At 41.1% G+C, this 144,179-nt stretch overlaps 4 protein-coding genes and 1 long non-coding RNA gene across 6 annotated transcripts; 3 read left to right on the forward strand and 2 right to left on the reverse strand.

Moving 5' to 3' along the window:
- The first annotated feature begins 10,343 nt into the window (after nucleotides 1-10,343).
- Nucleotides 10,344-14,078, forward strand: LOC103715331 (formin-like protein 11). 2 transcript variants are annotated; one of them, XM_026807780.2, is made up of 5 exons: nucleotides 11,363-11,496; nucleotides 11,603-12,288; nucleotides 12,394-12,584; nucleotides 12,740-12,975; nucleotides 13,096-14,078. In XM_026807780.2, the coding sequence occupies exons 1-5, from the start codon at nucleotides 11,473-11,475 to the stop codon at nucleotides 13,825-13,827; spliced, it is 1,869 nt and encodes a 622-aa protein (XP_026663581.2). In that variant the 5' UTR covers nucleotides 11,363-11,472; the 3' UTR covers nucleotides 13,828-14,078. The 2 variants fall into 2 exon arrangements, with proteins under 2 accessions (XP_008801139.3, XP_026663581.2); XM_008802917.4 differs by having other exon boundaries at nucleotides 10,344-12,288.
- Nucleotides 14,079-16,970: 2,892 nt separating this feature from the next.
- Nucleotides 16,971-26,625, reverse strand: LOC103715330 (dihydrolipoyllysine-residue acetyltransferase component 4 of pyruvate dehydrogenase complex, chloroplastic). Its single transcript, XM_008802915.4, has 6 exons — nucleotides 25,387-26,625; nucleotides 24,946-25,137; nucleotides 24,772-24,859; nucleotides 24,616-24,686; nucleotides 24,450-24,533; nucleotides 16,971-17,331 (listed from the first exon to the last, which is right to left on the reverse strand). Exons 1-6 carry the CDS (start codon nucleotides 26,311-26,313, stop codon nucleotides 17,227-17,229), a joined length of 1,467 nt encoding a protein of 488 aa, XP_008801137.2. The 5' UTR covers nucleotides 26,314-26,625; the 3' UTR covers nucleotides 16,971-17,226.
- A 32,092-nt stretch (nucleotides 26,626-58,717) lies between these two features.
- On the forward strand, nucleotides 58,718-60,434 carry LOC103699443 (UPF0481 protein At3g47200-like). Its single transcript, XM_039129627.1, has 3 exons — nucleotides 58,718-59,065; nucleotides 59,282-59,602; nucleotides 59,691-60,434. The coding sequence occupies exons 1-3, from the start codon at nucleotides 58,733-58,735 to the stop codon at nucleotides 60,168-60,170; spliced, it is 1,134 nt and encodes a 377-aa protein (XP_038985555.1). The 5' UTR covers nucleotides 58,718-58,732; the 3' UTR covers nucleotides 60,171-60,434.
- A 16,125-nt stretch (nucleotides 60,435-76,559) lies between these two features.
- On the forward strand, nucleotides 76,560-78,732 carry LOC103715348 (putative UPF0481 protein At3g02645). Its single transcript, XM_039129695.1, has one exon. It carries the CDS (start codon nucleotides 76,633-76,635, stop codon nucleotides 78,397-78,399), a length of 1,767 nt encoding a protein of 588 aa, XP_038985623.1. The 5' UTR covers nucleotides 76,560-76,632; the 3' UTR covers nucleotides 78,400-78,732.
- Nucleotides 78,733-124,226: 45,494 nt separating this feature from the next.
- Nucleotides 124,227-125,477, reverse strand: LOC120111793. Its single transcript, XR_005513193.1, has 2 exons — nucleotides 125,223-125,477; nucleotides 124,227-124,402 (listed from the first exon to the last, which is right to left on the reverse strand). It is a non-coding gene; the product is annotated as an uncharacterized LOC120111793 (long non-coding RNA).
- Between the last annotated feature and the right edge of the window lie 18,702 nt (nucleotides 125,478-144,179).

Raw genomic sequence — 144,179 nt, forward strand, 5'->3', positions numbered from 1 at the left:
CCGAAAGTGTGGGGGGCCTGTTAATGGCCCTGAGCCGAGGATGCCCCCATCTCGGGTCAAATCCCCAGGAACGCTCGGAGGAAAGAAAGAAAAATTTTTCCTTCCACCCACGAATGGAGGAAAGGGCACTTCAGAAGAACGATCTACCGCCCCGAATGGCAAAGTAGAGCCATTCTCTGTCCACCGGGCTGAACTTCAGCATGAAGCACTGGCGGAAGACATTCACCGAGACCGGTATCCTGTGTGCAAGGCAAAGGGACAGGAACCCGATGATGGTTCTCCATGAGTTCGGAACAAGCTGCGCTGGGACGAGCTGATACGCCACCAGGAGCTCGTTCACGAACTCATGTAGGGGGAACCGCAGGCCGGCCCAGAGTATTTCGATGTACACCCCAATCCGACCTGGAGGAGGTCTTGTTACCCGGTCCTCCGATCCTGTGAGCTCGAGACGAAATCCGCCTCGAGGGAAGAACTAGGAGCGGATTAACTCCAACTCCTCCTCGGTCAAGCTGGACCCGACTTCGTCCGGACCGTGACCCATCTCAAAAAAAAACAAAGAAAGAAGGAGGAAAAACAGAAAAGCGAAAAACCTCCGAGCGGATGCAGGCAGAAGACCTACTATGAATTTTACTGGGGGCGCCGACGGCCAAAAGAGAAGAAGCAAGACGGTCACCGGAAATCGCCTTGGAACACCTCCGGGAGGAACTAAGTAGCTGTTGGAGGAAAGAAAGGGAAGACTCCGAGTGAGGAAGACGATAGCTGCAGCGGCCAAATAAGAACTTTTTAGGGCTAAGTCAGGGGGTTTATATACACCTTCCCAATGGTCTAAATCGGCAAGACCGGATCCCGCCTTCTGTCCAGACCGCGCCACATGTCAGCTCCGAAAATCGAAATGACATACCAACCTAGATCGACACCTCAAAAGCGGAATCGAGGCGGCGTCCCGTCGGATCCCACAACCTCATCATGAGCCCACGACGTGAAGCAACCTCGAAAAGCGAAAGGACGTCGCCCCTGTTTTCTCTCATTAAAGATGCCCCGAAGCGCACGAAACAACAGAATAATTTAAAGCTACCTGGCCCCAGCTAGTACAATAAAGGCAACTACTTCCCTCGCCCGAGCTCCTAAGCGGCTCGAACTCGAAAGTCGGGGGTAGTGTTGGGAAAAAAATGGATCGCTCCGAAACACGTGAATGCATTGCCAGCACGTGACTGGAGGCGCCCGACCTGGAGGCGCCCGACTTGAAGGCGCCCGACCTCAAGGTGCCTGACCTCGAGGCGCCCGACCTCGAGGTGCCCGACCCTGAGGCGCCCGACCTCGACATCCCCGACTTCAAAATGCCGAGCCGACCTCAGAAGGCCGACCTTGCCGTTCACACGCTGTGGCCACGCCCTGCGACAACTTCACCGCACCATGCTCCGCTCGCCAGCCATGCCACGATATATCAACCAGGGACCATGCCCTGAGCGACTGTCAGCAATTAATGCGCATGGCCTCCGCAAATCTCCGGCTTACTTAACAATTAATGTGCACGGCCTCCTTGGATCTCCAGCCTACTCAAAATCTTAAGCCCTCCCTCCATGACAGCCAGTTGACTCACTCGACTACGCCCAGTCACCCACTGCAACTCATTGGCTCCAGTCTAGCCCTCTACGACAGCGCATTAATTCATACGATCGTGCTCAATCATGACGGTAACTCATTTAATTCGCCCAGTCACATCACAGGTATCCCTGTATTCCCCTATAAAAGGGAAATCCCTCTTAAAGGGGGATCCTGACTTTCAGAACTTTCAGAGATAATCTCTCTCCCTCTCCACAATAGCCTCCTTTGACTTAAGCATCGGAGGGCCGGCGCCGGAAGCCCCGGCCACCGGCTTCTTGCAGGTCCCCCGGAGGACGTAGCCCGCCGGCATACCGCCACCCGCCACTCTTGCTGGAGCTCCTTCTTCTTAGCCAGTGGTCGCCCGCGGGTCCAATTTCCAGCAACACTCTGGTTGAGGTATTTGCATTGCCTATAGAAATGCACAAAATTTTGCAACCTTCCCCCTACAAAAGTCTTGTATGTTTAATTAATGCGGAGATCTCGATATTTAGTATACAAGAACTACTACTTGAAAACTAAAATTGGCCAGAGGATTCAACCTCAAATATGGAATCTATATCCTCATATATTTAAAACGGTGATATCAATTATACCTTTTGCGATCTGTGGCAGATGTATATCCTTGTCCCTCCAAATTGGAGGAAGATAAGCACTCCTATTTAGTTATATCCATCTTACATTTTATTGCCTCTGTAGATTTGCTTGACTTCTCATTAGAATTATTCTATCATTTTCTACTTCTTAGTATGCATGTCTTGAGAACTGCACCTCCATTGAGATGCCTCCAGCTAGGTGAGCCTCATGACCTTCGGATAGGTATCACAATTTTCTTTCTGTGGAGGGAGGAGACTATAGAACCTAGATCATATATAGAATACCAGAGGACATTTAGTTAAGTTTTAGCAAAAGTGGTTTATAGAAATCTTAAGATAAATGTCTTAACAAAATGATTATTTAGTTGCCCATAAAAACTATATTTACTAAAATTGGCAAGTCATAAGACCTGGAAAATGAGTTTTGTGGAAAATAGGTTTCCTTTTTTTTTAAAAAAAAAGATTAGGAGGGGGTAATTCCTACCTTTCTACCCTATTCCTACCCGACCACTCAAGGGCTAAAACTAACTAGAATCAAACTCTCCTTGTTTTTAAAGAACTTGTTCTAAAGACCATGTTTTTGGCGCCAAGTTAAAGGAGGATTAAATAGAACAAAGCTCCCCATACTCCAGTTATTCCACATCGATTTGTCAAATGCTAAAAGAAAGTCCATTTCCATTTATTCCAAGGGTAAACTAGGTATTTTGAAAATAACTAGAGCCATTTTTTCAAATCTAGAATAATTATTTATCCTTTATGATAAAATATTTTTTTTTGTAACAAATAGAGATAGAAGTCCTTTAACTCATCTGCTCTGGTTTAAATTAATCCACAACAAATCATGGTTATAGAGAATTAAGTTTTGTAATATTTCATTTTAAAAAACCCATATCCAACCAAATGGAGGAGACAAGAGAATTCTTCTAGTGGCATATATATTTTTCCCTTGAACCATCTATGCACTTGGAATATACATTCCAGATTTGGCTATTTTATCGGTGGCAACTTGAGGAACCTCATGTTAACCTAATTATCAATTAAAAGTGTTGGTTATGTTGTAATATTTTTCAAATTTAACATTATATTTTAACTAATGTAGTTAAGTTAAGAATAGAAAAAGAAATCCTACTGAATCTTGAATATAAATATCCTTCAACCCAAGAAAACATGTGCCAGAAACTAATTTTGGTCATCATAGTGCTAAAAATAAAAAAAAAACCAGTATATGAGGCCTCTTAAGGATTACATATGAGGTTTAGTCTTATATATGGAACAAATAGTGGGAGGAAGAATAATTGATATAAATAATTGAGCCGAAAACTTGAAGGTTTAAGCTTTTAGGTCAAGTTGGATTCCTATATCAGGTCCTTCTTGTAGTAAGAGAATTCTTTATCCCAAGTGGTATTTGAACTAGCAAACAATCCTAGGCAACTCTTCAAGTTATAAATATACCAGATTTGGTGACTTTTGTGAAGAACATTAACATGCAGATTATCAAAATGGGGTTTGGTGGCTATAGTGTGTTGAGTGGATATCGCAAGTGGACTCCCTCATACAAAGATTGCCAAGTTGGAGTGCAGACTTGGGGATGGTATTCTTAAAAGAGCGGATCCCTGTAAAATTATGGTGAAATATAATTCTTGGTGAGCAAGTGATAGACCTACATCTTAGGCAAGTTGTATTCAGATGAGCGCAAGCCCTAACCCAACACAATCTCTAAATCTTTTGATACTAACCTAATCCAACCCGATCTCAGTTGGAATTTCTCTACTAGCCTAATGAACTTCCATCTTAAGTTAATTTCAGGTTTAGTCAGGTGGGTTAGGTTGGTTAGTCATTTTAAGTTGGGTTTTGCCCTATTAATTTGGCCAAATTAAGTTTTACAAAAATTTTAGTATAAGGGAATGTTTAGCCATTTTTGTTGGAATTAATATTTGTTGAATTATAGAAATATAATTTGACAAGGTTAGATATCTAATTTGAACAAACGATTAATATATATGAAATGTAAATATGATTTATTTATTTATATATCTAAATAGGTTAGGTTAAGTTAGCTTAAGTTGGATCTCAATAGCTTCGGGTTGAGTTTGGGTTGGGTTGAAGTTTAACCCTAATCTAACCATGCTTGATGTTAGTTAGGATTTTTGAGCCCAAGCCTAACTTGAATTTATTGAATCTTAATCCAACCCTACTTAATGAGCAAGTTCAGCGGTTGGGTTTGGGTTGAGTCCACTCTAAGTTGCATTCTTATTAGGTGACTCTTGGGACTGGCATAATAAAATGCTACGATGAAAGTATGACTCTTAGAAAATGGGCTTTTGGACTAGAGTGATAACATGTGGTGCACTCAAAAAATAGCAAATGGTCTAGAGTTTAATCAGAGAGTAGTAGATTGGACTAAATTAAGGGGAAGCTTGCAATTTTCTTATATGTGGAGGAGATTGTTAACGAAAGAGTGAAGGGGGAAAATCATTGATGAAAATAGTGAGGGGAGATTGTTTAGAAAAATAGTAATTAAGTCTGGAACTTGATCAGAAAGTAGTGAATCAGACTTGAGAGAGAGAGAGAGAGAGAGAGAGAGAGAGAGAGAGAGAGAGAGAGAGAGAGAGAGAGAGAGTTTGAAATTGACTCATACGTGAAGAGGGAGATTGTCGAGGATCATATGTAAGGTTTAGTCTCACATGGAACAAAGTGGAATGGTGAAGAAATGATATAGATGATTGGGTCTAAATCTAGTGGCTTAAGCATTTATATTGAGTTAGGCTTCAACATGTATATTGTGCCCTTTTGGTAATTGGTATTAGAACTATTTTTCACTTAGCAAGGTCCCTCTTCTAGCAAACACTCATAAGAGACCTACAGGACACCCTCTCATAGAAATGTTCATGCAAATAAGTTAGAAAAGAAGGGCATATAGAGAGAAAAAGCGAATATGGTTTAAAAAAAATCATAAAGAAGTTATTCATTTATAAGCTTTTTCTAAACTCTACTCAATTTATCACAAAATTTGATTAGACATTGTTTACTTCTTCCATTCCCTCATTTGCTTCGCATGTTATTGTCTCCTCTACTTTCTCTCTTTTTGCTCTTTTTGATAGGTGCCATGGACATGGTAGCATTGATTCTATTTTTCCTTTCCCCACTAGAAGGGCTCTTTTTATTGCGTACAAGACTACTCACTTTTATCGTCTCTCTATGCATCTGTGTGCATGCATGCATGCAGACGCATGCTTTTGGGCAATCAATGTGTGAGGACCCATGATACCATTTCTAACAACTCAGAATTTCATCCAAAATGGCTAGTCGAAAGGTATTATTTGGGTTCTTTGATCCTGTATAAATACTCAAGATCTACCTAGCGAATAACCGATGTGGGACTAAACACATGCCCGCATGGGTCCTCACACAATGAGAAGCCATAATATCAGTGAAAGAACAAGAATACAAAGGTTAGGAGTTAAAGCTAAAAAATCTAAGAAAAGAAAGATGGAAAGAGATGTCCTTAATTGGTGTTCACCACTTCACCAAAATCACCAACATAAAATATCAGCATTGAAGCCACCAATAAACTAGGTAAAATAAATGGATTGATTGAACAGGAAGCATATGAATGATTAATGGTCTTAGAGAGGGGATTTATATAGGGATAAAGACAGCCTACATAACCAATTCAACATCATCTATGGAAGGCAAGGTTTGGGAATTGGTTGGATGTTCCATGAATTCATTGTTGAGTGATAAGTTGCCTTCTTTTTTCTGGATCTTGCATCTACTTGTCTAACATGGTAGTAGAGTAGCTAAAATTACTAAAATAACTAAGAGTAATAAATGTGTGCTTGTCTTTATTGGAATGGAAATGTGAGAGAAATTTCCAACCAAATTTATTGAGAATAAAAGCAACACCATCCCCAACTAAAATCCAACCCTCTTCAATAGCCTTTTAATTTTGCTCCATCAATTATCATACATTCTCCAGCCTTTATTAGTATATAAAGCCCTTTAATCCCTAGAGTGACTAAGAACCACCCATAACCACATGTATTTCTCTTGTATTAAAATTTTGCACATTCCTCTTCTTGCATAAACATCAATACAATGTTGTCATTGCATAATTTTGCTTATTGGGACTCCAACATCGACAATTTAGATCTAATGGAGCTGATACTCTTTGCTAGCTAATACCCTTATTAAAAGGTCATCAATCTTAATAGCCAATATATAACGTTTATCACTTATGTTTTACATCCATAACTAAACTTAAATTAATGCAAATGAAGATTCCTATTAGAATTAGGATTTTGTAAATTTGGGGTCTTTTGAGTTAACTATCTTTCTGAAGGAATAAATTGAGTAATACATGTTCGTTTGGGTTGGGATGCGAGACTAGTTTTTCAAAGCTAACTTTGCACCCTAAAAGTTTTATTTTGTAAGTTTTTATGATATTTGTCCTTATGAGGGTTAAAGGATGGTTTAAAATTTCAAAATGGGATTAGAACTAAGTTTCCGTCATTTTAAGAAAGCTTTTATGTGGTTTTTTGGTTGAATAAAAGTTTCAGTGATATGGTTTTGATTCAAAGATATTTTATTAGTATTTAACAATCTATTTTTTGATTATGAATAAAATTTCTTCTCATGGTAGATTCCATGAAACTTTGAGGAGTTTCATTAGTCCTTGGTATTTTACATTTATGTTGTTTGTATCATATCCTTGTTTAAGTATTCATGAGGTTGTGTAGGCATGATGCCACCAACATCAATCAAAGAGAAAGTTGATCATGGGGTTGTAAGTCACAATAAGTTTGTGCAACTCTGTGTTGTCCCTGACTTAGTTGATCATTTGGAGCAACTAGGACTCTTAGATCCAGTAACACTTCAGTGAATTGACATGATTGACAAGCTCTCTAAGATCTTCAACTTCTTCGCTAGAAATCATACATAATGGAGAGAGATGATTTTCAGATATTTGAATATGTACTTGGTTGATTGATTGTGTAATTAGGGGTATAATTGAGCTGAGCTTGGTCAAGCTTGGGTCTGATCAAGCTTGATTTGAAATAATCCAGCTTGAAGGTTGAGATTAAGCTTGATTAGTTTACTATTATTTTGAGCTAGATTCGAGCTTAATGATGATCCAGGTCAAACATGAGCTAATTGATCAGCTTGAAAATCCTAAGTCAAGCATGAAATCAATTGAAGCATGAACCAAGTTTGGTTTAAGCTTGAATTAATGGTTCAAACTTGGTTAAAATCTAAACTAATACTTAATGAATTCAAAAATTAAATAAACATTTAAGCCTAAAACAAGCCTAATATTGTGGATTGTCGATCTAAGATCCAATAACCACTATCTAATCTTTGCAATGATTGATGAGATAAAATTAACTATTGGATCAATGATTGATCAAGACTTTACAATGAATAATAAAAAAGAGGAGCACATAAGCTCAGCAACACCTTTAAATTCTCAAAGTCAACTTGTAATAAAGACGAAGAGTCTCAAGTTTCAACTACTTCGTATGAAGAAATCAAAGAAGACAATTATCAAAATTATTAAGTTAATCCTATCATATTTAGCCAAGTTGAAGCCCTTCAAGTTGAAGAATTTATAAAGAGACAATCATAAAAAAATCAAGTGGCTCACAAGTTCAAGAACCATTATTCAAAACATCCGATCAAATTAATATTTTTAATTATGCAATATGGCATGAAGTTTCTTATACGTTGTTCTTCATGAAGAACTCATTTTTTGAGCTATTATAAGCATCTTATGACTTTCAATCGAGAAGTTTTATGATACAACACATGTGAATGCTTAACATTTGTAGTGGGTGGTATATTCCTTGTGATGATTTAGAAACATAATTAATCAAGAAAAGGTAATTGCAATAGAGATGCATGAAGATATTTTCTAAAGCCTTGTGATTGTGGAAAGGAGCAAGAAGAAGTACTATGAAGTATATTATAATTTTTATTTCATTGATGTAAATTTTTATTTTTATTTATCACACTATGATTTAAGAGAGTCTAGTTAAAATCCTGAACTCAAGGACAAATTCTTTTTGAGGGACTGATGCTTGAGTTATACAGATGTTTGGGATGTGAGAGTGTCTACTTGTTAATTAAATCATACCTAGACCTAACTACATTCTGTCAAAAGAACATGACGATAACATTATTACTAGCAATATATTGCATACCCACTTTTTTAAGAAGTAAATTCTTGTACTACTTAACTATCATGAACAAATTATGATTATGAAACAATTGTATTCCATAAAACTATGTAGACTTTCATTTCTCAGTTATTTAATATCAACCAAATTATAAGTTTTATTAAATAACATATACTAATAACTTTCTATCACTTGGTTGGTACCTATCTTGTCGACAGAAGAGGATTTAGGTTTAAGCCTGAGTAGTGGTGATTCTGGTGAATAACCACCGTATTTCTCAGAGAAAAGCTCATAAATTTTTAAACAAAAGAACATAGTGTTTGGAATCATATAATCAACAATATAACGCTAAAATACTACCAGTAAAATGGTTGGAATAAATGAATATGGTGAGATCATTGTCCATTTTAGTTAATATTGCTACTATGATTATCCAACTAATATGCACAAGCCATATACTAGGAGCCTAACAAACTTTAGAAAGAGATTGATGAAAGTAGTAGATATGAGTGACATGAATATCTATCTAGACATGGTAGTACCTATATAAACCTTCTCTTACGATAGTCATCATGCAAGCTAGGGGAGCGAAAAGTCTCTTTAAAGTTGATCCATCATGCTCTTGTTGGAAAGCTTGTGTCACCAACTGAATTGAACCAATGCATGTGTGCTCTTATGTGACCAAAACCTTGCTTGAAGGTCAGGGCACTACATCTTTGCTGAAGATAAGTGAACTCTATAGACATGCATAAAAGATTGATGCAAGCAATGAGTTGATACCACGATAGTAATGTAGTTTTTTTTTTTTTGCTGACATAAAAGTATCATACATAACGTGTACGAATACAATCAAGAAAGTCAAAAAGTAATACATCCCGAAGCGCACTAGACAACTCTGCCTCTTCCACCCATAGGTGGTCCCCCGAATGATCGGCAACAAAAAAAGCTAATAAATCCGCATCCCCATTGGCTTCTCTGAACACATGTCTCGTTTAGATCACCAACCTATCCTAGTCCATAGCCTTAATATTTCTCAGCAACGGGTAGTAATCATCGACCCCCTTTGAAGCCTGCAGGATCGATCCAATAACATCCGTCGAAGTTGATCTTGAGGAAACTCGGTGGTGGGGCCTTCCACAGTAATGTAGCTCAATAGAACAATAATTAACAGTGAAAAATGTTCTCTTGATCTAACTATTGTACCCCTCTGTCTCACCAAGGTATGTTCAAGAGTTTATGTATACAATTTACACTAACCAGGAGAAACTACCAGCACAACGAATAGAATACTTACATCATGTTGCACAAACAACACCAACAAATGAAGACCAAGAAACTGGGGGGCGCGCATGCCTGTGAGATTAGGTGAGACCTGCGAGGCGACTAACAAACTTTAAGCCTCGAGCTACCAAATCAATAGATAAGGCTTTTTTGAGCACCACCAATCACGGAGACATGCGACCGCTAAAAAGGTTGGCAACGCAAAGATAGAACTGATAAAAAGAAGAGAAAGCTAAGTCGAAGACTACGGAAATGGACAACTATTCAAACAACCATGCTTAATTTTATATTAGGGCCATGAATTTTTCCTCTGTCTTTCAGGAGTCGAGCTTTGAATCATTTCAGATGTAAGAGCCTTTGGAGTCTTGTGCTCCACCTTTCCAACTCACTCAGGCTTCAACCTCTTGAGAGGCAAGCAAGTACTCCAACCAAAAATGGGCCCCACGATTCCGCAACCTCACACACAACATTCCATGATTTGGTAGAGCTTTTGATTATCTTGTTCTGTCACCAATTCTGCTCAAATCCCACACTATTTGCAATAAGTATTGGTGGTCGTGGCAATGATCGGAAAATATATAGCTAGGTGACAAGCATGACGATGGTCAGAAAGTACAAGGTTAAAAACTTGGAGTTAGAACTCGTGACGTCCCACCAAACATAGAGATGAGGAGAGAGACAACAAGACCAAACAGTAGGTTAGAGGGAAGCAAAGTCCTGAGAAAGGGGAGAAGGTAAGGTAACTGGTGCATGGGGACATGGGACAAGAAGCAAAGGGCAATTACTACTCACAACGGCCAGAGTCAGGGGTTCCTTGGAGTAGCATTAAAGCCTTTTTGCATTGGATCCACACAGCCACCCAACTTCAATCACAAAACCCTGTAGTTTCCTAACTCTTCTATGAGCTGTTTTACTTCTCTGTCTCTCTTTTCCTTGTTCCTCTCAGAGAGTTTTCTGATAAGAAAGATGAGCTGTGCGTCACATTCTCTCTGCTTTCTCATCATCTTCTCCATTTCCACCTTCTTCTTCTTGAATTCTCACCTCCTGGGTGTGGCTTGGGATCTAAAGAACAAGCCAGAAGATGGAAATGCTGGAGATAAGAGTACTAATAGTCCTGGGATTCTGAACGATGGGAGGGAAGAAAATATTGAAGAGATCTCCGGAGAAGACAATGTAGGTGGAGAGATGGGGTTTCGAATGCTAGCAAAGTTCAGATTTCTTCTTGGTTTGGAGACTTCCAGCCTGAGAAGACCAAAACATGGGAGACATCAGCTTTCTCCTGCTCCAGCACCATCAGCAGAAGCCCCAACCCCTGCTCCTATTACTCGTTTCCATGCCCATGTCTACTCGCGGGCGCCGCTGCCTCGTAAGAGACACACACCACCAGTTCCAACCTTGGATCACGGAAGGGGATCAGATGGAGCTAAGGCAAGGCTTCAGAGAATAGTCATTGCCATCATCCTCTCGGTTGGGGCTACCTCAATCATTCTTGGTGTCACAGTAATACTAGTTTTTAAGAGGTCTCAACGAACTCAAAAGAAGAGATCAGAGAGGCCTTCAAGTGCTACAAGCAAGGTGAGTTTCGATCCTGGTCCGGAGCTGTTCTATCTAAATTCTTTAGCACCATATCTTGAGAGTGATTCTAGTTTTAAGCAGACACCTGAATTTAAGAATATTTACTCAAATGAAAACATGTCCGGTTCTCCATCTCAAGCTGGAGAACAAATGAAGTGTGAATCAGATGCTGTGAATTGTTTGGATGAAGAAAATCCTCCTATCGAGGCTTCTCCTTCAGATGATGATTCCTTTCATTCTATATGCTGTTCTCGTTCATCAAATGGGTCAGTGTCTGATCTCTCTGAGGCAAATAGTGGTCATCCAACTGCAACTTGTTCTCCATGTAATTCCTCATATGGATCCACCTCACCAAATTTTGTGCTACCTCAGTTCTCTCCAACAAAATCTCCAGTTCCGACGAAATCTCACGATCGCACGCATTCAACTCCTTCGAGTCCTTCAGCGAACTTGGAAGGCAAAAAATTTCAAGCAACCCCGAGTTCATCTAATATCGAGGATCAAAGATCTTTCTTCTCTTCTCTTTCTTCACAGCCTCTTGTTGTCCATAGTATGCAACAGAGTAGTCTCCAGAACCATAAACATTCCTCAGAACCAGATATCTCCTCTTCTCCATCAAAGCTAGCGATGCTTTCTGCTCTGAAGGGAACTAAAAAAGCATCCATCCCACCTTCGAGTCCAAACAACATACTTTCTTCTCATCATACGGGTAAAACGACACAATCTTCTTCAGTACCATCTGAAACCAATGCCAATGGGAATACTCCAAAACCACCTCCGCCGCCTACACCACCTTCGAAGCCACCCGCAGTTCCAAAGATCGGCAACTCCAGTCTGCCGCCTCCACCACCTCTCCCACCTCCAAAGCCACCTTCATTTCCAAAGGGTTGCAACTCTAGTCTGCCACCTCAGCGGTCCTCATTCCCGGTCGAGCAAACTACACCAGTAGGCAAAGATGGTGCTCCACTGCCAAAATTGAAACCTCTGCACTGGGACAAAGTACGAGCAACCTCCGACTGTTCCATGGTGTGGGACAAGATTAGATCAAGCTCATTCGAGTAAGCCATAAATCATACCTTCATCTGTTCCTTTTCTTCCCTGCATGAATATATGCATCACAGTTGCTTTTTGTTTGCACTTTTCAATTCGGAAATTCTATACAGATTGGATGAGCAAATGATTGAATCACTCTTTGGGTACAACGTGCAAAGTTGTGCAAAAAATGAAGAAGCCAAGAGCAAGACCTCATCTCCTAGCAAGCATGTCATGGAGCATAAAAGATTGCAAAATATCACCATACTCATGAAGGCCGTAAATGCAACTGTGGAGCAAGTCTGCGATGCTCTGATTCAAGGTTGGTAAAAATAATATGACAGCATTAGTGTTACACTGTGATCTTTCTATGTTTTGTTTTTCCTATTCCTTCTTTCAGAAAGAGCATACTTTTTTCTTTAGATCAATTACATAGACATCATGATTTCATGGAATTTGTTGGTTGGACTGCTTTAGGGAGAGGGTTATGTGTGCAAAAATTGGAAGCACTGGTGAAGATGACACCAACAAAAGACGAACAAGAAAAGATTTCCAACTACGATGGTGATATTGACGAATTAGGCCCAGCGGAGAAATTTGTCAAGGTGGTTCTGTGCATACCATTTGCATTCTCGAGGATAGAAGTCATGTTATACAGGGAGACTTTTGAAGATGAAGTTTCTCACCTCAGAAAGTCCTTCGCAATGCTTGAAGTAAGAGCAAAGACTAAAATTTTCATCAGTCACTCTGTTTCTTGGTGCTACTAATTATCCTTTAATTTTGATCAACCACTGAAAGTCTTGGTGCTAAACATTCATTTTTTTCTAACCCAGGAAGCCTGCAAGGAACTCAGATCCAGTATGCTTTTCTTAAGATTGCTCGAGGCAGTGCTCAAAACAGGGAATCGGATGAATGTTGGGACTATAAGAGGTGGTGCGAGAGCTTTCAAACTTGATGCTCTGCTAAAACTTGCAGATGTGAAGGGAACTGATGGAAAGACCACTTTACTACATTTTGTTGTTCAAGAGATGATCCGGTCAGAAGGTGTGAGTGCTATGGAGACGGCAACACAGAAAACCAAACAGGAAAAGAATAAGCTGAAGACTGCCGAGGAAAGAGAAGAGGTTTACAGGGAAATGGGTCTGGAGCTTGTCTCAGGACTCAGCACAGAGCTCTGCAACGTTAAGAAGACAGCCAGTATAGACTTGGATGTTTTGATTAGCTCAGTTTCAAATCTCTCACATGGAATGGAACAGTTGAAACATTTAGTAGAAGTAAACCTATCAAGTGATGATAGAAGTGGAAGCTTTGTCCACTCGATGAAATCCTTTATGAACCATGCTGAAAAGATCATCCAAGAGCTGAAAAGTGACGAAAACCGAGTCCTACTTCATGTCAGAGAGATCACTGAGTACTATCATGGGGACGTGAGCAAGGATGAAGCCAATCCACTACGGATTTTTGTAATCGTGAGGGACTTCCTTGGTATGCTAGATCGAGTATGTAGAGAGCTCAGGAGCTCGAAGACCCGTCAGGGTGTAAACCCTGTCGTTCCCTTCCGATAGACATCAAACTTTCTTGAACTTACTTCGTTCCGTATTGCTGATTAGATTACTGTCACAGAGCAGCTGCTGCCTTCTGTTTTGTTTCCTTTTCTTCTTCTTGTTCATCTGTATGAAGAGTGTTGTATGAGTGGGTTAGCATGAACTCCATTTTTGTAAGTATTCATGCTTTGATAAATTCTGATTTAAGTCATTCGCATTGGACAAAACAGCTGCAGTAAAAGATGTGTCAAACCTGATTCATATTATCACCCAGTTCTCTGTTAGCTTTAGCTTTTGGAATGTAATGGTTAGTATTATAGTGTTAAGACATCATGAGTGTTTAGTTCACAACTCTCCTCATCCCTGCTTTTAAATTTTCGGCATCTTGAATCGATTGTGGCTATTTCTTGGTCTTCTTCTTTCTGAAACTATCACGTCCCCTAACAAGCCCCTCTTGTTCTGATCCAAAGTCCACTGTCTGCAAACGGGGTGGTGGACCGATGGGAATTAAGAGGATGAGAATCTATTTCCTAAAGACTTCAATCGTTCTTTCACCAATCTAGCTTTAACTTTTTTTTTCCTTGTTAAGGAGCTAATTTAATTTTAACAAATGGAGAGGTTCTTGCAGCGAAGGAGAGTGGGGCTTCATCCCATCCTTTTTTGTTGAGAAATAGGAAGAGATGGGATTCATTGAATAGGTTAGGGATTCTAGTCAGTTTTATATTGTCATGAGCCCTTCCACCAACTAGTTGAAGCTAAAAACTGACTAGAATCCCTTTGGGCTTAGTTGGGCCACCCATGATGGGCTAGCCGGACCAATATCATCTGACATTTAAATTGAGAGAGGGAATAGTTGAAAGAAAGTAGTTTCTTCATCTCTCCCTCTCTTATCTGAACATCATTCACATCCAGACTTCTCTCCCAAAGAAATTTATCAGTGTAGTGTTTTAGTGTCTTTTTTCTTGCACCATAAGCATTTACATGGTGATTTTTGTGTTATTTCCATTGTGATTGAATACTCAACCTTGAGCATATTCTAGAAGTAGATAGACACGTAGTTTAACCCCCTGACCTTGGGAATTTACTTTGGCACTCATTCAAGATGATTCATGAAACTTGAAATTCTATTTAATATTTTTTTGTATGTTATCACCCTTATCTCTCTCTATACCTGAAGGTCAATTGCGAAGCTGCCCCCTTCTCATCTCCCTCACCCCTTTCTGTAGGAGACCTCGATCCTCACCCTTATGGCTCTCTAAACGGTCATGCCCACCACCCTGTGCTGCCCCTACTCCAGATCAGCTGCGATGCTGCCGCCTTATAATTCTCCTGTGTTGCCCTCTGCCACTCTTGCCCTTCTCTCTCTCTCCTAGTATTCCATGTATCTACGTAGCAGTTGTTTTTATAATATATTCTTGTAAAGGGTATGTCGAGAGTTTATCTAACTCTGTAAAGCTATATCATGAGATATGTTATAAGTGAGTGAGAAGATGTGATAGTAAAAAATATTTTATTCTACTCTCCACCTCCGTATCAAAATAGAGTGATGTTAGAGCTCGTTTGTTTCCTCAAAAATGGCATCATAGCTCAAGTATACGGGCCCACTATACTTTTGTTACTAATACCCTTTGCTGAACTGCCAGCTGCTTGGGAAGGGAACAGATGTGCCATCTACCAGTTTCAAGCATCACAAATTTTGATGGAGGGTGACTCACGCACTGTAATTTCTTGGATCAATGCAGGTTACGCTCACCAAGGACAGACTGCAGTGGAACAGGACATTATTTACATCCAAGGCTACCCATATCCACCGCGAAGGCAACCAAGCAGCGCATTGAGCAGCAGCATAGGCTAGATAATAGGATTTTGTCATTGAATGTCAGGGTCCAATGCCGCTAGCTCTGGGATGCATCCAAAGTGCAGATGCTTATGGTGTATGTTTTACTAGATAACAGTTAATTTCAGGCATAGCCTCCTTCCTTGTACCAAAAGATTTCAACAACTCTAGAGGGGTCAAATGCAGATTTGCCAGCTCTCTTTGGAACCTCCGTACTCCTTTGAGGGTTAGATGCTTCCTTTTGGCTCTCTTGGGAAAAGATATTAAACACTAGGGACATCCTAGGGAGGAAACTTGGAAAGCACTTGAGAGGATTTACTCTCTGCAGCCATGGAGTAGAATCGGTTGATCATATATTTTCCACTTGCCCCTTCTTTTTAACAATTTGGAAGGTCATTTGTCTGTCACTACATGCGAAGATCTATGTTTGCACTGGAGAAGAAAAGCATTTTCAAAATCAGCTCAGCCTATTGTTTTCATGCTACTCGCAGCGATGACATTGGTATGTTGGAAGGAGAGACTCAAGGATATTCCTCAATAGACAAGCATCAATTGCTTCTTCAGGGCTTTCCTTGTTTTCTGACTGGTCCTCTCTTTGTAGCCAGAGTCAGCTTCTGGATTTCACAAAACTTTGGAAAAAAGTCAAGAACTCCCCTTGCAGTAGGATGATGCTTAAAAACTATTCTTCAAGGATGGAAGAAGAACCCAAGCATCACTTTATTCCCCTTTTGTTGCTGGCTACGCATTCTAATTTGCTGTCCATGCAGACTAGTTTTTCTGACACGGAAAGAATCTTGATACCTGAGACAAACTTGTCTTGATGATCTCAGTAATCACACTGCATCCACTCGCTTTTTTTATGCTGGAACGTTTGAACGTTTCTGAAACAGAGCCTTCCGAATTCGGTGAGGCACTGCTGCTGTACGTTTGGCGTCCCAGTTGAAACAGGTCTCACTGAGAAAATGGTTTTTGGCGGTACGAGCGCAATAAATTTTCAGTTCAAGGGCCCTCTCAATTTGTTCTTGTTCTCAGACTTCAGATATGAACTGGCTCCTAATCAGTTTTCTCTCTTGGATGCTGGTAATTTACAGCTGAGAACTGTTGCACCAGGAAAGTCATCAAGATCACTGCTGTTTAAGAGAACTGCAGCAAGGGATCTCAAAAGGTTATGGGTTCCAAGTCTTTTGCCTATCAGGCTTCCTAGGCAAGACGGTATGGTGGATGCATAATCAAGCAGATAACTCTTGTTGCTAATAGCTTCAGTCAAAAAAAAATCATATCTTCGCACATCACAGGGATCAACGAAATGATTTGCCAACATCCAATATTGAAGGAATGGCTCACTTCTGAAATTATTAACTAGAAACTTTCCAAGAATTTTTATTCCATTTTTCAATGACACTGAAGGGCGATGTCTTTTGGAACACAACAGAAGAAAAACAAATTGGAAACACAGACCTCTCTATCTTGCAGCAAAACTGAATCTTCCAATACTCGATGCTCACTGACCTACGAGAAATAAAAGCTGCCAACAGAGTTCAATGCTAAATCATGGCACTTACAATCTTCATTTGCTGAAGCACCTACACTGTCAGGCATTCAGGATTCTCAACGATTTTTGAAAATGTCTGTAGGAAGGCTGCCAAGTCAGCACCATAGATAATCTGGTGGTCTGCTGTGACATTCACCTGAACATAACAGGAGTCAACTTAAGTCTAAATCCAGAATAAAAGTACAGATCAAAAATCCTTCTATATTTCATGACCAACAAAGAAGATCCCACCATATTTTAACAAGAAGAGCAGCAATCAGTTAATAAATTAGGAATAGGATGAAGTTAGACAATGAGAACGAAGATGGTGAGCAAATAGCTGTCCAGAAAGTGCTGAAAGCTACCATTAGGTAACCCTGTATCTAGCTAGCAGACTGTGTTTCATAAGCAGATTGAAAATAACTAGAACAGGGAAGGTTACAAAGAAGAGAGAATTTTGATGCTTTATTCATTGAAGCTTTAGCGAGATGAATTCCACTATCTAGGTAGAGGCGATCAAGCCAAAAAGTGAAAGGAGTCTTTAAAACATTGATCCAAGACATTTGCCCATCACAGCTGTATTTGAGTGGCAGATGTTATGGAATATTTTCAATAAAACATAGGCTTTGACTGTAAGGTAATCATATGGTGACACACTTTATAGCCAACAAATCTTCGTCATTTGGGATGAAGCATCATTTTATAGCCAATAAATCTTCGTCATTTGGGATGAAGCATCACATCTGATGATTCTCCCATCCAGAACCTTTCTTTCTGAGTGGAGAAGATGTGAGGGTTTCTTGATATAAAATTCATCATTAAGATCATTATCATCTTAGCTTTGAACCAATTTTACTGAAATAAGGAAGTGCGACAACCAGGGGTCAGTATGGTAATTGTTGTACTGAGGACCATATTGACAGAAGAAATCAAGTTGTATGCATATATACACCTGATATGCCCTTGGTATGGCTTTTATTGGCATCTAAAATCTAGTTTTGGGTCTTGTATCAAGTTTTCTTGCCTTAATTCTATATTTCTGCAAGAAATAAAAGTAGAAGCATTCAGTTAATAGCCCTAGCTGTGATTTTCCGCATATCCTGAAGGCACTAACATGCATATTTATAATTTATCATATAAATCACATAGCTTGAAACCCAAGATACATGTAAAACATGTAGATGCAAAATTGGAAAGGTGATGGATAGATTTTCAGATTTTTGATATGTATATGCCTTTCTCTTCTTGATATGTGTACGTCTCAGATGGTGGAATAGCATATTACATCTTAGGTTTTAATATGTGTTGGGGTTGGTTCAGATTAGAGGCCTGGTACAGACCCGATCCAATTGGTTCTCAATTTCTGGAACCAGAATTGAACCAATTGATGTTGGAATCCAACCCAATCAAGACCGGGTCATTTCTTTGGTTTCAAAAACATAAATTGTTGATATTATTTGAGAACAATATAATACCACCAGCCTCAACAAATATAAAAATGAAACTATCATGGCAGATATTTTAACTATACAAAAAAATCCAAGAAAAACAATCTAATAATTTATTAAAAATGGAAAATATATATGGTTATAAGCTACGCCTTATACAAATTACAAACTAACAAATGAAGGGAAATTCAATTCCCATCAACTTAACCACATAGTTATTTTATACATATCAAAAAGCCAATAAAGAAAAAGAGAGATGGAGGGAAGAAAATAATAGATGACAAGCATGAGCAAATGTTTAATCAAACCTATCCATTCAAATTAGAAAGGAAGGTAAAAGCTGACGATAATGAAGCAAGATATCTAACATCATAAACTCCATTCTAAAAAATTGTGCACGTGTAACTGTGTATATATGGATCAGCTCAGGTCAGGTCCAAGTTACCCAAACCCTTAACCCAAACCTGACCTAATCCAATCAAAATTTGGGAAATTGGAAGCGGAACTGGCTGAATCATAAATAAAACCTGAACCATACCAGCCCAACAAGATTGGTTTGGTTCAGTTCTTGGTTGATCCAAACGCATATACACCCTTATTACATCCATAACACAGTCGACATAATGAATAACCAAGCAAAGTCTACTTTATTTGATATTGTAAACGTTAGTGTAAAGAAGTTTTCGTCACTTCAAACTTTGAATAGCATCCTACACATGAAGAATAATATTGTCCCTTATATAATAACATCAAAATATCCCAATTTGGGGAGTCCGTGCCACATATTAAAGTATAACAAATAGGTGATCTCTTAGAAACTTCAGTTCTAAGTGTAAAACCATCTCCTTCACCTGTTTCCAGAGAAAGTCCTGTTGATGTGAACATGTCATAACAGAACAGGTGCTATGTGCCACTGCACCCTGCAACTATGAGAATAAAGCCACCTCATGGTAATCAAAGGTCATGCTCATCTGAAGTGGTACTTGCAACCTCAAGTATATCAACACCCTGCAGTTTTGGTTGGGGGTGTTGGCAGGCAAGGGTTTGTGGAGAACTCTTATGTCTTTTGAGTTCAAATCTGCCACTTGGCATGAATGGCTGCCACAAAATTGCTGGGATCACCATGCCTAAACCAAGCATACTAAGTATAAATTAAATCACAAGAGATTGTTTAGGCTTACTGCCAACTAGGAGAATATGCTTGCAGTTTAACATGCTTCTATGGAAGTCTTATGAATCAATATAAGTGTTGTGCGTATAGTCAATAAAAAATTAGAATTTTATCCTGAGAGTTGAACCAAGCCAGTTAGCTATTTAGAGGCAAAAGCACGGTGAACTTATTTGCCTTGTGCATGAGGATTTAGACTAGAAATTTGGTGTTTTTTTAATGAAAATATGCAATTCTTGCACCAGAATTGATAGATATGCAACATTAACAATGAACCCCAAGAGTGATTCTGCTATTCAAGAGTAGACTGCAATTTTTCTCCAAATACTTTCTGCATTACAGATGGAAAGGGATAGTCAATGAACTTGACATGTATTGTATTTCACATGGGAGCCCTCCAATGACAATCTTCCGTGCAACCTAGATAAAGTCAAGCCTTTCAACAGGAGAATAATTCTAATCAGAATGATCTGGAAGAATGCACTAGATATAACTAACAAAGTGAAACTAAGGAAATCATAAGGGTTGGGATAAAGGGGTCAAGGAATGATAATGGTGAATTGCACCTTGAGAAGTTTCCAGACTGGCTTTATGAAATTGAGAATTCTTTGACCGACAACAATACCTAAAGACCAAAAGGCCAAACTTCTTGAATTTGTTGCTATGATGGAACCAAGTCTAAAATATACCAATTTGTGAAAACAGGTAAAATCATTCAACATGGGCTAACACAAAAGGGAAACTTCGAGGTTAAAAAAACAATGAAAGAAAGAATACATCGAAGCAAAATGTGAAGCTCTAAGATTTTAATAAAAACAAATTTACAAGTAAATTGGAAAGAATAGCCTATGGGAGATAAGAACCAAAATGTGGGCCATCAAGTGGCAAGTTTGATATATTTGATTTCGACTAAAACTTACTCCATGGTTCATTGTGACTTTATGATACATATCACTGAACCCTAAAGATGGAGCCATACTCAAGAAAGTAACAGCCTTTGAAAGGGGTACAGAACAGGGTAGTGCAGGTAAAGTCTTAAACAGGTGTAAGGCCAAAGCAGCTGGTTATCCTCTTCTCAAAATCTAATTTATTCTCTGACAAGAGTTGAAGTACTTTCAAACCTAAGCATTAAAAAAGTACTTTCAAGTGATTCACTGAGGCCAATCAGGTAATCAGTCTTCTGAATGCCCTTACAAGGATAACAATAAAGAGGATGAAAATAAGAAGGGAGGAAATCTCGATAATCATGTTGATGAACTTCTGGAGCAAGCTTTCACTAAAGATGATAATTGTGAGTTTCTCACCATTGATTAAATATGATTTCCCAAAAGGGTTCTAAAATTGTATTTGAGACCTGTACCTTCTTGCAAAGACATTGGACAGCAGAAGGTAGCAAGAACTTTGCATCACAGAAAATGGTCGACAAGCTATGCTTAGCACATAAAATATTGCAAAACTATGTAAGGTTGCATGATTCAGATCAGTATTTCCTGTCAAAAGTAAGCATTTTGTAATCTATTAGGCCACCACCCCCCCCCCCCTCCCCCCAAATTGATTTGGTAGAAAGACAAAATCATGGAGAATGAAATAGCAAATACAGTCCAAACTCCAAAGTATATGTAAAAATAACATTAATTCCACACAGAATGTTGCTCTAAAGTAATGGGCATAACAAACTCCACCTCAGAGTGCCACTTCGACATTTTCACCTTTTAGGGCCTAGTTGAGAAATCCAGCAGAATTGGCCCAGATTTCCTATTAGATCATGGATTACACAGCTTATGTAAATAAGGCCTATATCAAGCCGATCCCTCTCTATCCCAAATCCCGTGGAAGAAAGAAAAGACCTCCATAGGTCTTTTTTTATTCCTGCTGTCCAATAGGCCAAAGATGGGATTTAGGCCAAGACTAGGCCTTTAGAAAAAAAGGAGCTGAGCAGGCTAACAGGCCCGATTCCTATAGCAAATCTGGCCAATCTTACTGGATCTCCCAAAGAGACCCCTAGAAATTCTAGAATCCTGACATTTTTGTACACTTGGCCAGGACATTAATAGTTTATAGCACTCACAAAGTGAAGTATTATGCTTAAGATTAGCTAGAAGTGTAACACTCTAGCATGTGTTCATAGAGTGCTCTATCAAGGAAATTTGATGCAAGACTAAGAGAAGAAAACTTGCCATTATTTAAACATGTTTCATGAGAATCTAATATAACTAAAATACAATTGAAAAATGTAAATTCCATACATGTTAAAATGGGTGTTGGCTATTTAGTAAAGGTGGTTTAAACCATCCAAGAGCCCTTATGAACATCAAACAGATTTATACATGTTTTCATAAATTCAACATTCAACCTCCATAGAATAATGCTCCAAAATATTATCTTTTTAGGCATGTTAAGCACTTTGTATTGCACAATGGAAATATAGAAAATATTTTTAAAAGAAAAATCTAAATGAATTCATCTTCAAAGAAAGACCCTACAAATTCCAACAAATGATCTACTAATTTACTCCTCGCTAACAGGCCAATTTGAAAAGCATCAAGAACATGCGATCACTTTAAGATTATACATGAGTTCTAGATATAAAAATATCCAATATAAGAAAATCTTTACCACCTCAATCCGAGGAAAAAGGAAACTTAAGAAAAAGAGTTGTTCACCAATAACATTTCTCGTACTTAGCCAATAAAATATGCAACTTTCCTATGTGAATGCAAAATGTAAATCATGAATCGCATAGTGATCAGCATGCATAATGATCATAAAAGTAGAAAAACACCTAAGGAAATGTAATAACTTGATTAAAAATGCACACCTAGGAGCTATCAAATATGGTTAACATAATATGGGCAGAGAACAAAGATCCACATTCAAAATTCATTCCTCAACCTATCCTTCCTTTTATTTCGATCCATTCACCTTTAATGTCTCCACCTATACCAAGCTCATTGCACATGATTGGACCCTTTTTTATTGCCCAACATTCTAAACCACCCATCACTGTAGGCAATAATGAACATATTTTTGTCATGAATATGGAAATTACATGAACTTTTTAAAAATAATCTAAAATCCCTCGCCTATAGTTTGACTGTTTCAGCAGTTCAACTTATATTGCTGAAAAACAGGCATAGAACTTGGCATCAAAAAGCATTTACTTCACTTCCCAACCCTTAAAATCCTCAAAAGTATGCTACAAGTACAACTATGGATAACATCCAGTAATCCTATAACCAACCTTTCTGTTAGAAAACTGAGTTTTATATCCTTAAACTAGACCTAATTGGCCTAATGACCAGATTTGGGGATGGGCAGGTCCAAATAACTATCCAATAAATGATACGATAATAATTTATTGGCATTCATATATAATAATCTGTCCATTGAAATTCATGTTTATGAAAATATGCTGAAATTCATATTTATGAAAATATGCACTTCACATTTCCACTAAGCATGTCAATTTATTACAAGATAACATCTTTTTGATCAAATTTAGGATAAATGGAACCTATAAGTTTTATAAAAGTTTGTGATGACCTATTCCTAGTGGAGTCAAATGATCTAGGTCATAACAGTAAATACATTCAAAATTACAAGCCTGTTTGGTACCTTTTTTTTTAAAAAAAAAAAGACAGAATCTGACGCAGAAAATATGCTTGGTTATCCCATTTCTGTTTTTTTTCTAACTTCTATTATTTCTGAAATAGTCAAAGTAAAAATTTTCATTTCCACTTCTTTTAAAAATGGGTTTTCACCCCTCTCCCATCCCCTCCATCCAATCTCCACATGATCTTTGCCCATGATGGCTTGAGATAGCCACAGCCTACACATTGGCACTGCCTCGTTCGCTGCCGCCACCATTCACTATGCCTTCAACCTCTCCCCAATCGACGAGGGGGCTAGGGGTGGAGAAAGAGAAGGGGACGGCAAGCAATGGAGGAAAAGGAGGTGGGGGCGGAGGAGGAGGAGAAGGTGGGGAATGGAAAGAAGAAGATGGGGGCGGAGAAGGATGAGATGGGGGATGAAGGAGGAGGTGGGGGCAAAGAAGGAGGATGGGGGTGGATAACGAGGAGGATGCGTGGGGCGGAAAAGGAGGAGGAGGCGGGGGGTGGAGAAGGAGGAGAAGATGGGGGCAGCAATTGGTGTTAAAAAAATGGTGAAACCAAACATGGTATTTACATTCATAAATCTAAAAAAGATGGAGTTAGATTTTCTGTTTCCAAACTTTTTTAAAAAGAAAAGTGAAAATGATGCCAGACGCAGCCTACAAGATCGTTTATGCTGAAAATAAGGATATTAGGAAAAGTATAATGGAAAAAAAATAAGGCTGTTGTATCCACTTAAATGTCCAACGTATCCTGAAATCAAGTAGTTTACTGGTTCTAGATTTGGATATTACTGTAACCAACCAAAATCTGATCTATTCACATCCTACCATCAAGTGAGAGATTAAGAAATAATGAAAAACCAACTTTATCAATGTAAAATTAGAATTGTAAGAAAAAAATATGAGAACTGAAAAAGTGCAGATGAATTAGTTACTTTTCTGAAACTGGAGAGCATATTGGTGGCATTCTATGTTCTATAGCCAGAACATACCCCTACCTGAAAGTATTGATGCAAATAAGGTACGAAAAACCAAACTGAACTTACCAGCATTTTATTCTTAACAGCAAAGAAACCATCTCTGTCAGCAACGACAGAGGGTTTTGAAGCTCCCACAGCCATGATAGCTCCCTGCACACAAGTGAATCAAGTTAATACAGTGCCAGCCAAAACACAAATATCATAACAACTGAGTCATGACTTAAAAACACACCTGACCAGGAGGAAGGATAGCATCAAACCTGTCCACACCAAACATACCCAAATTTGATAAAGTAAATGTTCCTGGAAAACATCACAACTCAATTAGCAGTGACCATCCATACAGAACTAAGATTTCAAATTTAAGAGACATTAATCAGATGCAAACCTGAATTGTACTCCTTCGGCGAAAGCTGCTTAGAACGAGCCTTGCTTACAAGCTCCTTCCATCTTTGAGACAGAAGGTAAATATCCAACTGCAGGGAGATAATACTTAATTTATTGCACATTATTTTACAAAAAAAAGTTATGCAACAGTCACTTTATAAATCATTTTATGGACCTTATCTGCATCTTGGAGAACAGGAGTTATGAGTCCGCCATCAATTGCCACAGCCACTGCAATGTTAATGCTGCTATTGTAAGAGAAACTCTTCCCATCCTTGCAGGTGGCATTCACAACTGGATGCTGTGCGAGTGCCATTGCTGCAGCCTTGGCCAACAGTACGGTCATGGTGACTCCCTTCGACTTGATCTAAAAGCATTGCCAACATAAGTAAGCAATTTTACAAAGCCAAACTGACTCTAGAAGAAAAGGTAAATTATAATTTTAATTATATGATCAACTGAGTTACAAATTTAAACCACAACTATACGGCAAAAGGAATCACGATTCGAAGATTTCATTGTGAACAATCGGAAAAATTATTAAATTAAATTCTCGATTGATGAAACATGGAAAAGAAAGTAAGAGAAAACATCAAAAATGACCAAAAAAATATACCTTTTCATAGAGAGCATCAAGGGCATCGGTCATCACAGGGTAGCCGACACGGAAGGTCGGTACTGAGAGGCTCTCCACCATATTCCTGGACACAGCGGCCTGCATCGCGGTGAAGGGAACAACAGTCGAACCTGGAATTGGTGGCAGAGGAGCCGCAGAAGCTTTGGTAGCAGGAGAAGTAGCAGCACTTGGAGCCGGAGAAGGAGTAACTGGAGTTGCAGCAGGAGCTGAAGTTGGAGCCGGAGCAATAGGCTTCTTGGGCTGGATCCCAGCAGCGGCCTCGACATCGGCGGGAGTAATCCTCCCATAAGGCCCGGTCCCGACCACCTTCTCGATGTCCACCTTATGCTGCTTGGCGAGCTTCTTGGCATAGGGCGTGGACACGGCCTTCCTCGGGCTCTCCGCCTCCGCCTTTGCCCCCGCCATCGGAGCTGGGGAAGGAGCGGGATCGGAAGGAGGAGGGGGAGGAGGAGAAGGAGGAGAGAAGTGGGACTGGGCCTGCGACTGGGACTGGGCCTGGGCCTTGGCGAGGGGGACCTCGTCCTCGGACTCGGCGAGGAGGCCGATGGGGGCGCCGACGGGGGCGGTCTCGCCCTCGGGGACGACGATGGCGGCGAGGATGCCGTCGTAGAAGGTCTCGACGTCCATGTCAGCCTTGTCGGACTCAACGACGACGACGCTCTCGCCCTTGGAGAGGCGGTCGCCCTCGGCCTTGACCCAGGACACGATCTTGCCCTCCGTCATGGTGGAACTGAGCGCCGGCATGAAGATCTCCCGGATCTTGGCCCGGACGGCCGGGATCCGGCGGCGGAGGGACGGGGAGACGCGGCGAACGGGGAGGGGGAGAAGGCGGCGAGCGGAGGAGGGGGAGGAGAGGGAGGAGGAGGAGGAGAGGAAGGGGGCGGCGGAGGAGGAGGTGGCCGCCATGGCTGCAAGCTTCAGCTTCGAAGGGTCCGAAAAGCGACGACGCTGGGCTAGGGGAAGTTTGGAAATTGGAACATATTGGCTGCTTTGGTATCGGCTTTGGATGTAAAGAGAGAAGGGCAATGAGGGCGGCGGAGAAGACGAGGCGAGGTTACGTTTGTTAGTATGGCGGATTCATCGATCGTGTCGACGCAGGTATGGAGCTTCACCACCCTGGGGACAGGCGTGCGGAGAATAGATAAAATGGAATCGAACACTGCGGATGAAGAGGCTAAAGGGCACCCGTTGCGCTGTTGTACTTGGGGGTGCGATTCGACGACAATCATCAATTAGATTCAGAGGAGCGCGAAGGATATGGGCGATAGCCACCTCTTGCTCAAAGATATTCGAATTATGGTGTATGAAGAGATGGCTGTCCAGACTAAGCATGTGTATCATAAGATCAATAGGACAGTAGATTGGATAGCCTCTTATGTAGCTAACCATTCTAGAGAGACTCTTTGGCTGGAAAAGAAGGACCTATCCGGAGCACTCCGGAATGTGTTATCTTTTGACTTTATTGAGTGTATCTGTATCCGTCGTGTTTCGTGTATGATACATCCGCTTTAGCAAAAAAAAAAAAAAGAGGATAAAGGGCATAAGTCACGTGCCGAGAAATGATTCTTGAAATTGAACACACATATAAAATATATATTTAAAAATATAAAAATATCTAAAAATAGATCTAATCTAAAATAAATAAGTATAAGTACGGCTAATTTTGTAGCTAAAATAATCATGAACCATTTAATTTTTAAATTTTTTAAAAATATAAATAAGATAAAAGGTACTTGAAATTTATTGATATTTTAATATTATGAAGCTTAAAACCTAAATGAAATATCAAAAAATAAAATGAGGATTTATATTATGTTTTCTACCAAAGAAAATGACTCGGTTTTATTCTTTTTTGAAAATAATAGATCACAAAAATATCAAAACCTATTTAAATAGCTTCAACGAATGACAAATAAGTATAATAAATTATTTTAGTCAAATGTTAATAGGTGAAGGTGCTCTCTTAAGGGTCGACTTCGTCTCATACTTCTTTTAGTTGGAGTCCTAATTTTAACACTACTTTTTTGTATTTAAGAAACCCAACTCATCAAAAACCAACTTCGCTGGTTTATTTCTATCCGCTTGGTTCACCTAATTTTTTCCATTACAAAATTGAATTAGCTAGGGGCCTAATTCACCAGTTTTTCTAGCCTAACTGGCCGAACCAATTCTTGTTTAATAACTCTGCTTTTATGCACTCCAAAATAATTATGCAACTTATGAAGAATAAAAAAAATTCTAAAAAAAAAAGACTTCATCTTACTTTTCATAAATTTTTTGAGGCAAAAGGAGAGGGACTACCAGGAGCCCCTCCATTTCTTTTTCTGAAAGATTCAAAATGTCAAAAGAGGAAAAGATTATAACTTTATAATATAAGTAGGTTGCTAACATGACTTGAGATAACTTAATGGGTTGTCAGCACAAAAGGCCCCTATGAGGAGAAAAATCTTGAGACGGAGATCAAGACACAATGAAAGGAAGTCTCTTGTATAGAAGCTAGAAATGCAGGACTCTATGGCAAGATGACTTTGGTCCCCACAAATCAGATTTAGTGATCAAAAATCTTATTGAAATAATGGAATTAGTCAAGTATCATCAAGTTGGAGGAAGATAGCAGGGATTGGTGCACCAGAAGTTATGTTGGAATAAGATTGCTACCAAATCCACACCGTTCACTATCACAAGGTCCCCAAACGATTTCCTGACCTATCCAAGGCATGAGAAAGAAAGTATAAAAGATCCAACTTGACTGGGAAGTGTCTAATGAGCATAAATTTTGTAAAATTGGATAATAGTAGGTCAAGTCATAGCTTTGGAAAGAGTCCTATGCACATCAAAATGAAAGATGGATTGGATATGGTTAGCACGGAGTAAATTATTTGAAGCTTAAACCACTTTTGTTGTGTCTGGCATCAAAGAAGTTTCCAACGCCACTTGGAATCATCCTAGTTGGAGATAGAATGAAGTTATGGTCGAATTCCTAAAGTTGTGTTCATGCAATCTAGAGCCATAAATTTAATGGTATAACCTATGGCATCAGATTTTTTGAACGGCCATCCCCTTAATATCATACTATCTCTGATGGAAGAAAGTATTTCATCACATCGAGTTCGAGTCCTAGATGACTCCAAAGTCATACCAATTCAAGTCCAAGTTAAAGAGAGAGTTCTTTTCTAGATTGCTTAATTGCAAGTTATTTGAGACTTAATTGAACTCTCCGTGCATCCACTCATCTTTATCAACATAATAGGCCCTAGAGCCCCTAAATACCTCTTATATGTACTCAATTTTCTAGTATCAATGAAGCTTGTTTCTTTCGAGTACACTAAATTGGTGTTGCACATTTTTTTTTTCTTATAAGATCAACTTTGTGCAAGCTTTGGTGGCTTTAGGGTAACCCTGGTGAGCTTCAAGGAGAGTGACATGATTAGTTGGTGGAGTTCTTGGTTGTGGCACGCTTCAAAAGAACTTTGTGGATTCCAGCAATGACAAAGCCTCCTAGTAGCTACTTGATAAGTTGCTAGTCATCCTCCTAGTCATTTACCATCCTTGGCTTAGATTTTTTTTTTTTAAAAAAAAAACTTGTAGCTCTCTTGTAAGTGCTTATGGTTTAATTTTTGCATAGAGTAATTTAATCTTTAGCTGTGTCACACTAAAATTCATCTCAAGCCTCCTGCATCAACATTTCTAGTATATCAAAGATCAGGTTTTTTTCCTTTTAGACCTCGATTATTTTGTGATTCATGGATGCGGAGGTTAAGGAAGCGGAGTCCTTCTATGAACTGAGCCTTCGTAGTCTTGAAAGTCTACTATTTCAATCTCTTTTTCAGATTTTCAAATTCTCAATATTGATGGGGACGGTCTCGCCCTCGAGGACTATGACGGCTGCAAAGATGATGTCATAGAAGGTCAACTTCCATGTCGACCTTGTCAGATTTGACAATGACAACTCTCTCGGCTTTGGTGAGGCAGTTCCCCTCGGCCTTGACCCAGGACAAGTTGTTGCCCTCCATCATGGTGGAGTTGAGCACCAGTATGAAGATCTTCTGGATCTTGGACCAGACTTCAGAGGCACGACGCGCATTGTGAAGGCTGGGCAGGGGAAGGAGGAGGCAACCAGAGGCGGGGGAAGGAGAGGTAGGGGCGGAGGAGAAAAAGGCGGTGATGGTGGTGGTGGAAATACGAGGATTTGTCTTATTCATCCTTAGTTCGAATGTTAGTTTCAGCACTGCTATTTGTATAAAAGAAATCGGTCCTAGACACTTTTTTTCGGGCATCGGGTTGGTCTTGGGCCTAAATTTTTTTTGGATAATTCAGATCCGAGCCTGACTCGAGTCCAAGCCCGAGCCCAGCTCAAACCCAATTGGGCTGGCCCGAATTACTTGTTTGGGCCAAAAATAGGTCCGACCCAAACCCGACTGAAATTTAATATTTGATAATATTGCTTCATAAGTAAATGAGCTAGTTAAAAATTAGGTTATCTTCTATTACATAAGTAAATGATACATAATATATTATTCTTAGCTAAACCCATTTTAATTTATTTTTTACTTCTTCATTATTCTCTCTAAATAACAATATGCAAAAATAAATTGATTCGGGCATAAATTCGGACTCTATTTCGGGCCTTGTTCGGGCTCAAACTCGAGCTGGATCTGGGCAGGGCCAAAGACAAATGGGCTTTACCAAAATTGATCTGAACTTTTTCGGGCACAGCCTGAAGACCGACCCGAAGTCGGCCTAGCCCAAATGTTTTTCTAGCCCTACTCATCATTACAAAATTGAACTAAGCTAGTGACTAGTTCACCAATTTTCTTGTTTGACCAGTCAACATAATCTGGGTTTAATTGCTATGCTTTTATGCACTCAAAAATAACTTTACAACTTACAAAAATAAAAAAATTTTCGGAAAATATGGACTTTATCTTTTTGGTTTTTTTTTTTTTTTTAAACTAGGAGAGGAAGAATACTAGGATCCCCCCTCCTCTTTATTAAGAGATTAAAAAATATATAAAGAGAAAAGATAGTATGTGATGGAGACATCAGAGCTGTTCGTTCAGACGATCGAGCCATTAGGGCCGCTCGCTCGCTTTCGCACCAGGGGTTGACATCATTATGGCTAGAAGATGATCTTGGGCCATCAATTTATGTCAGGCCCGGATTGGATCCATTTAAGTCTATTTTATTTTTATTTTCTGTATTTGAGTCGATTTAGTCATTTACTTTTGTTTTAGTCAAGTCAATTGGATTAGGTGTTAAGTCGTGTAATTGGGTTGAGTGATTGGATCGATTTTGGTATGTAATCAATCGGTTGACTTAATCAGCTGATTGAGGGTTCAATTTTGGTATGTCGTCAATTGTTTGACCTGATATAAGGCCTATATAAAGGCTACTCCTCTCATGAATTAGAAATCGAATGATTGAATAAAAAAATTCCTAGCTTCCTTTATACTTCTTCTTCTTCTTCTTCCTGCTCCTCTCTTCTTTCTGCATTTCTATAACCTCCTCTTTCTCCTTTTTCTCTTCTACTTTCTTCTTCTCTCTTTCTTCTATGGTGATCTGTCATCAGCTTTACCTCTGTCCCCAAAGCTCTTCTATCTCGCAGCCCTATAGTCCGCGCTGTTACGCTAGTCACCGGATCTTCACCGCCTTTTGGTCTGTGCCGACGCACCCATCCCCGTCCCCGTCATCTTCCACCCCCTGTTCTCTCTCTCGGTTCTCACCAAAAAAATCGAAGCCCCTTCATCAGCTCGTCTCACCCGTCATCGCACCCGCGACCACCACTGCCACCCGCTGCCACGCCACCGGCGGCTCTTCCGCACCCTCCCTGACGTGGAATCCCTCTCCCAGAAGTTGAGTCCGTAGCCGTTCGAGGATCAAGCGCCTTAGGAAAAAAAAAGGTGCCTGTTCATCTTCTCCCGTCGCCCGCTCCATGCCGCTATCTCTGCCACCTTCGCCGCTCCACCGCCCGCCGCGCGTCGTCTACCCGCCGCTGCTTCCGCTCCACTACATCCTCCGCTGCCACCTTCCGCCACCGCCCTCCCTCTCAGCCTCCTCTGCCGCGAAGAGCACCGACCACCGCCCTCCTCCGGCCGTGCCACAGCGAACCGCCAACCCCGCCGCTCCAAGCTTCCCATCTCCGCCGCTCCGCCTTCGCCCGCCGCCACCTTAGTTTTTTTCCCCCCCGGCCACTCCGTTTCCCCCTTCGCTCCGCCTTTTGTTTTAGTCAAGTCAATTGGATTAGGTGTTAAGTCGTGTAATTGGGTTGAGTGATTGGATCGATTTTGGTATGTAATCAATCGGTTGACTTAATCAGCTGATTGAGGGTTCAATTTTGGTATGTCGTCAATTGTTTGACCTGATATAAGGCCTATATAAAGGTTACTCCTCTCATGAATTAGAAATCGAATGATTGAATAAAAAAATTCCTAGCTTCCTTTATACTTCTTCTTCTTCTTCTTCTTCTTCCTGCTCCTCTCTTCTTTCTGCATTTCTATAGCCTCCTCTTTCTCCTTTTTCTCTTCTACTTTCTTCTTCTCTCTTTCTTCTATGGTGATCTGTCATCAGCTTTACCTCTGTCCCCAAAGCTCTTCTATCTCGCGGCCCTATAGTCCGCGCTGTTACGCTAGTCACCGGATCTTCACCGCCTCTTGGTCTGTGCCGACGCACCCATCCCCGTCCCCGTCATCTTCCACCCCCTGTTCTCTCTCTCGGTTCTCACCAAAAAATCGAAGCCCCTTCATCAGCTCGTCTCACCCGTCATCGCACCCGCGACCACCATTGCCACCCGCTGCCACGCCACCGGCGGCTCTTCCGCACCCTCCCTGACGTGGAATCCCTCTCCCAGAAGTTGAGTCCGTAGCCGTTCGAGGATCAAGCGCCTTAGGAAAAAAAAGGTGCCTGTTCATCTTCTCCCGTCGCCCGCTCCATGCCGCTATCTCTGCCACCTTCGCGGCTCCACCGCCCGCCGCGCGTCGTCTACCCGCCGCTGCTTCCGCTCCACTACATCCTCCGCCGCCACCTTCCGCCACCGCCCTCCCTCTCAGCCTCCTCTGCCGCGAAGAGCACCGACCACCGCCCTCCTCCGGCCGTGCCACAGCGAACCGCCAACCCCGCCGCGCCAAGCTTCCCATCTCCGCCGCTCCGCCTTCGCCCCGCCGCCACCTTAGTTTTTTCCCCCCCGGCCACTCCGTTTCCCCCTTTGCGCCCCCCCCCCCCCCCCCCCCCCCCCCCCCCCCCCCCCCCTTGGGCATCAAATCCACTGCCTACCACCACCATCGTCGAGCCCTCCCCTCGTTTCCTCCTTCCATCTTCAAATCCCGCACCATCCCCCTTTCCCCCACCGCCATCGAGCCACCCCCCCTTCCCCACGCTTCCCTCCTCCTTCGAGTCACAGCCCCTGCAAACCCCTCCCATCCTTCCCCTCGTCGGAATCTACCTCCCCCCTCCCCCTCCGGTTCTCTCAACCCACGGTCGGGCCCAAACAGGCCCAATCACACAACCCGCAGGCCCGTTAGGCCTTTCGGGCTTGCCAACGCACACCACATCCCCCCTCCTTCTTAGAAGGCCCACATGCCCCACAAGGACCACACGACCTTCTTAACAGGCCGCACCACCACTGCAAAGCCCATTGCCACAGGCCTTCCTTCTCCAGGGGGTGCCACACATCCCTCTCTTATTCAACAGCCCGTGCAGCCTTCAAGCCCACGACCCGCAGGCCTGTTTCCCCTTTCATCTTTGGTTACAGGCCTACCAAGTTCCTGAAAGCGGCAATCAGGCCCACCGGGCTGACTGACCCCAATTCTCTCTACGACAACTAGAGAGCCCATCAGCTGCACTGCGTCCCTAACGTCGCCCAGCCTACGAGCGATTCTGGTCGTCTACTTTCCGACAAGTTGCTTAGGTAGGTTGTCCTACACTAGACCTACACTCGACGGGGTCGAGTTTTTTTTCCACCTGAGAGGAGTTGATGGAGACATCAGAGCCGTTCGTTTAGACGATCGAGCCATCAGAGCCGCTCGCTCGCGTTCGCACTAGAGGTTGACATCATTATGGCTAAAAGATGGTCTTGGGCCATTGATTTGAGTCAGGCCCAGATTGGATCCATTTGAGTCTATTTTATTTTTATTTTCTGCATTTGAGTTGATTTGGTTATTTGCTTTTGTTTTAATCAAGTCAATTGAGTTAGCTGTTAAGTCATGTAATTGGATCGAGTGATTGGATCGATTTTGGTATGTAATCAATCGGTTAACTTAGTCAACCGATTGAGGGTCCAATTTTGGTATGTCGTCAAATGTTTGACCTGATGTTATGCCTATATAAAGGCCATCCCTCTTATGAATTAGGAATCGAATGATTGAATAAAAAAAATCCTAGTCTTCTTGCTGCTGCTTCTTCTTCCTCCTCCCCCTCTTCTCTTCTTCCTACGTCTAGTGTAGAGTAACATGACCTCGATGCACAAATTATTATTTTTTGAAAATTCTTTTATTCCTTTGTTATTCAATGCATTAAATAATTGTACAATATTTATGTTGACATGGGATCAAGTTTGACGCCACCAAATTAAAAGAAAAAGAAACAGTCTGCCAATACATTTATTGTTATTTATATTTTTAAATAATATAAAAACAAATATTCAAGTCTTAAATATGTTTTATTATTTATTTACATAAAAAACTAATTCTTATTTTTAATTAAAAATAAAATATTATATGCATTGGGTGTGTAGCGACGGATTATTGCCATGTCCGGTGTGAACTAACCTGACCGATGTATGTCCGGTGTGAACTAACCTGACCGATGTATGCAAGTCGTTAACTTTCTTGATGTTACTGCATTAAATGCTTGTATAATTATTGTTACAGGATTACCCAACTCTTGGGCAAATTGCTTTAATATTTTTTATTTTTTTAATGCTCATCACTATATTTGCGGTTAGCTTTCATGTACGGGTTTTGCCACTGTTGCTTTCTCACTATAAATAAAACTCCTACCTCTTTATTTTAGCAAAAAAGAAAAATGCACAAATCAGGCCCACGTGTACATATTGTCATTTTACAATTTTTTAAATTACTACATTAAATGATAGTGTAATAATTATGTTGATTTGGTAAAAATGGAGAGTGACTGCTAACAAAAAATTTGACCAATCTAACAATGCATTTATTATTTATTATAGAATTTTTCATAGAATAATGTGTGCACCGGTCACGTTCTAGTGTTAACTTGTGCCGAGTCTAGTGTTGATTAGCCCGATGAGCTGACCCTTGTACAAAAGTTATCAATTTTCACTTTTTCTTTTAGATAAAAATTATTTTTTAGTATTACTGTATCAAATGATTGTACTATAACTTTTTGTTGACTTAAAAGATTACCAACTGAAAGGATGTACGACTTATCAATTTTAATATTTTTACGGCATTAAATGATATACAACAATTACGTGTTAAATTATGTTGTATATCATGATGTTCTCTTCTTTAATACCACTTTTTTTATAAGCCCGTACCCCAAAAAATTAACTAAAATATGTTATTTAGTGCACTGGCCATGTATAAATACTTAAAACACTCAATGCATAACCAATATGAGATTAAACATAAGCAACATAGGCCATCAAAAAATGCTTTTATTATAAACAATAAATAAAAATCAAATATTCAAGCTTTTTATCTAATTAATTGTATGAAGTTTATTTTTAATTAAAAATAAAATAATACATGCATAGGTCATGTTCTAGTTACCCCTAAATTATACCCGCTCTACACTAGAATAACTTGACCAATGTACACAAATAGTCAACTTTCATTGTGAAAATTATTTTATAATGTCACTGTATTAAAAGTTTGTATTATAATTATGCTGACTTGGTACGCCGATCCCAACTGAACGGAGTCCCAACTTAAAGGATTTTACAGCCCGTGTTATGCCAATTCTAGTGCAGACTAACATGCATAAATAGTCTTCAAAGATCTAGATGCATGACATATTGCAAGATAACTTAGCAACCAATGCTATGTGATACCATGCCTGGCCAATGTATATGTAATAATTTCAATCTAAGGATGGTAATATGATGGTGCCACCTAAGTTGCATCTAACTCATTTCCTTCCAAATGCATGGTTTGTTTGGGGTCCGTCAGACAACCATTTGCAGTAAAATACTTTGGTCAAAAATATGGTAGGACATTGTTACGGTGTCCCAATAACCATTATATGCACCCGTATGTAACCAAAAAAAAATAAAAAAAAACACAAATAAGTTTTCACAATTCCATAAATTCAACAAAGAGAAATTTATGAGTTGCAAGGTCCATGCATAATCATATGATTTTCAAAATAATAAAAGGATAGCTTAACATGTATGTATTCACCGACTGCCAACTTAAAAATGTCTCTGCCACCTGTGCAAACTGCATACACACACACACACACACACACTTTTAAAGGATGTTAAGCTTCAAGGTGATGGTTCATGAGCACAACATGGACCCGACTCACCAACCTGCTGCGGCAGAAGAAAATAAACTTTACCGCAGAAAGGCAACAGATCATAAACCATGAGGTTGACAAGCTTCTGGAGGCCAACCTTGTTCAAGAGGTAAGCTACCCTGACTCGCTAGCTAATATTGTACTTATTAAAAAATCAAATAGAAAGATGCGAGTTTGCAATCAACTACATTGATCTAAATAAATCCTGCCTAAAATACAACTTTCCGCTCCCGAGGATAGATCAACTCATAGACGCCATCTCGAGACACCAGCTGCTGACCTTCATGGATGCTTTCTCTAGGTACAACTAGATCCCAATAGCACCCAAGGACGAGGAGAAGATGACCTTTCTTATCAACAAAGCACTCTACTACTATAGGTAATACCCTTTGGTTTAACGAATGGAGGGGCAACCTACCAGTAGGGCTGTCAACGGGCCGAGCTGCTCGGCTCGGCTCGGGCCCGGCTCGGTAAAAGCCCGGCTCGAGCTCGGCTCGTTAGTCAAACGAGCCCGAGCTCGAGCCCAAAATGAGGCCCGTTTAAATTCGGAGCCCGAGCCCGAGCAGCTCACGAGCCCAAATGAGCCTAAATGAGGGCTATCTATGTTAACACATTTGCCAAAATACTCTTATGAAATACCAAACTACCCTCCCAAGTCCCAACTTCCAAGGAGAATATGAGCAACCAGTCCGAGATGGGAACAGTTGACGCGGACTCACAGAGGACCTTCCCAAGGCCCATTTAAATCCTTCTCGAGCTCTCGGTTTCTCCAGAACCTTCCCAAGAATCCCAACCCCTTTCTTCTCGCCTCTCGGTTTCTTCTCCGTTCTCCTCGCCGGCTTGCCCCCAAGCCCGAAGCCGATGCCCCTTCCCCTCTGACAACGGCTACGACAACGAGGACGACGACGATGACGACGCCGTGCACCCGATCCCAGCTCTCTGAGAAGCTTCGCCGCCTCCTCCTCTCCCTTCTCCGCCTCCGATGCCGTCGCCCCCGGCGGGGGAGGCAACAAGCGTGAAGCGCCGCCGCCCCATCGGCCATTCCCGCGTCGAGGTGCCCCCTACCCCCCCTGCTTTCACAGTGAAAGTTTTCACTTCCTCCCCCGCAGCCGAGCCCCCGGTGCCCGCGGTGCCTGCGGCCGACCCGCGGCCGACCCGCGGCCGACGCCCGCGTCGGCGGTGCTCGCGGCCGCCCCCTTCCTTCTTCTCTTCTTCTTCTTCTTTTCTTCTTTCTTTATTTCCTTCGTTCTTCTCTCTGACGAACGAACGATGGGGATTGGGCACCGGGGTGGGGGTGGGCTCGGCCGCTCGGGCTCGGGCAAACGAGCCTTACGAGCCCGAGCCCGAGCCTAGTACAGGGCCAAGCGAGCCCGAGCCCGAGCCTAGTACAGGGCTCGGTACCGACCCGAGCCCGAGCCTATACTTTTATGGAACGAGCCGAGCCGAGCCTGCGGTGGCTCGGGCTTGGCTCGGCTCGTTGACAGCCCTACCTACCAGCACCTCGTCAATAAGATGTTCAAAGAGCAGATTGGCTGCAACATGGAGGTGTACGTGGACGACATGCTTGTAAAAAGCTGAGCAGCAGAGCAGTGCACATCACTGACCTAGAGGAAATCTTTGCCACCTTTACAAAGCACGGAATGAAGCTTAACTCGATAAAGTATGCCTTTGGAGTCACCTCAGGGAAGTTTCTAGGATTCATGGTGATGCAGCACGGCATCGAAGTGAACACGAGGAAGATCCATGCTGTGTAGGACTTACAACCTCGAAGGTCATCAAAGAAGTTCAACGCCTCACTGGTCGGATCTCTGCGTTGGTGAGGTTGTTTTCAGATCGGCAGAATGCTGCCTCCTATTCTTCAAGGCCCTGATGCATCCAAAGAACTTTTAGTGGACCGAGGGGTGCTAGTAGCTTTCGACCAATTGAAAGAGTACCTCGGCTTATTGCCACTTCTCACAAAACCATAGGTCGAAGAAATGCCTTACTTGTGCTTAGCCGTTTCTCCTTTTTCTTTGTGTTCAGCCCTAGTATAGGAGGAAAAAGTGCCAGAAGCTGGTCTACTACACAAGTTGGATTCTGCACGATGCGGAGACCGGATGCTCCAAATTAGAGAAAATAGTCTACGCCCTCATCATCTTGACTCGAAAGCTTCAGTCGTATTTCCAGGCTCATTCTGTCATGATCCTGACCGATCAACCAATAAGGCAAATCTTGCAAAAGCACGAAACGTAGGTCAGTCGGCGAAGTGGAGCTCGGTGAATTCAACCTGGAGTACTGACCTCGCCGTCTATCAAGGTGTAGGTGCTGGCAGACTTTTTGATAGAGTGCCATCTCCCTGAGGAAGATCCTGTCGAGCCCTCCTAGAAGACGAAGATAGCAGAACGACCATAGATCTTGCACGTAGCCGGGTCTTGAAACCCAGGGGCAGCAGGGCTGGATTCATACTCACCAGCCCGAATGGAGTAATCATAGAGTAAGCTCTGCAATTCGAGTTTCCGGCCTCAAATAATGAGGCCGAATATGAAGCACTTATCACTGATCTCAAGCTCACCAAGGAGCTCGGAGTATGACAACTAAAGGTTTTAGCGACTCACAACTGGTGGTCAACCAAATTCAGAGAGAATTTGAAGCTCGTGAGCCATCAATGATCAAATACCTACATAAGGTAAAAGCAGCACTCGGCCTTTCATAGCTTCGACATACAACGAATCTCCTGAATGACAAATGCTAGAGCCGATCTACTGTCAAGGTTGGCCATCTCGGAGGCTGCCGAGCTAACCAAGACTACCTACCTCAAAGTCCTGAAGACACCGAGCATCAACGAACCTGAAGTTGTGCTTATCACTGACATCGAGCTGAGATGGATGGACCCCTTTTGTCAACATCTTGAAAGATGGGAAAATTCCTGCAAATCGGGCTGGAGCTTGCCGAATGAAGCGACAAGCCTCCCACTACATCCTCCTCGGTGACAAGTTATATCAGAAGTTATTTCGTTGCCACTCCTCAGGGTGCCTCTGTCCAATCGAACTAGATTATACACTTCGAGAGGTGCATGAGGGCATTTGTGACAACCATCTCGAGGGCAGATCTTTAGCCTGCAAGATCCTATGGTAGGAGTATTACTGGCGGACCTTGCAAAGGGATGCGGCCTACCTTATCAAGAAGTGCGAACCGATGTCAATGACATGCAAAAATCCAATAATTACTGGCTGTGCCGTTGATGCCGAACATCGCCCCTTGTTTATTTGCACAATGTGGTATTGACATCTCGAACCCTTTCCACAGCTATAGGGTAGCACAAGATCCTCTTTGTGGTGCTTGACTACTTCATCAAGTGGGACAGAAGCCAAGCCGGTGGCCTGGATTACTGAGGCAAAAGCTTGGGACATTGTTTAGAAAGCCATAATCTATAGGTTTGAGCTCCTTCGGACCATCATCAGAGATAGTGGGCATTAGTTCGACAATGCCCAATTCAAGGAGTTGGGATCGACCATCGATTCACCTTGGGGGCACATCTGCAGACCAATGGGGAAGCCAAGGTAACCAACCATATCATCTTATAGGGCCTAAAGGCAAGCTTGTCGAAGCAAAAGGGTTGTGGGTAGAGGAGTTGTACAACGTCCTATGGGCATACCGCACGACACATCGGAATTTCACTAGAGAGACACCCTTCAATCTTGCCTTTTAGAATGGAGGATCCCACTGGAGATCGGGCTTTCATCGCTCTGGATAGAGAGCTTCGGTGATGAGACGAACTCAGATCGGCTCTGGGCTAACCTTGATCTACTTGAAGAAACTAGGGAGCAAGCTCAAGTGTGTCTGGTGACATACCAAAGGAAAGTAGCCTGGTACTCCAACTCTTGGGTCAAGGGCAAGCTCTTTCGATCTCGCGACCCTCGTCTTAAGGAAGACTGCAGCATTACAGCTAGGGAAACTTTGAAAGCTGAGCATGAACTGCAAAGGCCCGTGTCGGATAACTAAAGTAATGCGACTAGGGGACTTATAGGTTGGAGCACGTCAATGGTGCTCTAATCCTGTAGACTTAGAACTCTGACAACTTTACGTCTATTATCAGCGAGGTCCATTGCAACCCACTTATCTCAAATAAAAAAATTTTCTTTTCATATTTCTATATTTTAGATTGGACGACTGCAACAACATATTCGACTTGGTCGCTTGGGGATGCCCAAGCCGCAATAATGACGACACCCTGGGGACGCTTGGGCCTCCTCAAGACTGAGCCCATTTAGAATTCCTCTGGGACTATAGTCTGGAGATGAGAAGGCCGGCCCCCGCGTCCAAGCTTGTATGGCACTCTAACTAATCGTTCGAAATGGCCCAAGCAGAAGACGGCCTCCGCATAGAAGGCTTGGCATGCCACTTGACTTCTTAGGGTTAAAAATGGCCCAAGTAGAAGATCGGCCCCTACGCCGAAGGCTTGGCATGCCACTCGACCTCTTCTGGTCGAAGATGACCCGAGCAGAAGACTTGGCCTCTGGGTCGAAGGCTTGGTGTGCCACCTAATTTCTTTAGTCGAAAATGGCCCAAGTGAAAACCGGCCGCCGCATCGAGGCTCGACATCCCGACCGACCTTCCTAGGTTCGAAACAGCCTGAGCCAAAGACCGAGCCCACTCGGAATTCCTTTTAGATCTCAGTCCAAAGATGCCTCCGAGACCATAGTCTGGAGATGAATAAGATCGAGCCCTCTCAAAATTTTTCGAGAAACCAAAATCCAGAAAGATCAATCGAGGAGCCTAAGACAGGCTAAAGCTCCATAAGGAGAAGAGAACGATACGATGACTTGAACTCGAACAAGAAATGAACGGGCAACAAGTAAAGACCGAAGCTACGTACTTTTGTAAATTTTTTTTACTTTCATTATCTTTTAGTACAAACAATGAACTTGGTAGAAGCCGAGTTAAAAGAGCTACAAGGGAAGGTAGGAGCTTGGGGTGACGATCTGAGTTCAAGCAGAGAGAATAAGCAACAAGAATAAAAACTAAAGTCGGGTACTTTGGAAAAATTCATTACTTTTATTAGTTTTGGATTTCTTACATTAACCTCAGCAGAGGCCAAACAAAACAAAAGGCACACTAAGCTCGGTTTACCCAAGAAAAAAAAAAGAAGAACAAAAAGAATGGATAGGCGAGGACTTCCTTTGTTGCCTTCATCGCCTTCACCATTGCTGAGGAGTCCAGTTTCCTTCAGCTAAAAAGAAGAGTTTCTAACCTGACCTTGCGAGGTCCAGGTCTACATGAAGGACCATTGCTGGAAGAACCATCACCTCCAAGGTCGAGTCCTCGAATGTGGCCCGCGATGATAATGCAAAGATCTAGGACAAGGAGGGCAACCCTACGGATTGACCCCTTAACCCACCTCAGTGCCGTCGTTGCCATTGCCGCTGACCTCGCCGTCTTCGTTGATTGTCGGGGTCATAGCCTCTGCTACCGTCACCTTTGTTTCCACAGGCAGCATTGCTGCCTTGCCGTCCCTGCCTTGTCACCGGTCGTTGTCATCGTCGAAGCTGAAGAAGTCTATTCCCAAGAAGAGACGCTGAGCCCGAGCTTGGCATTCCCTGAAGCCCTTCGTGAAGGCATGGTCGTGTTCTTGGAGGGCCTTCTCTTGGAACTCCTCTGATGTGCGATACTCTTTGACCGCCTCCGCAACCTTTCGCCTCGACGCAGATGGCCCCCTCCCTAGCCGAGGAGCCAAAGATGCGTACCCACCAAAAATGGAGGAGCATAGTGAATGCCGAAGCCAAAGACCAAGAGTACTTTCCCAAAGCACCACTCGGTAGATTGAGATACTCGAGTACCTAGGTGAAGGAGCACCAGAAGTAAGAAGTAGAGCCTGAAGATTGGGCCACCCTTATATAGGGTTTGCCACAGCCCCGATTGAAGCATCGGTCTGGCACCCAAGCAGATTGAGCCACATGTCAACTCGGGATACAGTGTGGGTGATCTAATCATATTGCTGCATTAATAACGTCTCGGAGTCGCCCCACAATTGATGACATCTCGGGATGGCCCAGATCCTGTGATGCTTCAGAAAGACTGATCGGACGCACTTAATGCCCTTGACCAAAGGTTTCGCCTTCGATCGAGGTAACGGCTCGACTTTCATCATCTGAGCCGGCATGCAGTTCGGCCCCGAAAGTAGGAGGTAAGTGATGGAAAAATATTGGAACATCTCGACCTTGGAACGGACCTACCACCTTGACCTTGGAACAAGCCGACCTCAGATGACTTCAGCCCTGTCTGAGCAATCGATCAACTAAGGAGAACAATCAGCATATGACGACAAAGACTGACAGTCCCAGCGACCAACACCTCTAGCAATCCACAGTCATGGCAGTGCAATGACCTTGTGCTGCACCGCATCGAGCACCTCCCATGCAAATGGCTCTCACGGCACAGCCGTACTACTAACAGTTTACCTGACTATCATTGCACGCCACATCATGTCAGGTAACGATAAAATGGGCTCCCTTGCCGATGGATCTCAAGCATGCAACACAAGTGATATACGCATACTTATGCATGAAATATTACTTACAGAGCCATCCTCTGTTGAAACCCTCTCCCTTCCAATTGTTGCCCTGTTATTCTGACTTAGACATTGGAGGTCCCCGCCGAAACTCTTCGATAAGCAGATTTCTTGCAGGCCACCAGTGGAAGAGAGCAGGCACTCAGCGCATCAACCAACCTACTTAGCTTGCCTCTAACCGACCTCAAGAAGTCCAAGCTACACTCCCACCTCGATCCAGATTCAACGGTAACACTTCTCATCCTTTTATTATTTATTTATTTTAACATTTTATTAACATTAAATAAAATAAAGAACTTAATTTTTAATATTTTTATTTATATAAAAATCTTTTAATTAAAAATAACATAATACATGGATCAGTCACATTTTAGTAATAAATTATGTCAGAGCCTAGCATAAACTAATCTGACCATCTATGCGTACAAGTTAGTTTTTTAATATTTTCAAGTAGTGAGTGACAACTGAAAATATTAAAAAATAGCTTGGACCCATAGAAGTCGGTTTAGTCTATACCAGACCCTGAGTATAATTTATTACTAGAACGCAACTAATGCATGTATCACTAGACTCTGAACATATTTAAAAATAAATTATATCAGAGTCTAGTATAGACTAATGCTGACCACCTATGCGTGCAAGTTATTTTTTTAATATTTTTAAATAGTGGAGTGACACTAAAAATATTAAAAAATAACTTGGATGCAAAGAAGTCAGATTAGTCTGTACTGGATTCTGACATAATTTATTACTGGAACGCGACACATAATTCTGACCATCTATGCGTACAAAGTTATTTTAATATTTTTTAGTTGGTCACTCATTCACAATAGTTATGATGACTAATTGGCATCTAGTTTAAGTTTAATACGCAGCCTTGAGGATTCGCCAACTTAAAGGATTCTAGGTCTCCTGCTCGCCCACCGCATTTCCTCCCTCCGCCTCCGGAGAGTTCCCAGGCCCTTGAGTGGCGAGAGGAGATAGAAAAAAACGAAGAATGGATGGGAAGAAGACCACCGACAGAAGCCGACCAAACATGTCCCCTCGAGCATAAATACACATGGTTGGAATTATCAAATATAGAAGCCAGAACATGGTCCTGCGCAGAAGCCCCCGGCCAAGCCAACCCATCTTTAGGAGGTCCCTCCCTGACATGCGATGGTGGCAATCGGGGTGCCTACGAGCCAAACTGATCTCCATCGGCCCCTACCATCGTGGCAGTCCGAGGACTTGAAGGCCATGGAGGAGCTCAAGTGGCGGCTACTACACCACTACCTCTCCAAAGTTCCGGATGGGAGCAGGAACGAGGGCCTAAGAAAGATGAAGGATTTGAGAAGCAGGCCCGGGACTGCTACTCGAGGTGATCGACTTGAATAGCGATCAGTTTGTGGAGATGCTGCTGCTTGATGGGATGTTTCCTCGTTCAAATATTTAACGAGGATCTTCAAGCAGAGGAACTCAAATCGCTGCTAAAATATATGTGGTTTTCAAGCCTTATCCCCGAAGACTTGCTGCTGCTCGAAAATCAACTTCATATTTCATTGTCGAGCATCTCCTCGGTACGCTGGCGATGCCAGCGTTGGAATAGCTCCCGCCTTCAAGAAGCTGCCATCTCCTTTTTCGCTTATCTTTTACCACAGTATTCGAACATTCCAGATACAAAGCTAAGCGGTCAACCCTTCCAGGTGGATCATTTACTCCACTTGTTCCACGATGGATCTGAAGAGTTCCAAAGTTAGGAAGGCGAGCAACACAAGATGCTGCCCTAAGCTGTTGCCGTGTTTCACTGAAAAAAAAGGAGGACTCCCACCGACTACTGTCCCCACCACAACTGAACTTGCAGAGGCTGGAGTAGAGATCAAGATGAGGAAAAATCCCGGCCAGGAACGGATCATGCCTGCCATTGTGAGAATGATGATCAAACAATTAGCTTTCTGGACATTCCATTCTGTAAAGATAAGGGGTGTTGGAAATCCCGGCCATTAAGATTGATGATGGAACAAACATGATTTTAGCAAACCTCACTGCTTTAGAGCAATGTTGCCTTAAAATCGGGTTGGACATCACTCATTATACCTTGTTCTTGGATAACATCATCAACACCCAAGAGATGTGAAGTTGCTCCACCAGGAACGGATCCATTCACCGAAATCTCGGTGCTGACGAGGACATTGCGGTCTCTCTTCAACAAACTAGGCAATGGTGTTGCTTATGATCCAGAAAAAAGCTACCTTAAGGGTGTGTACAAAGACTTGAATGCTTATTGCGAGTCGAGAGCACAAGTGGCGCGCCAAAGCTGTGCGTGACTATTCAGTAATCCATGGCGATCATTTCATAGGGCAGCTGTTCTGCTCCTTGGACTCACTATTCTCCAGTCAGTGTACGCTGTTTTAGAACTACAAAAGTGCAAGCCGTGATGCTGTCATCCTTAACATGGCATGGCTAGTTCTGCATTTGAATCCTGTTCTTCTGGTGGACTGTGTGCATCGTCGTTGTGCCCGAGTCTGATTTTCGTTGGTTGTCGTGTGATTGGTTAGTCTTCCTTTGGCTTTTTGTTATAAGGCTTGTTAACCTTTCGATTAAAATTACTAAGGCCAGCCAAGGATGAGTGTATTGGGGTCGCATATTAATGTACATGGGAATCATGTTGTGTTACAAAGTAGGTTATGTTATGACGTATTAGTTATGTATGCTGGTTATAAGTAACTTGAACCTAGACGTGTTCGTGGGTGTAACTGGTTGCAAACTTGTCTATAAGAAGAATAATTTGCAATGTGCAGCTAAGAATAATTTCATATATAGAAATCATGAAAATAATTTTTTGATTAAATTTGAAATTTTATGAATTGAAAGAGTCAAGATGTTTTACTCAGAAAAAAACTCTTAATTTTCTTCTCTATTTGAAGCTCCCTGGTCTTTTGAGTTGAAGTAATTGTTCTCATTATTTCCTGATAATTTAGTGATTATAAGTATTGATAACCTTTGAAGGAGGATTTAAAAAGGAAAAAAATCAGGATCTACAGATAAGGTATTTTCCCAACCAGCATGCACTTAATTGAATTTATAATAAATTTAAGTTATCCTATTGAATTGGATTAGTAGATTTCTCTTATATTATTTTGAAATTAAATAAAATTTTAGTCTTGATTCTTGTTGATGATATCTTGATCTATCAGGGGAAATCACTGGTGAAATCTAAATTGAGTAGAAAAATTGATTTGAAAAGCTACATAAGTTTAACCAATAAAGAGAAAAATTCTAGAGGGTTGCCAAGAATGCTCAGAAGTGAGTTGGGATCTTCTAATTCATTAGATATAACGTTTTTAGGTTTTATTGCAAATATTGATTTCTAGGTCTTTCAGTATGAGCAGTTGCACATCTTGGCTTGCAACTCACCGGGATGAACAAAAATATATTACATACACTCCCATTAGCCTCCTAGGAATTACATGAGACATGCTCAACTTAGGAGGTCAATATAATTATCTGATTAAATTAGGGTAACCTTAGACACGATCAAAATTGTATGGAATAGAGAAGGCCCATCTAGAATCAATTAAAAGCATCTCATTTGGTATTTCATTCAGGCTCAAAATGCCAGTCAATCATCTATGACACAAAATATTTTTTTGATAAAAAAACACACAAATTATTATCTCTATCTGGTAACAACAATATGAGGCTAATAAATGTCTAGAGAAGCATACAGAGAGACTCTTTGTGCTCGGAATGACAAACATTTGCAGACGACCAACATTGAAAATGGGACAGTTTGTGGTCCACGATAGGCTCATGCTTTTCACATGCTCTAAGTTTATATGCCAAGATTCACAGCTTCTCTCTTAACCCAAATAAATGAAATATATATAAAGCCAAATAATATTATGATCACTAGGCAGATCCACTTTGTCGACGCTGACATGGAAGCTTGAAATGCTAAATACATGCAGATTGTGTCAATTGAACCTCTTAATTACTACTTCATCACCAACATTTATATTGAATGGTAAATTAAATGTGTTGTGATGGAAACAATTTATTGCGCAGTTTTTACTCGACACTCAATTATTCTTCTCCTTTAATTTATGGATTGGTAGTCTTAGGTCTTCCACCCGCACGATCACCATTCATTTCGAGAGATATGATCCTATGTGATCTGATGTTGATTACATATGATCATCCTGATTAGGCAGTCACATTCTAAAGACCAAACCTGATCCCTGATTGCCCTGCCACTAGTCAAGGTAATGTTTTGGTAAGCTGATGTTCAAAAACTTATACCACATGCGATGCCACCAGTGCAAGGAAATGTTTTGTAAGACAATATGGTAACCTAAGCTAAAAATATATATACAGTATTTAAACCTTCCCCTACCTACCATGTATCGAGAGCTTCAAGCGGCTACATTTATAACACATGGTCTTGTCGCTCTCTCACCCTTCATGATACTACACCCTTTTACTCCCCACTCCTTCAAATCCAATAGGAAATGATCTCATTTGTACATTCATTGTTTCACTTTGTATTTGTGGCTGACAAATTTTAGGTCATTAAAACTAGAAAAGGTGATCCATACGTTAAATGAATGTATAAGGCTTGTTCATGCTCAAAAAATAAGTGAGTAGCTTGAGTTAAGCTAGGGTTCTAAGCCAGTGGTATCTGACGTTGCAATTATTTGTGGACTTTTAGTAGATTGAAATTTCTAAGGAAAAGCGTGGAGAGTGGATGTAGGTGCTGGGTTTGTCAGCAAACCATTATTAATTCCTTCTGTTTGTGTTGCTATAATTGTTAATATTTGTATTTCATTCTTTACATTATTTACCACTTATACTTGTCTTTTCACATCACCTACATATTCGAAAGTTAATTTTTGTTGCACATAATCTATAGAATTTTTGAACAATCTAAATTTATCCCCCTCTTGGGTTGCTTCGCCGGGTAACATTAGTTCTAGGATGAAGGACCTGACCACCATATCCCTCTCTGTTTTCTCATCTTCTCTCTTTTCCATTTCCGTATCCTCTCTCTCTCCTTTTTCCTATCACCCTCCACCACTTGATCTTAACTCCAGCCCAGTTGATCGGGCGATCAATGGTCCTGACATTGCCCTCCACCACTTGATCTTCACTTGATATCAATTGATCAAGAGATCAACAACCTTAATCATATTATCCTCCTCAGATTGGAATCATCCTTGATCTTGCTTGTTGCTTCATAAGTCTCTGCAAGATCCTAACTTAATGGGCCACCTACTAGCCATAATAGATCTCTGTCCCAATAAATCTTGCATCTAGGGCCTAGACATGATATTGTCTCCTGAGGTCAGACTCCTATTCTTTGATTTTATTGATTACCACTTAGATCTGATAAAACTGGGAATGTCATGTACGGCCACCTGGCTGATCTTATCCCTCCCCATCTTGTGATTTATTTATTCCCTAGTTTAATGATCTTAATTATTTGGCCAGGAAGCCATCTAGTGTGAATTGTACAATTGATTGCTTGGATTGTGGTAAAAATTATAATCTCCTCATTTAGTTAATTTTCATAATTAATTTGGATTAGTGAAGGTCAAGAAAATGTATGAATTATGGTAAATTTTTTGAATGGATGGATATCTTAGTTTATTTTGAGATTAAATTTTTGGAAAGTGTTAGGCATAGTTGATTGGAAGGTTCATTTTGGCTTTGTTGTCACTTGGAAGATTTCTTTGTGCTTTGTCAGTTGAGCTGTAGGTATCTCTACTCTAATATCTTTTCATATGCAATATTTATAATGCTTAATTCTACACCAGCATTCAAATATTAATCCGAGTATTGAAATTTAAATCTGAATATTTTCAGGCATAAGTATTTTATCTGTTGTGTATGCTCTACACAAATATAAAATCCTAAAAAAAATATGATCAAGTATGAAATAATTTATTGGGTTATTAATTGCACTATTGTTGCTTTGGAACATTTGTCGATTTTATTTCTTATGATGATCTTATCTCTAGTCTGACTATGACTATACATGTTAGGATCTTGTCTCCTTTCAAGCCTCCAATGTGACAATCACTGATGCATGCCGATTGGTGGCATGTGTAACCAAGAACTAGTTTTCTTTCGGACCATGCCAATGGGGTGCTCACTGGTACATACTTTGCAAGCATATTTTCATATAATTTAGAGCTAATCTTGTTGCAGGTCTCCAATGAACTGATCACGATTGGTGCATGCCCATTGGCGATATGTTGTAGCTAAGAGCTAGTCTTTTTCAGAGCTTACATGAGTCGATCATAGCCATATATAGTCGTAATGGCTAGAGATAAGTGTAATAGATAAATACATTAATTTGAAGTTTTATTTTTTTAACAGATGCATTAAATAGTTTTAAAATTAATATTATTATTTTCATCTTACTTTTATTTATAACTGAAACAGTTATATTCTGAGAATTGATATTCTGTGCATATTATGCTTGCAAACTAGAGATAAAAGTGAGTTCTTGGGCTTTTAGCTAATTTTATTTTTCTCATGTTCCTTTTTAAATATTGATGAATAGTACATATGAGATCAAGATCTATGAACGAGAGGACTAGGACTTAAGAGTGATCCCTTTATTTTTAATAAATAAAATGCTATGTTATTTCACAAAGATCGACTTAAATTATTGTTGGAATTTGTATTCTGAATTTTAATCATTTTAAGAAATTTTAAGTATCTTAGTTTAACTAGATGATACTATCTGAAATTTTTTCTTTAATATTGCATGTCCTCCATAGCAAATCTCTTGCAGGGATGCTCACGTGCTCATTCATGCTAGTTGGACGGGAGTGACAACCTGCTTGCGTTCATCGCTTCTATATATACTCCAACTCCAATTAGAGGCACTGAAGAGTAACAAGCTGAGGGCGGCCATAGCCCCAGATGACTGCAAGACTACTGTTTGGCAAATTCTCTGAACGCGCTTTAGCAACCCAACTGGCCAGCAGTGATGAATTTTGTATCCGGCAAAAGTCACTTAAGACTACTAACTATGTTCGCGGATTTGCTTCAAAATCGTTGTTACGTGCTTGCGGTTCTTGGTGAACGGCGCTCTCTCATGTTTTCCACATCACAGTGCAACTTGTAGTTGATTCTAGCCATACTGTCTGGTGCCAATTTATTTCGAACTAAGGTGGAATTGTTTTACCCTCCACTTCTCTCTCCAACTTATTCCCAATCATTTGTTTCTCGAGCCAGATGCAACCTTTGGTTGATTGAACCATGCCGCACACTTCACTGCTGACCGGGCAAGTATGATCTTGTGATTGTTTTTTATTTTGATCCAGGACTGTACTTGTCTGTGTTAATTATAAAAATAATAACATGCTAAGATTTAGAATCACAACAATACCGTATTCAAGTTTGAGAGATATACCTGCGGGAAGACATATTGAATACGATCTTCAATCACCTGGAATAATAGCGCTGGATCTTCTCTTCCTTGCTCCTCATAAAGATAGCCGTCAATGGGCAAGCTATCAACCATATGGAGAGGAGAGGGACCTAGCCTATATATAGGAAACATAGAGGAGCCTTCCCATTAAAGGCTCCAAAATCCTAATTGGGTTTCCTGGCCTACATACCAAAATTACCACAATAAATAGGACTCAATCCTATTCATCCAAGGTGCACAAAGCCCATAAACAAAATGATCACACATCATATGGGCTAAAACATAGTACCATTCTAAGCCATACGTCTAACCCGTTTTATAAACAAAACATACGCAATCAGTGTAAGCCCATATTTTGAAATTATTCTAACATTCTCCCACTTGGGCAAACATGGATGTCATATTAATTTAAAAAAACTTTGTTTTGAAAACGACTCTCGGGTTAGACTACAAAAGTTGCCACACATATAGCTCAAATGATAATCACCTTGGATACATGATCCGGTCCAACAAGAACATCAACATTGAACATGGAATCGTTACACCATTTAATCGATGTAAGACCACTCCACAGCTACAAATGCTAACATCCTTATCGACATGGATCCCCATCCTCCAACCAATGTGGTAGTATGTAGTATGAATTTAGCACCAAAATGTGATCAAAGGTGTGCTAATTCATATGGTCCTCATAAATGCTTCAAAAGAAGCCACATGTCTCAAAAGAGACTCACATCATGTCTTTATGCATTATATCTCGAATCAAAATGATATCATAATAAAAGACATATGTGAAATGTATGCTCAAACATAATTATAATTTCTGTGCACAAATACAAAATTATAAATAGGGAGATAATTAAATATTATTATTATTGGAAGAGCTGTACCTGAAGCATATGGGTTGCCTACATATCCCGTAAAGATGATCAAGCCAAAACATAATTCTTTACATAAATAACTCCCACTAACTAAAACATCAAAGGTTTCCACAATGCCCATTTAGCAATATGTGTCTTAAAGACTTTCGTTGCGAGTCCCTTAGTCAATGGGTCTGCAATCATTGCTTCTATATTTATATGCTGTATTTTGTCCGCCTTTCTTTAACTTTATCTCTGACCACCAAGTACTTGATGTCTGTACACAATACACAAGAACTTTTTTATTCTTGGAAAAGAATACCGCTGCACTATTATCGCAATAGATGGTAATTGGTCTCGAGATGGAATCAACAACTTTCAGTCCCAAAATAAAATTTCTAAACCAAATGGCTTGGACCGTAGCTCCATAACATGCCACAAATTCATCTTGCATGGTAGAAGAAGCTACTAGAGTTTACTTAACGCTTTTTCAAGAATAGCACCACCAGCCATCATAAAAACATAACCTGAAGTTGACTTCAGATCATCTTGACATCCTGCAAAATCAGAATCTGAGTAGCCTACCACCTCAAGATATCTGTATGCTGAAAGGTAAGCATATGACCTTCAGTCTTTTTCAAATATCTCATAACTTTCTTAGCTGCTTTCCAATGCTCTTGTCCTGGATTCGATTGAAATCTACTAAGGACGCTTACTATATAGGCTATGTCAGGTCTAGTGCAAACTTGAGCATACATCAAGCTCCCTACAACACTTGCATAGGGTATGTTCTTCAAGATTCTCTTTCAAGTTCATTTTCGGACACTGGGCTTTGCTAAACTTATCCCCTTTTACTATAGGTACATCACCGGGTGCACAGTTTTGCATATTGAACCTCTCTAGGATGCGTCGTATGTATGTCTTCTGTGAAAACCAAATAAACCATGGCCTTTATCATGCTGTATCTCAATTTCCAGTACAAAAGAAGCTTCCCCAAGATCTTTCATTTCAAATTTAGCAGATGATATTTTTCTTGTCTCATGAAGTAACCCTAAGTCACTACTGACAAGTAAAATATCATCCACATACAAAATAAGAAAAATGAATTTTCTCCCACTGATCTTGAGATAAATGCATTGGTCCACTGTATTTTCAACAAACCAAGAGAAGCACAACTTCATCAAATTTCAAATACCATTGTCGAGATGCTTGCTTGAGCCCATATATGGATTTGTTTAACTTACACACCAAATTTTTTCTTTTCCTCTACGACAAAACCTTCAGGTTGCCTCATGTAAACTTCTTCATAGAGATCTCCATTTAAAAACGCTGTTCTATTTTTTTTGCTGGCTTATCGGCCGGGATATTGGGCTAGTGACAAAAGAGATTGGATAATCTTTCGTTCGCAAAACCTTCTAGCTTCTCTTATCATTTTCCTCCCATAATTATATTGTTTCCATTTAGTCTTTTTGTCGTTCAAAGCATGACTGGGCCGAGTGAGCTAATCGTAGTAACTAAAACTTTGGTAGAACTGTATTTGGGCTGCTTAAGGCTACCATCTTGAGAGCCCAAGGTGATGTGTTCATAGATATTTAAAAGAGTGTTGCTTTTCCAACACCGCTCCAGTTCTTTCATGGGTTTAGTGGGTGATAGGCAAAGCTCCCATTACGCTCTCATATAAGAAAACCAGAGACATCAGCAGATGCAAACTGAGACGCTAGAGGTGGGAAGACATCAATCCAATTAGTGAGTTTTTCGGCCTATGAACCCCAAATTGGCTAGGAGACTTGGCACTTGATTCCCCTCTCATAATGTGGGTAGTCTGGTCTTCAACCTTAAGACACCAATGATCCAGGGCACAATTGTCGTTGAATCTCCCTCTAACCAGACTTGAATTGCATGTAGATGGTTAATTACATAAACAATGCCGGAGAATGGTTGTATTTTCCGTGGCGAATCCACTATTGAATGGATCACATACCGCGACAGATCTTAAAGCAACTTGAATTGCCTGGTAGCTCTTCTCACTTGACATACTCAGCCTTGTATTCGACAGTGCTCTTATTTGTTGGTTTTGAAGGCTGCTCCCTTCAAAACAAAATCTAAACCCAACAGACCCAGTGCTATTTCTATGTCTCGTTTGCATCTCACATAATATTTCCAGTCAAGATTTCAATAGCAGACAATTGGCTTGACAAGGGAAGAGGCATTCAAAATTGTAGAAACAACTATTTTATTTAATATCATCCCAAAAATGATGCAGTGCCAATCAATGGATGATAATATATCTATCTAATCAACTTGGGGCTATTAATTAGATAGTCCGTAATCAACTTGAAAAACATATAAGTCTAATTACGGTAAGAGCCTTGGTGCAATCATTGTATAAATCACCCTTTGGGCTAACAATACAACACGCCTATAAGGTACTCTTAAGACATATTATGAAGCCAATTAACAAAATCACATCAGCTTTCGAAAACACCATCGCCTTTGGGTAGAAGAAGGATTCTAGGCTAATGCAATCACATGAATCACTTCATGCCATTTTTCTAAATCATCATACACAATAAACACCTTCGGGCAAGATATTGCAATGCAATAATTTACGAAAAATGCCAATGCTAACCTTTTTTTTGGTTGAGAAAATCAGATAAATATCAGTGAATGTGCCACTTTGGTGGCTATCACCCACTTCAATTTCAAAATATTCTCTTAATGAGAAAATAAGGATAGTCTTTATGCCCAACAAATTTTAATCACAAAATGATAGTTATGTGACAAAATCATAACCATTAAACATGCTATAATCATAATCAAAACCACATGTGATTTAAACAAAAAATGTTAATCCACAAAATTCAAAGCATATATCGCAGAAAAGATATGTCCAAAATTTAACACGTCAATAATTAATATGCATGAGGGCCTAATTCAAATTATTCAGTATTTAAACAATAATTAAATGGGTTACTAACTCTTAGCTCCAGCCCAAAATCCATTCTGGTCCATTAGGATGCAGTGCAAGTAAAATCAAACATGGGTTGACTAAATAAAAGGGCCCAACTTGCAATTATGGACCGGTTAGACTTAGTAGGTCCCAAGCCCAATCAAAAGGGAAAAACCCTAAATCCTTTTTTTTTTTTTTTTTTTACCATTCTTCTTCCTCTGGCCGCCGCTGTTCCCCACTTTTTTTTTTTTTTTTTGTCTGGGAAAGCAGCCCGTGGCTGCTACCCGTGGCTGTCCCCATGGTGGCAGCCGCGGCTGCCACCCATGGCGGACACCCAACGCGGCCCTGCGAGCGGGCCGGCGAGGCTCCCCGGGCCGCCGCGTCGCCATGAGACGCGCGGCCGGCCGTGGGGTGCCGGGAGAAGGCCCCCACGGGCCTGCGGCCGGCCGTGGGGAAGAGGGCTCTATCCTCTTGACCCTTTTTTTTTTTTTGAGAATGGAAGCAACCCGTGGCTGCCTCCCATGGCAGCCACTGTGCCGGCCACCACCCGTGGCTGGCGACCCCCGCCGGGCCGCCGCGACGCCTGAGACGCGCGGCCGCCGTGGGGTGGCCGGGAGAAGGCCCCCACGGCAAGGCCTGGCGGCGTCACCGCGAGCCCCACGGCCTACGGCCGGCCGTGGGGTGGCTCGGGACGCGCCCCCGGCTTCCCAGCCGCGGGACCATGCCGTCCGCCTCCCGGGGAGGCCGGACGCGAGTCCAGGGAGGCCTTGCCTCCCCTTCCCTTTTTTTTTTTTTGGTTCATGGAAGAAAAGCTTACGGGAAGGAAAAAGGAAGAAGATGAACAGTGATTTTTTTTTTAATCCGAAAATCATATATAATCATATTTCATTCAAATCTAAAATAAAATCAAACAGATATTTGATTATCAATGGAAGATCGATTTATGCAGAAAATCCATTCACCAATGCATAAAATCTATAAATCCAGATAAAATAATAATTGTATATGAAGGATTCTAATCCTAACATGGAGGCTCTGATACCAATTGTTAATTATAAAAATAATAACATGCTAAGATTTAGAATCACAATAATACCGTATTCAAGTTTGAGAGATTATACCTGCGGAAGACATATTGAATACGATCTTCAATCACCTGAAATAATAGCGGCTGGATCTTCCCTTCCTTGCTCCTCACAAAGATAGCCGTCAATGGGGCAAGCTATTAACCATATGGAGAGGAGAGGGGGGACCTAGCCTATATATAGGAAACATAGAGGAGCCTTCCCATTAAAGGCTCCAAATCCTAATTGGGTTTCCTGGCCTACATACCAAAATTACCACAATAAATATGACTCAATCCTATACATCCAAGGTGCACAAAGTCCATAAATAAAATGATCACACATCATATTGGGCTAAAACCATAGTACCATTCTGAGCCATACGTCTAACCCGTTTTATAAAACAAAAAAATACGCAATCAGTGTAAGCCCATATTTTGAAATTATTCTAACATTCTCCCACTTGGGCGAACATGGATTGTCATATTAATTTAAAAAAACTTTGTTTTGAAAACGACTCTCGGATTAGACTACAAAAGTGGCCACACATATAGCTCAAATGATAATCACCTTGGATACATAGGGCTGTTAACGAGCCGAGCCGAGCCCGAGCCTCCGCAGGCTCGGCTCGGCTCGTTTCACCAACTTCCCGGCTCGGGCTCGGGCTCGGGCTCGGTACGCGAGCCCAGTATTGGGCTCGAGCTCGGGCTCGGGCTCGGGCGGCATAGCTCGGGCTCGGGCTCGTGAGGCTCGTTTGCAAACGAGCCTCACGAGCCCGAGCCCGAGCGGCGGCCGGCGAGCCCGAGCCCGCCCCATCCCCAGCCCCATCCCCCGTCCCTGTCTCCGTCGACCGTCGGAGAGAAGAACGAGCAGCCGCCAGCCGAGCTCAGTTCCGGCGGTTCGTCGGAGAAGAATGAAGGAAGGAAAGAAAGAGAAGAAGAAGAAGAGAAGAAAGAAGGATAGAAAGAAATAAAAAAAAAGGAGAAGAATGACTCACCTCGTCGACCGGTGCCTTCTTCTTCTGAGACGAACGAAGGGCGGCGGAGGGAGCTCGGATCTGGAGAGCTCGCGGTCGTTAACAGCCCTAACGACCGGTTCCTTCTTCTTCTGAGACGAACGAAGGGCGGCGGAGGGAGCTCGGAAGTCGGATCTGGAGAGCTCGCGGTCGTTAACAGCCCTAACGACCGGTGCCTTCTTCTTCTGAGACGAACGAAGGGCGGCGGAGGGAGCTCGGATCTGGAGAGAGGGAGAGGGAGAGACGAACGAAGGCGACTCAGAAGAAAGAAATAAAAAAAAGGAGAAGAATGACTCACCTCGTCGGCCGGTGCCTTCTTCTTCTGAGACGAACGAAGGGCGGCGGAGGGAGCTCGGATCTGGAGAGCTCGCGGTCGTTAACAGCCCTAACGACCGGTGCCTTCTTCTTCTGAGACGAACGAAGGGCGGCGGAGGGAGCTCGGATCTGGAGAGCTCGCGAAAGCGACGACCGCCGGTGGAGGAGTCGGCAAAGAGGGGAAAAGAGAGAGGGGAGAAACGGAACCGAGCTCGGCATCGGCGGCGGAGGGAGGCAGCGAGTCATCGGCGGCGGAGGAGAAAGGCGAGAGGGGAGGGACACCCGGAGGGGAGGAGGGGAGGGACACCCGGAAGAGGGGAGGGGAGGGACACCGGAAGCTTCTGGAGAAACCCAGAAAAAAGGAGAAGAAAAAAAGAAAAAAAAAAGAGGAGGTGGTCAGCCAGTCAGGTGGGAGGGAAGGATTAACGGATTGGGTTTGGGGTTAACGGGCTAAGTCCCAACCCAAACCAATCCAATTCGATTTTGGAGCTCTCTTTTGGGCTCGTTTGGGCTCGTTTGGGCTCGCGAGCTGCTCGGGCTCGAGCTCGGGCTCGGGCTCAGATTTAAACGGGCCTCATTTGGGCTCGGGCTCGGGCTCGTTTGACTAACGAGCCGAGCTCGAGCCGGGCTTTTACCGAGCCGGGCCCGAGCCGAGCTCGAGCAACTCGGCCCGTTGACAGCCCTATGGATACATGATCCGGTCCAACAAGAACATCAACATTGAACATGGAAGTCGTTACACCATTTAATCGATGTAAGACCACTCCACAGCTACAAATGCTAACATCCTTACCGACATGGATCCCCATCCTCCAACCAATGTGGTCGTATGTAGTATGAATTTAGCACCAAAATGTGATCAAAGGTGTGCTAATTCATATTGGTTCTCATAAATGCTTCAAAAGAAGCCACATGTCTCAAAGAGACTCACATCATGTCTTTATGCATTATATCTTGAGATCAAAATGATATCATAATAAAAGACATATGTGAAATGCATGCTCAAACATAATTATAATTTCTGTGCACAAAATACAAAATTATAAATAGGAAGATAAATATTATTATTATTGGAAGAGGCTGTACCCGAAGCATATGGGTTGCCTACATATCCCGTAAAGATGATCAAGTCAAAACATAATTCTTTTACATAAATAACTCCCACTAACTAAAAACATCAAAGGTTTCCACAATGCCCATATTAGCAATATGTGTCTTAAAGACTTTCGTTGCGAGTCTCTTAGTCAATGGGTCTGCAATCATTGCTTCTATATTTATATGCTGTATTTTTGTCTGCCTTTCTTTAACTTTATCTCTGACCACCAAGTACTTGATGTCTGTATACAATACACCAGAACTCTTGTTATTCTTTGAAAAGAATACCGCTGCACTATTATCGCAATAGATGGTAATTGGTCTCGAGATGGAATCAACAACTTTCAGTCCCAAAATAAAATTTCTAAATCAAATGGCTTGGACCGTAGCTCCATAACATGCCACAAATTCATCCTGCATAGTAGAAGAAGCTACTAGAGTTTACTTAACGCTTTTTCAAGAAATAGCACCACCAGCCATCATAAAAACATAACCTGAAGTTGACTTCAGATCATCTTGACATCCTGCAAAATCAGAATCTGAGTAGCCTACCAATTAAAACTCGAACAGGACAGAGCCTCGTTCCTTCTTGTTTTTTCCGTGCGCCTCGGTGGAATTTGGGGTGGGCCTTCCGGCCAAGCTCTTGCACCGGGCCGGCCTAAAAGGTCGGTCCGAATCCAAAGAGCACAATCCAAGTTGGTTTGATGGACCAAGCCTGGATCAATCTTAGGCCGGGTATTACAGTGTCCGCACTCTTTGACACTAAGACTCGGTGTCCGAGGACTCAATCATCAAGTTGTGGATTAGGTTGATCTCTAAATTGGATTTGTAAAAGGAAGTCAATGTGGCTTCATCAAGCCACGAAGAGTAGAGTCTTCTTCCTCCTACAATACCTTTCTTTACTTCGGGAAGTTCTCACCGTAAGGTTTTCTAGCTGGAAAGACATGGAGCATATGCTTTCCCGTTGAGTAGAGTCTTCTTCCTCCTATAATACCTTGCTTTACTTTTGGAAGTTCTCATTGTGAGGTTTTCTAGCTGAAAAGAGATGGAGCATATGCTTTCCCGCACCTACCCTTGGTTGGGTATCAATGTCTTTTTGAGAATACGTGGAGGAAGTAAGATCTCCTTGCGTATCAAGTTAAGCACTTGATAATAATTAAAAGTTAGCCAATATTCCCTTCATTTTATTATATATTTATTTTAACATTTAATTAAGATTAAATAAAAAATAAAGCACTTAATTTTTTATATTTATTCATTTCTTTTTATTTATATAATTTTTGATATTTATTCATTTCTTTTTATTTATATAAAAATTAATTTTTAATTAAAAATAAAATAATACATGCATCGGCCATATTCTAGTAATAAATGATGTCAAAATCTAGTGCAGGCTGATCTGACCACCTATGCATGCAATTTATTTTTTTTAATCCACAACCTAAACGATTCGCCAACCCGAAAGATTTAAGGGTCCCCTCCCCGCCCACCGCATTCGTCTCCCCGCCCTCCTCAGGAGTTCCCAGGGCCCTGAGTGGCGAGAGGGGACAAAAAAAAAACGAAGAATGGATGGAAGAAGAGCACCGAGACAAGCCAACCAACATGTCCGCTTGGACATCAATACAGCATGGTTGAAATCTGTCGAAGATAGAGCGCGCGAGTCCTTGCACCGAAAACCCCCTACTAAGCCAACCATCTTCAGAGTTCCCGCGAGATTGCGACGCGGCAATCGGCTTGCCTACGAGCCAAAACTGGTCTCCATCGGCCCTTACCATCGTGGCAAGAAGGATTTGAAGGCCATGGAGGGACTTAAGTGGCGGCTACTGCACGACTACCTCTCCAAAGTTCCGAACGGGGGCAACAACGAGGGCCTAAGAAAGATGAAGGATTTGGAGAACTAGGCTCGGGACTGCTACTCGGAAGTGATCGATATGGGAAGCGATCGGTTTGTGGCGATGCTGCTACTTGATGGATGTTTCCTCCTTCAAATGTTTAATGAGGATCTGCAAGCGGAGGAGCTCAGATCGCTTTTCGACGATAATATGTGCCTCAAATGTCATATTCTTGCAGACCTGATGTTGCTAGAAAATCAACTTCCGTATTTCATTGTCCAGCATCTCCTCGAAACACTGGGGATGCCAGAGTGGGATAGCTCCCGCCTTCTGAATGCTGCTATCATTGCGTTCGATGACTTTCTGCCACCGTTCCGGAGAGGTCCACAGCCAGAGCTGCCCGCCGAAGGCTTCGATGTGGATCATTTACTCCACTTGATCCACCGATGGATCTGGCGATTCCCAAAATCAGAGGTGACCAACACAGCAAGCTACAGTAAACGATCAAGGACTACTTATTCTGCTTTATCCCTAATAATCGACAAGACTGGGGATTGGCTCTCCAAGGTGCTGCCGCGCCGTACCAATTCTTCGAGTTCAGAGGTATTCCCAAGAACCCTCCCCCCCATTACTAGACTTGCAGAGGCTGGAGTGAAAATCGAGGGGAGCAAGTCAGCATCTGGCTTTCTAGACATTACGTTCTGTAAGGATCAGGGGGTGTTGGGAATCCCGGCCATTTTTGTTGATGAGTCAACGAACTTCTTTTTTTGCAAATCTAATTGCTTTGGAGCAAAGTTGCAGTAGACACGAGATGGATGTCACTGAATATACCAAGTTTCTGGATGCCATCATCAACACCTCAAGAGATGTGGAGTTGCTTCACCGGGAAGGGATCATTCAACCGCATATTGGAGATGACCAGGACATTGCATCTATCTTCAACAAACTAGGCAGAGATGTTGTCTTCTTTCCCGAACAATGCTACCTTACGGCTGTGTACGAGGACTCGAACGCTTACTGCCAGTCGAGATGGCCTAGGTGGCGCGCCAAACTCGTGCACGACTATTTCAGCAATCCATGGACGATCATTTCATTAGTAGCAGCTGTTGTACTCTTTGGACTCACTATTCTCCAATCAGTCTACGCTATTTTAGATTACTACAAAAGGTGATCAGCCGCGGTGGCTGTCATCCTCAGCATGGCTAGGTGCTGAAAAGAAATTTGAATCCTGTTCTGTTTGCAAACGAGCAAAAGTCAATCCTGCTCTTCAGGATAGTGTGCTTTGTCATGGTGTTCGAGTCTGATTATAGTTATTGTTGTTGCATGTCTGGTTAAGTCTCTCGTATGATTTTATGTGTTGAATCATGTTGCTATGTAGTGCAATTCCTCGGTAACTCAAATCAATCAAGAAAAGTCACTCTGGTGCCTTACTAAATGAAGCAACAATTGAAGGGAAGAGCTCTTTATATTTGATTGAAGTTAACTCTCCCGTTACAAAACATTAGGCTATCAGATTCAGCTGTCCTTCAACTTGTGATATGTCCATACAAATTTGGGGTACTTTAAACAGCCATCGTTGATAGGATCCGCGAGGTGGAGAGCAAGTTCAGAGGCAAACCAACCTTCTAAAGCCAAATCTCTGGATGATAAATTTTACTTGCGGCTTGAGTACGACTCGAGCATGGCTTGAGCATTAGAAACCTACAAATCAACTAGATTTAAGGACCACCTATATGAATTAGGTAGAATTATTCGGTCCAGCAACAATAATCCACTCGTCTGAGGCATCCGATCCCAAAGGGACCAGTCTAGCCTCCAATAAGAACGAAATTTAACTACCCATACAGAATATGGAAAACCCAATGTATGATAAAGACGTTCCATATATTCTGTTCTTGTGCTCTCTGGTTCTTGGGGAGGAAAAGGTGTGCATAGTGTGTCGTTGGAGACAATTTAAGGCCAGTATTAATTTTTTATATCTAGCCAAAAAAACTTTTAGATATCATGTCAACGATGAGCATCAACATCTTGTGCAACTTCTTTTGAGGTATTTAACATTCCAAACTTCTTTTTTAGAGCAATAGTATATAATGACATTAATTTCCCAAGCCACAAACAAAATCATCTTGAGCTCAAACTGGGCTGGGCATTGCCCATTATGGACGAAATTTACATTGATGAGAAGGGGCATTTAATAAATAATTTAATTTGAAAAAGGTGATCGCACTCCTTTACCCACATATATGGTCCCGCCCTAGAGCGGCACCAAGGACCATCCGTAAATGATCCAGCTTGTAATCGTGGACTGCACCATCTCCTCTTGTCAATTTGAACGGATGATTGAGAGGGTAAAATAGTTGTATATATCTATCCAGTAGAATTACTCGAAGTATTTGCAAAATTCTATAACAAGTTTTGTTGATCTTGCTGGTATTGGTGGCATGTAGAGGCTTGTGCATCCTCAAACCAAGCCAAATAATACACATGAACACCTCTCACCAGATGTGCAAATATCCTATTGGCAATTAAAATCATGCTTTATGTCCCATTCTAGTCTCACGTCCCATAAGACCGAAAATTAAACCACACACAACTTAATATAGCAAACCACATATGATAAAGTTCTCAAATATCTTGGTCATGTGCTTTCTCAACAAGAAAATGGATATTTGCCGTAGATGTTTTTGCTTATAAAGACAAATACATCAGTATATTCAGGTTTTTACCAACAGTTTTATATTATTAGCTACAAAGTCCACTATTCATAATTAAAAGGCATAAATTGTGCCTGCGGATAATTGTAATCCGTCGGCAAAATTCTAGGTCTAGACTAACGGATTTACATAACTATAACTAGATATTGAAATGTACCAACAGACACCTCGGTGCTTGGGTACAAAACTGCATTTATGCCTCCCGACTTGGATTTAGCATGGGCATAACCCTTAGGCCACGTCTTCTCAAATTTTGACTCTGACCCTTTCACCACTCAAAACGCACCCCCAATTTTCTTTTACTACTCTCTCACTCTTTGATCCGATATGAGAGAAGGAAAATTTTCTCAACTCTTTTGGATCGAATCTCTTAAAAAAAAAACTACAAAGAAATATAAAAATTTCAAAAATAGAGTTTAGGTCCATCTTTTTTTTTTAATTGATGATCCTAAATTGAGGTACATAGTCTCTATTATCATGGCAAAGTCCGACCTTGTACAATTTAGATAAGATTTCTCGTTCTAGTTCTAATAGGGCTCTCCTTTCTAAAATAGATATGACTAGTAGAAATAAACTCGAAAAAACTAAAAATCTATAAAATGTAGATTTCAACATCTACATCAACTCTACTTTTTGTCGCTACGTCTGATTTCTCTCGGATTAGGAGATACATTTGGTCAAAATTTTTTCTTAAAAAAAAACTTTCGGTTTGACTGATCCGTTTAAGAGCCCAAATAATGAAATTTGGTTCTGATTGCTCTATATAGAAGGTTGCAGCGCTATATCATATATATCAATAAATTATCTATTTTTTTTAAAAAAGAATTTAATTAAGAATTGTATGACTAAGTAATAGTTGCCTAAAATTTTGGCCCGTGACTTAGATTTTGATGTAGTGGATCTTGCTTTGGGACTTATCCAGCCCTAATTATAATTGCCAATGTAGTTCACATCAAACCTTTGAAGCTCATACCCTTTGCTCTCCTCCCCACCTCATCTTTGCCACCCTTGGATCGCTCTCACAGAACTCTCCTATTCTTTGCCACCCTTCACCTGTCGTACTCCTCTTCGTCGGCCTTTATGGATCCCACTCTCTTTCCCCGAAGGCATCATCTCCCCCACACTTGTTCATCAAAACTTTTCCACCATCTTCGTTGCCCTTCTACTCTGCCACCCGATAACAAAATGACGGCTCCACCTTCTCCCTTGTCGGCTTCACCTCTCCTATTTCCTTCTCCTTCTCCTACTTCGTCCAAGCCATTTCCACCAGCTCCGCCACCCGCTTATACTGCCACGAGAACCTTAGGTGAGAGGGCTTCTCCTTGTCCACCGTCAGCTTCACATCCTCTATCTCCTTCTCCTTCTCTTCCTTCATCCGAACCATCTCCACCACCTCTACCATCCCCCTACTCCATCACTGGAACCTAGGTGTGAGGGCTCCTCCTTCTCCACCACCATCTTCACCTCCCCCATGTCCTTCTTCTCCAATGCCTCCACTCGAACCATCTCCATCACTTTTGCCACTCCCCTACTCTGCCACCGGAATCCTTGGTGTGAGGGCTCCGCCTCCGCTCCTGGCTTTGCCCTTAATCGCCAGCCCCTGCTCTACCATCTACTCTGTTACCTGAATTAGCAATCATCATCTCTCCTTCTCCATCGTCGGCTTCGCCAGCTTATTTTTTGAGGTAGTACTTATTTTTGATATATTTTTTAGCTTAGATTTGATGCATCTAAGGAGGATTTTTGATGAGAACATTGGATTGTGATGTCGATTTCTTCATATATGCATGTATTTTTTCTGGATCTATCACGTGAATTAGTGTCGTTCATATCTAGATATTTTTAAGAAGAGAATCAAGGTCAGTTAGTTGGATGAACTTAAAAAAAAAAAATTAAAATTTTAGATGCCTATGTTTTATTTTATGTTTTACTTTTTATTTTCTTATGGTTTGTTTAGTTTAAATTAAATACACTTTTCTTCTGCCCTACTCAATTTTCAGTTCCATCCTAAATTTATGGACAAAAGTTGGATATATCAATCATCAAGACAGATTGAAAAATACATAGAGAGGGTTATTTGTTTTCTCAAATTTGCATTTTAGAGATCATCTAAATATGGGAAAAATCTTATGTCCTTGTGTTAAATGTGCAAACATGTGTCGATTTTCTAGGGCAGATGTTTTTGATCACCTAATTTTTAACAGCTTCGTCAAATGTTATGTTCAATGGTACCTCCATGGCGAAACATTAAGTGTGTTGACTCCTACTAGTGGAACTTATGAAGAAGAAGAGGAGTTTCAACATGACATCTATGGCTTACTACTGATGTTTTTCCAATGTATACAATCGATGATGATAGAGATGTGAATATGGATGGAGGGAACACATAGTTATCAATAGAAGAAGAAGATGAACAATCAAGATCTGACTTTGAAATGCAATTACTTGTGGGAGGATATAATGCAAAGGAATTTTACAACTTAACTAACGATGTTGAACAAAAATTATAGCCCAATTGCAAGAACCACACAAAGCTTTCCTTTGTTGTACGTTTATACCATCTAAAGTTCCTTCATGGGTGGTCAAACAAATCATTCTCTATGTTTTTGGAGTTCTTGGAAGATGCATTGCCGGAGAAAAACACACTGCCAGCCTCCTACTATAAAACAAATAAGCTCATTAAAGGTTTTGGTCAGTGGTACGAAAAGATCCATGCTTATCCTAATGATTGCATGTTGCATTGGAAGGATAAGATCCATGAAGAAAAATATTGTAAGTGTGGTGTTTCAAGGTGGAAAATCATTACAGATGATGCAGAAAATGATGCACAATCTACATCCAAAAAAAAAAAGAAAATTTGGCCGCAAAGATGTTATGTTGGTTTCCATTAAAGCCAAGACTACAAAGGTTATTCATGTCTTCAAAGACTACTTCCTACATGACATGGCATGATGATGGTCGCACAAGGATGGATTGCGAATGCTTGGACTTTGCTCCAAATATTGGCTTTGAGAGGGACCTATTTGCAAAATGACATTTCATCATATAAAAGGTACATGTTACCTGTTTCCCGTGGGATGAAGGGCTTTGTTTTGTTTTTAGGTTGAAAGGGTTTTTTCAGCCGCCGCCGCTCCCATCTTCTTCCTCTCGTGCGCTCTCGGTCTCCTGGCAACATTCGACTTGGGTTCCCTTTTGTCTTCACTCGCTGGAGGCTTTCTTCCTTCTTCCCTTCTTCAACCGTGGCTTCTTCCTGTGACTTCCCTGTTTCTGTGAGCCTCTTTCTTCTTTGCTGTTCACAGTAAATGCAACAAGGGAAGGTATGGTTTTGATACTCATTTGATCTACCATTGGAGCCGTAGAAAGGTTGATTTGCATACTACACTTTTGATCTATCATTGTGGCTGCAGAAGGGTGATCCGATCAGGTTGTTTCTTGCTTTATATTTGGTTTTATATTGCCCCATATTGTGATCATTTGGCAGTTCATATTTTGGGCTCTTATGTATCTATGTTTGTACCCTATTGGGAAGATTGATATAGTGGATTGCTCCTCCTTCCCGTGGATGTAGGCACTTGCTGCCGAACCACGTAAATTTGGTGTCTTTGTGCTTATCTTTTCATGCCTGTGATGTGTTTGATGGAATGCCTGAATGAGACCAATTGTTAATTGGTAAGCCGGATACAGTGAGTTTTGTGCCCATTAATCCCAACAATTGGTATCAGAGCTATGGCTACTGTTGGGCAACAAAATTCATCTAGGGCTAACGATTCGGCTTTTGTTTCTCATTCCACTACCATAAGGCATGAAGTGGCTGTATTTGATGGCACAGGGGACTTCTCACTATGGAAGGTAAGAATGAAATACCTGTTGGTTAAGGAGGGTGTAGCAAAAGCTCTCAAGGGTATGGATGCAATCCCAGGAGATAATGAGGCTGTCAAAGAAGAGATTAATGAGAGAGCACTAGGAACTTTGTTTTCGGGTTTGAGTGATAAAGTCCTGCGAAATGTTGTGGATCTTGATACAGCTAAGGGAGTATGGGAAAAATTGGAGAGTCTATATATGGCAAAATCCCTTACTAATAGATTGTACTTGAGGGGAAAATTGCACACATTTCGTATGGCAGAAGGGACTTCACTCAAAGATCACTTGGATGAGTATAATAAGCTCCTACTTGATTTATCAAATATTGGTGTTGAAGTAGATGAAGAAGACAAGGCTTTGATCCTTATCTACTCATTGCCTAAGTCCTTTGAGCATATACTACTACTATGCTCTATGGAAAAGAGACAATAAGTCTTGAAGAGGTAGAAGCTACTTTGTTATCCAATGAGCTTAGATTGAAAGTACAGCTACAACATCAAGTTCAGACTCCAGCTCAAGGACTTATAGTTAGAGGTAGAGATGAGCAGAAGAAAGGTGGACAAGGTAGAAGCAAATCCAAAACCGGATCAAAGTCTAGGTCTAGAAGACCAGGTGTTTGTCACTATTGTAAGAAGCCAGGCCACTGGAAATCAGAATGTAGACTACTACAGTCTAAGAAAGAGAGGGAACAAAAGGATAAAGGAACCGTCTCAGACCCGGCAACGGTTGCAGTTTCATCAGCTGGTCACAACAGTAATGATAATGATGCAGTATTTACAGCTGCTTGCAGTGTCAGTCATCCTGATACTTGGATTGTGGACTCTGGAGCATCTTTCCACATGACACCTCATAAGGAATGGTTCTCTTCTTTTAGATCATGTGAGGGGGGCACCGTTCTTCTTGGAGATGATGGTATTTGCAAAGTGGAAGGTGTTGGTACAGTTCAAATTAAATCTAATGCAAACACTGTGGTGACCTTGGACGATGTCAGATATGTTCCTCAACTAAAGAGAAACCTTCTCTCAGTACATGCTTTCGATAGTGCAGGTTTCGAGGGCAGATGGGGTAGAGGATCAATAACTATCAATAAAGGAGTATTGACTTTATTGAAAGGGAAATTGTGTGGGACCCTTTACTATTTGGATGGTAGTACAATAGTTGGACAGGCTTCAGCAGTGCAGTCTTCTACTGAGCAGTTGACACACCTGTGGCATCAGAGATTGGGCCACATCTCAGATAAAGGTTTACAGGAGCTGAGCAGACGTGGTTTGCTAAGTGGTCAGAAGGTTGGTGCACTTGGATTCTGTGAGCATTGTGTGTTCGGAAAACAACACAGGGTCAGCTTTTCTACAGGCGTGCACAGGACAGCTGGTATATTAGATTATATTCATTCTGACCTATGGGGACCAGCCCCAATTACATCCAAGGGTGGATTTAGGTATTTACTCACTTTTATTGATGACTACTCCCGCAAAGTCTGGATATACACTATCAGAAATAAGAGTGATGTATTTGACACATTTAAGAAGTGGAAGGCTATGGTCGAGAGGCATACTGATAGGAAGTTGAAAACCTTCCGAACTGACAATGGATTAGAATTCTGTTCTACTGAGTTTAATGACTTTTGCAAATTAGAGGGTATTGTCAGACACAGAACCACAGTGGGTACACCTCAACAGAATGGTGTGGCAGAACGCATGAATCGCACACTAATTGAGAGAGTCAGATCTATGCTATCTAGTTCTGGATTAACTAGAGATTTTTGGGCAGAGGCCGCTCACACAGCCTGCTACATTATAAACCGATCTCCAGCATCAGCATTGGGCATGAAAACTCCGGAAGAAATGTGGACAGGAAAACCTGCAGACTATTCAGTACTCAGAGTCTTTGGGTGTCCAGCTTATGCACATGTAAGAGATGGAAAGTTGGACCCTAGGGCTAAGAAGTGCGTATTTCTTGGATACGCATCTGGGGTAAAAGGCTACAGATTATGGTGCACACAGCCTGGATCCCAAGGTTTTTTAGTCAGTAGGGATGTGAGATTTCATGAGATAGCTACTCCTTTAAGGCAGCTACAGCCAAGTTCTTCTGAGAGAGATCAGGGTCAGGATCAGATGGATAGGACTGTTATGAATATTGATCAGACTATCAGATCACAGCAGCAGCAGGCAAATGAAGATACTTTAATTCTGAATGAGCAGCAACAGCAGACAGATGCAGAGATACAGACTCAGGAGGAGGTTACCATGGAAGGTCAGGATCAGATTGATAGCATTGCCACTCGTAGACCCAGGCGTCAGATCAGAACACCACAAAGGTATGGTTTTGAGGATTCAGCTTGTGCTGGGTTAGTTTATTATGCTCTGAGCATTGCAGACACTATTGGTGATGAGCCGACCACATATCAGGAGGCTATTAGTTGTCCGCAGGCTGAACAATGGACCATGGCTATGGTTGAAGAATTACAATCTTTAGAGAAGAATCAGACTTGGAAATTAGTCAGATTACCAGAGGGCAAGAAGGCAATAGGCTGCAAATGGATCTTCAAGAATAAAGAGGGAGCCAGTCATCAGGATTTTAGATATAAGGCCAGGTTAGTAGCTAAGGGCTATTGTCAACGGGAGGGAATTGACTATAAGGAAATATTTTCTCCTGTAGTTAAATACTCTTCTATTCGTGTGTTGCTTGCCTTAGTTGTTTCTCAGAATTTAGAGCTGGAACAGCTAGATGTTAAAACAGCTTTTCTTCACGGTGATTTAGAGGAACAGATTTATATGCAACAGCCACCTGGTTTTGAGGTTCCAGACAAGGAAGATCATGTATGTTTGCTCAAGAGATCATTATATGGTCTCAAGCAGTCTCCAAGACAGTGGTATCGCAAATTTGATAAGTTTATGGTCGACCATGGATACAACAGATCTCCATATGACAGTTGCGTATATCACCAGCGGTTTTCAGATGGATCCTTTTGTTACTTATTACTGTATGTGGATGATATGATGATAGCAGCCAAGGATATATCAATCATCCGAAATCTGAAAGCTGAGCTCAGTACTGCATTTGAGATGAAGGATCTTGGACCGGCAAAGAAAATACTTGGGATGGAGATCAGTCGTGACAGGCAGTTGGGTAGACTTTTTCTTACTCAGCATGGATATATTAAGAAAGTCTTGGATAGATTTGGTATGTCCACAGTCAAGCCAGTCACTACTCCTTTTGCCAGTCATTTCAAATTATCTGCTACACTCTGTCCCCAGACTGAGGATGAGGAGAGATATATGTCCAGAGTGCCATATGCAAGTGCAGTAGGTAGCATCATGTATGCAATGGTCTGCACTCGACCTGATATTTCACAGGCAGTAAGCGTGGTAAGCAGATACATGGATAAGCCTGGAAAGGCTCACTGGTCAGCTGTGAAATGGATACTTAGATATCTAAAAGGCACTTCTAATTTGGGATTGGTATTCTCCGCACAGAGTAATTGCACTATTACAGGATTTTCTGATTCAGATTATGCTAGTGATTTGGACAGGAGGAGGTCATTAACCGGATATGTATTTACTCTCTCTGGTTGTGCAGTCAGTTGGAAGGCTACTTTGCAGCCTACAGTTGCTTTGTCTACTACAGAAGCAGAGTATATGGCGTTGACAGAGGCAGCAAAGGAAGCTATTTGGTTAAGAGGACTAGTACAGGATTTGGGTCTCGAGCAGGGCCGTTTGGATATTAATTGTGACAGTCAAAGTGCTTTGCATCTTGCCAGAGATCAGATGTATCACGAACGCACTAAGCATATAGATGTCAGGTATCACTTCATCAGAGATTTGGTGGAGAATGGTGATGTCCGGATTCAGAAAATCTACACTGCTCATAATCCGGCTGATATGTTCACTAAACCAATCACAGCAGTTAAGTTCAGGACTTTCCTGAACTTGATTGGTGTGAGCACTTGTTAATGCCCTTCCGGGCTTGTGGTGAGGAGGAGGTTATTTTATCAATCCATATTTGATGATAGGTACATAATTTGTCGCAAGGAGGAGGATTGTTGACTATTTTGGACTTTGCTCCAAATATTGGCTTTGAGAGGGACCTATTTGCAAAATGACATTTCATCATATAAAAGGTACATGTTACCTGTTTCCCGTGGGATGAAGGGCTTTGTTTTGTTTTTAGGTTGAAAGGGTTTTTTCAGCCGCCGCCGCTCCCATCTTCTTCCTCTCGTGCGCTCTCGGTCTCCTGGCAACATTCGACTTGGGTTCCCTTTTGTCTTCACTCGCTGGAGGCTTTCTTCCTTCTTCCCTTCTTCAACCGTGGCTTCTTCCTGTGACTTCCCTGTTTCTGTGAGCCTCTTTCTTCTTTGCTGTTCACAGTAAATGCAACAAGGGAAGGTATGGTTTTGATACTCATTTGATCTACCATTGGAGCCGTAGAAAGGTTGATTTGCATACTACACTTTTGATCTATCATTGTGGCTGCAGAAGGGTGATCCGATCAGGTTGTTTCTTGCTTTATATTTGGTTTTATATTGCCTCATATTGTGATCATTTGGCAGTTCATATTTTGGGCTCTTATGTATCTATGTTTGTACCCTATTGGGAAGATTGATATAGTGGATTGCTCCTCCTCCCCGTGGATGTAGGCACTTGCTGCCGAACCACGTAAATTTGGTGTCTTTGTGCTTATCTTTTCATGCCTGTGATGTGTTTGATGGAATGCCTGAATGAGACCAATTGTTAATTGGTAAGCCGGATACAGTGAGTTTTGTGCCCATTAATCCCAACACATCCTATAGATTCTCAGGCTTGGAAAGAATTTAACACCTGATATCCTGATTTTTACTCTGATCCACGCAATGCTCGATTAGGAATGGCTTGTGATGGCTTTAACCCATTTAAGAATATGAGTGTTACACATAGCACTTGGACAGATTGATACCATAAACTTTGCCTCCATAGATGTGCATGATGCAACTTTCTGTCATACTTTCGGTACTCATTCCTAGTCCACGATCTCTAGGAAATAAATTAGATATGTATATGCAGCCTTTATTAGGGAAATTGAAAGAACAATTGAAGTTGGCATTGAGACCTATGATACTTCAAGAAAGGAGACCTTCCAAATGTATACTGCAATAATATGGACTATAAACGACTTTCCTGCATATGCCGACTTGTCTAGATGGAGAAACAAAGGAAAGTATGCATATCCTTCTTGCAACTATGATACTTGCTCTAGGTCGTTACATCATATTAGAAAGAATTGTTACATGGGTCATCATTGATTCTTGGAGTCTAATCATAAGTTTCGATTTGACAAACAATTCTTTGATGGAAATCAACAATTTAGATGTGCACCAACACCTCCATCTGGGACTACAATGCTAAGGCAATTGTAAAGGATTAACATAGATGAGAAGGGAGCATAGTGCTGGAAGAAGAAGAGCATTTTGTTCATATTACCTTGTTGGGAGCATCGTATATTGTGTCACGATCTTGATGTGATGCATTATAGAGAAGAATGTGGGTGACAATATTCTTAGAATTTTTGATGAACCAAGAAGGTAAAATAAAGGACAATTACAAGGCACACCGTGACCTTGAAGATAGGGGTATAAGAATTGTGCTTCACCCAAGGAAGCAACCTTGGAGTGTTACCAAATTTTTGCCTAGATCTTGTTAGCAGAAGACTTTGAAGCAAAAAGATGCTTTTTGCAAAGTCCTCAGGGAGATAAAAACACCTTATGAATATTCAACAAATATCTCACGTTGGGTGCAGCTCAAACACTGTAAGATAATTGGGCTCAAAAGCTGTGATTGTTATGTTTTGATGCAAGAACTTCTACCTATGTCAATATGGAATTCTTTGTTCGATGTAATAAGCTCAATTTTAATTGATTTATGCCATTTCTTTAGAAAAATATGTTCCATTACTCTTCATATGCACGACCTTGAGCAACTTCAATCTCGGACACCTATAATACTTTGCCAAATGGAAAAAGTTTCCGTCATTATTTTTTCACTATTATAGTACATCTGGTAATTCATTTGGCAGTTGAGGCTAAAGTTTCTGGTCTAGTACAATATCTATGGATGTATCATATCGAAGGTACATTTTAATGTATTTTTAGTTTCTAGTTATAATAATATTTAAAACACCAATAGTAATTAATGTAGTTTTCTGAACCTGTGATCTTATAGGCACCTTCGTACGCTTAAGTCGTGCGCAATAGAGCACACCAGGAGGGTTTAGTTGCAGAAACATACCTTGCTCATGAATGCTTGACTTTTTACTCATAGTACTTATTGGGAGTTGAGACTAAATTCAATTGGCTTATAACGAATGATAAGGATGTCATTTCATCTTTAGAGGAACATATACTTTATCTGCTCTAGGGCGACCATTAAGGAATGAGGGCCGGTATGAGTGGAAGATGAAGAAGTGAAAGAAAGTGCCGCGGGTTGTGCTCGACAAGAAAATATGGGTACAAGTTACGTTCTATTCAACTGTGATGTAGTTACCCTGTTTCAAGTGTAAGAAAAGCTAGATCTATCATGAAACCAAATTATGTACCTTGATTTCACATTTATTAATTTTATGATTCTTTGTCTATAGACAATATGAGGTAGTGATTAAGGCAAACACGTCATCTTGAAAGGATTCAAAGCTAAACATTTAAAGACTGGTTTCATGATCGAGTAAGTATAGTGAAGTATTGTTTAGTTAATTTGTTTGTATAGTGTAAATTATTATGCTGATAGCTCTTAAATTGAATTAGGTTGCACGATTGGATGAGAAAGAGAATGAACAAGTCATTGATAAAATTAGGTTGTTAGCGCATGGTCCGTTGGATGTGGCAAAGAGGTACTCTGGATTTATAGTTAATGGTTTCCTGTTTCACACAATAAAATGTGAGAGAAAACACAGAATAGTAAAGTTGTTGTGACTGTTGAAGGACAAACTAATTACTACGGTGCACTAACAAACATTATCCAATTGAATTATTCTAGCAAATACAAGATTGTGTTGTTCAAATGTAATTGGATTGATATCAATAGGGGTTGCAAGAAAGATAACTTTGGGTGCACGCTTGTGAATTTCTCCCATTTGTCATATATAGGTAATAATTTGACTGATGACCCTTTTCATGTTGGTGCTAAAGCCAAAAGGTATTTTATGTCGAAGATGAGAGGGACAAGAATTGGCTTCTTATGGAGCATGCAAAAGTTTGGGATATGTATGATATGGATGATGTGTTTATCTGTTGAAAAAGAGAAAGTAAATGAGCACAGGTTTGAAGATACATTTAATTCAAATTGGATTACAAATGAACATGATGATGGTGAAGGAGAGGAGGTTACACCAGAGATGGAAGACAAGAATGTGGAATATAATGAAGTAGAAGGAGATGGTGCAGATTAGAGTTCTGGAAGAGGCCATGGACTAATGGAATGGATAAAACTTAAGTGGTGTGCAAACTTAAGATGCCAATTTTAAGCTCTGATAGTAGAAATGGATGCGCAAGGTTTTGCTCTTCCACATATTATGACACGGGGAATTTTCGAATCTCCCTATACAGAATGAAAAAGTAACAGTATTATGTAACAAACAAAATTATGCATAATCATAACCTTGTTTGGTATTGGAGTAAATGCATTTCTTTGCCTAGTTTAATAGATCTTGAATTAATTCCGATTATCCATTCCATAAGAAGTCAGATAGTGGCATATGACTTATTGGATTGACAATTAAGATATTGAAAAATAATTTTGGGACGTTTGAGACCCTTATTTGGTTAATGATGGAATTCTTGACGACTTTGCTTTCATTGGATGGTTTGAACTTCCAGTATCTGCTAATACTAGGCAATTGCTTATGTAGCCAATCCTGGAAACGAACATATATACTTCCTTCTAAACACCTCCATTATGTTTTCTTTAAGTTATACCTTTTTTGTGTGTGATTCAACTTAACAAAGTACACATTTGTCCAACATCTCAACATCTCTACATCTCTAGTTTTCATTAAACATGGCCAAGCCGTCTGAAATTGCACCGATATTTCAGGCAACCAGAATACCATCTGATGTTGCCTTCAAAAGTCCCCTACCCCCATTGTATTTTTTGGTTTCCTCTCATCCTACTTAAAATCTGCACATCAAAACCATTTCCTACCAGGATCATCACCTACCGATGACAAACATAACCCAACAATCTGAGTCTATAGCGTGTCTAAAAACTGCTACGCCCAACCTCATCATGTACACCATTGACGAATTTCCACTATGACCGAGGTCAATAGCAGCGCCCTCTCCATGGATCGATCTGCCTAGCACCTCAGCAGCCAATATGAAGAGGTAAGGGGAAAGGGGATCACCTTGGCGCAGACCTCGAGAGCTGGCTACCCTTCGGCTGGCCTCTTTAACTAGAAGTGATAAAAGTCTCTCTAAGCGAAGTAAGCTCCCTTCTCCTTCTCTTCTTCGATTTCGTCGCTACGCTTCGCTTTTTTTGGTACCTTGGTGCTGGAAAGGGGGCCAAAGAGGAGAAAGCTTGCTGACTCAAGTTTAACAATACATTCTATGCTGACAAAGTGGTTCTTACATTTGTTTGTGGGAATAGTTTCTATAATTTTAAATGGCACTATTGTCTGTTTCTGATGGTTGAGGTGCAATACTCTTTGACTACCTCCGCAACCTTCGCCTCGGTGCGGATGACCTCCTCCCTAATCGAGCAGTCAAAGAACGGATACCCACCGAAAATGGAGGAATATAGAGGATGCTGAAGCTGGAGATGAAAAACTTTGCCAGAGCACCACCCATGAGCCTGAACACTCGAGTACTCAGGCCAGGGAGCACCAGAAGTAAGAAGTAGAGCCTGAAGGTTGGGGCGTCCTTATATAGGGGCGCACACGGCCACGATCGAAGTGCCGGTCCGGTTATCCGAGTATATCGAGCCACATGTTAGCTCGGGTTATGTCATGGGCGATCTGCTGGATCGCTGGATTAATAGCATCTTAGAGTCGTCCGATAATGATGACATCTTGAGATGGCCTAGATCCGGTGATGCTTTGGAAAGACCGATTGATACCTTTAATGCCTCTGATAGAGGTCTCGCCTTCGATTGAGGTAACGGCTCGAGTTTCATTGCTTGAACCGGCATACGCAATCACAAGTGATATACGCATAATATGCATGAAATATTACTCATGGAACCACCTTCTACTAAAATTCTCTCTCTTTCATACTATTACTCTGTTATTCTGACAAGGCATTGGAGGGTCCCTCACCGAAAATTCTCTAGCAAAAGAATTTCTTGTAGGCCACTAGCGAAGGAAACCAGCACCCGGCGTGTCAACCAATCTACTCAGCTCATCTCTAGCCGACCTCAGAAAGTTTGAGCTACGCTCCCACCTCGGTCCGAATTTGGTGGCAACACATCTCATCCTTTTATTATTTATTTTTTTAATATTTGAATAAGATTAAATAAAAATAAATAACTTAATTTTTAATATTTCTTTATTTATTTTTATTTATATAAAAAATATTTTTCTTAAAAAATAACATAATGCATGCATCGGTCACGTTCTAGTAATAAATTATGTTAGAGCCTAGTATAGACTAATCTGACCACCTATGCTAAGGCTGCAAATGGATCGGGTTGATCCGTGATTCGACCCGACCCATTTAGACCATATCCGACATGTTTTTAAGAACCTGTGGGATTGGGTCAGGGTAGACCCACTTTATTTTCTGGTTTGGGTCTGAGTTTACTGAATCTCGGCCCGATCCGATCCAACTCATTATTTTTTGGGTCAATTTTGTATCATTTATCCGATGATCCGATTCAAACTCGGATTATTCACTTAGGACCTGCAGGCCATAAGAGGTTATCTATTTTGAACAACTGCATCGTTTAATCACTAACACATAAATATATCTATTTACAAATAATTTGTATTATTTAAAATAAAGGAAAAGCCAAAGAAGATTCCTTCCAAAGACGTAGTATGATTAAACAGTCTGCAAACATCACAAGATGCTTGTAGCGTGACGACAGCCAATGACCGCGTCAGGGCTGCATATTTCCAAGGGAAAGAAAAGCTCATAATTAATAAAAAAGAAGCAGAGTGTCGTTACTCTACCGGAGACTATATTTGCAAACAATGTAGCAGTTGTTCTACTCTACCTTCACCCCATGGAATGCACAAGGCACTGCAACAACCATTTAGGAAGAGATGCATGGATATCCGCGAGGGCTGCACCACCAACGTGCCGCACGTTTCGCGGTGTCATCGTAGGAAACACGGTCTCCTTTTTTGTCACTTATATAAGGTGGGATGGGTTATCTTAGGGAGACCTTGACCCTCTCCAGATCCGAAGCCAGCTGTCGACTGGTGTCACTTATCAGCGTCACTATGACACCGTCGGGCACATGGTTAGCAGCTAGCTTATTTTGCCGTTCATCTGTTTAGGATGGAGATGGGGGCATCACCCAACATGGGCCGACTGGAATACGAATTAGACCCGAGATCCAAATTTTTCATATTAGACCTGGATAATACATAGATCCCATCTGATCTGAATAATTTATTGGATCAAAAATTATAACTATGGACTATATCCGATCTCCTATTAAGTTAGATTTAGCTCTAAAATTAAAATTTGAATAAAAAAATAAGTCGGATAAGTATCAATTATTATCCAATCCATTTGCTTCTCCAATCTATAGGTACAAATTATTTTTTTAATATTTTTTAGTTGTGGCTCATTGGTTATAGTTATGAGGACTAATTGTAATCTAACATCCATCGGTCATCTTCTAGTAATAAATTAGTCAAAGTCTAATATAGTTTGCCCTGACCACCTATGCCTACAAGTTATTTTTTTAATATTTTTTAGTTGTCACCTCATTCACCATAGTAACAGCCTTAAGGATTCGCCTACTTAAAGGATTCGCCTACTTGAAGGATTCTAGGTCTCCCTGCTCGCCCACCGCATTCCTCCCTCCGCCCCCGAGAGTTCCCAAGCCCTTTGAGTGGCGAGAGGAGATAGAAAAAAAACGAAAAATGGACGGAAGAAGACCACCGACAGAAGCCAACCAACATGTCGCCATGGAGATCAATACGCCATGGTTGGAATCTATCAAATATAGAGCGGGCATGTCCATGCACAGAAAACCCCCGGCCGAGCCAACCATCTTTAGAGTCCCTCCGGACATGCGATGTGGCAATCGGGGTGCCTACGAGCCAAAACTGGTCTCCATCGGCCCCTACCATCGTGGCAAGTCCGAGGACTTGAAGGCCATGGAGGAGCTCAAGTGGCGGCTACTACACCACTACCTCTCCAAAGTTCCGGATGGGAGCAGGAACGAGGGCTTAAGAAAGATGAAGGATTTGGAGGTGGCGGCCCGGAACTGCTACTCGGAGGTGATCGACTTGGATAGCAATCAGTTTGTGGAGATGCTGCTGCTTGATGGATGTTTCCTCATTCAAATATTTATTACTTACCATGCCATTGCGAATACAGATGAAAGTACTTATGATGGTAATGATCTGCAAGCGGAGGAGCTCATATCGCTGCAAAAAGATAACAAGTGGTTTTTAGACCTCATCCCCCAAGACTTGCTGCTGCTCGAAAATCAACTTCCATATTTCATTGTCGAGCATCTCCTCGATACGCTGGTGATGCCAGGGTGGAATAGCTCCCGCCTTCAACAAGTTGCCATCTCGTTGTTCGCTGATCTTGTACCACAGTATTTTCAAGATCAACAGCCAACGCTGCCCGACCAAGGCTTCCAGGTGGATCATTTACTCCACTTGTTCCACAAATGGATCTTGAGTGTTCCAAAGTTAGGGAAGGCGAGAAACACAAGAAGCTGCACTAAGCTGTTGTCGTGGTGTTGCAATTCCTCGCTTTCAGAAGGACTCCCGTGTTTCACTGAAAAAAACGAAAGACTCCCACCGACAGTCCCCACCGCAACTGAACTTGCAGAGGCGAGAAACACAAGAAGCTGCACTAAGCTGTTGTCGTGGTGTTGCAATTCCTCGCTTTCAGTAGGACTCCCGTGTTTCACTGAAAAAAACGAAAGACTCCCACCGACTGTCCCCACCGCAACTGAACTTGCAGAGGCGAGAAACACAAGAAGCTGCACAAAGCTGTTGTCGTGGTGTTGCAATTCCTTGCTTTCAGAAGGACTCCCGTGTTTCACTGAAAAAAACGAAAGGCTCCCACCGACTGTCCCCACCGCAACTGAACTTGCAGAGGCTGGAGTAGAGATCAAGGTGAGGAAATTCCCGGCCAGGAACGGAGCATTCCCGGCCATTGAGATTGATGATCAAACAATTAGCTTTCTAGACATTTCATTCTGTAAAGATAGGGGGGTGTTGGAAATCCCGGCCATTGAGATTGATGATCGAACAAACATGGTTTTAGCAAACCTCACTGCTTTGGAGCAATGTTGCCTTAGACACAAGATGGACATCACTCATTATACCTTGTTCTTGGATGACATCATCAACACCCCAAGAGATGTGCAGTTGCTCCACCAGGAAGGGATCATTTACCGAAGTCTCGGTGCCGACGAGGACATTGCGTCTCTCTTCAACAAACTAGGCAGTGGTGTTAATTATGATCCACAACAAAACTACCTTCAGGGTGTGTACGAAGACTTGAATGCTTATTGCCAGTCGAGATGCCATAGGTGGCGCGCCAAAGCTGTGCGTGACTATTTCGGGAATCCATGGGCGATCATTTCATTAGGGGCAGCTGTTCTGCTCCTCGGACTCACTATTCTCCAATCAGTCTACGGTGTTTTAGATTACTACAAAATGTGAGCAGCCGTGATGGTTGTAATCCTCGACATGGCATGGCTAAGTTCTGCATTTGAATCCTGTTCTTCTTGTAGACTCTCTGCATCGTCGTTGTGCCGGTGTCTGATTTTCGTTGTTGTTGTAGCGTGATTGGTTTAGTCTCTCCTTTGGCTTTTGTGTTTATAAGGCTTATACAGTTAAACCTTTCGATTAAAATTACCAAGGCCAGGCCAAGTATGAGTGTACTTGGGGTTACATAATTAATGTATATGGGAATTCATGTTGTGTTACTAAGTAGGTTATGTTATGACGTATGTAATTATGTATTGCTGGTTATTTAAGTAACTTTGGAACCTAGACGTGATCATGGGTGTAAACTGGTTGCAAACTTTGGTCTATTAAGAAGAATTTGCTTAATGTGCAGGCTTAGAATGAATTTCATAGTATCAGAAAATCACGAAAACATATTTTTTTGATTAGTATTTGAAATTGGATGAATTGAAAGAGTCAAAACGTTTTACTCAGTGGAAAAACTCTTGATTTTCTTCTCTATTTGATGCTTCTTGGTCTTTTGAGTTGAAGTAGATAGATCTCATTATTGCCTGATAATTTAGTAAATTTATAAGTACTTGATTAACCTTTTGAAGGAGGATTCGAAAAGGAAAAAAAATCAGGATACTACAGATAAGGGTATTTTCCCAACCAGAGCATGCACTCAATTGGAATTTATGATAAATTTAAGTTATCCTATTCGAATTAGATTACTAGATTTCTCTTATATTATTATTTTCAAATTAAAAAATCAAAATTTAGGCCTTTGATTCTTTTGAGGATATCTTGATGCTATCAGTGAAATCACCGGTGAAATCTAATACTGTGTAGAAAAATTGATTTGAAAGGCTCACATAAGTTTAACCAAGTAACGAGAAACTTCTAGAGGCTTACCAAGAAATGCTCAGAAGTGAGTTGATTTGGGATCTTCTAATTGATTAGATCATAAAGTTTTGTAGGGGTTTATTGCAAATATTGGAATTTCTAGGTCTTTTCAGTTTGAGGCAGATGCCACATCCTTGGCTTGCAACTTCAGGTCGGGGATGTAACAATAATATATTACTGTACACTCCCATTAGCCTCCTAGGAAACACATAATCATATATTACTTGGTGTTTATACCATTAATGATCTGATGATCAATATACATACATGAGACATGCTCAATTTAGGAGGTCAATATCAAGTTATCTAGATTAAATTATTGTGTAACCTTTAGGCACGATCAAAATTGGTATGAATAGAGAAAGGTCCATCAATAATCAAATTAAAGGCATCACATTTGGTATATCATTCTGGGCCTCAAAAATGCCAATCAATCATCTATGACACACAAAATATTTTTTGATGAAAAAAACACACAAATTATTATCTGCTATCTGGTAGACAAGAACTATAGAGGCTAATAAATATCTAGAGATACCAATGCTAAGTGATACCATGTCTGGCCAATATATGTGCAATAATTTCAATCTAAGTATTGTAATATGATGTTGCCACCTATCTAACTTATTTCCTTCCAAATGCATGTTTCGTTTGGTGACTGTCACATACAAGCAGTTGCAGTAAAATACTTGTTCAGAAATATGGTCGGACATTGTTACGGTGTCCCCATAAGCATTATATGCACCCTTATGTAACCAAAGAATAAACAATAATACATAAGTTTTCACAGTTCCATTTCAACTCACAATTTATGCCAAAATTTAACCAAGAGAAATTATTAGTTGCAAGATCCATGCATAATCATATGATTTTCAAAATATAAAAGGATAGCTTAATATGTATGTACAAATTGTCCCAACTTTATGGATCGCCAACCTAGAGGATCTCTCAGCCACCCACTGCCAATTGCTTTTAATATATATTTTTATTTTTAAAGGATGTTAAAGGATTATTTATTTCCATAAAATATATCTTTAATTAAAAATAAAGTAAGACATGCATATATAGTCCACCATCCAGTGATAAACTTTTCCGAGCCTAGGGTAGACTATCTAGACCCCCATGTGCAAATTGTCTTTTTATAATTTTTTAATAAAAATTATTTTTAATATTTCTATGGCAAATGTTCGCACAACAACTGGCTTGATACCAAGTTGGCACTTGACAATAATGAAAAGTTATCCAATCTTTCCATCCTTTTATTATTTATTTATTTTAACATTTTATTAATATTAAATAAAAAATAAAGCACTTAATTTATTTACCACTTATACTTGTCTTTTCACATCACCTACATATTCAAAAGTTAATTTTTTGCTGCACATAATCTGTAGAATTTTTGAAAAATCTAATTTATCCCCCTCTTGGGTTGCTTCGCTGGGCAATAGTCGGTCCTAGGATGAAGGACCTGACCACCATACCCCTCTCTATTTTCTCATCTTCTCTCTTTTCCATTTCCGTATCCTCTCTCTATCCTCTTTCTATCAACCTCCACCGCTTGATCTTAACTCGAGCCCAGTTGATCAGGCGATCAATGGTCCTGATCATTGCCCTCCACCACTTGATCTTCACTTGATATCAATTGATTAAGAGATCAACAGCCTTAATCATATTATTCCTCCTCAGATCGGAATCATCCTTGATCTTGCTTGTTGCTTCATAAGTCTCTGCAAGATCCTACTTAATGATCCTACTTAATGGGCCACCTACTAGCCATAATAGATCTGGTCCCAATAAATCTTGCCATCTAGGGCCTAGAACATGATATTGTCTCCTGAGGTCAGACCCCTATTCTTGATTTTATTGAGTACCACTTAGATCTGTTAAAATTGGGAATGTCATGTACTGCCACCTGCCTGATCTTATCCCTCCCCATCTTGTGATTTATTTATTCCCTAGTTCGATGATCTTAATTATTTGGGCAGGAAGCCATCTAGTGTGAATTGTACACTCGAATGCTTGGTTGTGGTAAAAATTATAATCTCCTCATTTAGTTAATGTTCATAATTAATTTGGATTAGTGAAGGTCAAGAAAATGTACGAATTATGGTCAAATTTTTTGAATGGATGGATATCTTAGTTTATGTTTTTGATATTAGATTTTTGGAAAGTGTTAGGGCATAGTTGGATTGAAAGGTTCATTTTGGCTTTGCTGTCACATGGAGAGTTTTCCTTGTGCTTTATCAGTTGAGCTGTAGGTATCTCTACTCTAATATCTTTTCATATGCATGAATATCTTTATAATGCTTAATTATACACCGGCATTCAAATATTGATTTGAGTATTGAAATTTAAATCTGAATATTGTTCAGGCATAAGTATATTATCTGTTATGTATGCTCTACGCAACTATAAAATCCTAAAAAAAATATGATCAAGCATGAAATAATTTATTGGGTTATTAATTGCACTATTGTTGCTTTGAAACATTTTTCGATTTTATTTCTTATGATGATTTTATCTCTAGTCTGACTATGACTACACATGTTAGGATCTTGTTTCCTTTCAGACCTCCAATGTGACAATCACTGACGCATGCCAATTGGTGGCATGTTGTAACCAAGAACTAATTTTCTTTCGGACCATGCCAATGAGGTGCTCACTAACACATACTGTTGCAAGTATATTTTTCATATAATTTTAGAGCTAATCTTGTTCCAGGGTCTCCAGTGAATTGATCATGATTGGTGCATGCCCATTGGCGATTTGTTGTAGCTAAGAGCTAGTCTTTCTCAGAGCTTTCCATAAGTCGATCATAGCCATAGTCGTAAAGGCTAGAGATAAGTGTGAATAGTTAAATACATTAATTTGAAGTTTTATTTTTTTAACAGATGCATTAAGTATTTTTAAAAATATATTATTTATTTATTTATTTTTCAGCTTACTTTTATTTATTTAACTAAAACAATTATATTTTGAGAATTGATATTCTGTGTATATTATGCTTGATCAAACTAGAGATAAAAGTGAGTTATTGGGCTTTTAGCTTATTTTTATTTTTCTCATGCTTCTTTTTAAACATTGATGAATAGTACTGTCACGCCCCGAACCCAGCACCCGGGTCCGGTACGCGACCGGCCGCATGAGCCCTAGAGCAGTGCCCTAAAGATCATGCAAGGCCTATGATTAACAAAAATTCCAATAAATCCACAAGAAATTGATAATTCAAATAGACAAATCCGACATGTCCAAATAGACAAATTAGTTCAATTACGAGCTCTTCAAATATTCATCGACATCAAGAAGAATAAACAACTAACTAACTAATGACTCTGGTGCTTGCACTCTGCGCCCAACCCATCCATGTATGCATCCTGCATCTCTGAAAGAGAAAGAAGAAGGGGGTGAGCTTTACAGCCCAGTAAGAACCCCTACACATCCATACCAACACAATAGTAATATGAATTTTGAAAACCACGGCAAAACGATGCAAACTTCATGAGATCATAAATCGGCCATCAAAAGACTCAAGTAATCAATATAAGTTTGTACGTCAAACAAACATCAATGAAAGTCCAGTCACACAAGAATGATATAGCATAGGATAACTCATATATATTCATTACTGTGTTCATTTTTTTTTTTCCATTCTATATTAACTTGATCCGGATCAATTATCTTTCCGACTTTGGGCCAAATCCCGGTCACGTTTCCAGCCCGTGACAGGGCAAACCAATAGTGTCACACTTAGAGCCTGTGACGGGCAAACCAACATTGTCACACTTAGAGCCTGTGACGGGCAAACCAACATTGTCACACTTAGAGCCTGTGACGGGCAAACCAACATTGTCACACTTAGAGCCTGTGACGGGCAAACCCATAATAACGAGACGGCCCAAAGTCAATGTTCATTTAATCAATTTCACATCCACACATCAATCCCTTTTATTTACAACTATAGACTAATCCGGTCACGTTTCCAGCCCGTGACGGGGCAACCAATATTAACAAGGTTAGTCTATAGCACCACATCCATAAATCCAATTATACAGGTGTAGGTTATGCACATGCATACAACATAATATCAATCACAAGCCAACACAATCAAAATATAGTTTAATATAACAATTTTGATTTGTCTGGATCATAGCATATTAATTCAGATCGTAGCATATTATACATATATAAGTATAAAAATATTTATATTATGCAGGATTGGCGTACAAGGATTCTGTTGCCCAGATAGACAACCCAAGAGGGGGGGGGGGGGGAATTGGGTTTTTAATATAATTTGGCTAATTAAAACTTAGTGGATGATTAATTAAAAACTATAGCAAGTTATTTAATTAAAGCCTAGTGCTGTGAGTAATGTGCGGGGAAGAAGATGAGAGACAATGCACTACAAACATAAAGTTTTATAGTGGTTCGGAGCTAACCCTTGCTCCTACGTCCACTCCCCAAGTCTCACATGGGAATTTCACTATAACCCCCTTGGATTACAGCCGGTTGTTTTGCAAGCTCACAACCAAACTTGTTGTTTTACGAGCTCACAACGAACTCGGTCGGTTTTCCCAGGCTCACCGACTAGAACCAACCCCGATTGTTTTTCCGGGCTCACAATCAAACCCTTACACACGTTGGTTTTAACTTGGCTCACCAACCAACCTTAAACCCCTTGATTCAATCCCCCGATTGAATCAAGTAAATACAAGAGATAGAAGAAAACAGAAAATAGCTTCTCAAAAAGCAGATTTAAGACAATATAATCGTAAAGGAGTTAGAAGCCCTCAAACGCTTTTAAGCTGGTGAAGAGGTATGGCTTCTGGAACTCCGGTCTCCTCTTGAAAGAGTGGTCGACTTGAATGCAGGAGGAGGAAGCTTTGATTGTTGGGAAGAAGTTGTTGGAGCAGTAAATGCAGATCTCCCCTTTTTCGTTTAAGAGCACTTGGAGAGCTTGAAAACTTGAATGCTTGGAGTGAAATGTCTGTTCTCTACCTTGCTACAGTCCTCTGTGGCTATTTAAGCCAACCCCCACGGAAACTAGCCGTTACTCTGCTTTTTCTGGCCGTTCTGCACACTCTGCGCAGCCTGACAATATGACCGTTGGTGGGTTGGAGTCGACTCGCGCGATCAGGAGTCGACTCGGCTGTAGCAGGAGTCGACTCACGCTTTTCCGGAGTCGACTCGGCAACTGTTCCAAATTTGAATTAAAGTTGCCGTCTTGACTGGGAGTCGACTCGTCTTGACCTGGAGTCGACTCGCCAACTTCTGGAGTTGACCTGGCAATTTTTGGAGTCGGCTCATCCACTGAAGTCCGTGGATCCAAATTTGAATTTTGTCCACTCGAGTCGACTCGACTGTCCTGGGAGTCGACTCGAATCTCAGAGCCCGAACTCTCGATTCTCTGTCGTTTGGTTCATCCAGTCTTGGAGTCGACTCGAACCTCCTTGGAGTCGACTCGGCCCTCAGTTTCCGAAAGTTGGTCTTCTGCCTTTTGACGTGAAGCTTGTCTTGGAGTCGACTCGAGCTGTCTGTGAGTCGACTCGAATCTCAGAGGCAGTAACATGGCCTTCTGTCTGTTGATGGTCGCTCAGTCTCGGAGTCGACTCGTGTACTGCGGGAGTCGACTCGAATCTCAGAGTCCCAAAAATGCTCTCTGACTTTTTTCTTGTGTTCCGCTGAGAGTCGACTCATGCTTTCTTTGGAGTCGACCTGCCAACCATCAGAGTCGACTCGAATCTCAGACCCGAAAACTGCTCTCTGACTTTTCTGCCTGTGACTGCTTGGAGTCGACTCTTACTTCCCTGGAGTCGACTCGGTGAACATTGGAGTCGACTCGCGCACTTCAGGAGTCGACTCGTTGACAGGTTCTGAGATGAGGCTTTCTGTTCTTCTTTCTGTTCTCAGTCGGAGTCGACTCGTACTAGTCTGGAGTCGACTCGAGCTCGTGCCAGTGAACTTGATACGCTTGGAGTCGACTCGTGATACTCGGGAGTCGACTCGAGTCTCAGACATTGGTTCATGCAGACTTCTTAACTTATCCAAAATACTATGAACTAAGTCTAGAAACACTTGGACAGGTTTTTCACTGAAACACTCAATTGAATTCATTAGTAATCACAAGATATACTCAAATGCTTTGAGCTCATCAAAATCAAATGGGGTTTTAATCAATCACTCCACAATCTCCCCCTTTTTGATGATGACAAAACTTTGAGTATATGTAAAATGAATTGCTCATAAAACAATGAAGTAAAATCCATAAATGAATTCAAATGTCTGATAATTTAATTTATCCAAGTTTGAAAGGAGTGAAACATTAAATTTCGGAGTAAAAGCTCCCCCTTTCATTTGGAATTATATAAGCCTTTATATTATGCAATCAATTGTTTGGCTTATATGTCATTAATGATTTAGCTTGATTAAAATTCAGATTCTCCCCCTCAACATATGCATTCAACTATATTTTGATTTTCTGAATTTCCTCTTCATGCTTTGAAGTTTTTTTTTGAACTGAATTTTATCTTTTTAGAGGGAAAATCTGTCAATTTGTTCTTGAGTAGGATTCAGCTAATCTCCGAATATCCCTTGAATAGATTCTGGAGATTACTCCATTAGGAGCCCCAAAAGAGAGATAATGAGCCTCGAGGTACCGAATCCACTTAGAACAAATTTGTGTGTGTTTTTAAGAGTTTATTGTTTTATTTATTTCCATTGATTTCTTTCAATATTTCTCTCCTTTTACATATTTTACCATATTTTATACATATTTCTCCCCCTTTTTGTCATCATACCAAAAAGGAGGTAATCACACACAATCAATGGCACAATCAACAAATGGCACATCAAATGGCACATAATTGAAGATAAAATGTCTACTCATTGTATTGATATGAATGTGAATACATTTGAGAATACAATAAGTAAAGCAAAACAAGACAAAACACAAAAACATCTATGGCCTCTTCGAGGATGAGGCTCCCCTCTCGAGGATGCATCTCCTCCTCTGGAGGATGTGGCTCCTCCTCTCAATCGGCTCTGCTCCATGAGGAGGGTGACTGCATCTGTGACATGGCCAAGCTGTGTGATGATAGACGTGGTGGCTCTGCTATGTGTAGTGGAGAGCTCTGTCACCGACGCCTGAAGCCCAGTCACCGATGTCTGTAGTGCGTCCAGCTTGTCGATGAGTACATTCGACAAGCGCTCGGCCCCCTCGGTGGTGGTGTGCATGTCACGACCTATCTCCTCTCGCATCTGTCGAGTGGAGCTCGTGACCTCATTCATGCTTTGGAACTGGGCCTGGACCAAACTCTGGATATTGTAGATCTCTTCCCGTACATGAGCCGTCATGTCAGTCACGGCTGTCAAGGAAGGGACCAACTGAGAAGATACGGGTGCAGGAGTGGGAGCAGGCACCGCACCTTGGAGCTCCCGAAGCAGCTTGTCCCTCAGATCTCGGACGATCTCCTGCCGCAGCTCTCGGAGCTGCTCTGGATCAATCCGAACCTCCATAGATGGTGTAGCTGAGGAGGAAGGTCCGGCAAAGGTGGTAGGAGCAGGAGGAGTGGATGGGAGGTCTGGATGGTCTGGAAGGTCTGGGTAGTCTGAATCTGGCTCAGGACTGGGTGATGGTCTGGTGGTCTGAGCAGTGAGAGTAGACTTCCTAACCCAGATCCCTTCTCTCTTCCGAAATCCCATCCTGTGCATAGTCCCCGTACACAAGCGATCAGTCCATCGCAAGGCACGAGAGGGTTCCCTCTCAGGAATGGGAATCTCGTACTGCCTAAAAAGAAGAGTGAATAACATTCCGTATGGGAGTGAGAGCCTAGGTCTATTTAGGGGCTCACACATATACCTATAAATGAGCTTTGGGAAGTTGATCAGGGTGTCCTGAAGGATATAAGACATAATAGCTAAGTGCCTCTCATTCACAAAATCAAATCTCCCTGTCTTAGGGAAGATGGACCTGGACAGAATGCTCAAAAGGATTCTCACTTCAATAGGAAGTGAGCTAGCAGATACCTCATCTAGGGGGGACTGAGGTGAATGCCCTAAGACGACCGTAAGGGCCGCAACTCTATCCTCAGGGTGTGCGGGAGCCACCCCTACTAATGGAAGGTGAAGGATATGGGCAATGAGGTCCTCTGTGACACGCAACGGGACACCTACTACCGTACCCTCGATACCTCCATCTCTCCGATGGACGGTACTGTAAAACTCTTGAACTAGGCCAGGATAGGTGGGAAGGTCCAAGGTGAGGAAGTACTCTAGGCCCTGGGCTCTAAGCCTATCGCCTATGGTGAACCCCTCCCGGGAGAGATAGTCGAAATCGACAAACCTCCCGGAGGTGACGGCCTTCCCGGCCAACGGCCTAACGAGAACCACCCTAGGCGGGGAACGATCCGGAGGTGGTTGCCTCGCGGGATCGTGCCGCGCCTTGGAGCGTCGCTCGGGACCGGCCTCGGGACGGGACCTCTTCCTAACGACGGTCTTACGAGGCATCTTGACTTAAACGGGAAGAAAAATACCTAGAGGACGGTGAAGAACCGACAGAGGAAGCTCGGGACGGACCGGAAATGACCTAGGAACGGACGGAACCTCAATGTCCGGCGAAGAATCGACGGGAAAAGGGCTTGGAGACGATCGGGGATGACCTAGGAGTCGGCTCTAGGGCTTTGTGAACAGTGGCGGCTTGAGGAAAAGTGTTTGCAAAACGACAAACCTAGGGTTAAAAAGTCGGATCCCGACTGCGAGTCGACTCCCCTGATTCGCGAGTCGACTCGACCTCGAGTCGACTCCAGAATATGCGCGAGTCGACTCTCTGTTAGCGCATGTAGACTTCGAGTCGACTCCCGACAGTGTGCGAGTCGACTCCCCCTCAGCTGCCAACTTTGCGAGTCGACTCCCGCTAATGCGCGAGTCGACTCCCCCTTAGGAGCCGGCTCTGAAACTTACTCGAGTCGTCTCTAACCTTGGCACGCACCTAAAAACCATGCCATAATCATGCCAAATGAGGGAAAATCACCTAATTAAGGACTGATTTGATGATCACTGCATAGAAACTCTATTTTAACCTCATTCTAATCATCAAAATTAATTAATCTAGTGAAAAACTCCCACTAGGATGGATCAATCACTCCTAATCCCCTTCTAAGCACACTAAACCTCTCTTCACTTAGGGGTTTTGTAAAAATGTCTGCTAATTGATTATCAGTACACACAAATTGGAGTGACACATCACCATTCAATACATGATCTCTTATGAAGTGATGTCTTATCTCAATGTGTTTAGTTCTTGAGTGTTGAATTGGATTTTTAGTTAGATTTATGGCACTTGTGTTATCACAATTAATGGGAATTTTATCTTGTTTAATGCCATAATCTTCTAATTGTTGTTTAATCCATAAGATTTGAGCACAACAACTCCCGGCTGCAACATATTCAGCTTCTGCAGTGGATAATGCAACCGAGTTTTGTTTCTTGCTAAACCATGAGATTAGGTTTTCTCCTAGAAATTGACAAGACCCGCTGGTACTTTTTCTATCAAGCTTACATCCAACGAAGTCTGAATCTGTGTACCCTATTAAGTTTAGGCTAGATTCTTTAGAGTACCACAGCCCTATGTTCTTAGTTCCAATTAAGTATTTAAAGATTCTCTTAACTGCAGCTAGGTGTGATTCTTTAGGATTAGCCTGATATCTAGCACACATGCACACACTAAACATAATATCAGGCCTACTTGCAGTAAGATACAGTAAAGAACCTATCATACCTCTATAAAGTTTTTGATCTACAGATTTACCTGATTCATCTTGGTCTAACTTGCATGATGAGCTCATGGGGGTGCTGATTGACTTGTTTCCCTCCATATCAAACTTCTTGAGCATCTCCTTGATATATTTTGCTTGATTGATGAAGATGCCTCCTTCAGATTGTTTGATTTGAAGCCCGAGGAAATAGTTCAGCTCTCCCATCATGCTCATCTCAAACTCACTCTGCATCAAATCAGCAAATTCCTCGCAGAGGCGATTGTTAGTAGCACCGAAAATGATATCATCAACATAGATCTGTACTAATAACATATCCTTATTTTTCTTTTTCAGAAATAATGTTGTATCTACATTTCCCCTAGAGAATTCATGTTCTAATAGGAATTTACTAAGTCTCTCATACCATGCTCTAGGTGCTTGTTTTAGTCCATAAAGCGCTTTGTTCAGTTTATACACATGATTAGGGTATTGATGATTTTCAAAACCAGGAGGTTGTTCTACATACACCTCCTCATTAATAAACCCATTTAGAAAAGCACTTTTTACATCCATTTGATATAGCTTGAAGTCCTTAGAGCATGCATATGCTAATAGAAGTCTAATCGCCTCAAGTCTAGCTACGGGAGCAAAGGTTTCATCAAAATCTATGCCTTCTTCTTGATTATAACCCTTTGCTACTAGTCTAGCCTTATTCCTTATAACAATTCTATTTTCATCTAGTTTATTTTTATATATCCATTTTGTACCTATTATTGGATATTCAGAAGGTCTCTCTACTAGATCCCACACTTTGTTTCTAGTAAATTGGTTTAGTTCTTCTTGCATTGCATTTATCCAATTTACATCATTTTCGGCTTCTTCTATATGTTTGGGCTCAAAGTGTGAAACAAAAGCTAGATGGTTATTCAAATTTCTAAGAGATGCTCTAGTCCTAACCGGTTGTGATGGATCATCTAGAATTAGTTCCTTAGGATGCCCGTGAGCATACCTCCAAGCTTTAGTTAGCCCATGATCCACTATAGGCTCTTGGTTTGATGATTCTCCTTCAATCAACTTTTGATTACCATCTTGTAATCCCACCTTATCTATCTTTTCTTCAAGTATTTCAATATCATCATCAAAATTAACCTTCTTACTAGATGAGATGTCACTAGAGTCATCAAAAACAACATGTATAGATTCTTCTATAACTAGGGTTCTTTTATTAAAGACTCTATAGGCTTTACTAGTTGTAGAATAACCTAAGAATATTCCTTCATCAGATTTAGGATCAAATTTTCCTAAATTATCTTTTCCATTATTATGGACAAAACACCTACATCCAAAAACATGAAAGTAATTAACTTTTGGTTTTCTGTTTTTCCACAGTTCATATGGTGTTTTGTTGCCCAAGGTGACAACCCAAGAGGGGGGGGGGGGGGGTGAATTGGGTCTTTTAAAACTTTTAAACTACTTCTAATCTTTTAGATTAATTATGCTAAGTTGTATGGATGCTTAGTGAAGCTTAACCTTAGCAAGAGTATGATTCTAATCTAATCAACTATTAAGCAGTGGGTTCAATAAAAGATTAGTCTAATTTTGCCCTAGTATGCTATTCAATTTAATGATTGAGTAAATTGATTATGCTTGCAACTAAAGGATGCACGAAGAAGAGTTAAGCAAGCTTAATATCTAAGTAAGTGAGTGAGGAGGTCAGTCAACAAAGAGCATCACAAACACAACAAAAATATAGTGGTTCGGTGCATCCCAGCACCTACATCCACTCCCCAAGACCTCTTGGGAATTCCACTATAATCCTACAGATTACAGCCGGTTGTTTTACAAGCTCACAACCCAACTTGTTGTTTTACGAGCGCACAACGAACTCGGTCGGTTTTCCCAGGCTCACCGACTAGAACCTCCCCGATTGTTTTTCCCGGGATCACAATCAAACCCTTACACGTTGGTTTTACCCTCGGCTCACCAACAAACCTATCACCGTTGGTTTTCCCTTTGGCTCACCAACAAACCTTAACACCGTTGGTTTTTCTTTGGCTCACCAACAAACCTTAACCCCTTGATTCAATCCCTTGATTGAATCAAGTTACAAGATATTAAAAGAAAGTGTGAAACAAATCAAAGCTTCTTAAACAAGCAGATATAACAATATAAACAAAAGGAGTAAAGAGAAGCTCTCAAACGGATTTTGGAAGATGAATGAGCTCGACTTCTTCTTTACTTGACCCTCTTCTGATTCGGCACGAAGTGGAGGATCACGGAGGCATCACACGGATGAAGAGGTAGCTTCGGGATTCACTTGGATGCTCTTTTTCTCTCTATTTCACTTTGAATGGCCCTTTTGTGCTTTTTGGGAGATTTCCCTTGGAATCTCTTCCCTAAATGTTTTCACCCACTTCCCTCAGTTCTCTCCTAGCTCTCTTCTCGTTTTTATAGCTTTAGATGGAGTGGAAACAAGAATATAGCCGTTAGAGACAAAAATAGAGCCGTTGGAACCAGTCTGCAGCTCCTGACAATATGACCGTTGGGTTTGGAGTCGACTCGCGCGATCAGGAGTCGGCTCGGCTGTAGCAGGAGTCGACTCGAGCTTTTTCGGAGTCGACTCGGCAACTGTTCCAAGTTTGAATTAAAGTTGCCGTCTTGACTGGGAGTCGACTCGACTTAACCCGGAGTCGACTCGCCAACTTCTGGCGCTGACCTGGCAATTTTGGAGTCGGCTCATCCTCTGTAGTCCGTGGATCCAAATTTGAATTTTGTCCACTCGAGTCGACTCGACTGTCCTGGGAGTCGACTCGAATCTCAGAGCCCGAACTCCCGATTCTCTGTCTTTTGGCTCATCCAGTCTTGGAGTCGACTCGAACTTCCTTGGAGTCGACTCGGCTCTCAGTTTGCGAAACACAGCCTTCTGCCATCTTGGTGTAGCGCTGCCTTGGAGTCGACTCGAGCTGTCTGGGAGTCGACTCGAATCTCAGAGGCAGTAACTTGGTTTTTCTGTCTGTTGATGGTCGCGGAGTCTCGGAGTCGACTCGTGCAATGCGGGAGTCGACTCGAATCTCAGAGTCCCAAAAATGCTCTCTGACTTTTTCTTTGTGTTCCGCTGAGAGTCGACTCTTGCTTTCTTTGGAGTCGACCTACCAACCATCGGAGTCGACTCGCGTTCCACTGGAGTCGACTCGAATCTCAGACCCGAAAACTGTTCTCTGACTTTTCTGCCTGTGACTCCTAGGAGTCGACTCATACTTCCCCGGAGTCGACTCGGTAAACATTGGAGTCGACTCGAATTCCTCAGGAGTCGACTCGAAGACTATTCTTTCGAATTTTTCCTTTGATTTTACTCCTCCAATTTGAACCTTTTGAACTTTAAAGTTGGGCCAATGAATTGTAGCTTTCTTCTAACTTTTCTTGAGAGCTTTTGGAGGCCTTCTTGTGTTCTTCCAACTTGCTATGTTCCTTGCAAAATAAATATCTTTCTCCTTGCAACATAAACATTAGTATCTATACTTCAAGGTTTTGTGATCATCAAAATCAATCTATGAATCAATCTTTGGGTCATCAATCTCCCCCTTTTTGATGATGACAAAACTTGGAGTATATGCAATATAAAAGATATTGTTTTCTAGAAGTAATACATAGCTAAGTTGCATGAAGTAGACAACATGTATATTTAAAACAAAACATACTTCATGATAATGCTTTAGATTTAATCAGCTTAACACAATCAAAATATTTCAGTTCAAGCTGATTATCACAAAGCATTATAAGCATATACTTAGATATTTCTCCCCCTTTTTGACAGCATCAAAAAGATAGTGAAACATTAAGCACAAAGATCAGAACACTCAAATATTTCTTTCCCTTACTGTACTCTGGTTTGAATGTTACATTATTGCCAGGATATGAATCATTTAACTCAAGGCAATAATATTGGAATCAGATTAGTGAGCACAGATCAGAGCCAATTAAGATAATTTCAGAGCAGAACACATTGAATGTGATTTCAAGAAGTTTTCTAATTTGATACCACAGATAGTTTTCTAATCAAGTGTGGGTGGAATCTCTCTTAGGTTAATTCAAGAAGTACCACAAATGATATTCAATGAAAACACGAGTGGAAATCTAACCTCTCTTCAATAATAAGTATGAAAGCTTGTTCAATTAAGACCTTTTGCCCAATCTATTAAGTATTTTATCAAACATGAGAGCAATTTTGATTAATTTTCAGAGTAAAAGATCAAAACTTATATATGTGAAAGACATATCATCATGTTGGGTCATTAATTCTTAATGACTTCAAAGTTTCTTTATAATAATAAGTGCATTTGAGCACAAATACCAAATTATGAAATCATGCAATTTGTGATACATCTTAGAGCTCTTTTAAAGACTTTCTTTTATTCCTTTTAGAAAATAAGCACAATTTGATACATAAAATAATGAATTTGCACAAAATTGAAGTTCCAAAAAGCAAGCCAATTAGAGCTCATTAGTGAAGTTTTTTAAAAAAATAGATTTTCTAAGAGATACTCAAGCAAATTTAACACATTATTCTCCTCCTTTTTCATTAAATTAGAGGCTCTTAAGATTTGCAATTTGGTTCAAGAGTGATGCATGAGATATACTAACCAAATAACACGCCTCAAGGTGTATCATAAAGATTTTCAGATTTAAATTTCAGATGATACATATTGGAGAGTATTAGGATCACTTTTCATTTAGTATTCTTTCCCTCTCCTATAGATTCATGTAATTAAGTTCCATAAGACCTCTCCTTCTGAAATTTTCTTTCTCCCCCTCAATTGATCATTCCATTTAAGAGTTTAGAATCCTAAGATAATGTTCAACAAAATTGTCAATCTCAAAAATATATTTTCTATAAGTTTCAGCTTATTTTCATAAGACTCAAGGTTTGAGATAAGACAACCTTTATAGAACTCATCTTAAGGTAATTAAAGCATGTCTTGCAATATAAGGAGGTTCATCAAAATCAATCCATAAAATTCAAAGCATGCATCAAAATAAAGTGTCTTTGGGATAGGATACTGAATATCTAAAGCTCCCCCTCAAAAGATGCATTCTTCTTTAATCATTTTAAATTGTTGAATTTCAGATTTTAGTGATAAACGTGAATAACACTGAAATTCTGTAATATCGTGAATGTAGAGTAATCTAGTATTATTCCAAAATTTGTAGTAATTACTCTTTCTAATCCTTTACGAACAAGTTATGCTTTCTCTTAATCTTAGAGAAAATGTATAGAAATATTAATCAGAAAATGATTCATTTGAAGCTCAATTTCTTTCAAAAGCATTTACATTTTCTTTCTTTTAGAGTCATTTGAGTGAACTGAAATATTTCTAGTTTTAAGATCATTCACTCTATTGATGGAAGTCTTTAATAATGTAGGAGAGAAAAATATATAGATGATCATTGAAGTATATCTATTTATAGGACTCAATTTCTTAATTATAGTTTTTCTGCAATGGATACATGAAGCACAATAAATCTTTTTAATATCAAAATAAGATCATATATTTAGAAATTTTTGTTTGCAATCAAGATCATCGAAAGACACATCATTTGGACCAATATTAGTACACTTTGAAGATAAGAAATGATATGTTTCGGATGCGTATCGGAGCAATCAACCAAAGGCATCAGAATTAATTCTGTTTTTCTTACTTTAAGATTTTATTTAGAAATCATATTGAGTCTAAGCTTGTATACAAAATCAGATTCTGAATTACATAGGATTTTCAATTGAGGCTTTCAAAATCATAATTTGAGATATGTATCTTCCACATTATAGCTCATCTTAAATCATTAAGATTGAAAACGCATATTTCAATAACATTAGAGCACTTTCAGAATCTTTGTATTTAATTTTGAGTTTTGATACAAAATGGAGGATATTTTAACAAGTATTAGGATATTATGTATCAAAGTTAGGCAAGTAGAAAGATAGATCAAGATTAATTCATTCTGCCTAAATAGAGATATCTTTCTCTTCTCCTTTTTACAAATTTATTTAACTTTCAGATTTTAAAGATGATTGTGAACGACAAATCTGAAATTTCTTTTCAATAGAACCAAACAAAAGATGTTATGTAGCAATTCAAACATTCAAACAAATTGTCCAAGGATGAAGCATTACAAAACATTGAGAACCAATAAATCAAGACATCATACCATATGCAAAATAAATCATGTGTTAAATCATGCATTAAAATATTAAGAACAAGCATGTCAAGGATCCAAATCAATATTTTTCAAATAAACTCCCCCTATTTAAATATAATCTTGCAATGATTTTATCCTTAAAGTGTGTTTTCAAGTGATTAAAAAAAAATTGACTTAATTCTACTTTCATTAACTTTGTCTTTCATTTATAACTTTCTTATGCTCTATACTCTATTTGCTCCCTATCCGGTGGAGTTGGAAGGGGCACGAGGTACTACCACTAGCCTCCCTCTTGTGCCGTCCCTAATATACCCTACACCGAATAGTTGGGTCAAATAGTGCCGGGTACTACCACTAGCCTCCCCATTGGCACCATCCCTATGATGAGCAATATAGAAAATTTATAAAGTTCACTTCAAACTCTCCCTGTTTAAGTGTAATTAATTACGAATTTTATCCCTTCCAAATGTGCCGAATATATTATGCTTGTTTTTCTTTTCCTTAAGATTGAAGTATTTGCCTTTGCTTAGATTTTACATCTCTTGAATAATATCCATTTTCTTTTCTTTATCTCTCTCTCTTTTTGTTATTCTCAAGTAATTTACATGAAAGAGCAGAATAAAGAATTAATCTTGTGTATCATATATATGTATATCATGCAAACAACATTTTTATTATGCTCATGGATTCATAACTTCTCACAAGTTATTTTACATCAAACTTTTAAGCATATACTTGTGTATTTCATGGTTATGATATAGGCAAAGAAATCATTTAGTTTAGGCAAACCATGAAACAATTTCTAAGAGCATAAGTCAATCAATACACATATAGACATGATATCAAAAATTAATAATTAAAGAATTTAATCATGCCATAATAGGATTTAAGTTATTGACCTTGCTCAATTAATTTGTGAGAAAGGTATCTAAAATTACCTATTCATTATATGTTCTTCAAGCCAAACTAGATTTCTTATGTGTGAACTTTTGGCTGAAGAAGATCCTCTCTCTTGTTTGCATGTGAATGTTTAGTGTATCTTACTTGGAGATATCCTTCAAGTTGAGATCTCTCATTTTCTTGCTCAAGGATCCTGCATTATTAACAAACTCCTTTTCTTTCTTGAAAGAAGGTCATTAGTTTCTTCAAGATACAAAACATTCAACCAACATATTTTTATTTAAACTAGATGACTCAATCATAAGATATGACAATAATCAAATGTTGAATCACTTTACTCAAGAGATTGCCTAAATATAAGCAAGCACATTTCACTTGAACTAAAGAGATAGTTTCATTAACCAAGATAGTTCAAGGACAAGCATGTGAGGCAATAGAAGATTTATCAAGGTCAATTCAATTTCTTATTTTCAAAAATAATTTAGTTTAGATTCTATTTGTTTAAGATAATTATCAATAAGATATTTTAGCTAAGTTTTAATCAATTTTATCTTAAATAGTTGTTTCTATCAAAAATTCAGATTATGATTTATTTGTTATCAATAAAATAAGATTCATTAAAGTTAGATTGAAGTCTTGCCCAAGTGCACATAATGAGCATACATTCTGGTCTATTAGCTGTATGATGAAATAATTATTCTATCAATCTTCAATACAACTTTAAACAATAGATCTACTTTGCTCATCCTATTCAAATTCTACAAGATGGGGTCTTAGATGTACCTTCTTCATGCCAATCTTCTATAAGAGTGTTCTTGTGGACTAACATTGGTCAATGAAGATCCCCTTTCTTGTTTGTCTTAATTTGGAGTTTGAGAGAAGATGTTAATTCATTCATCACACATATTTCAAACTCACCTTACATGAGCTAAGTAAAATCTTCATATAACTCTTCATTAGTAGAACCAAAACTGATGTCATCAATGCATTCTTTGAGCAAATAAAATATTACAAATTCTTCTTTTTGATCCATAGATTTATCACTATTGCTTTCTATCAAAAAGTTTACTTAAGCTTTTATATATTAAGTTTTTGATGCTTGTATCAAATCTCATATTGCTTTATCATATATGTAATGTGTATTTTTAAGTATGGTGGTTATTTTACATAGATCTCCTTTTTAATGAAATAACCACACAAGAGTGTGTTCTACACATTCATTTGATAGAAAATAACGCTCGTAAAGCAAATAAATGATAAAGGTGATTTTTACTTCTAATTATGCAAGAATCTTATCAAGATCTATTTTATCTTTTCTTAATTTAGTCTTTTAATAGTCATCAATTTTTTTATTAAGAGCATATCTGAAAAATCCAATTTGGTTCTAATTATTAACAAGTTTTTCAGATTGTTATATGTAAAAGATTAACCATATAATTTTAGTATCTTGATAATAAATCACTAGTCTCATAAAGAATCAAAATGAATTGATACTTCTACAACTAGAATCTTTTCATGAATGCTCTATATGCATTGCTTGATGAATGATATCCAAGGATAGAAATATCTTTATCAGATTTGGCATTATTTTCATAAGAGCATATCAAGCATAACATGTACGACTGAAAAGGATATGCAATGGTTCATTTTCCATTTTTCAGAAGATCAAAATTTTCATCAAAAATAGATTTAATAGAAGTCATATGTATGACAAGCAGTGATGATAGTCTTTTAAAAATTGTTTGAGTAGATGACTATCATACATAATTGTCTTTTTCATTTCTTCAAGAATTCTATTAATTCTATTTTACTTATGGTGTCCTTGGTGCTGAAATCATTGGATTTAATATTATTTTCTGTATAACTTTTATCAGGATTTTGGTTTTCAACACTGTGCCATGATACTCTTTATCTTCACAGTTTGGAAACCTTTATTATTTGAAACACTTTTACAAGATTTAGTAAATACAGAAAATTACTTCAGTTTTATTTTTCCAAGAATAAATCCAATGTAAGCTTTTGAAAAACTTAGAGATGGAAACAACATCTTTAGATTTAGAAATGATTTTTGTTTGTTTCCTTAGTTATCATGCATAGCAAACTTTGACCTATCAGAATATAATCTAAGTAAGCCTATGACAAAGTCTTTTGAAATTAGGTCCATACTAGCATAAGGTAAGTTTTCATGCCAAAAAGAATTCTTTGATCCTAGTATTTAAGCACATGTATTCAAAAGGTACACCAAGTACACATTCTCGTGTTTATTGTCAATAAGGATAATGCCGTGGATAATAATTCTTAATCAAGCATATAGAGAATTCATAGAGTTATCTTTAATAATGATTAATCATTTAGCAACTTTATCCAATGGTGAGTAAAGTATCTTATAATGTGAAGTGATTTGGTTATATTTCCAAAAATATTTTCTATATCACAAAACACATGCAATTCATACTTTAATCAAATACTAGAACAAGAATAATGATGAGATGCAAGAATTACTAATTTCCTTATTCTTATTATTATTACGTTTACTAAAAGACTATATTTTTTGAGTTTCAATGTGTCTAGAACACCCATTTGTATGAATCTATTTGGTCCATAGGTATCTTGGCACACCTATGTCTACATCCTCATATTTTCATTTTGGGTACCCAAGCTTGCTTGGGTCCTTGAGAGTTAGGACATAAGGTTCCTTTTGGAATCCAAATTTGTTTAATTCTAATAACTTTACCATTTGATTTAATTGTGTTAGAATGATGGGAAAAGTTGTTATGCCCATTCTTTTCATATTTGAAATAGGTTATCTTATTTAAGGGTTTGCTTGGTGAATTGATAACCCTTTTATCTAAAGATTTATTGTTAAGTAAAAAAGTCAAGTCAAGTTTTGATTTATCAAAATCAGCATGTTGGCTTTCAAACATTATTTTTAATCTTTCTGAACTTACAGTGAATTTGTTAATAACAGATCTTAATTGGTTAATTTCTTTGCTTAAGTTTTGATTTTCTTTAATTAGGTTCTGATTTTTCTGGATCAATTGTTCTGAGTTTGACCGTAAGGTTTCATTTTCAGAATTTAGTTTATCTTGTATTTCATCATTAGAATTTCTCTCTTTTGAAATTTTTAGATTTAGTTTCTTAAGATGTTTATTCTTCACAGCTAATTTTCTACATTCATCATACAAATCATGAAAAGCATTTAATAATTCATCATAAGAAAATTCTTCTAGAAAATCATTTGATGTAAAAGTAGGTTCAGTTTTTACCTTGTCTTCTTGTGCCATAAAGCACAGGTTAGTTACCTCTTGTAGTTCCTTGGAGCTAATATCTTCATTGTTGCTCCTAACTTTTATTTTCTTGCTTGACTCTTTCTTGGTCAAGGCTTTCTTCCTTTTTATCTCTTTCTTCCTTTCTTCTTGCTTCCTCTTCTTCTTTGTCTTTAGGAAGCTGATTTGCCTTCGAGTCGACTCGGACCTTATAGGAGTCGACTCGGTTAACTTGAGAGTCGACTCTAAAATACTTGGGGTCGACTCGACTGAGATGGAAGTTTCAACACCTTTTTCTGCAGTCTCATTGTTAGTATGCAATTGAAGTACATGTGAGCTACTCTGAGATTTCTCATAAATATTTTCTAAAGTATCCCAGATCTCCTTTGCAGATAAGCATGCAGAAATTTCATTAAACATTGTTTCTTGAATCGCACAATATAATATGTTCATAGCATTAGCATTTAATTGTGCTAAGTCCTTTTCATTAAAAGTTTGAGAGAGTGTGTGAGGGTCATTTATTATGATTTTCCAATAGTAATAGTTTTGTGATTGAATAAAGATGCGCATGCGTATTTTCCAATGTGCATAGTTTATGCCATTAAATAGTGGAGGTGTGTCAATTGCTTGTCCTTCTCCTAGAAAACTATCTATTTGAGTTGTCATGATCTTTGGCTCTAGTCGGTTAAGACTACAAATAATATTTGAGCACCTGCTCTGATACCACTTGTTGCCCAAGGTGACAACCCAAGAGGGGGGGGGGTGAATTGGGTCTTTTAAAACTTTTAAACTACTTCTAATCTTTTAGATTAATTATGCTAAGTTGTATGGATGCTTAGTGAAGCTTAACCTTAGCAAGAGTATGATTCTAATCTAATCAACTATTAAGCAGTGGGTTCAATAAAAGATTAGTCTAATTTTGCCCTAGTATGCTATTCAATTTAATGATTGAGTAAATTGATTATGCTTGCAACTAAAGGATGCACGAAGAAGAGTTAAGCAAGCTTAATATCTAAGTAAGTGAGTGAGGAGGTCAGTCAACAAAGAGCATCACAAACACAACAAAAATATAGTGGTTCGGTGCATCCCAGCACCTACATCCACTCCCCAAGACCTCTTGGGAATTCCACTATAATCCTACAGATTACAGCCGGTTGTTTTACAAGCTCACAACCCAACTTGTTGTTTTACGAGCGCACAACGAACTCGGTCGGTTTTCCCAGGCTCACCGACTAGAACCTCCCCGATTGTTTTCCCGGGATCACAATCAAACCCTTACACGTTGGTTTTACCCTCGGCTCACCAACAAACCTATCACCGTTGGTTTTCCCTTTGGCTCACCAACAAACCTTAACACCGTTGGTTTTTCTTTGGCTCACCAACAAACCTTAACCCCTTGATTCAATCCCTTGATTGAATCAAGTTACAAGATATTAAAAGAAAGTGTGAAACAAATCAAAGCTTCTTAAACAAGCAGATATAACAATATAAACAAAAGGAGTAAAGAGAAGCTCTCAAACGGATTTTGGAAGATGAATGAGCTCGACTTCTTCTTTACTTGACCCTCTTCTGATTCGGCACGAAGTGGAGGATCACGGAGGCATCACACGGATGGAGAGGTAGCTTCGGGATTCACTTGGATGCTCTTTTTCTCTCTATTTCACTTTGAATGGCCCTTTTGTGCTTTTTGGGAGATTTCCCTTGGAATCTCTTCCCTAAATGTTTTCACCCACTTCCCTCAGTTCTCTCCTAGCTCTCTTCTCGTTTTTATAGCTTTAGATGGAGTGGAAACAAGAATATAGCCGTTAGAGACAAAAATAGAGCCGTTGGAACCAGTCTGCAGCTCCTGACAATATGACCGTTGGGTTTGGAGTCGACTCGCGCGATCAGGAGTCGGCTCGGCTGTAGCAGGAGTCGACTCGAGCTTTTCCGGAGTCGACTCGGCAACTGTTCCAAGTTTGAATTAAAGTTGCCGTCTTGACTGGGAGTCGACTCGACTTAACCCGGAGTCGACTCGCCAACTTCTGGCGCTGACCTGGCAATTTTGGAGTCGGCTCATCCTCTGTAGTCCGTGGATCCAAATTTGAATTTTGTCCACTCGAGTCGACTCGACTGTCCTGGGAGTCGACTCGAATCTCAGAGCCCGAACTCCCGATTCTCTGTCTTTTGGCTCATCCAGTCTTGGAGTCGACTCGGCTCTCAGTTTGCGAAACACAGCCTTCTGCCATCTTGGTGTAGCGCTGCCTTGGAGTCGACTCGAGCTGTCTGGGAGTCGACTCGAATCTCAGAGGCAGTAACTTGGTTTTTCTGTCTGTTGATGGTCGCGGAGTCTCGGAGTCGACTCGTGCAATGCGGGAGTCGACTCGAATCTCAGAGTCCCAAAAATGCTCTCTGACTTTTTCTTTGTGTTCCGCTGAGAGTCGACTCTTGCTTTCTTTGGAGTCGACCTACCAACCATCGGAGTCGACTCGCGTTCCACTGGAGTCGACTCGAATCTCAGACCCGAAAACTGCTCTCTGACTTTTCTGCCTGTGACTCCTAGGAGTCGACTCATACTTCCCCGGAGTCGACTCGGTAAACATTGGAGTCGACTCGAATTCCTCAGGAGTCGACTCGAAGACTATTCTTTCGAATTTTTCCTTTGATTTTACTCCTCCAATTTGAACCTTTTGAACTTTAAAGTTGGGCCAATGAATTGTAGCTTTCTTCTAACTTTTCTTGAGAGCTTTTGGAGGCCTTCTTGTGTTCTTCCAACTTGCTATGTTCCTTGCAAAATAAATATCTTTCTCCTTGCAACATAAACATTAGTATCTATACTTCAAGGTTTTGTGATCATCAAAATCAATCTATGAATCAATCTTTGGGTCATCATGTTTTCTTTATGATGGGTCTTAATAAAACTCTATTTAATATATGGCAGGAAGTATTAATGGCTTCTCCCCAAAAGTACTTAGGGAGGTTACTTTCACATAACATCGTTCTAGCCATTTTCTCTAGAGTTCTATTTTTCCTTTCCACAACTCCATTTTGTTGTGGTGTCCTAGGTGCAGAAAAATTATGGGTTATCCCCTTTTTACTACAAAATTCATCAAATAATTGATTTTCGAATTCGGTACCATGGTCACTTCTAATGGCTATGACTGAAGACTCTCTAGCATTTGTTACTTCCTTATGGAACTTTTTAAACATGGAAAATGCTTGGTCCTTATGTGCTAGAAACATGACCCATGTGTACCTAGAGTAATCATCTACTATGACTAGACCATATTTATTTCCACCTAGGCTTGTTGTTCTAGTTGGACCAAATAGGTCCATGTGTAATAATTCTAGAGGCCTAGAGGTAGAGACACATTTTATGGGTTTAAAAGAATTCCTAGATTGTTTGCCAAATTGACATGCTTCACAGATTTTGTTCTTTTCAAATTTTAACTTTGGCAAACCTATCACGGAATCTCTTTTAACTAATTTAGTTATTGTGTCCATGCTTGCATGACCTAACTTACGGTGCCATAACCAACTAGCATCATTATCTTTAGTTTCATTAACAACTAAACATTGGTTATGTTTTGTAAGGTCTTCTAGGTCTACCACATATACATTTCCACGTCTAATCCCTTTAAAAACTAAACTATTATCATTAGTATTTGTTATAATGCATAGTGATGGTTTAAACATAACATCATATCCTTTGTCACATAATTGACTAATGCTTAACAAGTTATGCTTAAGACCATCAACATATCTAACATTATTTATAAAAGTAGAAGGGGTGATTTGAACTTTACAAATACCAATGATGTGACCTTGGTTGTTGTCTTCAAACGTCACAGCACCTCCCTTCTTAGCTTCAAGGGTGAAAAATTGGTCTTTATCACTCGTCATGTGCCTTGAGCAGCCACTATCCAAATACCAGCAGTTCTTGTTGACCTTGGCTGCAAAACACTCCTACACAAGCAAATCATGTCATCTTAGGTACCCAAGTTTTCTTGGGTCCTTCATGGTTAGTCAAGTTGGTTCCTTTTGGAACCCATACCCTTTTAATTTTTCTTTTAGTTTTACTTTTCCTAAAATTACATACATTTGCTTTATGGTCTACTGTACCACAACAAAAGCAGGTTATTTTCTTAGTTTTTGTTTTCCCAGCTTTAACAAAGAAGTTACTAAGAAGTTTTTGCTTATTCCTTGGTTTATATCCTAAACCGGCTTTATTAAACACTGCACGTTGACTATTTAGTATCATGTTTAATTTTTCAGAACTATAGGTAAATCTTTCAACTAAGGGTTTGTATTTGTTAAGTTCTTTAGTTAGTGTCTGATTTTCGGCTTTTAGATCATTAAGTTCTTTAGTAAGATCCTTATCTAAGGTTTGTTTATATTTTTTAAGTTCTGAAAATTCCTTAGTTAGTTTTTCATTTTCTTTAGTTAAGGTGTTGGTCTTTTGAGTTAAAAGTTGGTTGCTTGTTTTAAGTTCTATATTTTTGTTGCCCAAGGTGACAACCCAAGAGGGGGGGTGAATTGGGTTTTCTAAAAATTATGTTCCCTAATTTTTACTTTGAATAGAATGCAGCGGAATAATAAGATGTTATTTACTTAAACTCTAGGCAATTACAAGTAAAGCAGTGGAAGATTAAGCTAGAGCAATTATACTATGGCTTTAGGGTGCAATTGATCTAAAAACAACTTATAGTTGTATAATCAATTTTAATCTATGTGTATGGTAAGAATGGAGTGGAAGCTAAGCAAATCACTTATAACTCTATAGAAAACAAAGCTAGAGATATTACACAATCAAGCATGAATGGAAGGCATGAAATACAAGAGATAAGGCATCACAAACACAAAGATGTATAGTGGTTCGGTGCACCCCAGCACCTACATCCACTCCCCAAGACCTCTTGGGAATTTCACTATAATCCCTTAGATTACAGTCAGTTGTTTTACAAGCTCACAACCCAACTTGTTGTTTTGCGAGATCACAACGAACTCGGTCGGTTTTCACAGGCTCACCGACTAGAACCTACCGATTGTTTTCACGGGCTTACAATCCAACCCAGTTGGTTTTCCCAAAGGCTCACCAACCACAACCTTACAATGATTGTTTTTCGGGTTCACAATCAACCCGGTTGGTTTTCCCCAAAGGCTCACCAACCACAACCTTACAACGTTGGTTTTTCTCTTTGGCTCACCAACAAACCTTAACCCCTTGATTCAATCCCTTGATTGAATCAAGTTACAAGATATTAGAACAAGAGTTTAACTCAAGTACAAGCTTCTCAAATAAGCGAATATAGCAAATATAAACAAGTAAAGTAAAGGGAAGAAGCCCTCAAACAAATTTGTAGATGGAGGAACTCGGCTTCTTCTTTACTTGACCCTCTTCTGATTTTGCACGAAGTAGAGGATCACCGAGGCAGCACACGGATGGAGAGGAAGCTTTGGGATTCACTTGGATGTTCTTCTTCTCTCTATTTTGCTTTGAATGGCCCTTTTGTGCTTTTGGAAGATTTCCCTTGTAATCTCTTTGAAATCTCTTTCCTAAATGTTCTCTCCCACTTCCATACCCTCTTCCCTAGCTCTCCTCTTGATTTTATAGCTTTAGAGGGAGTGGAAACAAAAATCTAGCCGTTAGAGACAAAAATAGAGCCGTTGGAATCAAGAAAAAAACTAGCCGTTATGCCTCCCAGCGTGCTAGAGTCGACTCGGCTGAAGCAGGAGTCGACTCGGCTGAAGCAGGAGTCGACTCGGCTGAAATAGGAGTCGACTCGTGAATAGTAGTCTGCCGGCACTGTAGCTGGGAGTCGACTCCGCACTGTAGCACTGAAGTTGGAGTCGACTCGAGATCACTGTAGCGCTGAAAATCAACTTTCTGTCTTTTATTTGTTCTCAGTCGGAGTCGACTCGTAGAGTATCGGAGTCGACTCGAGCACTGTTTCTTGAAACTCTAGAGTGCCAGAGTCGACTCTAAACTTTCCGGAGTCGACTCGAGGACTATTCTTTTGAATTTTTCTTTACATTTGCTCCTCCAACTTGAATTCTTTAAACTTGAAACTTGGGCCAATAAATTGTAGCTTTCTTCCAACTTTTCTTGAGAGCTTTGGAGGCCTTCTTGTATTCTTCCAATCTTGCTATGTTCCTTGCAAAATAAATTCTTTCTCCTTGCAACACAAACATTAGTATTTATACTTCAAGATTTTGTGATCATCAAAATCAATCTTTAAATCAATCTTTGGGTCATCAGTCTCCCCCTTTTTGATGATGACAAAACTTGGAGTATATGCAATATATTGTGTTCTAGAAGTAATGCATAGCTAAGTTGCATGAAGTAGAAATTATATATCTTTAAAATATACTTCATGATAATGCTTTAGATTTAATCTTAACATAATCAACACATAAAGCATTATGAGCATATACTCAGATATTTCTCCCCCTTTTTGACAACATCAAAAAGGTTGTAAGATAATGAAACATTAAGCACAAAGATAATGGTACTCAAATATTTTTTTTTTTTTTTTTGTTTTTTTTAATAGTACTCTGATTTTCAGTTAATGCATGTCAAATTATTGCAAGAATATGAATCATAAAACTCAAGGCAATAATGTCAGAACAAGATTAATTAGCATAGATCAGAGCCAATTAAGATGATTTCAGAGCAAATTATGATGAGAGCACATCGAATGTGATTCCAAGGATAGTTTTCAAATCAAGTGTAGGTGGAATCTTTTTCAAGTTAGTTCAAGGAGTATCAAGACTGATATTCAAAGAAGGCACGAATGAAAATCTAACCTCTCTTCAATAATAAGTATGAAAGCTTGTTCATTTAAGATCTTTTGCCCAATATATAAAGCTTGTTTATCAACATGAGAGCAATTTAATTAATTTTCAGAGTATAAGATCAAAACTTATATACTTGAAAAACATACCATCATGTTGGATCATTAATTCTTAATGACTTCAAAGTTTTTTTATGATAATAAGAGCATTGGGGCACAAATACCAAAATATGGATTCAACACATTATTCTCCCCCTTTTTCATTAAGTTAGAGGCTCTTAAGATCAACTGTTTGAATTGCAATTTGGTTCATGATTTATGCATAAGATATATTAACCAAATAACAAGCCTCAAGGTGTATCATAAATTCTTTCTCTCTCCTTTAGTTATAGATTTATGCGATTAGGTTCCATAAAATTTCTTCTTCTGAAATTTTCTTTCTCCCCCTCAATTGATCATTCCATTTAAGAGTTTAGAATTTGAAGATAATGTTCAATAAAATTGTCAATCTCGAAAATATATTTTCTATAAGTTTCAGCTTATTTTCATAAGACTCAAGGTTTGAGATAAGACAATCTTTATAGAACTCATCTCAAAGTATAAACTTATTATATAATTAAAGCAAGTCTTGCAATATAAGGAGGTTCATCAAAATCAATCCATAAAATTCAAGGTATGCATCAAATTAAAGTAACTTTAGGATAAGATACTGAATATCTAAAGCTCCCCCTCAAAAGATGCATTCTTCTTTAATCATTCTTTTCTTTTGTTGAATTTCAGATTTTAATGATAAACGTGAATAAAACTGAAACTTTATGATATCAAGAATGTAGAGTGATCTAGAATTATTCAAAATTTATAGCAATCACTCTTTTTAATCCTTCAAGAACAAGTTATGCTTCCTCTTAATTTTTGAGAAAATGTACTGAAATATTAATCAGAAAATGATTCATTTGAAGCTCAAATTCTTTCAAAAGCATTTACATTTTCTTTCTTTTAAGAATCATTTGAGTGAGCTGAAATATTTCTAGACTTAAGATCATTCACTCTCTTAATAATATATATATATATATATATTGATGGAAGTATTTAATAATGTAGAAGAGAAAAATATATAGATGATCATTGAAGTATATATATTTATAGAACTCAATTTCTTAATCATAGTTTTTCAGCAATGTATACATGAAGCACAATAAATCCTTTTTAATATCAAAATAAAATCATATATTTAAAAATATTTGTTTGCAATTAAGATCATTGAAAGACACATCATTTAGACCAATATTAGTACACTTTAAGGATAAGAAAAGATATGTTTCGGATGCGTATCGAGACAATCAACCAAGGCGTCAAAATCAGATTCTGAATTTTCATAAGAATTTCCAAGAAGGCTTTCACAATTATAATTTGAGATATGTATCTTCTACATTGTAGCTCATCTTAAATCTCTAAGATTGAAAACACATATTTCAATAACATTCGAGCACTTTCAGAATCTTCGTATTTAATATTGAGTTTCGATACAAAATAAAGGATATTTTAACAAGTATTAGGACATTATGTATCAAAGTTAGGCAAGTAGAAAGATAGATCAAGATCAATACATTTTGCCTAAATAGAAATATCCTTCTCTTCTTCTTTTTGTAAATCTATTTAACTTTCAAAGATAATCGTGAATGATAAAACTGAAATTTCTTTTTAATATTGCTTAAAAAAAAGAACTTTATGTAGTATTTTAAACATTCAAGCATTGGAACACAAGTTAGTTTGAGGCAAGGGTGAAGCAAAGACTTGTGAGCAAAGTTAAGACATATTCCAAGTTAAGACATATTTCAATCAACTTATCCAAGCATGGAGCATTATAAAATATTGAGAATCCATAATTCAAAACAACATGCCACATGCAAAATATATTATGTGTTAAGTCATGCATTAAAATATTAAGAACAAGCATGTCAAGGATCAAAATCAATTCTTTTCAAATAAACTCCCCCTATTTAAATATAATCTTGCATTGATTTCATCCTTAAATTGTGTTTTCAAGTGATTTTAAAAAAAATGACTTGATTCTTCTTATATACTTTCATTAACTTTGTCTTTCATTTTTACTTTCTTATGCTCTATACTCTATTTGCTCCCTATCCGGTGGAGTTGGGAAGGGGCACGAGGTACTACCACTAGCCTCCCTCTTGTGCCGTCCCTAATATGCCCTACACCGAATAGTTGGGTCAAATAGTGCCGGGTACTACCACTAGCCTCCCCATTGGCACCATCCCTATGATGAGCAATATAGAAAGGTTAAAATGTTCACTTCAAACTCTCCCTGTTTAAGTGTAATTAATTATGAATTTTATCCCTTCCAAATGTGCCGAATATATTATGCTTGTTTTGCTTTTCCTTAAGATTGGAGTACTTGCCTTTGCTTAGATTTTTCATCTCTTGAATAATATCCATTTTCTTTTCTTTATCTCTCTCTCTTTTTGTTATTCTCAAGTAATTTACATGAAAGAGCAGAATAAAGAAATAATCTTATGTATCATATAGATGTACATCATGCAAACAACATTTTCATTGTGCTCAAGGATTCATAACTTCTCACAAGTTATTTTAAATCAAAATTTTATGCATATACTTGTGTATTTCATGGTTATGATATAGGCAAAGAAATATTTTAGTTTGAGCAAACCATGAAACAATTTCTAAAAGCATAAGTCAATTAATGCATATATAGACATGATATATAGAAATTAATATTTAAAGATTTTAATCATGCCACAATAAGATTTAAGTTATTGACTTTGCTTAGCTAATTTATGAGAGAGGTCTCTAAAATTACCGATTCATTCTGCATTCTTCAAGTCAGATACCTACTAGATTTCTTATGTATGAACTTTTGGCTGAAGAAGGTCCTCTCTCTTGTTTGCAGGTGAATGTTTATTGTATCTTACATGGAGATATCCTTCAAGTTGAAACCTCTCATTTTCTTGCTCAAGGATCCTGCATTATTAACAAACTCCTTTTCTTTCTTGAAAGAAAGTCATTAGTTTCTTCAAGATACAAAACATTCATCCAACATATTTTTTTTTTAAATAGATGACTCAATATAAGATATGACAATAGTTGAATATTGAGTCACTTTACTCAAGAGATTGCCTAAATATAAGCAAGCATATATCACTTGAACTAAAGGGATAGTTTCATTAACCAAGATGGTTCAAGGACAAGCATGTGAGGCAATAGGAAGATTTATCAAGGTCAAATCAATTTCTCAAAAACGATTTAGTTTAGATTTTATTTGCTTAAGATAATTATTAATAAGACACGCTAGCTAAGTTTTAATCAACTTATCTTAAACAGTTGTTTCTATCAAAATTCAGATTATGATTCATTAGAGTTAGATTGAAGTTTTGCACAAGGGCACATAATGAGCATACAATCTGGTCTACTAGCTGTATGATAAAATAATTATTCTATCATGCTTCAATACAGCTTTAAAACAATAGATCTACTTTGCTCATCCTTTTCAAATTCTACAAGATGGGGTCATAGACATATCTTCTTCATGCCAATCTTCTATAAGAGTTTTCTTGTGGACTAACTTTGGTCAGTGAAGATCCCCTTTCTTGTTTGTCTTAATTTGGAGTTCGAGAGAAAATGTTAATTCATTCATCATACATATTTCAAACTCACCTTACATGAGCTAAGTAAAATCTTCATATAACTCTTCATTAGTAGAACCAAAAATGATGTCATCAATGCATACTTTGAGCAAATAAGATATCACAAATTCTTCTTTTTGATGTAAAGATTTATCACTATTACTTTCTATCAAAAAGGTTACTTAAGCTTTCATATCATGCTTTTGATGCTTGTTCCAAATTATATATTGCTTTAACATATTTGTAATGAGTGTTTTCAAATATGGTGGTTATTTAACATAGATCTCCTTTTTAATGAAATAACCACATAGGAGTGCATTCTACACATTCATTTGACAGAATATAAAGCTCATGAAGCAAGCAAATGATAATGGTGATCTTTACTTTTAATCATGCAAGAATCAAGATCTATTTCATCTTTTCTTGATTTAGCCTTTTAGTAGTCATCGATTTTTCTTCATTAAGTGTATTTCTGAAATTATATTTATTAACAAGTTTTCAGATTGTTATATGTAAAAGATTAACCATATACATATATAATTTAATTTTAGTATCTTGATAATAAATCATTAATCTCATAAGGAACAAAATGAATTGATATTTCTACAACTCGAATCTTTTCATTGAATGTTCTATATGCATTGCTTGATGAATGATATCCAAGGATAGAAATATCTTTATCAGATTTGGCATTATTTTCATGAGAACATATCAAGCATAGTATGTACGACTGAAAAATATGAGAGATATGCAATGGTTCATTTTCTATTTTTCAGAAGATCAAAAGAAGTTTTTTCATCAAAAATAGATCTAATAGAAGTCATATGTATGACAAGCAGTGATGATAGCCTTTAACAAAAAATCATTTAAGTAGATGACTATCATACACAATTGTCTTTTTCATTTCTTCAAGAATTCTATTAACCCTATTTTACTTAAGGTGTCCTTGGTGCTGAAATAATTAATTTCTGTATAAACTTTATCAGGATTTTGGTTTTCAACACTGTGCCATGATACTCTTTATCTTCACAGTTTGGAAACCTTTATCATTTGAAACACTTTTACAAGATTTAGCAAATACAGAAAATATTTCAATTTTATTTGCCAAGAACACATCCAATGTAAGCTTTTGAAAACTTAGTGATGGAAACAACATCTTTAGATTTAGAAATTGATTTTTGTTTGTTTCCTTAGTTAGCATGCATAGTAAACTTTGACCTTTCAGAAGATAATCTAAGTAAGTCAATGGCAAGGTCTTTTGAGATTAAGTACATACTAGCATGAGTTGATTTTATATGCCAAAGATGGTTTCTTTAATCTTGGTATTCATAGTGCATATATTCAAAAGCACACCAAGTACACATTATCATATCTATGATCAATAAACAATAATGCCATGGATAAAAACTCTCAATCAAGCATATAGAGAATTCATAGAGTTATTCTTAATAAATTGATTAATCTTTTAGCAACTTGTCCAATAGTGAGTAAAGTATACTATAAAATGAAGTGATTTGATTATATTTCCAAAAGTATTTTCTATATCACAAAATTGGTCAATACTTGCAATTCATATTTTAATCAAATACTAAAGCAAAAATAATGATGAAATGCAAGGTTTACTGATTTCATTATTATTATTATTATTAATTTTTTTTATTATTTAAAATTGCTTTTCATAAGTATGTTTTAAGTTTCATTTTTGACGTGTGTCTTGAACACCCATTTGTATGAAAGTTCCATTTGTTCCATGGGTATCTTGGCACACCTATGTCTACATCCTCATATTTTCATTTTGGGTACCCAAGCTTGCTTGGGTCCTTGAGAGTTAGGACATATGGTTCCTTTTGGAACCCAAATTTGTTTAATTGTAATAACTTTACCACTTGATTTAATTATGTTAGAACGATAGGTAAAGTTGTTATGTCCATTCTTTTCATGTTTGAAATATGTTATCTTATTTAATGGTTTGCTTGATGCATTGATAACCTTTTTCTCTAGAGATTTATTGTCAAGTAAAGGAGTCAAGCCAAGTTTTGATTTATCATAAGCAACATATTGGCTTTCAAACATCAATTTTAATCGTTCTGAACTTACAGTGAATTTGTTAATAAGAGATTTTGATTGGTTAATTTCTTCACTTAAGTTTTGATTTTCTTTAATTAAATTCTGATTTTTCCGAATCAATTGTTCTGAATTTAACCTTAAGCTTTTATTTTCAGAATTTAGTTTGTCATATATTTTAGCAATAGAATTTCTTTCTTTTGAGATTTCGAGATTTAGCTTTTTAAGATTTTTATTTTTGATAGCTAATTTTCTACATTCACCATACAAATCATGAAAAGCATTTAATAGTTCATCATAAGAATATTCTTCATGAAATTCATTTGGTGTAAAATTAGATTCAGATTCTACTTTATCTTCTAATGCTATAAAACATAAGTTAGTTACCTCTTGTAGTTCATTGTTGCTTCTAGCTTTCAATTTTTTGCTTGACTCTTCCTTGGTCAAGGCTTTCTTGCTTTTTATCTCTTTCTTCCTTTCTTCTTGCTTCCTCTTCTTCTTTGTCTTTAGGAAGCTTTTGAATTTTTTTGTTGTTCTTTCTTCCTCAAGTCGACTCGGGTTTACTTGGAGTCGACTCGACTGACTTGAGAGTCGACTCGAGATCTTCGGGAGACGTCTCATTCTCAGAGGCCTAAAAGATGATTCTCTGTCTTTTGAACTGTTCTGCCTCGGAGTCGACTCGGGCCTTGTCGGAGTCGACTCAGCTAACTTGGGAGTCGACTCGGAACTACTTGGAGTCGACTCGTTCACAGGGTCTTCAAGACTGTGTCTCTGCCTTTCAGACTGTTCTTCTCTAGGAGTCGACTCGGACAAACTGGGAGTCGACTCGGCTACTGTGGAGGATTCTGCAATCTCATTGTTAGTACGCAATTGAAGCACATGTGAGCTAATCTGAGATTTATCATAAATATTTTCTAAAGTATCCCAGATCTCCTTAGCAGATAAGCATGCAGAAATTTCATTAAACTTCGTTTCATGAATAGCACAATATAATATGTTCATAGCATTAGCATTCAATTGTGCTAAGTCCTTTTCATTAATAGTTTGAGAGAGTGTGTGAAGGTCATTTATTATGATTTTCCATAAATAATAGTTTTGTGATTGAATAAAAATGCGCATGCGTGCTTTCCAATATGTGTAGTTTATGCCATTAAACAGTGGAGGCCTATCAATTAACTGTCCCTCTCCTAGAAAACTATCTATTTGAGTTGTCATGATCTTTGGCTCTTGTCGGTTAAGACTATAATTAATAAAAGAGCACCTGCTCTGATACCACTTGTTGCCCAAGGTGACAACCCAAGAGGGGGGGTGAATTGGGTTTTCTAAAAATTATGTTCCCTAATTTTTACTTTGAATAGAATGCAGCGGAATAATAAGATGTTATTTACTTAAGCTCTAGGCAATTATAAGTAAAGCAGTGGAAGATTAAGCTAGAGCAATTATACTATGGCTTTAGGGTGCAATTGATCTAAAAACAACTTATAGTTGTATAATCAATTTTAATCTATGTGTATGGTAAGAATGGAGTGGAAGCTAAGCAAATCACTTATAACTCTATAGAAAACAAAGCTAGAGATATTACACAATCAAGCATGAATGGAAGGCATGAAATACAAGAGATAAGGCATCACAAACACAAAGATGTATAGTGGTTCGGTGCACCCCAGCACTTACATCCACTCCCCAAGACCTCTTGGGAATTTCACTATAATCCCTTAGATTACAGTCAGTTGTTTTACAAGCTCACAACCCAACTTGTTGTTTTGCGAGATCACAACGAACTCGGTCGGTTTTCACAGGCTCACCGACTAGAACCTACCGATTGTTTTCACGGGCTTACAATCCAACCCAGTTGGTTTTCCCAAAGGCTCACCAACCACAACCTTACAATGATTGTTTTTCGGGTTCACAATCAACCCGGTTGGTTTTCCCCAAAGGCTCACCAACCACAACCTTACAACGTTGGTTTTTCTCTTTGGCTCACCAACAAACCTTAACCCCTTGATTCAATCCCTTGATTGAATCAAGTTACAAGATATTAGAACAAGAGTTTAACTCAAGTACAAGCTTCTCAAATAAGCGAATATAGCAAATATAAACAAGTAAAGTAAAGGGAAGAAGCCCTCAAACAAATTTGTAGATGGAGGAACTCGGCTTCTTCTTTACTTGACCCTCTTCTGATTTTGCACGAAGTAGAGGATCACCGAGACAGCACACGGATGGAGAGGAAGCTTTGGGATTCACTTGGATGTTCTTCTTCTCTCTATTTTGCTTTGAATGGCCCTTTTGTGCTTTTGGAAGATTTCCCTTGTAATCTCTTTGAAATCTCTTTCCTAAATGTTCTCTCCCACTTCCATACCCTCTTCCCTAGCTCTCCTCTTGATTTTATAGCTTTAGAGGGAGTGGAAACAAAAATCTAGCCGTTAGAGACAAAAATAGAGCCGTTGGAATCAAGAAAAAAACTAGCCGTTATGCCTCCCAGCGTGCTAGAGTCGACTCGGCTGAAGCAGGAGTCGACTCGGCTGAAGCAGGAGTCGACTCGGCTGAAATAGGAGTCGACTCGTGAATAGTAGTCTGCCGGCACTGTAGCTGGGAGTCGACTCCGCACTGTAGCACTGAAGTTGGAGTCGACTCGAGATCACTGTAGCGCTGAAAATCAACTTTCTGTCTTTTTATTTATTCTCAGTCGGAGTCGACTCGTAGAGTATCGGAGTCGACTCGAGCACTGTTTCTTGAAACTCTAGAGTGCCAGAGTCGACTCTAAACTTCCCGGAGTCGACTCGAGGACTATTCTTTTGAATTTTTCTTTACATTTGCTCCTCCAACTTGAATTCTTTAAACTTGAAACTTGGGCCAATAAATTGTAGCTTTCTTCCAACTTTTCTTGAGAGCTTTGGAGGCCTTCTTGTATTCTTCCAATCTTGCTATGTTCCTTGCAAAATAAATTCTTTCTCCTTGCAACACAAACATTAGTATTTATACTTCAAGGTTTTGTGATCATCAAAATCAATCTTTAAATCAATCTTTGGGTCATCAATTTTCTTTGGTGATTAAATCCTTATCCTTAACTAATTTATCGTATTTATGTAGGTATGATTGATTAGTTATTTTCAGTTCTTTATTCTTAAGATTTATAGCCTTATATTCTACCATTAGTTCATTAAATGCATCATAAAGTTCATCAAAAGAAAAATCAGGATGCGTGTCGGAAGTTACCTCGTTTTCGTTGGCCATGAAACAGAAATTGGCCTTCTCTTCTTGTTCATCATCTGATGAGGAGGATGATGAGTCGGAGTCCGATAGGGTAGTCACAAGTGCCTTTTTCTTCTTGTACTTACTCCCCTTCTTCAGTAAGGGGCACTCTGCTCTTATGTGACCCGGCTTCTTGCACTCGTAACAACCAATCCCCTCATTTTCCCTTTCCTTACCTTTGTCCTTCCGGTAGGAATTTGAGGGGCCTCTCCTTTGATGATAAGACTTCTTGTGGTTGATGAATTTCTTGAACTTGCGCACAAGAAGAGCCTCACCACCATCTTCCTCATCTTCTTCTTCTTCGCTGCTGCTGCTGCAAGACAAGTCCTTGTTAGAAGAAGTAGATTTAAGGGCTATTACCTTTTTCTTATGGGAGGACTCTTCCTCGTTGTGTTGTTTCATGGTGAGCTCGTGCGTCATGAGGGATCCAAGAAGCTCCTCAAGTGGTAGCTTGTTCAAGTCCTTGGCTTCTTGAATTGCTGTCACTTTAGCTTCCCACGACCTCGGTAGACACCGAAGGATTTTTCTGACAAGCTCACTGTTAGTATAGTTCTTGCCAAGGCTTTTTAGGCCATTGACAATATCAGTAAACCTAGTGAACATGGATGTGATTGTTTCATTTGAATCCATTTTAAATAGTTCATATTTATGAACCAAGATGTTTATTTTGGATTCCTTGACTTGATTCGTGCCCTCATGGGTCACTTCAAGTCTGTCCCAAATTTTTTTTGCTGAATTACAAGTTGAAATCCTATTGAATTCATTACGGTCTAAGGCACAATAGAAGACATTCATTGCTTTAGAGTTTAATTGTGCCTTCCTCATGTCATGTTCATCCCAGTCCATTTCAAGTTTAGGTACCTTAACACCATCTACGTATATGGATGGGATGTATGGCCCATTTACTACAATGGACCACATCTCATAGTCTTGGGCTTGGATGAATATTCTCATCCTAGCCTTCCAGTATGAGTAGTCAGATCCATTGAAGAAAGGGGGTCTTTGGGTGGACTGACCCTCAATGTGAGAAGATCCAAATGGGGTTGTCATTTTGATCTTTTAACTCTTGAGTGGAAGAGTTTTTGGCTCTGATACCACTTGTTGCCCAGATAGACAACCCAAGAGGGGGGGTGAATTGGGTTTTTAATATAATTTGGCTAATTAAAACTTAGTGGATGATTAATTAAAAACTATAGCAAGTTATTTAATTAAAGCCTAGTGCTGTGAGTAATGTGCGGGGAAGAAGATGAGAGACAATGCACTACAAACACAAAGTTTTATAGTGGTTCGGAGCTAACCCTTGCTCCTACGTCCACTCCCCAAGTCTCACTTGGGAAATTTCACTATAACCCCCTTGGATTACAGCCGGTTGTTTTGCAAGCTCACAACCAAACTTGTTGTTTTACGAGCTCACAACGAACTCGGTCGGTTTTCCCAGGCTCACCGACTAGAACCAACCCCGATTGTTTTTCCGGGCTCACAATCAAACCCTTACACACGTTGGTTTTAACTTGGCTCACCAACCAACCTTAAACCCCTTGATTCAATCCCCCGATTGAATCAAGTAAATACAAGAGATAGAAGAAAACAGAAAATAGCTTCTCAAAAAGCAGATTTAAGACAATATAATCGTAAAGGAGTTAGAAGCCCTCAAACGCTTTTAAGCTGGTGAAGAGGTATGGCTTCTGGAACTCCGGTCTCCTCTTGAAAGAGTGGTCGACTTGAATGCAGGAGGAGGAAGCTTTGATTGTTGGAAAGAAGTTGTTGGAGCAGTAAATGCAGATCTCCCCTTTTTCGTTTAAGAGCACTTGGAGAGCTTGAAAACTTGAATGCTTGGAGTGGAATGTCTGTTCTCTACCTTGCTACAGTCCTCTGTGGCTATTTAAGCCAATCCCCACGGAAACTAGCCGTTACTCTGCTTTTTCTGGCCGTTCTGCACACTCTGCGCAGCCTGACAATATGACCGTTGGTGGGTTGGAGTCGACTCGCGCGATCAGGAGTCGACTCGGCTGTAGCAGGAGTCGACTCATGCTTTTCCGGAGTCGACTCGGCAACTGTTCCAAATTTGAATTAAAGTTGCCGTCTTGACTGGGAGTCGACTCGTCTTGACCTGGAGTCGACTCGTCAACTTCTGGAGTTGACCTGGCAATTTTTGGAGTCGGCTCATCCACTGAAGTCCGTGGATCCAAATTTGAATTTTGTCCACTCGAGTCGACTCGACTGTCCTGGGAGTCGACTCGAATCTCAGAGCCCGAACTCTCGATTCTCTGTTGTTTGGTTCATCCAGTCTTGGAGTCGACTCGAACCTCCTTGGAGTCGACTCGGCCCTCAGTTTCCGAAAGTTGGACTTCTGCCTTTTGACGTGAAGCTTGTCTTGGAGTCGACTCGAGCTGTCTGTGAGTCGACTCGAATCTCAGAGGCAGTAACATGGTCTTCTGTCTGTTGATGGTCGCTCAGTCTCGGAGTCGACTCGTGTACTGCGGGAGTCGACTCGAATCTCAGAGTCCCAAAAATGCTCTCTGACTTTTTCCTTGTGTTCCGCTGAGAGTCGACTCATGCTTTCTTTGGAGTCGACCTGCCAACCATCGGAGTCGACTCGCGTTCCACTGGAGTCGACTCGAATCTCAGACCCGAAAACTGCTCTCTGACTTTTCTGCCTGTGACTGCTTGGAGTCGACTCTTACTTCCCTGGAGTCGACTCGGTGAACATTGGAGTCGACTCGCGCACTTCAGGAGTCGACTCGTTGACAGGTTCTGAGATGAGGCTTTCTGTTCTTCTTTCTGTTCTCAGTCGGAGTCGACTCGTACTAGTCTGGAGTCGACTCGAGCTCGTGCCAGTGAACTTGATACGCTTGGAGTCGACTCGTGATACTCGGGAGTCGACTCGAGTCTCAGACATTGGTTCATGCAGACTTCTTAACTTATCCAAAATACTATGAACCAAGTCTAGAAACACTTGGACAGGTTTTTCACTGAAACACTCAATTGAATTCATTAGTAATCACAAGATATACTCAAATGCTTTGAGCTCATCAAAATCAAATGGGGTTTTAATCAATCACTCCACAGATTCTTACCCTTTATTGAAAACTCCGACAAGTAATCACCCGCCCTCACGGTGATCTATGAACCGGAATGCTCAGGACTCTGCTCAGCGTCCTCTCGTCCAATAGATTGTTCCCCTACAGAACCAAGTCATTATTAAAATTTGTCAAAGATATAAGATGATCTAGGACCCCTGTTTAATCCTCTAAAGGGTCCTCTAAAATCTAGCATCCCAAGACTATCTAGAGTCCTCAAGGCCATGATCTTCCCGGATCCAATAGTAAAAAGGAAACCAAACAACAAATAGACAAATAATATAATAAAAGAGTTATTTAATAAGAGAAAGAGAGGGGAAAGACCCTCTCTCTTCCTCTCTTCTTCCTTCTTCCCGTCGGAAAGGGGAGAAGGGGAATCGGCCGCTGGTGGCCCACGGCCGGCGACGCCCCCCCTGGTCGTCGGCCTGTGGCGGTGCCACGCCCGGCGACGGCCGGCCGGAACGGAAGAAGGAACCAAGCCGCCGAAGCGAGTTCGGTTCTTCTAAATCCGGCGACCGGCCATTTCCCAAGGAAATAGCAACCATAGATGGAGGAGAAGGAGGAGAGAGAGCTCACCTTGCCTCCGGCGAGATCCTCCCGACCGGATCGACGACGACCGCTCCGGTTCCTCCCGCGGCACGGTAAAACCCAATCTCCCTTCTCTTTTTTTTTCTTTTTTTTTTCGGTGTGTGTGTGGAAGCCCTCGGTTGATGCCCTAGGGGAAGAGAGATGGGAGATCTTCCTGATTTGGTAGGATTTTTATCACCCTAAAATCTCTCTTCCGGTGGATTCGGGAGGGGGAGAAAATTTGAAAACAGGGGAGGGAGGATACTCTGATCGGGAGACTCCCTCCCCTCTTTTTTTGTATTGGGCCGCCTTATTCAGAGGCCGGCCCAATCCTAAGTGGGTCTTCACATTCTCCTCCCCTAAAAGAAAATTTCGTCCTCGAAATTGACATACCTGAAGTTCCAAAAAGCTGCGGATATTCGACTTTCATCTCTTCTTCGAGCTCCCAAGTAGCCTCTCTTTCCGTATGGTTATTCCATTGTACCTTCACAAAAGGAATGGTTCGATATCGTAGTACCTGATCTTTTCTGTCCACAATTCGTACCGGGAACTCCTCATAGGTTAAATCCTCCTGAAGATGTAATGGCTCATATGCTATTACATGACTCGGATCTGGTACATATTTCTTCAACATTGATACATGAAAAACATTGTGCACACTGGATAAAGCCGGTGGTAAAGCCAATCGATACGCCACCTCCCCAACCTTGTCCAAAATCTCAAACGGCCCAACATACCTAGGGCTCAATTTGCCACGAACCCCAAATCTCATCACACCTTTTGTAGGTGACACTCTCAAGAAAACATGATCTCCAATTTGAAATTCCAGTTCTCTCCTTCTATTATCAGCATAACTCTTTTGGCGACTCTGAGCTGTACGGAGTCGTTCTCTGATCACTTGCACCTTATCAACAGTCTGTTGTACTATCTCTGGGCCTAACAATTTCCTCTCGCCCACGTCATCCCAACAAATAGGAGATCGACACTTCCGACCATACAACGCCTCAAAAGGAGCCATTTGTATACTTGCTTGATAGCTATTATTGTAAGCAAACTCTACTAGTGATAAGTGGCCATCCCATGCTCCTCCTAGATCCATGACACAGGCTCTCAACATGTCTTCCAAGATCTGGATGGTTCTTTCCGATTGTCCATCGGTTTGGGGGTGGAAAGCTGTGCTAAAGCTTAATTTGGTTCCAAGAGCCTTATGAAGACTCTTCCAAAACTGTGATACAAATCTACTGTCTCTGTCTGACACAATGGTAACTGGGACCCCATGCAACTTCACAATATGCTCTATATATAAGCCTGCCAATCTCTCTAAGGAGAAACCAACTCTGAAAGGCAAAAAGTGTGCTGATTTGGTTAGCCGGTCAACAATTACCCACACGGCATCATTACCTCGTAGGGTTTTTGGCAAACTAGTCACAAAGTCCATGGTGATATGCTCCCACTTCCATTGAGGAATAAGTAGAGACTGTAATGGTCCCGCAGGTCTTTGATGTTCTGCTTTTACCTGCTGACATACTAGACACTGAGCTACAAATTGAGCAATATCCTTTTTCATACCACTCCACCAAAAATGTTTCTTTAAATTCTGATACATCTTTGTGCCTCCTGGATGCATTGCATAAGCCGAGCTATGAGCCTCCTCTAAAATTTCATTTCTTAATTCTGGAACTTTAGGGACGCACAATCTGCTACCGAATCTTAAGGAACCATCCTCATGCATATGGAATTCGCTTTGAACACCAGACTCAACTGTTCCCCTCACCCTCTGTAATTCTGGATCCTCTTTTTGAGATGACTTAATCCTCTCAATCAAGGTAGGCTGCACCATAAGATTAGCAAGTCGTACTTGAGGATCATGCAGTCGTACTTCAATTTCATATCTCTCCAAGTCCAACAAAATGTTTCTTTGTGTAGTGATCAGAGCCGCTAATTTACTTGAAGATTTCCTGCTTAGAGCATCGGCCACAACATTTGCCTTTCCTGGATGGTAATTGATAGTTAGATCATAATCTTTTAATAGCTCTAACCATCTCCTTTGCCTCAAATTCAGCTCCTTTTGAGTATAGATATACTTCAAACTTTTGTGGTCCGTAAAAATTTCACAATGTTCACCATATAAATAGTGCCTCCATATTTTTAAAGCAAAGATCACAGCTGCTAACTCCAAATCATGTGTAGGGTAATTCAGCTCATATGGTTTCAACTGTCTAGAAGCATAGGCTATCACCTTCTCATTCTGCATAAGAACACAGCCGAGGCCCTTGCGTGATGCATCACTATAGATGCTGAAGCCTCCTGATCCAGATGGAAGGGCCAATATCGGAGCTGTCACCAATCGTCTTTTCAACTCCTGAAAACTCTGCTCACAATCCTCCTTCCATTCAAATCTTACTTGCTTTCGGGTTAGGCGAGATAGAGGCGTGGCAATACGAGAGAATTCCTCAACGAATCTCCGATAGTATCCCGCCATTCCCAAAAAGCTGCGCACCTCGGACACATTAGTAGGTCTACTCCAATCAACTACTGCCTCCACTTTCTTTGGGTCGACAGAGATGCCATCCTTAGAGATCATGTGCCCAAGAAAGGTGATACTGTTTAACCAGAACTCACACTTCTGCAACTTGCCATAAAGCTCGTTTTCTCTAAGAGTTTGCAATACTATCCTCAAATGTTCCTCATGCTCTTGTGGGCTCTTTGAATAGACTAGAATGTCATCAATAAACACCACCACAAATTGATCCAGGTAGGGCTTGAACACCCGATTCATAAGATCCATAAAGGCTGCCGGTGCATTTGTTAACCCGAAAGGCATAACCAAAAACTCATAGTGTCCGTATCTAGTTCTGAATGCTGTCTTAGGTATGTCTTCAGCCTTTATTTTCAACTGATGATATCCGGAGCGTAAATCAAGTTTCGAGAACATTTGTGCCCCTTGCAGCTGATCGAATAAATCATCAATTCTCGGTAGAGGGTATTTGTTCCGTACTGTTACTCCATTTATTTCTCGATAATCTATGCAAAGCCGAAAACTGCCATCTTTCTTTTTCACAAATAGTACAGGAGCACCCCAAGGAGAAACACTAGGCCTGATGAAACCCTTGTCCAACAGCTCCTGTAGTTGTTCCTTTAGTACTTTTAATTCAGCTGGAGCCATCCGGTATGGGGCCTTAGAAATCGGTCCAGTGCCAGGAATCAAATCAATGGAGAATTCAACCTCTCTATCAGGAGGTAATCCTGGCAAATCCTCTGGGAAGACATCAGGGAATTCCCTCACAATAGGAATGTCTTCTAGTTTGAGTTCTTCCAGTTGAGTGCCCATTACCATAGCTAAGAACCCTTCATCACCTTTCCGAAGGAGTCGCTTGGCTTGTATGGCTGAGATTATTTTTGGCGGAGGTAACATTCTGTTGCCACTAAAAGTAAACTCTGGATGACCAGGGATTTGAAATTTTACTGTTTTCTTGAAGCAGTTAACAGTGGCATGGTATGCCGCCAGCCAGTCCATCCCAAGGATCAAGTCAAAATCCTTCATCTCTAGGACCAGTAAATCTGCTTTCATCTCCCTGCCTCTCATATTCAAGATACAATCTTTGCAGATAGAGTTAACTAGAATTACATCTCCACTAGGGATGGAAACACAAAATTCTGTCTCTAATGGCATGCAAATCATTGTATTATTTCTTCTAACAAAATCGACAGATACGAAAGAATGAGTAGCTCCAGGATCAATCAAAACATAAGCATTGGTGGATGAGACTTTAATCATACCTGTCACTACAGTGTTAGAGGCGTTGGCATCCTGTTGTGTAAGAGCATAGACTCGCCCTTGAGTTCTAGGCCTCTGCTGCCCTCCTTGTGGTTGTCCATCTTGAGATACTCGATTTTCTGGTGCTCCCGAAATAGGCTGAGGTGTCCGTTGAGTCTGTTGCCCACTATTATTAGCGCAGATGTCCGCCTTGTGGCCCTGTTGGCCACACGAAAAGCAATTCCCTTCGAACCAGCTGCAATCCTTTCGATAATGGGGGCCGCCACATCTATAGCATCTTATAGTACCTTTTTGTTGAGTTTTATCACTCGCAGTAGTTTGTTTCTTGGGCCTTGATTCAGTATTTCTATCCTGCTCATTTTGAAAACCAACCTGTCTGTTCCTCTTTTTCATAATCTTTTCCCTCTCTTCTTGAGTGTCATTTAAGCCCCTTTCAACTACCAAAGCTTTGTTAACCACATCCTTGTAGGAAGAAAGCTCGAAGGTAGACACCTGTTGTCTGATTCGGGCTCTAAGTCCACTTTCAAACTTCTCTGCTCGTTCTCTTTCATTCTCCACCTGTCCTGGGGCATACCTGGCCAGTTCCTCAAACTTTGCAGCATACTCTGCGACCGTCATATTCCCTTGCTCTAACCGGGTAAACTCTCGAAATTTCTGCCGTCTCACGCTTTGGGGAATATACTTGTCACGGAAAAGCTCCTTAAATCCTTCCCAAGTCAAAGATGTAGCGTTCTGTCCCATCTTTCCTCTTTCCACATTCCACCAAATATCCGCTTCTCCCAGCAGCATAAATGTAGCAAAAGTAACCCTATCCTCATCAGGGCATCTCAGAGCATTGAAAACCTTTTCCATTTCATTCAGCCAAGTCTCAGCCTCTAAAGGGTCAGAAGTGCCTTTAAAAGCTGAAGGTGCAAACTTTTTGAATTCTACCAAACTAACATGATGCTCCTGCCGACTCGTAGCCCCCTGTAGGTTCTGAGGAGTCACATGTTGCTGCTGATGTTGTAACTGTTGCTGCATAAATTGTTGCTGCTGTTCCATGAAGCGTAGTTGCATCTCCATCATTCTCATCATGTCTGATCGGGAAGCAGCTTGTTGTTGCATCATTGCTTGCATCATCTGAGAAGCACTCAGTGGTTCATTAGGCTGAATTCCAGGCTCACCCGAGGTTCCTGTCCTTGGAGTTTCTGGGGTTTCCATCTCCCGAGCACTACCAACAGGGTTGACGTGATGTTCCTGCTGGTGCACACTCCTGGTCGGCGAGGGTGGAGCACCTTCTTGTTGTTCGGAGGGCGTCCAAGCAGCGGTGCCATCGGCAAAGTGAGTCGGCCTCCTATTACGCCCACGTCCACTCCCTCGTGCCATATCAACCTACACAAGTTACTTTTAACGTTTAAAGATTGCAAAGAAAAATGTATCTATGGGGTACTTTAGTAAGTCATTTAATATTCTTCCCCCACTCACTCTCACCTGAACCTAAACCCTAGGATACCTTAACCTTAAGCTCTGATACCACTCTGTCACGCCCCGAACCCAGCACCCGGGTCCGGTACGCGACCGGCCGCATGAGCCCTAGAGCAGTGCCCTAAAGATCATGCAAGGCCTATGATTAACAAAAATTCCAATAAATCCACAAGAAATTGATAATTCAAATAGACAAATCCGACATGTCCAAATAGACAAATTAGTTCAATTACGAGCTCTTCAAATATTCATCGACATCAAGAAGAATAAACAACTAACTAACTAATGACTCTGGTACTTGCACTCTGCGCCCAACCCATCCATGTATGCATCCTGCATCTCTGAAAGAGAAAGAAGAAGGGGGTGAGCTTTACAGCCCAGTAAGAACCCCTACACATCCATACCAACACAATAGTAATATGAATTTTGAAAACCACGGCAAAACGATGCAAACTTCATGAGATCATAAATCGGCCATCAAAAGACTCAAGTAATCAATATAAGTTTGTACGTCAAACAAACATCAATGAAAGTCCAGTCACACAAGAATGATATAGCATAGGATAACTCATATATATTCATTACTGTGTTCATTTTTTTTTTTTTCCATTCTATATTAACTTGATCCGGATCAATTATCTTTCCGACTTTGGGCCAAATCCCGGTCACGTTTCCAGCCCGTGACAGGGCAAACCAATAGTGTCACACTTAGAGCCTGTGACGGGCAAACCAACATTGTCACACTTAGAGCCTGTGACGGGCAAACCAATAGTGTCACACTTAGAGCCTGTGACGGGCAAACCCATAATAACGAGACGGCCCAAAGTCAATGTTCATTTAATCAATTTCACATCCACACATCAATCCCTTTTATTTACAACTATAGACTAATCCGGTCACGTTTCCAGCCCGTGACGGGGCAACCAATATTAACAAGGTTAGTCTATAGCACCACATCCATAAATCCAATTATACAGGTGTAGGTTATGCACATGCATACAACATAATATCAATCACAAGCCAACACAATCAAAATATAGTTTAATATAACAATTTTGATTTGTCTGGATCATAGCATATTAATTCAGATCGTAGCATATTATACATATATAAGTATAAAAATATTTATATTTTGCAGGATTGGCGTACAAGGATTCTTACCCTTTATTGAAAACTCCGACAAGTAATCACCCGCCCTCACGGTGATCTATGAACCGGAATGCTCAGGACTCTGCTCAGCGTCCTCTCGTCCAATAGATTGTTCCCCTACAGAACCAAGTCATTATTAAAATTTGTCAAAGATATAAGATGATCTAGGACCCCTGTTTAATCCTCTAAAGGGTCCTCTAAAATCTAGCATCCCAAGACTATCTAGAGTCCTCAAGGCCATGATCTTCCCGGATCCAATAGTAAAAAGGAAACCAAACAACAAATAGACAAATAATATAATAAAAGGGTTATTTAATAAGAGAAAGAGAGGGGAAAGACCCTCTCTCTTCCTCTCTTCTTCCTTCTTCCCGTCGGAAAGGGGAGAAGGGGAATCGGCCGCTGGTGGCCCACGGCCGGCGACGCCCCCCTGGTCGTCGGCCTGTGGCGGTGCCGGTGGTGCCACGCCCGGCGACGGCCGGCTGGAACGGAAGAAGGAACCAAGCCGCCGAAGCGAGTTCGGTTCTTCTAAATCCGGCGACCGGCCATTTCCCAAGGAAATAGCAACCATAGATGGAGGAGAAGGAGGAGAGAGAGCTCACCTTGCCTCCGGCGAGATCCTCCCGACCGGATCGACGACGACCGCTCCGGTTCCTCCCGCGGCACGGTAAAACCCAATCTCCCTTCTCTTTTTTTTTCTTTTTTTTTTTCGGTGTGTGTGTGGAAGCCCTCGGTTGATGCCCTAGGGGAAGAGAGATGGGAGATCTTCCTGATTTGGTAGGATTTTTATCACCCTAAAATCTCTCTTCCGGTGGATTCGGGAGGGGGAGAAAATTTGAAAACAGGGGAGGGAGGATACTCTGATCGGGAGACTCCCTCCCCTCTTTTTTTGTATTGGGCCGCCTTATTCAGAGGCCGGCCCAATCCTAAGTGGGTCTTCACAAGTACATATGGGATCAAAGGCGATGAACGAGAGAACTAGGACTTGAGAGCGATCCTCATTTTTTTATAAATAAAATGCTATGTATTTCACAAAGATCAACTTAAATTTTTGTTGGAATTTGTATTTTGAATTTTTATCATTTTAAGAAATTTGAAGTATCTTAGTTTAGCTGGATGATACTATCTGAAATTTTTTTCTTAGATCTTCCATGTCCTACATATCAAATCTCTTATGGGGATGCTCACGTGCTCATTTATGCTAGTTGGACGGGAGTGACAACCTGCTTGCGTTCCTTGCTTCTATACTCCAGTTAGAGGGCACTGGAAGAGTAGCAAGCTGAGGGAGGCCATAGCCCCAGATGACTGCAAGCCTACTGTTCGGCAAATTCTCGGAACGCGCTTTAGAAAAGGTTGGAGCAAAGATGGCAGCAGCTGGCAGGCCAACTGGCTCGCAGTGATGAATTTTGCATCCGACAAAAGTCGCTAAAGACTACTAACTATGTTCGATGATTTGCTTCAAAATCGTTGTTGCAGACCAGACATGCACGTCACCTGGAACGTATACCGGCTCATGTTACGTGCTTGCGGTTCTTGGTGAACGACGCTCTCTCATGTTTTCCACATCACGGTGCAAACTTGTAGTTGATTCTAGCCATATTGTCTGGTGCCAATTTATTTCGAACTAAGGTGGAATAGTTTATCCCCCACTTCTCTCTCCAACTTATTCCCAATCATTTGTTTCTCGAGCCAGATGCATCACTAATATGGTTTTGCCGACTCTTCCCCGCCGACGCTATCAAAAAGCGTCGGCGAATCTTTATCTACTGCACCTTTGGGCTTCTCCGTTCTTCTTTCTGCTACTCTTTGGCGTGGGGTGTTGGGAGGGAGAGGATGGGGATCGATCTGAACACGATCGAGGAGGAGGAGGAGGAGGAGGCGGGCCCGCGTCGCCGAGCAAAGGAAAGGAGCGGGGCGCAGCTCCTCTTCCAAAAACAAGGAAAGGAGGCGGCACAGCTTTTCCACGGAGAGGGATGTAAGGAGTCACAGCTACTCCAACGAGAAAGAAGCGAGGAGAGCCAGTTTCTCCGTCGAACGTAGGAGAAGATGGAGCTTCTCCGTTGACAAAGGAGGCCTCATTCCCGAAGAAGAGAATGCCTTTCGTGAAGGGAAGGAGGAGAAGAAAGAAGAAGACAGCTCAGCGGAGGGAGAGGAAGCGAGAGAGACCGAGGCAATAGAAAAGCCAGAGGCTACAGAAGTGGGAGAAACCGAAGTAATTAAATGGAGAAGAAGGAAGAATAGAAGAGGCGGACGGCAAGGGAGAGGAAGGAGTTGAAGGTGAGGAGGCGGGGAAGAGAAGAGAGCTGAGTATTTTTTTAATTCCTTTGCTTTCGAAAGCCATTAATGCATCTGTTTTTAATTTTTTTTAAAAAAAACAGGTTGCTAACGCAAGCGTCGGCGTTGAGTATTTTCGCGACGCTTTCCTTAGCGTCTGAAAAGTCCTTTTTGTGCCGACGCTTTCTCTTAGCGTCGGCAAAAATCGGACCCACGCCCACCTGCCCGACGTCTGACCCACGCTTTGTGGTGCGTGGGCTGGAAATTCGCCGACGCTTAAAAGCGTCGGTAGAGACCAAAAAAACCGTCGGGAGATATCCTTTCTTTTGTAGTGATGCATCCTTTGGTTGTTTGAACCATGCCGCACACTTCGCTGCTGACCGAGCAAGGATTGATCATGTGATTGCTTATTATTTTGATCCAGGACTGGTACTTGTCTGACCATCATTCGGTTCCTCCAGAAAATTTTCCGAGCTGATCTCCATGACGTACGTTTTAGTAGGAGCCTCCATGAATAAATAGTAAGCCCGATCTGGTCATGACACCTTGTCCTGACCCCATCGTCAATGTGGGTATGTAGTTGGGTGCCGGGCTAAAATGTTGGTCCGAATCCAAAGAGCACAATCCAAGTTGGTTTGATGGACTAGGCCTTGATCAATCTTAGGCCGGGTATTACAGTGTCCGCCCTCTGACGCAAAGACACGGCGTCCGAGTACTCAATCATCAAGTTGTGGATTAGGTTGATCTCTAAATTGGATTTGAGATTATTATAAAAGGAAGTCAATGTGGCTTCATCAAGCCACGACGAGTAGAGTCTTCTTCCTCCTACAATACCTTTCTTTACTTCGGGAAGTTCTCACTGTAAGGTTTTCTAGCTGGAAAGACATGGAGCATATGCTTTCCCGTTGAGTTGAGTCTTCTTCCTCCTACAATACCTTTCTTTCCACTACAAGAAACTTGGATATTAGCAACGCTTTTTTTGGCTATTAGCGACGCTTAAAAGCGTCGGTAGAAACTGTTGCTGGAAATTGGACCCGGGGGCAGTCTTCGGTCGAGGAGAGGGAGCGGCGATGAGTTCTCACGGCGGGGCGGCGGTCCGTCGGCGAGCGGCGTCCTCCGTCTGGGGCGGTCGGAGAGAAGGGGCGGCAGGTCCTCGTGGCGAAGCGGCGATCCGTCAGTTGGCGGCGTCCTCCGTCCGGGTGCCTGCACACGAACCGGTGGCCGGGTTTTCCGGCGCCGGCCCTCCGACGCTCAAGTCAGGGAGGGGGCAAATAGTGTAGAAAGGGAGATAAATAATGTCTGTAGAGTGTATCAATCTTCCAACCCCCTCCTGAGAGGCCAAGGCTCCCTTTTATAGGCGGGGGTCGGTTTACCTGCGATGTAACAGGGCGAGGCCGTAGTACGGCTCGGCATGTTGTTCAGGTCGGCGCATGGTCAGGCGAATCATTGCTCTGATGTCGGCGGTGAGGGCGTCGTATAACCCGAACTAGCACGCTGTCAGACGAATTATTGCATTGGTGTCGGAGGTATGGCCGAGATCGGAGACTTATCATAGTTGACTAGACTCTGCTGGGCTGATTTGCCGTGGAGAGCTGAGAGTCCGTAGATGACAGGAGCCATGCGCATTTATGGTGGAGTAAGCCGGAGATCCGCATTTATTGTGGAGTAAGCCGGAGATCCGCATTTATTGTGGAGTAAGCCGAAGATCCGCATTTATTGTGGAGTAAGCCGGAGATCCGCATTTATTGTGGAGTAAGCCGGAGGGTTACAGCGACCATGCGCAATAAATGCCAGAGGGGCGTCAGGGTATGGTCCTCGGCCAGACCTCTGAGGCGCACGGCCGTAGTAGGTGGCTGACAAGAGTAGACCTCGAACATCGGGGTTTTTCTTAGGTCGGAGGTCTCGAGGTCGGGCGTTCCGAAGTCGGACGCCGACTTCGGCCGTCCGGGGTCGGAAGTTGTACAGCTTCTTAGGGGCATTTATGTCATTTGGGAAAAAATCTTATTCCCCCCAACATTACCCCCCGACTTCCGAGTTCGAGCGACTTGTGGGCTCGGACGTGGGAAGTAAAGTCTGTCACTGAGGTTGGGGGGCGAGTCTCGTCCGCCCCCTTGTGCTTCTCGGAGCTTTCATGGTGAAACCTGCGCCCTTTGGCATCTCGAGGCTGCTTTATTCAGTGAGCTTACGATGAAGCTCGTATCATTACGCTTCTTGAAGCGGAGGTGGCGTCTCTTGAATCGCCAGGATCGCCTTACGGCGGATTAATGATGGGGGTCCTCGAGCTCGTCGAGGCGGTGCCTCAATCCCGTAATCGAGGCTTCTCGCTCATTAATGAGTGTGCCGTTACGGGGTTTAAAACGGACACGCGGCGTGACCCAAGGTCGGACGCTTCCGATTTCGTGTTACTGGATCACAATTCCGGAGAGGTGGAGGCCACATCGAGGCTCCACGTGTCCCAGATCTTATTAAATGAGGGGAGCGGGGCGGCGTCCGCTCGTTCCTCAAGACGATTTGATTTTGCAGACCCATGATGAGGCCCCGAGATCCGACGGGACAACGCTTCGATTTCGTACCCGATTTATTAATCCGGAGTGAATACGGTGCCTCGGCTTCCGAGGTCGACACGTGGCGCAACCCGATCGGGGGATGGGAACCGACCCCATCGATCTGGGCCGTCAGGGGGGTCTATATAAACCCCTCGAGGTTGCCCTAAAGGTCTTGTTTGGCTGCTTCTTATTTTCGTTGCCTTTCTCCCTTGCTTCCTTTCTCAACCGAACCTTGCCGTCGGTGCCCGGAGCGATTTCCGGCGATGTCCAGTAGGTTTTCACCCTGTTTTCACTAGGGTTTCCTCTTTTCTTCTCCTCACTAGCTTCCATTTTCCGCTTTTTTTAACTTTTATTTCGTTCTTCTGTGGGAATGGGTTTGGGTCCTGAGGAAGTGGGATCGAGCCTGTCGGGGGAGGAGTTGGAGCTGATCCGCTCCCGGTTCTTCTTCCAGCCCGGGTTTCGTCTTGAAACTGCGGGGCCGGAGGACAGGGTGACGCAGCCGCCCCCAGGTCGGATCGCGGTCTACCGCGAGACACTTTGGGCTGGCCTGCGTTTTCCCGCCCATGAGTTCGTGAGCCAGCTGCTGGCCGAGTACCAGCTCGTCCCGGCGCAGTTGGCTCCGAACTCGTGGAGGACCATAATCGGGTTTTTGTCCCTGTGCCTCGGGCACGGGATCCCGATCTCGGTAGGCCTCTTCCGCCGGTGTTTTCTGTTAAAGAAGAACCCGGCGGATGCAGGGTGGCTATACTTCGCCTTTCGGGGCGGTATGTCACTCTTCCAGGGTGCCCCTTCCTCGATTCATGAGTGGAAGGGGAAGTTTTTCTTCCTGGCGTCCGAGGCGCCTTGGGGGTTCGACCCGAGGTGGGGGAACCCTCGGTTGAAGACCCTCAATAAGCTCTCCGAGCCCTCGAGGAGGGAGCTGAGGACCCTGGACTCCGTGCGAGCCCTCGGGAGGGGCAACGACCTGACCGAGCTCCTGCGGGAGGACGCCCTGGCGAGCGTAGGTCTGAGCTCGGCGCGCCCCGAGGGTAAGGGTGGTTACATTATTTTATTTTTTCTTCGTTCTTTGCTTTTACTGTCACTGGTCTGACACTTAACGAAATTTTGATTTCAGATATTCCCCGCCTGCCGACCAGCAACACATCACTTTTCTCTCGCCTGAGGAGGCGAGAGGCCGAGGCCGGGGGAGCTAGGCCCCAGCCCCGGAAGAGGGCGAGGTCGGACGGCGCCTCCAGTTCAGCCGGCACGAGTGGCCCCGAGGCGGGGGCCCCTGCAACTGACCCGAGGCGGGAGCGGGTCGTTAGTGATGCGGGCCCGTCGGCCCCTCCTTGCCCTGCCCCCCTTGCCCAGCGGGGGGAGTCGTCCATGGCCCCGCAGCAGCCAGAACCCGGGCTTGCTCGAGGCCCCGAAGCGAGCGGCTCCGGGACCTCGGGCCCGGTCGTGCCGAGCTCTTCCCGGGCTTTCCGAGAAGAGTCGGTCGAGCCAGACTCCCCTATTCCCGAGGGGAGCTCGGCCTTTCAGGATGCCGAGGTCGCGCGCTCCATGTTGCGGCGTGCGGTACTTCCAGCGGACCGGGCCGTGTTCCGGAATGTTTCGCTGGAGGAGGTCGTTGGCAGCGCTTACTGCAACACCGCCCGGGTAAGCTTCCTTCTTAATTTCCTTGAGTTACTAGCGTACTTGTGTGCTTTTCAACTCACAATACCCTCGTTTCTTTCTTTTCAGCATATTCTCGAGCTCGACACCTTGGCGTTCATCGCCCACGGGTGTCGGGAAGAAGTCCGACAGCTCGGCCGACAGCTGGAGCCGACCAAGAAAAGAGTCGCCGAGCTGGAGGCGGCGTTGGCCGCGGCCGAGGCTCGGTGGGCGGCCACCGAGGCTGAGCGCCTCGCTATGGCGGAGGGGCTCGGGGAGGAGAAGGCCGCCCACGCCCTAACCAGGTCAGCCTTGCGCGGCACGGAGGCGCGCTTAGGGGAGGTCCAGGCCGAGGTCGCGGCCCTCAAGTATGAGGACGGGGTCTCCCGCCTCCGAATCGAGCAACTTGAGGCCCGGGAGAGGAGGGCACTCGAGCGAGCCGAACATGCCGTGGAGCTCTTCAAGGAGTCGCAAGAGTTCCGCGACATGTTGGAGGAGGAGACAGTGGACGGGTTCCTCCGAGGTTTCGAGAACTTCCGGGCTCAGATGCGCCGGTACTTCCCTCAGTACGACCTCTCGACGGTCCGTCCGAGGGAGGACCTGGGCCTGGGGTCCGACGTGGAAGCCCTCCCCGCCATTTTGACATCCGAGGCGGGGATATACGAAGAAGACCCCGCCGAGCCTTCGACGGGGGCGGCCGAGGCGGTTGGCACCATAGAGGCGGCTCCGGCGGCCGAGACGGACGCCGTCCCGGAGGCGGTACCCGAGGCCCCTGCCCCCGACCCCGAGCCTATGCCGGCTGAAAACCTCGAGATCATCAATGTGCCGGACGACCCCCCGGACGTTGCTCCCGCCGCTTAGGACTTAGCGTATTTTTCCTTTCTTTTTCATTGTATCCGAGGTCGGCTCTTAAATGGTCGACCTCCAATTTTGTAATCGGCCTTCGGCCTTCTGTTAATGAAAAACACTTTCATCATTATGTGTTTGCCTTTCTTTTTTGTTGCGAACGAGGCTAGAGCCTTAGCTAACTGACTCGACGACCTCTAACTTCACATCTTAGTTTTCGGTTTGCTTAACGAAGTTGTCCCCTTTTCCCGGGCTATGTCTTACCCTTCTCGGGTTCCAGTCATTCCGACCAAAAGGAGCTCCGAGTCTTAGGTTTTTTAGAAAATTCCTCTAAGTCCCATAGCTCGGATCTAAGAATCGTGGAAGTCATCACGTTTAGCCTTTAGAGAAATCCCAAGGCATCGAGGTCGGGCCTTAGCCCTTCAAGTAAGACCGGACTAGGTCTATGCCTGCTGCTATTCGGAGATTTCAGTCGGGTTTCCGAACTTAACTCCGAACCCCTCGTAGGGAGCGCGGGCTAATAAGTAAGTCATCGTCGAAGGTTTTCGTAGTTATCGTTCTCGGACTCTGCCGAGATCTCGGTGAGCAAGGCTGGGATTTCCAAAAATTGCCTTGGTATCCATGTTTGGCTGATACACTCGTGGTCGGGACCACTTTCTCAGCTAGATGTCGGAGTTTACGTAGAAGAGCCGAGTTGGGCCCTAATTTATGAAGCCTTCGTACAGATTGCGGAGACTTGATGAACGGAGCCTGCATAATGTAGTTAGGGGGTCGATCTTAAGCCGACCCATTGGAGAGGCCCGACTTTGGGGCGAGATAAGACTCCAACGTTGGGATTCCGCTCAACAATATGTAGATAAAATTTAACAAGGAGGGCGTCTAGCTGGATGTACCTCTTGCATTCTCCGAGTCACGCTTCGCATGGTGGAGTAGGTTGCCTCCTTTCCTCGTTGACCTCTGGAGTCATTTTGACTTAAAGGGGGGCTCGGGATTCTCACGGACCCAACAGCGCCCACCGAGGTTGAGAGGATTTGGCGAGGCTTTATTGAATTGTAGCTCTCTGCGAGGTCGAGGGAGTTTCAGACCCCATGGTAAGACCTCGGGCGCCTCAACCTTGGTCGAGGGATCTTGCGTCAGGTCGGCGAGTCCGTGGACGCTTTGCTGACCTGTGGTGCCTCCCGTGGCCGAGGGAGTTTGGGACTCTACGGTCGACCCTCGGGGCATCCCGACCTTAGTCGAGGGATCGTTCGTCAGGTCGGCGAGTCTGGGCACGCTCTACCGACCTGCGACGCTTTTCGAGGTCGAGGGAGTCTGGTTCTCTACGGTCGACCCTCGGGGCATCCCGACCTTAGTCGGAGAATAGCTCGCTTCGGGGATCGGAGATCGTCGACCGCTCCCGGGGGTCCACTTCGTGGCGCCCCGGGTGGAGCCACCCTTTCCACCCCTTACGGCTTCTTCCCGAGGTCGAGGGAGTCTGGTTCTCTACGGTCGACCCTCGGGGCATCCCGACCTTAGTCGAGGGATCGTTCGTCAAGTCGGCGGGTCTGGGCACGCTCTACCGACCTGCGACGCTTCCCGAGGTCGAGGGAGTCTGGTTCTCTACGGTCGACCCTCGGGGCATCCCGACCTTAGTCGAGGGATCGCTCGCTTCGGGGATCGGGGATCGTCGACCGCTCCCAGGGGTCCACTTCGTGGCGCCCCGGGTGGAGCCACCCTTTCCACCCCTTACGGCTTCTTCCCGAGGTCGAGGGAGTCTGGTTCTCTACGGTCGACCCTCGGGGCATCCCGACCTTAGTCGAGGTAGGAGAACGAGCCGAGCTCGTCTGGTCAGAGAGGACCGTGCTCATAGGGGGAAGTTGATGGAGAACGAGCCGAGCTCGTCTGGTCAGAGAGGACCGTGCTCATAGATGGAAGTTGATGGAGAACGAGCCGAGCTCGTCTGGTCAGAGAGGACCGTGCTCATAGATGGAAGTTGATGGAGAACGTGTGGAGTGACTGATTAAAACCCCGTTTGATTTTGATGAGCTCAAAGCATTTGAGTATATCGTGTGATTACTAATGAATTCAATTGAGTGTTTCAGTGAAAATCCTGCTCAAGTGTTTCTAGACATGGTTTACAGTATTTTGGATAAGTTAAGAAGTCTGCTGAACCAATGTCTGAGACTCGAGTCGACTCCCGAGTTTCACGAGTCGACTCCAAGCGTATCAAGGTCACTGGCACGAGCTCGAGTCGACTCCTAATCAGTATGAGTCGACTCCGACTGAAAACAGACAGAAGGATAGAAGAGCAGTCTTTCAGATCTGAGATTCGAGTCGACTCCAGTGGAACGCGAGTCGACTCCCAGCGGTACACAAAGAAAGAGTCAGAGAGTATTTTATGGACTCTGAGATTCGAGTCGACTCCAGTGGAACGCGAGTCGACTCCCACCGGTGCACAAAGAAAAAGTCAGAGAGTGTTTTATGGACTCTGAGATTCGAGTCGACTCCCGCATTACGCGAGTCGACTCCAAGATTGTGCGACCATCAACAGAGAAAACCATGTTACTGCCACTGAGATTCGAGTCGACTCCCAGACAGCTCGAGTCGACACCAAGACAAGCTTCACGTCAAAAGGCAGAAGACCAACTTTCGGAAACTGAGAGCCGAGTCGACTCCAAGGAAGTTCGAGTCGACTCCAAGACTGGATGAGCCAAAAGACAGAGAATCGGGAGTTCGGGCTCTGAGATTCGAGTCGACTCCCAGGACAGTCGAGTCGACTCGAGAGGGCAAAATTCAAATTTGTATCCACGGTCTACAGAGGAAAAGCCGACTCCAAAATTGCCAGGTCAGCGCCAGAAGTTGGCGAGTCGACTCCGGGCCAAGACGAGTCGACTCCCAGTCGTGACGGCAACTTTAATTCAAACTTGGAACAGTTGCCGAGTCGACTCCTGAAAAGCTTGAGTCGACTCCCGCTACAGCCGAGTCGACTCCTGATCGCGCGAGTCGACTCCAACCCACCAACGGTCACATTGTCAGGCTGCGCAGAGTGTGCAGAACGGCCAGAAAAAGTGGAGTAACGGCTAGTTTCCGTGGGGGTTGGCTTAAATAGCCACAGAAGACTGTAGCAAAATAGAGAACATACATTCCACTCCAAGCATTCAAGTCTTCAAGCTTTGCAAGTGCTCTTCAACGAGAAAAAGGGGAGATCAGCATTTACTGCGCCACCAACTTCTCCCCAGCATTCAAAGCTTCCTCCTCCTACATTCAAGTCGATCACTCATCCAAGAGGAGACCAGAGTCAAGAAGCCATTCCTCTACTTAAGCTTAAAAGCGTTTGAGGGCTTCTAAACTCATCCTTGAATATATTGTTTCATACCTGCTTTTGAGAAGCTTATTTTCTGTTTTCTTTCTACTACGTGTATTTACTTGGTTCAATTGGGGGATTGAATCAAGGGGATAAAGGTTAGTTGGTGAGCCAGTTTTAAAACCAACGTGTGAAAGGGTTTGATTGTGAGCCCGGGAAAACAATCGGGGTTGGTTCTAGTCGGTGAGCCTGGGAAAACCGACCGAGTTCGTTGTTAGCTCGTAAAACAACAAGTTTGGTTGTGAGCTTGCAAAACAACCGGCTGTAATCCAAGGGGGTTATAGTGTATTCCCAAGAGAAACTTGGGGAGTGGACGTAGGAGCAAGGGATAGCTCCGAACCACTATAAAACTTGTGTTTGTGATTGATTGTCTCTTCCTCTTCTCATTTCATATTGCTCACAGCACATAGTAATTAATTAAATAACTTGGCATAGTTTTTAATTAATCATCCATAACGTTTTAAATTATCCAAATTGTTTTAAAACCCAATTCACCCCCCCCTCTTGGGTTGTCTATCTGGGCAACAGGTGGTATCAGAGCCAAAAACTCTTCCACTCAAGAGTTAAAAGATCAAAATGACAACCCCATTTGGATCTTCTCACATTGAGGGTCAGTCCACCCAAAGACCCCCTTTCTTCAATGGATCCGACTACTCATACTGGAAGGCTAGGATGAAAATATTCATCCAAGCCCAAGACTATGAGATGTGGACCATTGTTGTAAATGGCCCATACATCCCATCCATATATATAGATGGTGTCAAGGTACCCAAACTAGAAACGGATTGGGATGAACATGACATGAGGAAGGCACAATTAAACTCTAAAGCAATGAATGTCTTCTATTGTGCCTTAGACCGTAATGAATTCAATAGGATTTCAACTTGTAATTCAGCAAAAGAAATTTGGGACAGACTTGAAGTGACCCATGAGGGCACGAATCAAGTCAAGGAATCCAAAATAAACATCTTGGTTCATAAATATGAACTATTTAAAATGGATTCAAATGAAACTATCACATCCATGTTCACTAGGTTTACTGATATTGTCAATGGCCTAAAAAGCCTTGGCAAGAACTATACTAACAGTGAGCTTGTCAGGAAAATCCTTCGATGTCTACCGAGGTTGTGGGAAGCTAAAGTGACAGCGATCCAAGAAGCTAAAGACTTGAACAAGCTTCCACTTGAGGAGCTCCTTGGATCCCTGATGACTCACGAACTCACCATGAAACAACACGAGGAAGAGTCTTCCCATAAGAAAAAGGTAATAGCTTTAAAATCTACTTCTTCTAACAAGGACTTATCTTGCAGCAGCAGCAGTGAAGAAGAAGAAGATGAGGAAGATGGTGGTGAGGCTCTTCTTGTGCGCAAATTCAAGAAATTCATCAACCACAAGAAGTCCTATCATCAAAGGAGAGGGCCCTCAAATTTCTACCGGAAGGACAAAGGTAAGGAAAGAGAAAACGAGGGGATTGGATGTTACGAGTGCAAGAAGCCGGGTCACATAAGAGCTGAATGCCCCTTACTGAAGAAGGGGAGTAAGTACAAGAAGAAGAAAGCTCTTGTCACTACACTATCCGACTCCGACTCATCATCCTCCTCTTCTGACGAGGAACAAGAAGAAAAGGCCAATTTCTGCTTCATGGCCAACGAAGACGAGGTAACTTCCGATACGCATCCTGATTTTTCTTTTGATGAACTTTATGATGCGTTCAATGAATTAATGATTGAGTATAAGAATATAAATGTTAAAAACAGAGAACTAAAAGTAACTAATCAAACTTATATTCATAAGCATGATTCATTAATTAAGGATAAAGATAATCTTACCAAAGAAAATCTAGAACTTAAGACAAGCAATCAACTTTTAATTAAGAAGACTAACACCTTAACTAAAGATAATGAAAAACTAACTAAGGAACTTTCAAACCATAAACAAGTCTTAAACAAGGATCTAACAAAAGAACTAAATGATTTAAAAACAGAAAATCAAACATTAACTAAAGAACTTAACAAATACAAACCCTTAGTTGAAAAATTTACATATAGTTCAGAAAAGTTAAACATGATACTAAATAGTCAACGTGCAGTATTTAATAAAGCAGGCTTAGGGTACAAACCAAGGAATAAGCAAAAACTTCTTAGTAATTTCTTTGTTAAAGCTGGGGAAACAAAAACTAAGAAAATCACCTGTTTCTGTTGTGGAAATATAGGACATAAAGCAAATACATGTGACTATAGGAAAAGGAAAACTAAAAGAAAAATTAAAAGGGTATGGGTTCCAAAAGGAACCAACTTGACTAACCATGAAGGACCCAAGAAAACTTGGGTACCTAAGATGACATGATTTGCTTGTGTAGGAGTGTCTTGCAGCCAAGGTCAACAAAAATTGCTGGTATTTGGATAGTGGCTGCTCAAGGCACATGACGGGTGATAAAGACCAATTTTTCACCCTTGAAGCTAAGAAGGGAGGTGTTGTGACGTTTGGAGACAACAACCAAGGTCACATCATTGGCATTGGTAAAGTTCAAATCACCCCTTCTACTTTTATAGATAATGTTAGATATGTTGATGGTCTTAAACATAACTTGTTAAGCATTAGTCAATTATGTGATAAAGGATATGATGTTATGTTTAAACCATCACTATGTATTGTAACAAATCCTAATGATAATAGTTTGGTCTTTAAAGGGATTAGACGTGGAAATGTATATGTTGTAGACCTAGAAGATCTTGCAAAACATAACCAATGTCTAGTTGTAAATGAAACCAAAGAAAATGATGCTAGTTGGTTATGGCACCGTAAGTTAGGTCATGCAAGCATGGACACAATAACTAAACTAGTTAAAAGAGACTCCGTGATAGGTTTGCCAAAATTAAAATTTGAAAAGAACAAAATCTGTGAAGCATGTCAATTTGGCAAACAATCTAGGAATTCTTTTAAATCCATAAAATGTGTCTCTACCTCTAGGCCTCTAGAATTATTACATATGGACTTATTTGGTCCTACTAGAACAACAAGCCTAGGTGGAAATAAATATGGTCTAGTTATAGTAGATGATTACTCTAGGTACACATGGGTCATGTTTCTAGCGCATAAGGATCAAGCATTTTCTATGTTTAAGAAGTTCCACAAGGAAGTAACAAATGCTAGAGAATCCTCAGTTATAGCTATTAGAAGTGACCATGGTACCGAATTCGAAAATCAATTATTTGATGAATTTTGTAGCAAAAAGGGGATAACCCATAATTTCTCAGCACCTAGGACACCACAGCAAAATGGAGTTGTTGAAAGGAAAAATAGAACACTAGAGGAAATGGCTAGAACGATGTTATGTGAAAGTAACCTCCCTAAGTATTTTTGGGGAGAAGCCATTAATACTTCTTGCCATATATTAAATAGAGTTCTATTAAGACCCATCATAAAGAAAACACCATATGAACTGTGGAAAAACAGAAAACCAAAGGTTAACTATTTTCATGTTTTTGGATGTAGGTGTTTTGTACATAATAATGGGAAAGATAATCTAGGGAAATTTGACCCTAAATCTGATGAAGGAATATTCCTAGGTTATTCTACAACTAGTAAAGCCTATAGAATCTTTAATAAAAGAACTCTAGTTATAGAAGAATCCATACATGTTGTTTTTGATGACTCTAGTGACATCTCATCTAGTAAGAAGGTTAATTTTGATGATGATATTGAAATACTTGAAGAAAAGATAGATGAGATGGGATTACGAGATGATAATCAAAAGTTGATTGAAGGAGAATCATCAAACCAAGAGCCTATAGTGGATCATGGGCTAACTAAAGCTTGGAGGTATGCTCACGGGCATCCTAAGGAACTAATTCTAGATGATCCATCACAACCGGTTAGGACTAGAGCATCCCTTAGGAATATGAATAATCATCTAGCCTTTGTTTCACACTTTGAGCCCAAACATATAGAAGAAGCCGAAAATGATGTAAATTGGATAAATGCAATGCAAGAAGAACTAAACCAATTTACTAGAAACAAAGTGTGGGATCTAGTAGAGAGACCTTCTGAATATCCAATTATTGGTACAAAATGGATATATAAAAATAAGCTAGATGAAAATGGAATTGTTATACGGAATAAGGCTAGACTAGTAGCAAAGGGTTATAATCAAGAAGAAGGTATAGACTTTGATGAAACCTTTGCTCCCGTAGCTAGACTTGAGGCTATTAGACTATTATTAGCATATGCATGCTCTAAAGATTTCAAACTATTTCAAATGGATGTAAAGAGTGCATTTTTAAATGGGTATATTAATGAGGAGGTGTATGTAGAACAACCTCCTGGTTTCGAAAATCATCAATACCCTAATCATGTGTATAAACTAAACAAAGCACTTTATGGGTTAAAACAAGCACCTAGAGCATGGTATGAGAGACTTAGTAAATTCCTATTAGAACATGAATTCTCTAGGGGAAATGTAGACACAACATTATTTCTGAAAAGACAAAATAAGGATATGTTGTTAGTACAGATTTATGTTGATGATATCATTTTCGGTGCCACTAACAATCGCCTCTGCGAAGAATTTGCTGATTTGATGCAGAGTGAGTTTGAAATGAGCATGATGGGAGAACTGAACTACTTCCTCGGGCTTCAAATCAAACAATCTGAAGAAGGCATCTTCATCAATCAAGTAAAATATATCAAGGAGATGCTCAAGAAGTTTGATATGGAGGGAAACAAATCAATCAGCACCCCCATGAGCTCATCATGTAAGTTAGACCAAGATGAATCAGGTAAATCCGTCGATCAAAAACTTTATAGAGGTATGATAGGTTCTTTACTGTATCTTACTGCAAGTAGACCTGATATTATGTTTAGTGTGTGCATGTGTGCTAGATATCAGGCTAATCCTAAAGAATCACACCTAGCTGCAGTTAAAAGAATCTTTAAATACTTAATAGGAACTAAGAACATAGGACTGTGGTACTCTAAAGAATCTAGCCTAAACTTAATAGGGTACACAGATTCAGACTTCGCTGGATGTAAACTTGATAGAAAAAGTACCAGCGGGTCTTGTCAATTTCTAGGAGAAAACCTAATCTCATGGTTTAGCAAGAAACAAAACTCGGTTGCATTATCCACTGCAGAAGCTGAATATGTTGCAGCCGGGAGTTGTTGTGCTCAAATCTTATGGATTAAACAACAATTAGAAGATTATGGCATTAAACAAGATGAAATCCCCATTAATTGTGATAACACAAGTGCCATAAATCTAACTAAAAATCCAATTCAACACTCAAGAACTAAACACATTGAGATAAGACATCACTTCATAAGAGATCATGTATTGAATGGTGATGTGTCACTCCACTTTGTGTGTACTGATAATCAATTAGCAGATATTTTCACAAAAACCCCTAAGTGAAGAGAGATTTAGTGTGCTTAGAAGGGGATTAGGAGTGATTGATCCATCCTAGTGGGAGTTACCACTAGATTAATTGATTTTGATGATGAGAATGAGGTTAAAAGAGAGTTTCTATTCAATGATCATCATATCAGTCCTTAATTAGGTGATTTTCCCTCATTTGGCGCGATTATAGCAAGAGTTTTAAGTGCGTGCCAAGGTTAGAGACGACTCGAGTAAGTTTCAGAGCCGGCTCCTAAGGGGGAGTCGACTCGCGCATTTGCGGGAGTCGACTCGCAAAGCTGGCAGCAAAAGGGGAGTCGACTCGCGCATATTCTGGAGTCGACTCGAGGTCGAGTCGACTCGCGACTCAGGGGAGTCGACTCGCAGTCGGGATCCGACTTTTTAACCCTAGGTTTGTCGTTTCGCAAACACTTTTCCTCAAGCCGCCACTGTTCACAAAGCCCTAGAGCCGACTCCTAGGTCATCCCCGATCGTCTCCAAGCCTTTTCCCGTCGATTCTTCGCCGGACATTGAGTTTCCATCCGTTCCTAGGTCATTTCCGGTCCGTCCCGAGCTTCCTCTGTCCGTCCTTCATCGTCCTCAAGGTATTTTTATTCCCGTTTAGGTCAAGATGCCTCGTAAGGCCGTCGTTAGGAAGAGGTCCCGTCCCGCGGCCGTTCCCGAGCGGCGCTCCAAGGCGCGGCATGATCCCGCGAGGCAACCACCTCCGGATCGTTCCCCGCCTAGGGAGGTTCATGTTAGGCCATTGGCCGGGAAGGCCGTCTCCACCGGGAGGTATGTCGATTTTGACTTCCTCTCCCGGGAAGGGTTCACCATAGGCGATAGGCTTAGAGCCCAGGGTCTAGAGTACTTCCTCACCTTGGACCTTCCCACCTATCCTGGCCTAGTTCAAGAGTTCTATAGTACCGTCCATCGGGGAGATGGAGGTATTGAGGGCACGGTATTAGGTGTCCCATTACGTGTCACGGAGGATCTCGTTGCCCATATCCTCCACCTCCCACTGGTAGGGGTAGCTCCTGCACATCCTGAGGATAGATTTGAGGCCCTTACGATCGTCTTAGGGCAGCCACCTCAGTCCCCCCTAGATGAGGTATCTGCTAGCTCACTTCCTATTGAAGTGAGAATCCTCTTGAGCATTCTATCCAGGTCCATCTTCCCTAAGACAGGAAGATTTGATTTTGTGAATGAGAGGGACCTAGCTATTATGTCTTACATTCTTCAGGACACCCCGGTCAACTTCCCCAAGCTGATTTATAGGTATATGTGTGAGCCTTTAGATAGACCTAGGCTCTCCCTCCCATACGGGATGATATTCACTCTCCTGTTTAGGCAGTACGAAATTTCCATTCCTGAGAGGGAACCCTCTCGTGCCTTGCGATGGACTGATCGCTTGGGTACGGGGACCATGCACAGGATGGAATTTCGGAAGAAAGACGGGATCTGGGTTAGGAAGTCCACTCTCACTGCTCAGACCACCAGACCATCACCCAGTCCTGAGCCAGACTCTGATTACCCAGACTCTCCACATCATCCAGACCTTCCATCCACTCCTCCTGCTCCTACCACCTCTGCCGGACCTTCCTCCTCAGCTCCACCATCTATGGAGGTCCGTATTGATCCAGAGCAGCTCCGAGAGCTGCGGCAGGAGATCGTCCGAGATTTGAGGGACGAGCTGCTCCGGGAGCTCCGAGGTTCCGTGCCAGCTGCCACTCCTGCACCCACTCCTGCACCCACTCCATCCTCCGCATTGGTGCCATCCTTGACAGCCGTGACAGACATGACGGCTAAAGTGCGGGAAGAGATATATAATATCAGGGATTTGATGCAGGCCCAGTTCCGCAACATGAGGGAGATCAAGAGCACCACTCGACAGTTTCGAGAGGAGATAGGCCGTGACATGCACACCACTACCGAGGGGGCCGAGCGCTTGTCGAATGTGATTGTCGGCAAGCTGGACGCACTTCAGACCTCAGTGACTGGGCTTCAGACGTCGGTGACTGAGCTCTCCACTATGCACAGCAGAGCCACCTCGTCTATCATCACACAGCTTAGCCATGTCACAGAGGCAGTCGCCCTCCTCATGGAGCGGAGCAGATTGGGAGGAGGAGCCACATCCTCCAGAGGAGGAGACGCATCCTCGAGAGGAGGAGCTACATCCTCGAGAGGAGGAGCTACATCCTCGAGAGGGGGAGCTACATCCTCGAGGAGGACATAGATGATTTTGAGTTGTGTTTTATCTTCTTTTGTATTGTTTTTGCCTTACTTATAGTATGCTCAAATGTATTCACCTTCATATCAATACAATGAGTAGACATCTTATCTTTATTTCTGTGCCAATTGACTGTGCCATTTGATGTTTGATTGTGCCATTTGTGCCATTGATTGTGTGTGTGATTACCTCCTTTTTGATATGATGACAAAAAGGGGGAGAAATATGTATAAAATATGTAATAAGGGGAGAAATATGGTTAAAATATGTAAAAGAACTCTTAAAAACACACACAAATTTGTTCTAAGTGGATTCGGTACCTCGAGGCTCATTATCTCTCTTTTGGGGCTCCTAATGGAGTAATCTCCAGAATCTATTCAAGGGATATTCGGAGATTAGCTTAATCGTACTCAAGAACAAATTGACAGATTTTCCCTCTAAAAACAAAAAATTCAGTTCAAAAATTTCAAAGCATTAAAAGGAAATTCAGAAAACTAAAACTAGTTGAATGCATATGTTGAGGGGGAGAATCTGAATTTTAATCAAGATAAATCATTGATAACATATAAGCCAAACAATTGATTGCATAATATGGAGGCTTATATAATTCCAAATGAAAGGGGGAGCTTTAACTCCGAAATTTAAATGTTTCACACCTTTCAAACTTGGATAAATTAAATTTTCAGACATTTGAATTCACTTGTGAATT

This window comes from Phoenix dactylifera, chromosome 8 (genome assembly GCF_009389715.1).
Source record: "Phoenix dactylifera cultivar Barhee BC4 chromosome 8, palm_55x_up_171113_PBpolish2nd_filt_p, whole genome shotgun sequence".
In the NCBI taxonomy this organism is placed as follows: Eukaryota; Viridiplantae; Streptophyta; class Magnoliopsida; order Arecales; family Arecaceae; genus Phoenix; species Phoenix dactylifera.

Bases quoted from the DNA above. Each gene is read 5' to 3' on its own strand.
- LOC103715331 (XM_008802917.4), top strand. From the start codon at position 10,556: ATGAGCTGTTTTACTTCTCTGTCTCTCTTTTCCTTGTTCCTCTCAGAG. The intron at 12,585-12,739 runs GTTGGTAAAAAT...GGACTGCTTTAG, and splicing joins CTGCGATGCTCTGATTCAAG to GGAGAGGGTTATGTGTGCAA. The intron at 12,976-13,095 runs GTAAGAGCAAAG...TTTCTAACCCAG, and splicing joins AGTCCTTCGCAATGCTTGAA to GAAGCCTGCAAGGAACTCAG.
- LOC103715330 (XM_008802915.4), bottom strand. From the start codon at position 26,313: ATGGCGGCCACCTCCTCCTCCGCCGCCCCCTTCCTCTCCTCCTCCTCC. The intron at 25,138-25,386 runs GTATATTTTTTT...CAATGCTTTTAG, and splicing joins TTGATGCTCTCTATGAAAAG to ATCAAGTCGAAGGGAGTCAC. The intron at 24,534-24,615 runs GTGTGTTTTTAA...ACTTGTGTGCAG, and splicing joins CTATCCTTCCTCCTGGTCAG to GGAGCTATCATGGCTGTGGG.
- LOC103699443 (XM_039129627.1), top strand. From the start codon at position 58,733: ATGGATGGAAGAAGAGCACCGAGACAAGCCAACCAACATGTCCGCTTG. The intron at 59,066-59,281 runs TAGGCTCGGGAC...TTCATTGTCCAG, and splicing joins AGATGAAGGATTTGGAGAAC to CATCTCCTCGAAACACTGGG. The intron at 59,603-59,690 runs GTATTCCCAAGA...CTGGCTTTCTAG, and splicing joins CCAATTCTTCGAGTTCAGAG to ACATTACGTTCTGTAAGGAT.
- LOC103715348 (XM_039129695.1), top strand. From the start codon at position 76,633: ATGGACGGAAGAAGACCACCGACAGAAGCCAACCAACATGTCGCCATG.